This window comes from Trachypithecus francoisi, unplaced genomic scaffold, assembly GCF_009764315.1.
Source record: "Trachypithecus francoisi isolate TF-2019V2 unplaced genomic scaffold, Tfra_2.0 Lachesis_group15, whole genome shotgun sequence".
Lineage (NCBI taxonomy): Eukaryota > Metazoa > Chordata > Mammalia > Primates > Cercopithecidae > Trachypithecus > Trachypithecus francoisi.
Window position 1 is genome coordinate 21,462,332 of NW_022681460.1, and position 121,517 is coordinate 21,583,848.

General features: G+C 37.6%; 1 long non-coding RNA gene and 1 pseudogene across 1 annotated transcript; both read right to left on the minus strand.

The window, feature by feature from the left end:
- Positions 1 to 47,421: 47,421 nt before the first annotated feature.
- LOC117097990 lies at positions 47,422 to 48,320 on the minus strand (annotated as a pseudogene).
- A 16,623-nt stretch (positions 48,321 to 64,943) lies between these two features.
- On the minus strand, positions 64,944 to 85,436 carry LOC117097006. The gene is made up of 3 exons (XR_004442761.1): positions 85,207 to 85,436; positions 83,545 to 83,690; positions 64,944 to 65,168 (listed from the first exon to the last, which is right to left on the minus strand). It is a non-coding gene; the product is annotated as an uncharacterized LOC117097006 (long non-coding RNA).
- Between the last annotated feature and the right edge of the window lie 36,081 nt (positions 85,437 to 121,517).

Sequence of the window (121,517 nt, forward strand, 5' to 3'; positions counted from 1 at the left end):
ACAGTGACATGTCACCCTGGTTCTAGCCAGCTCCCCTGTTTCCTCTGTTCCAGTCCCTCTTGAAGTGGCCTCTACTTCCTTGCAGTTCCAGAAGATTCCTGGAGTCTCTCCAATACCCTTTTTTCCTTTCTGCAGTTCTCTCTTTGCTATCTTTGTGTATATTTTTGAAGTGTAGTTTTTCCAAGGTGTACTCCTGACTCATGGTGCTAGAAAAGTAGTTTACTTATCCTAGAGGAAACTGACATTTAAAGGAATCTTCTATTAGAGATGTGTGGCCACATGTTATTGTCACTTTAGGCAAGTCACTTAACCTTTCTAAACATTAGTGTCCTCAGTTGTAAAATGGGGATACTAATATTCACATGCCTCGCTGGGTGGTTGTGACATTTACAAACAAACCCTATTAACACATTGCATGGATGTTAGCTATTATTACTATAGTAGATTAAAAAATTCTCAGTTTTTTAAAAATTGAGATTTTTCTACTTGAACTCTGCTTTTATTGGAAACCATCCCTGTATTTTTGAAAACGCAGAAGTCCCACAACTTGTTTTATTTTAACCAGTCATTCTCTTATCACCTGGCAATGTTCAGTGATCACTGAAAAATCCCATCCAAGAAGATCTGTGAAACTAATATCTTGAATCTAAAATTTAAAAAACAACTATTTTTACCAAAAGATGTTCACATAGCTCAATGATTATAACATTTCAGTCAGGCTAAAGCAAGGTCAGAAAGAAACCTACAAGGTGAACAAAGCAAAAAAACTAAAAAGGTTGAGTCTTTAGGCCTATTGCCTATTGCAGCAAATTTTGAAAGCAAGCCAATTATTAGACAAGAATATAATCGAAAGTAAAAAATACAAGATGAATGATATATGTGTTCTACTGACAGTATCATTAACAAAACACACATAGCCATTAAGGTAACATGTTAGTAAGAAAGATTCCCTTTACTGATGGTGTTGAGCTTACGTTATTCATCTTTGCTGCTGGTTGCCAGTAAAGATTTACATGAACTTCCAGATGCAGAATGTGCCAGGCCATGGCATGCATGCATGCATGTGAGCAAACACCCCCCCCCCGCCACACACACACACTTGGGCCCCAAGATTTACAAATCCAGTGGTGTGGGCCTTTAGATTCACTCACACAGCCATTTCCCCCCAAGGCCATCCATGATTCCAAGATGGCTGAGTTGGGTGCGGAATTAATACCCACTCCTAAATTGGCCAGAACCGACATTACCCTTTACTTATATCTCTCCTTGGTTGGAGCTTCCCTAGTATCACGATAAATATGTATAGAATGCAAATGTTTTTGCCTTTAATGCACTGCCTGATCAATGGTAGATAAAGCAGAAATAGAGTACATTTGTTTTGGTCATTTTGAACCTCCAAGAGAAGGCATGATGCCTTCTAAATCCTTTTATCGTAGAAGGCTCTTCTACTAATATTGATATTTATATATTCAAATGGTTATGTAGGAACAGTCAAGTAGAATCTAAGGCCCAATCAATATGTTGTATGAGGGGTTATACAACTCCAAATATTTACAGAGTCTGAGCCCTAGGTTTCTACTGTCAAAATATTATTACACCCCATTGACATACCAAGGACAGAGAAGTGGGAACAGTTTACCCTAGGTACAGGCAATAAGTATGCATATTATCTATGGTTGTGTTCTTTATTATTCCCCAACACCAGCGATTCTGTACAATATTAGTGTTAAAATGCCCTCTCCTGAAAAAATATTTTGTTAATTTAAGTTAAAAGCCAGCAATTTGGCTGGGCACCGTGGTCCATGCCTGTAATCCCAGAACTTTGGGAGGCCGAGGCGAGTGGATCATGAGGTCAGGAGATCGAGACCATCCTGGCTAACATGGTGAAACCCCGTCTCTACTAAAATACAAAAAATTAGCCGGGCGTGGTGGCGGGCGCCTGTAGTGCCAGCTACTTGGGAGGCTGAGCAGGAGAATGGTGTGAACCAGGTAGGCAGAGCTTGCAGTGAGCCGAGATCGCACCACTGCACTCCAGCCTGGGCGACAGAGCAAGACTTGTCTCAAAAAAAAAAAAAAGTCAGCGATTTTTTCTGTAAAGGGATAGATAGTAGCCATGGGCAGCAGGCAAGCTTTTATGGGCTGTAGTTTGTGGAACTCTGGTTTAAATTCTAAATAGTTGTTGTGGTTAGTGATGAGTTTTAATAATGTATATAAACTTACAATTAGCATATTTTATTACTTATCTTTTAATAAATACTATATTCTACATGCACATTAATTCAGAGAATTCCCAACTATTCAGTGGCCCTAAAATGTGCAGACTTTGCTACATGGTGTAATTTCTAGAGTAAATTATTTACAGTAAGAACTGGTTTGTGTTTGCTTCTGGCTAATTCTTGTCTCAAACCCCTGTGGTACTATGTATTTTTAGATTTATGCAGTAGCCTATACCTGTAATTCCAGTACTTTGGGATGATGAGGCAGGAGGATCACTTGAGACCAGCCTGGGCAAAAAAGGGAGAACACCATCTCTTCAAAAAATAAAAAAATTAGCTGGGCGTGGTGGGCACTCCTGTGGTCCCAGCTACTCAGGAGGCTGAGGTGGGAGGATTGCCTGAGCCCCGGAGGCTGAGCCTGCAATAAGCTGTGATTATGCCACTGCACTCCAGCCTGGGCAACAGAAAAAAACCCTGTCTCAAAAAAATTTTAAAAATAAATAAAATGAACATTAATAACAGTGATGTAACAAGGAAGAAACAGAAAGTGGATTGTTTCACTTTATTATACCATTGTGGGTTAGCAAACTATGGTCCATGGGCTATAACTGGCATGCTAAGAGTGATGTTTACATTTTTTGATATTTGAAAACAAATCAAAAAATATTTCATAACGTGAAATTGTATGAAATTCAAATGTTAGTGTCTAAAATACAGTTTTATTAGAACATAGTCATACTCATTTGTTCATGCATTGCTGCAACAGTAAAATTGAGTATTTACAAGAGATCATACAGCCTACAAAGCCAGAATATTTATTACAGGCTGAGTATCCCTAACTTGAAAATCCAAAATCTGAAGTACTCCAAAATTCAAAACTAAGTGCTGACATGATGCTCAAAGGAAATGCTCATTGGACCATTTTGAATTTCAGATCTTTAGATTAGGAATGCTGAACCAGTATAGATTGCAGATATTCCAAAAATCCAAAAAAATTCAAAATCCAAAACACTTCTGTTTCAAAACGTTTCAGATAAGGGACCCTTGTCTGGTCCTTTATGAAAAACATTTACCAACCCTAGTTCTATGTGACAACTTGGAGTTTCCACATGTGTTTAAAGGTTAAAACCAGATGTGAATAGTGAGGTATAATATTTTTGTTTCATAAGTATAAATTTTAGCTCATACATGAAGATTTTTTCTAATTTTGTTATATATCTAAACTTGAAAGTTAGCCTTCTCTTTTGTTTGAAAACAACGAAAGGAAACTAATGATTAATACTGCTATACGTCGTATTACTGTACTAGGGCTGCCATAGCAAGACTGAGTGGCCTAAATAGCAGAAACTTATTTTCTCGCCATTCTGGAGGCTAGAATCTGCTAGGGACTGAATGCGTTTCCCAAAAATTCATATGTTGAAATGTAATCGCTACTGTATTTGGAGGTGCCCCTTCGGGAGGTGTTTAGGGTAATCTTAGGTCAGGAGAGTAGGGCCCTCATGATGGGATTAGTGCATTTATAAGGTGAGAGGAGACACGAGGTTTCTCTCCCTGTGCAAACACCAAGGATGGTCATGTGAGGGCATAACTGGGAAGAGGGGCCCTCACCAAGAACCTGACTGTGCTAATCCCAGCACTTTGGGAGGCTGAGGTAGGTGGATCACGAGGTCAAGAGATCAAGACCATCGTGGCCAACATGGTGAAACCCTGTCTCTACGAAAAATACAAAAATTAGCTGGGTGTGGTGCCGCGTGCCTATAGTCCCAGCTACTCAGAATGCTGAGGCAGGAGAATTGCTGGAACCCAGGAGGCGGAGGTTGCAGTGAGCTGAGATGGCGCCATTGCACTCCAGCCTGGCAAGAGAGTGAGGAGAAAAAGAAAAAAAAAAAAAAGAAATATTTGTTGTGTAAGCCACCCAGTCTTTGGTATTCTGTTATAGCACCCAAACTAAGACTAAGTCCAAGATCACGATGTCAGCAGCCTTGGCATCTTTGGAAGCCTCTCTTGGCTTGCAGATGCCTTCTTGCTGTGTCTTCACATGTTTTTTTTCTCTGTGTTCACATCCCTGACATCTCTTTGTTTGTCCAAGGACACCAGTGAGATTAAATTGGAGCCCACACTAATGGCCTCATTTTACTTAATCGCATCTTTAAAGGCCCTGTGTCCAAATACAGTCACATTCTGGGCTACTGGGGGTTAAAGCTTCAACATATACATTTCGGGGGGGCACATAATTCTGTTCATAACATACGTGATGAAAAACTAAATATTCTTAGTTTTTTAAGCCTGAAGGGAAATTAGATTCTACTTGTTCATTTTAGAGCCAACGGAACAAAAGATCCAGACTTTTTCAGGCAAGTGAGTGTGAAAACCTGGGAACCCAAACCTGAGCTCGATGCTTTTTCTTCTAAAGGTTACGGTATATTTGTTTTCTGGAGGTTTTTTTGTTGCTGTTTTACAGGCTGCTGTTGAAATAGTAACTTTGCACAATGTCATTATATTATCTTCTGGTGGAAAATTTTTCTCATTTTAGTTTTTACTCTATACATTTTTGTAGGTACAACTTCTGTTACCATAATATGCCAAACATAAATTTGGAAATGATTGCACTAAATTAATTAATTAATTAAAAGTTTAGAAGTTCAGTTCTTTGATAGAAATGCTGATAGGAACTTGACAGGAAGCCAATACTTCTAATGATTATAAAGAGCTTTATCCTCCTCCTCTTTTTACCCCCAAGCTGCCTTTTAAGGAAACAAAATATATTTGGGAAATGTTTCTGATTCAAGGAAAAATCAAGCATCATGTGTTTTCTATAAAACAGTTTAAGCACTATTTCAAGAGGATGAAAATATTTGTGAAAGGAAAATGTAATTTTAATTACTAAAATCAAAAGAATCACACAATTATTTTTCCCAAATGAGGTATATTTTAAAACCGAGGAAGTTTTTTTCTGTACATTTCCCAATTTTCAAAAGTCATCTAGTGATTGTTCACAAATGAAAAACACACATTGTTATCTGGGGTCTGAGGCCAGCAAGTTTATCTATAAAAATCTCAGATGATTTCAAAATGCTTGATGTTTATCACATACATAGGACCATTACATAGGCAGGGGAGGGTGAGAGGAGGTATTATCTTATAAAATCTACCAGAAAACTATCTTGAAAGCATAGCTAAGATTTTTCAGATAAGAAACAAGCACATAGTGACTTTTTAAAGGATTAAGGTGACCCAGACATTGCAGGAGCCTTTTGGTCTGTACACTTGCCCAGGAGCTACCCTAGAGTTTTGAATCCATTAACAGAGATGGGCAAGGTGTACTTTACAAACTAAAGATAACTGGCGTATTTCCCTGTAGAGTACTTGGACAATCTGGCAACATTTTAGACTGCTGGCCTACATTTTAACTACTGGGATTCTGGCCTCAATTTGGTTCTGTCCTTTTCTGTAATCTCTGTATGGATGGCATAAATTAGGAGGCTTGATAATAATTATGGAATGCTTTAATGCACACTAATTAAATTTGCAATAATAGCTAAAACTTTTATTTTTTTCTCATGGAAATAATATTGCTGTGTTTTGTCTTCCTTTGTTTTTACCAGACTAATTTAAGACTATCTTATTTTCTTGAAGAATTTGGTTAGTCATCTGAAGAAATATCAAGGAGTTTCTTAGCGAAAGAAATTTTAGAGAGAATCTAACCAAAGCACCAGTTCTTAAAGCAGAAGAATCTGAGATGTAAAAAATTAAGGCAATATTCTAATGCCACATAAATAGTCACAGAGCAAGAACCCAAATCCATGTCTCATAATTCTTCATTTTATTCTTCCTGATGTGTCATGCAAAATATAAAAATTTGGGTAATACTTCATTGATCCTTAAAGAAAATATAATATCAAGTTTTTTTCAGTGGAAGAGGAAAGGTTTTTTATCTTACCTCTCAAATAGAAGTTTCTGTTTTCTTCCTTCTGCCAACTTTGATCCTTACGAGATATAGTCTTCATTTTAGTCTAAGTATAAAGAGAAAATAATTAGGACTTGTTACTATTAGGTCTTGGGAGGTCAGTGGTCACTCAGATGGAATTTTGGCAAAGGAGGAAGCTTTAAAGTGGTCGTTATATTCCAGAAATTGGTCCTCCAGTTTTCGAGATCGTTACACTTTTTTTGTCATTATACTTTAAGATGATGAATCAATTCTTATGAAATGACATACAATAAACTTACTAGAAGTGGGTTTATAAAGTATGTTCAGTGACTAATTTATAAAGAAAAAATACAACTATCAACAGGACAGAATATTTATGTTTACTGAACAGCAAATAGAAAGAGTGCCAAGTTATAATTGAGAGGTTGCTCAGCATGATTTAATCAGCATCAGGCAAGTTTGACAATTTAAATTGTTTGTGTTGGCAGTCTGTTAGTAACCTGATTTTTAACTCAATAAGCTGATTCACAAATTTTTAGTTAATTTGACATAGTGAGAAGCTAAGGTACAGAGAAACTTTTAAAGAATATATTTTGTATCTGTGTATGAGTTTATGATATTAACAAATACCTTTTTATCTGTAAAAAACTATGCATTTAACTAAGTACATTTTCTTACATTTAAGTTACTTATTACAGTTGCTTATGATTATTTACATATGTAAGCACCTGATATGATTTGGCTCTGTGTCCCCACCCTAATCTCATTTTGAATTGTATTCCTACAATTTCCATGTGTTGTGGGAGGGAACTGGTGGGAGATAATTTGAATCATGGGGGCGGTTTCCCCCATCCTATTCTCATGGTAATGAATAAGCCTCACATGATCTGATGATTTTATCAGGGGTTTCCACTTTTGCATCTTCCTCATTTGCTCTTGATCTGCCTTTCACCTCTCATGATTCTGAGGCCTCCCCAGCCATGTGGAACTAGAAGTCCAATTAAACCTCTTTTTCTTCCCAGTCTCGGGTATGTCTTCAGCAGCATGAAAACAGACTAATACAGCACCTATTCTAAAAAACATTTGTACATTTTTCATGGTAATGTTTCAGATCCCTACTTTTATAGTAAAAGAGTCCTTTGGATATGTTTTACTCGCTGTTGTAATGTTGCTTTAAAATCACCTACAAATAAAAGTCTGTAACTCTGATTTAAATGCTAAGTGATCAGACTCTCTCAGACGTAATCTTTACCCTTCAGTAGCCTGCTAAGATAGACATGTATATTTACCTGAAATGTCCACTCCTCTTAATTCTCTATCAAAATTTCAGTTCCTCATTTTTTTCTAAACTCAACTGAAAACTTTTCACCTCCTTCAAAATAATCCCATGAAAAATTGTCTTATTCTGATTATGCTGTTTATTATTTCAAAACTTACATACTCACTTTGAGCTCTATTAATATGCATTTGTTGATTTTTAATGTGCTTTTTGTGCCTCTTATTTAATGATTGTGGTAGCCCGCCTCTGAGATAGATCACAAGCATGCTTCCCGTCTGATATTCATGGCCTTAGTATTATCTTTCCATAGTAGATAGGGCTAAACTGGATAACGAATTGGACACTGTGAAAATGACAGAGACTTGGCTGGGCACGGTGGCTCACGCCTGTAATCCCAGCACTTCGGGAGGCGGAGGCGGGTGGATCATGAGGTCAGGAGATCCAGACCATCCTGGCTAACACAGTGAAACCCTGTCTCTACTAAAAATACAATAACAACAAAAAATTAGCTGGGCGTGGTGGCGGGCGCCTGTAGTCCCAGCTACTCTGGCGGCTGAGGCAGGAGAATGGCGTGAACCCGGGAGGCGGAGCTTGCAGTGAGCCGAGATTGCACCACTGCACTCTAGCCTGGGCAACAGAGGCAAACTCCATCCCCTCCCCCCTCCAAAAAAAAGAAAAAAGAAAGAAAGAAAGAAAGAAGGAAGGAAGGAAGGAAGGAAGGAAGGAAGGAAGGAAGGAAGGAAGGAAGGAAAAAAAAATGACGGAGACTTCTGAGGCTAAATCATGAAAGACACTGTAACTTCTTCCTTGCCTCTTGAATCACATGTTCAGGAGGAGACCACCTCCCATGTTGGGAGGACATTGGAGAAGCCCTAGGGAGAGGTTCATGTAATGAGAAACTAAGGCTTCTTGTCAACATTTACATGAGAAAGCCATCTTGGAAGAGGATCTTCTAGCCCCAGTCAAGCTTTCAGATAACTGTAGCCCAGGCTGACACCTTGATTGCAATTCATGCAAGGAAGGTCTTGAGCTAGAAATACCCAATTTAGCTGCTCTAATTTTCCTGAAAAACTGTAAGATAATAATGTATACTGTTTTAAGTTATGTTAGATACAGTGAGTTCTAGATTTCTCTTCAAATAATCAGTATGTCAGTATGTTCAGTTATTTGTCCTCCGTTTTAAAATTTAACTTCCTCATAGTTTCAGTAAACAACCTTTTCCACCAGTTTTAATCAGTTCGCATAATTCCGCTGGTCACCTGCTTCATCCTGACTCATCCTGGTCACCTGCTCCATCCTGACTCATCCTGGTCACCTGCTTTGACCTGAGTCATCCCTGGTCACCTACTCTGACCTAAGTCACCTTTAGTTACCTGTTTGGTAACCATTTTTTCCCACCAAACTGCTCACCCTGCCACTCTGGCTCATACCCCTGCTTTCTTTAAAATAGCCAGTCGGAATTAGCTTAGACTGCGTGGTCCACCCCTAGCCAATAGGGGAATGACACAGCAGTAGGAGCTACCTACATCATGAATAAGAACCCCTTCCCCTCCCTTGTTCAGGTGTGCCGTCACTATTGCTCCATTCACAGACTGCATGCACCCTTCTATAGAAGTAAAATTGCCTTGCTGGGAAAATTATTTGTCTTAGTGCTAGCTCTTCTTTTCAGCACCAAGGTGCAAGCGTTTGTTTCTAACAGTTACGAAGTTTTGCAATATTGTGTTATGCACAATAAATAATGTAAGGATCAGATGTTATTCTAATATTTAAGCTACCTGCTGTCATAAAATTTCTTTTTTTTGCACAATCCTTCAGGCATAGAAGTAGCAGAAGACAAATATGAAGTTAAAGACAAATGTAAATAAATAGCGATCTTGCTACTGTGATTTGGTATCAGTGTTTCTATGAACTCACTGAGGCGCAGGGACCACAGCTTACTCGTTTTTATATTTAGCAATCCAAACTAGATGAGCATGTACCATGATTAACCTTTTTTCCTAGGTCAAATTCTCAATGATGATGTAACTCCAATAGCTGGTTCAAATGTCCACATTTTTTTTCCCCCACATCCCCATATTAGATAGTATTCTGTTGCTGTTTTAGGAAACTATTTATAGTTATTTTCACACATACACATACTCTGAATCTGTCTGTTTCTCTCACTCTCGCTGGTTTTCTCCCTCTCTCTCCACATATTTTCCCTCTTCCCTTTCTTCATTTTTTAAATGGCTAGCTGAGGATTAGGTGAAGGAAAAATTCTTTGAACATTTTTATTATTGATCAGTAATAGTTTTAAGAACTTAATACATGCTTGCCTTTTCCCCTTTACTAAATAGGAATAGTCCCCAAGCAGGAATAATCTCTTCTTTTGAAAGCAAATGTAAAAGTATTGCTTCAGTTTTTGATCTTTGGCTTCTTAGTATAACTAATCATTTAAAAATATATCTGAATGTTGTGCATAGGTACCGAGAAAAAGTAATTCACGCAGAGCCAGCTGTGTAGGATACTGGAGTTTTATTATTACTCAAATCAGTCTCCCTGAGCATTCGGTGAGTTTGTCAAGATAATTTGGTGGATGGGAGTGAGCCTGGGATATTTTGGTGGATGGGAGTGAGTCTGGGATGGTATAATTTGGTGGATGGGAGTGAGTCTGGGAGTGCTGATTGCTCAGGTCAGAGATGAAATCATAGGGAGTCAAAACTGTTTTCTTGTGCTCAGTGAGTTTCTGGGTGGGAGCCCCAAGATCAGATGAACCAATATATTGATTCGGATGGTGTCAGCTGATCCGTCCAGTACAAGGTCTGCCTCCTATCTCAAGCACTGATCTTAGGAGCAGTTTAAAGAGGATCAGAATCTTGTAGCCTCCAGCTGCATGACTCCTATACCATAATTTCTAGTCTTGTGGCTAATGTATTAGTCCTACAAAAGCAGTCTAGTCCCCAGGCAAGAAAGAAATTTGTTTTGGGAAAGAGCTGTTATTGTTTTGTTTTAAACTATAAACTGAGTTCCTAACAAAGTTAGTTCATCCTACGCCCAGGAATGAACAAGGACAGTTTGGAGGTTAGAAGCAAGATAAGAGTGGGTTAGTTCAGATCTTTTTCACTATCTCAGTTACAATTTTGCAATCGTGGTTTCAAGCTGACTGCAGATGCTAACCATATCTACAAAATACCTTCACAGCAACACCTATAGTCATGTTTAAATAACTGGGTACTCTAGCCTAGCCAAGATGACACATAAAACCAGCCATCAAAGTATGAATTTAAAATTAGCCATAGAGATTTCTTTCTATTAATTGTAGGAATTATAAATTCCCAAAATGGGATTAGCATAATAAATGCTTCTATAAATTCCCAAAATGAGATTAGCATAAATGCTTCTTCAAAGAAGTCAACCACACATTAATATTTTTGTTGTTAAATAACTAAAAAAAAAAAAAATTTAAATTAGTGAACTCGTTTAAGTCTTAGCACCATATTTGAAAATAAGTTTTGTGTCTCAGAAAATTTCCAATTTTTGACACTAAACTCCTTCCCTTTCTGGAAATAAAATGAGGAAGGGTCTCTTGCGCATAATCTGAGTGAGAAGAAAATTAAAAGTTGCATAGTCCTTATAGCACCTATGATTTTTTTCTTTTTATCTGCTGTGAATTCTTCACTGGTAGAAAGCTTTGGTTTAATTTTAATCACAAACAACTGTTTTAGGCAGATGCTCAGGGTTCAAAGACATTGTGTACACAATTATAAAAATGTTCATTTTTAGAAAAGAGGGAAATAATACAGGTATAAGATGCCTAGGGTTTCAAATTACATCCTTTTGTTTTATTTAAGAATCTATCTACCTAAAACAATTCTTCCCAGCAGCTAAGAAAACAACTCTGTTATTTCTGAGGGCCTGGAAAAGCCAGTGTCAGGTACACCAGAGAGGCTGACTTTGTCTTCTTTCCAGATATGCAAATTGTTTATCTCAGAACAGGGCTATTTACACAACCTCCAAACAAATGCTGCTTATCTTTATCATTAGCTGTCTTAACAAGAATCACCCATAGGGGCTGACTCAATTACATCTTTCAAAGTAAATTCTTGGCTACTCGCCCTGCCAATAGGCTGCCAAAAGATACTAGAAGGAATTTCTGCCTTCTGCTAGCATTTCTGAACCACTTAACATCCAGCTGAGAATTCCAAGCACTTGCCCTCCTGGGATGCGAATGTTTGTCCTCCTGAGATGTGAATGTTTGTCCTGCCCAGCGGATGTGTTGTCACTTCTGTCATTTATTATGGCCTGATGGATTGGTTATTTCTGAAAAGATGACTCAACACTTATGTAACACAAGTGAAAAGGCAATATTTTTGCAATAGATTCTGTGCTTACATTTAAATAAGTTCAGATATGCATTATACAGTTTTGGTAAGCCAATAAACATTGAAACTTCTTTAATAATTTATTTTAGAAAAAAATTAGTTCAACGTTCTGGATGGGAAATAAAGCTACTTATATTCTTCCAAAATGTTATATTAATGACCATTGATAAATGACCCATGGCAAGGTCCTAGGCTGGGTGCTGCCACTGATGAGGTCTTAAAGAAGATATTTACTTCTCTAGACCTCAATTTCTTTCTCTGAAAAAATGGAGGCGAGGCTAAATCAGCAGCTCCTAGACTTGTGGTATTAATGGATTAGTAAAATTAAAAGCAGTTGACATAGAACTGATAACTTTTGTAAATTTTGCCAAATGAGAGCATTTAAAAATGTAAACTTCTACCACTATTATCCTCATCATTTTATTAAAGAAGGATTTTGAATACCCAAAAGTATAACAGTGTAATCTCAGAATACCAGTCTTTTAAATGAAATAAATCTAGATTTAAAAAATGACTACATTGTCCTCATTTATCTTATTTCTCTACAGACTCGTAAAAAATAAATAAAAGCTGAGTACTTATCCTCCAGCAGTGTTTTGAAATCACAGGTGAAAATGATCTCCAAGATTTACTTTCTTTCTTACTCATAACCTAAAATGCTAACTTGGTTATTATAATCTTAGAATCTCACTGGTTACTTCTTTGTCTATTTTTTGTTTTCTTTTCTTTTCAATAGATTTTCCACCACAGACACTCTTACTTACCTAAATTTCTATGTGAAGGGCATATTTATATTTCTACAGGTAAATCTATAGGTTTATAATAAGTCACTTCTTTATGTAATCGTATAAGTGCTAGATGATAATAGTTATCCACTGAGTGAGACCTTTATCATGTCATTAGTGAGCGTACAAAATTTAAGAAACAGCCTTCAAGAAGGACAGATGAGATTCTCTTCTGTAAATGTTGTGTCAGACATTGGAGAATGCCATCATTTGTTTCCCATATAGAGCTGTATTTCAAAAATCTATCTGATTTCTGGAGAAATAACATGCTCTTTCTAAAACCATGTTACAGGCAAATAAAATGTAGTTTTAACACTTTTTTGAAATTAAGTTTTAGAGAAAAAATGTTTCACACTTCTTTGTCATCTTAAAAGAACAATGTGCAAACTTCAACTTTTTTTTTTTTTTTTGATAACTAAGATCATGACTATAAACGCCAAATACTATGACTCTGGGCTTCACTGAGGTGAGCAGTGTGGTTTGTTCCTCTGCTGAATGCCCTTACACAACTATACTATGCTGCTATAATGAACATTCTATGTACTAGAAACTGTACTATTTTGCAAGCATTATCTAATGAGACCTTTACAATAAACATATTAGGATATGGACATCTTTGAGGTTCATGATTCTGCCTATCACAGTTACCCAATTTTGTGTTTTTAATAAGGAGACCAGGTGAAATAATTTGCATAAACAAGAAGGTAGAAGAGTCAGACCTAAACACAGACTTTCCATTCTTAGAGCCCATCTTACTGACTACTGATTTTTCCCACAATTTTTATGGCTCTGTCTCTTCCTTCAGTATTTCTGTCTTATTCATTTCCTACTATTTTAACAATACCATGTCTATGCACATACAAGTGATTTATAGCTTGTGCTTTGTGCTAGCCCCACACCAGAAAAGACTATTAGAATTAAGGTTCAAAGAAGGAAAAGGCTTTGAATCCTGGTAGGTTTCTCTGCAAATATGGTTTATGATTTGAATACTTGATTTCATGACATTTTGTGTGTCTTACAGACCTTCTTGCTTATTTTCAGATTCTATTCCATTTGAGAACACCCTTGATGTGAAGCACTAAGTGATGTGGTACTGCATATGATATAAATTTAGTGTCTATGCTGTTTTATTGTCTATTGTTTTATGTATCTTCTGTTTATCTAACCACAGTCTACAGCTATATTGCACTATATTATTTCTCCCATAAAGTGAAAGACGATCAACTCCTTAGTAAGGTCCTTCAATATCTTTCCTTTTTCCTGCATGATATCAACTTTTAACTTGTGGTATTCCCACACAAAAAGCAATGATAATCATGATAACTCAAAGCCATACTATATTTTAAAATTCAACCTTTGTTAATAATGACATACATCATGGTTTTTTGAAAACAGATTCTGAGATGAAAATTTACCTGTGGATGGTTTACTGCTGAGTGGTCTTTCTAACAGCACTTTGAAGTGTGAGAGAAGTAGTTTAAGCACAGAGAGTAGCTAAATTAAATGCAGTTGTCATGAGGCTTCAGCCAATCCCACAGAGGGCTCTGAAAGTGAGATTGCCTTTCAGAGAGGTTCCAATTTGCGGCAGGAGGACTGGGCCTTTGCACGCCTGCCTTAGGTAATTATTGGATGCACGTTTTCCTTGGAAGAAAGCACAGTCTTGAGGAGGACTCAGCTGAAAGCCATCAACGGGCTACAGTACCAACAGCTGTGGAAACGACTGCCTTAACCCTTAAAGGGGACGTGGATCCCAGGGCATAGGCTCTGATAGACAAGAGCAATACTTTCAAAGGAAAGAGGGAAGCAAGAGGGATACCCAATATGTAATGCACTTTCTACAGAAGTTCCCAGACAATTCGAAATGAGGTAAGGGAATTTGTGCCTTTATTGTTCAGTATCTAACAATCACTGGAAGTGAGCAATATCACTTCAGGTGAGTCAGCTCCCTTGGGTAGTTCACAATGCCTAGAAAGAGACTCAGCTGTGAGTCATCAGTAGGCAGTGCTCTTACCAGCTAAGGTCAGATCTCATCATTTTCGTCTGGAATAAGAACCCATGCTTACTGACCCAATGATATCTTTCAAGGTAAATTCTTGGCTATCTGCACCTTTCAGTAGACTACCCAAAAAATTAGAAAGAGTTTCTAACTTCTGCAACCACATTCTCCATTACAAATAAATATTGATTTATAGTCTAGAAATACTTAAACCTATTATCTTCTTCAGACTCAGTCATTTATTTATCTTGCATTCAGCAAATATTCTTAAAATAACTAATGAGTACTCATTAAGCATTGGGCTGCGTGATGGGGAAATAGCAGTATATGTTACACCAAGACACAAAGACAAGACGAGATCCTTCCTTTGTGGAAATTATATTTTTATGAGGAAAGCAGGCAGTGAACCACTATTAATTCACTTAGTTAATATTTTTATTAAGCCTCTACTATTTTAATAGATCCTTCTCTAAATTCTAGATACATCACAATGAATAAGACAGTGTGTCTGTACTCTCAAAGATCCAAAGTTTTAGTGGGAGACATGGAAAATATAAGTGACCAAGTAAAAGAATACAACACTTCCAAATAATGGTAAGTGCTGTGGAGAAAACAACATCAGCTGTAATATAAAAATGCTATATAATGCTAATGTAATGTAAAAATGCTATGGAGAAAATAACACACAGTAATGTGATGGGAAATCAAAGGGATGGAGGATGGTCAAGAAAGGAATGGCTGAGCAGGTGACATTTGAGATGAGACTTGAATGATGAGACCAAGCCTGCCATGTAAAGGCCAGAGGAAAATGTGCTTAAGCATAAGTGACAAGTGAATGTCCTGAGGGAAACAGCTGACAGATGTACGGTTGGGCAGAGTGAGGAGAGGGTGTAGATGGGGAGGTTAGTAGGCAGCCCTTGTAGGCCATGGGAAAAGTTTGACTCTTTTCCTAAGCATTGGGAAACTACTGGAGGATTTGAAGTAGCTACATACTAAACCTGACAAGTTTTGGGAAAAGATTGTGGATACAATGAAAAAATCAGATATGTGAGGATGCATGTGGACGCAGGTGCTCCTGTCAGAGGGAAACTGCAGTAGCCTAGTTAGCGATGTTGGTGATGGGATGGCCTAATAACATTAGAGATGGAAATCAATGAACGTTTATGGAATAATTTTGGAGACAGAGGTGACTAGTTGATAGGCTGAGCACAGGGGGGAAAGGCAGGAATCAAGGATGATTCTATTTTCACTTGAGCCTACAACAGACAAATAAAAAATGAGATCATAATAGAAGTGGTAAGTACTCTGAGGATGATGTGGTAGGGGGTAATGGGAGAGATATTACTCCACCTGGAGATAGTTTGGTCACAAAAGGATTTTTGTGAAGGTTGCATTTGAGCAGAGAGCTGTGGCATGAGAAGGAGCTGGTCATTGAAAAATCTGAGGCTGGAGTGAACAGTTGAAAGGGAAAAGTCCTGACACCAGGACAAGGAATTGAAATCAACAGTAGCCCATTATGACTGGAGCACAGTGAGAGAGGGGAAATATGCTGGGATACGGTTGCAAAGCAAAGCAAGAACCATAAAATAACTACTTAGGACTTTGTTCCTAAACCTGTAATTAAATCTGTAAATTCATTGATAAGACAAAAAGCTCTGAGTGGAAACTGGAAGATGATCAGCATGGCTGGGGACACAGTGAAGTTCTCAGAACTCCCAGTATTTGGCAGAGCTGGTTTGTTTTAACACTTCTTATTTCCTAGGGCCACTTAGAGATCTTTTAGTTGTGCTTAAAGATTCCATATGACCAAATAAATAAAAAATTCATTTGTGACTTTTAGTTGTAAATTTAGAATTAATTTGTGGCAGGTTTACTAACAATAATAATATAGAACACATGTAATGTTCAAAGTGATTTCTATTTTCAACATTTTTTGTAAGGCAATGCAAACGTTATTATCCTCATTTTATCAATGAGCTAAGATGAGTCATGATGTAGTTTAGTGGACTTGGCCAAAATGAATTCCTAATTAATGGAGGAATTAGGATTAGAATCCTTTGTTTCTTAGTCCAGATTCCCTGCCGGCACACCCTTTTTTCTCTGTAAATGGTGAATCATCACAGAGAATAATGTTTAGCAGAACACAATTTTGGAATCTTACTTAGTGTGAACAAGACTACAGAGAGAAGTTGCCGAAAACAACTTTCTGCACAGCAGGGAGTGCTTGAAGACAAAATGGGGAGGAAGAAGCAAACAGGAAAACTCACCAGAAACGTAAAGGAGAATATTGTTTAAGCCTTTTTTTTTTCTACTTGTATTTCTAGTCTTTCCCTTTCCTGGAAAATGCCCATTTTTCTAATGTTGAGAAAAATAATGAAAATACTGGTCTCTCACACACCTACTTTACAACTAGGAAGTTGGTTCTTACACTATTTCTTTCTTTTTATAGTACTTCTTTACAATTTAACCATATAGAGTGACTTTAGATATGTGTGTGTGTGTGTGTGTGTGTGTGTGTGTGTGTGTGTGTGTACCACTTAGATTTTAAGCATCTGGAGGGCAAAAACAGTATCATTTAGGCTTTTGGTTCATGTTACAGTACATTGTGTGAATACTTGACAATCGTTTTACCTGGCTAGGAGACTGAGCTTTTTTCTTTTAAGTAAGCAGTTATAAAAGGACAGTTATTACTTATCATTGGTTCATTACCTAATAAGTGCCTGTCCAAAGAATATAGTCATCCTATCTGAAGGTGGGTCTCAATGTGTTCAAATGGGTGCATGTTCAAGCGGGCTGGAGAACTTACATTGATCATAGACTATGTCTGACTTGACAAAAAGGAGTGTAGACCACAGGCATGTGCTCAAAATAAAACTTCTTGTGAAATTATTCTTTAAAAAGCATTAGCTGGAAATTTGGTTGAATAATTCAGCAATAAGGGCATTAGATCTTTTTGTATTAACTGGCCCTTCAGTAGTAAAGGTGTAAGACCCTTACTTTAAATTAATCCAGTGTCTTGAAAATGCATTATTGGGTTCATATAGAAAAACAACTTGACTCTTCTCAGTAGTCTGTTTAAGTATATATAGATTCTTCTGTAGTATGAACTTTTGGGACATGTGTAGATGATTGTGAGATTCTCTTACGTTTTTAGTTTTTCAATCTGAAACAGAAAACTACAATCCTTCTTCACCTTGTCAATCAGTTAACCACTATGATTAGATGAGAGAACCTAAAATCAATAATGGAAAAAAAGAGATTACTCAGAAGATTTATTATCATAGGTAGAAAAGTTAGATGTGTCTTTACAATAATATTTTTACTTTAACAGTTTAAAATATTAACAGTAATAGCATTATCATTAAGTAGTATGGGGCTGTTTATTTTAACTATAGTTTAAAATATTAATGGTAATAATATTATTAAGTAGTACGGGGCTACTTATTTTTCACTATCTCTTTGATGTGGTGGAAACAAACTCTTAAGATGAAAGCTAATTTCTTTGTTCTCCTTCCCAAACTTTCCCATTTGAGCCCAGCTACTTACCTGAAACTCACCTACGGTTCCTATTGAGAGTCCTGAGAAGATATGTTTGAAAATGTCTTCTTTAAGCAGTCCAAAGTTTCACATGCTGTATAGCTCTGTACTCTCTCTCTCTCTCTCTCTGTTTTTTTTTTAGACGGAGTCTGGCTCTGTCGCCCAGGCTGGAGTGCAGTGGCCGGATCTCAGCTCACTGCAAGCTCCGCCTCCCGGGTTTACGCCATTCTCCTGCCTCAGCCTCCCGAGTAGCTGGGACTACAGGCGCCCGCCACCTCGCCCGGCTAGTTTTTTGTATTTTTTTTTAGTAGAGACGGGGTTTCACCGTGTTAGCCAGGATAGTCTCGATCTCCTGACCTCGTGATCCACCCGTCTCGGCCTCCCAAAGTGCTGAGATTACAGGCTTGAGCCACCGCGCCCGGCCTCTCTCTCTGTTTAATAAGTGTTAAAAATCAAAATTAGTGTTTTGGTTATTTCAAGACCATGAAAAATATTCATCTACTAAGCTGAACATTTTTCAGATACAAGTTTTTATCAAAGAGAAATAGCATTTTTTTAAAGCTGAAAAATTGAATATAGATATCCTGGGTAACAAGAAAGAAGCAAGCACTTCTTTGCTTACAGCTCTCTGTTACGTCATGTGAGCATTATACATGCACTTGTACTACTTTACCCTTCCCTGCTTTGAAGATTAAAATAGTTTGCATAAATCATTTTTGGCAAATAACTATCTCAAAATATACTTTATATAAAGTGTGAACTTCAACACACTGATGACACTCCAGGAAACGCTTTGGAACCTCTCTAAGAAGATTTTCAGAAGGTGAGAGGGATTTGTTTCAGGCATGACATAAAATGTAAAAATTGAATTTCTTGCACAAACTTAAAACCAAAATATCATATAACCTCTCTGTGTTTTGGACCCATCATGTCTGTCTATTTGGATAGAAACTATTGGATGCACATTTTTGGGTGAACTGTCAGCAGTGAAGCATGAACACAGATGTGTTTCTGCTATTTTTATTATTAGGGAAATAAAAGCAGCTGTGCTGGATTGGTGTGCGAAGGAAACTCTCAGTGAGGCCTTCACACTCAAGAAACGGGAAAACCTGGCAGCGTAGACTACTGGGGACAAATTCTGGGCATTGTTGAGGATTTCATTCCTTTCTGGAGGTGTTGGTTCAGTTTTTGTGATATCAAAGCTCTATGTGAGAATATATGCTAAAGCTAGATAAAGTCATTATGACCTTAATTTGCATATGGCAATATGAAAGACTATTTCAGAACTGCACTTTTTCAGAATTTGAGACTCTGTCACTTTAAAAAGTGAATATTGCTTATTATATTTGTGTTGGGGGATGGTCAGTGAGAAGTACAAGCTGATGAAAGTGCTTTGATACAGTTCTGCTAAAGCTGTCTAGACAAAGAGGACCAAATATATGTTTTCTAGACACAATACACACAATGGGGGAAAAATCTAGCATATTTGGTGAAAGAAAAACAAATCAAAGTATAAAAACAGTCTTCTTTTATGCACTTGCCAACCTGACAATAACCAGATGCTAAGTTTTTTTTTGCATCAAATTGGTCTTTTTTATGCAGAGGGTCTATTTTGGGTCCAGTTTGGAAAATCTGTCACAAAAGTTTACTTGTCTCAAGCTTTTGCTTCCTTCTGTAGGTGTCTGATGTTTGTGTTTGTGTGTGGAAAGAGGAATGGGGAGGAGGATTTTCTGTGTGCATCTGCCCGTGTGTGCGTAAGGCTACTTATATATGTGTGTATTCATCCATTCTCATGCTGCTAATAACAACAATTCCTGATGCTGGGTAATTTATAAAGGAAACAGATTTAATTGACTCACACTTCTGCATGGCTGGGGAGATCTCAGGAACCTTACAATCACGGTGGAAAGGGAAGCAAACACATCCTTCTTCACATGGCCGCAGCAAGAAGTGCTGAGCAAAAGGGGAAAAGCCCCTTATAAAACCATCAGATCTCATGAGAACAGCATGAGGGTAACTGTTCCCGTGATTCGGTTACCTCCCACCACGTCCCTCCCGAGACATGTGGGGATTATGGAAACTGCAATTCAAGATGAGATTTGGGTGGGGACACAGCCAAACCATATCAATGTGGCTATGTGCTTTTCCTGCCTTTACACAGAACAGAAGTTATCTCTTGGCAAAAAGAGCAGAGACAAAATGGGAGAATAATGAAACTAGATTTCTCTATATTGATCTGAAGTTTGAACTGTTGTTATACTAATGATCAGGATAAAACATTAAAGCAAAGAGACTGATAAAAGGGAACAGTGACATATTTCACTGTATGCAAAATTATGTAAGTACTGAATTTGTTTATAGTATCTTGAGAAATTTTCCCAAGGGGAGAAATTTAAATGGACTACAGATAATCAGAAAAAGTACTGAATTTAAGAGTGCAGCTTTTGCTTTAAAATATAGATACTATGGTTTCTTTAGGTAACTATGATAATAGCTCACCACTGTAGCCTTAATTAGTCAGAATCTCCAAGTGAGATATAGCTACATGTGTTTCTAATGAGAAATGAAATTCTGTGGTGTCTTCATATTCATTTTCACAAATTGCTTGTGTGTAATAATCTACTAAAAGGTTTTGATTTGCTCCTCTTCTTTTCATATATATATATATATTATATATATATATATACTTTTTTTTTTTTTTTGAGACAGGGTCTCACACTTTTTTCAAGGCTGGAGTGCAGTGGTGTAAACTTGGTTCACTGCAGTCTCTGACTCCTGGGCTCAAGGGACCCTCCTGCCTCAGTCTCTTGAGTAGCTACAGTAGTTCACCACTGCACCTAGATAATTTTATATATATATATATATATATATATATATATTTTTTTTTTTTGTAAAGGTAGGGTCTCCATATGTTTCCCAGGCTGTCTCAAACTTCTGGCCTCAAGCAATCGATTCTCCCACCTCAACCCCCAAAGTGCTGGGATTATAGGTGTGAGTCACCACACTGGGCCGTAAATTTTAAAAGGCTGTTTATGAAGCAATTTTAAGAGAAGAGTAAGGAAGAAGAGCAAATTTAGGATTTCAAAAAGCCTTGGCATGATCTCTAAAACTTCCACCCACACAAGCAATTGTAGAGAGCTACTCAGAGTCTTTCTTTCCCAGGTGAGTGTTTCCGATGCTACAAATTTAGCTCAAATATTAATTTTTATTTTCATAACATTCCCATTCTCTCCTCTTTCAGTCTCTCTCTCTCTTTCCCCTATTATATCTGCCTTTAAATTTGTATTACTACTAGCTATACTTGACCAAGCTTAGAACAACCCAGTGTGAGAAAATGGTTTAAACATAACAGTTATGGAATGGTTATTAGGAATGCTGGTTCAAACATGCTGCTTATCTGATCAACTCTCAATGAAGGGCTTTTTAAAATTTTAACACAAATTTTGTAGCATTCTATTGATTCATATTTTGATTCTGAAAAATAACTATTTCCAGGTTGTCACTACTGAGTATTTTGGACTCATATATTGAATGGAAACTCAGGGAACACCATTCTGTAATAGCAGGAGGTAAAGGCAGATGCCGAGGGAGGGAGGGAGGGAAAGTAGCAGCCTCGGGTTCTCCATTCTCCAGGAAGAACCCCCAGAGATATAAATGCCCACCAAACCAACAGCAAGGCCTTCTGGGAGTAAATTCTAAGTTTTTGTCTCTCTCACTCTCATATTCCTACCTTCTCATGGGGCATTCACTCCCCTTTTATTTGAAATCTATAATGTTGGGATCAACCTAAACTTTGTATAGGTGTTCAAACCTATTGTAAAATTCACTGTTTAACCTATTGCCATCTGGGCTCTTTCTCTTCCCCTCGGGGTAATTCTCCTACACCACTCCATTCTCATCCTACTTCTCTGACTTCCCTTCTTGGTTTCCTGAGGAGCTTCTTTTTTTGTGTCTTATAAACTTTTGATGATCCTGGTTTTTTGGTTTTTTGTTTTGTTTTGTTTTGTCTTTTGCACATACTTTATCTGAAAGATGTCATTTTATTTCAAGGTATTATCTAAAGCCTATTAAAGACTTCCACAATGGATTTCTCCAGTATAGACTTCTCCTGGGGAAAAAACATATTTATCTCCTTTGAATATCTATGCCTGAAATTCAGTCTCTTTCATCTGAATCTCCTCAATCAGTCTCCCTTCCCTGCTCCTTCTCCTGTGACCTTCTCTACAACCTTTTCTCTTACATCATTCACTGCTGAACTACTACCAAATCGTGCAGATGTTATTTTTAAAATATTTCTTGATCCTGATATCACCCGAAGAAAATCAAAATGTCTCCTTCTAGAATATGGTTTCCTGAGGGTAATGAGTGTTTTAAATTAAAAACCCTTAGAGAGGGACAGGCATTGGAAGAGACTTTTTCCCCCATCTACATAAAAATAGGACCCATCAAGGAGAACATTTCTTCTTGTTCCCCTCCCCACATTATCTTATTATCCATTAGAGGAAAGAAGACCAAAAAAAAAGTAACTACATCTGACCAGACCCTTTTTCAAGATAATGACTGTCGTCAAGGAACATTTAAATGACGAAGAGAACTATTTTCACAAGTTAATTTCTGTTCTCCCTCTAATCTTTTTCCCTAGTAATTTTTTATTGTTCCTTAATAGAATTTCTCTTCTTCCCCCTTCCCATGACCTGTTTCACCAGGCAGGATCCAAGCTCCATTCTTTCTGTAACCCCAAGATGGTGGATATGCTCATGTACCACACTTGGAAAGTTGAGTCTTCATTCTAAAGGCTCCCCTGTGTATATGTTAAATAAATTGTATGCCTTTTCTCCTATTAATCTGCCATTTGCAAGCTGATTTTTTTTCCAGAGTACCTTCCGAGGGCCAATGGGAAAACTGGACCCAACATACTTCTCTCATCGCTTCTTGCCTGGATTATTACAGTAACCTTCTAGCTCGTCTCCCTGTCTCGAAATGTTTGTTCTTTAAGCCCATGCCCCACACCACTATCAGAATGGGCCATCAAATATCTATTTTGCTACCATCTGATTCAAACCATAAAATTGCCCTACTTGTACCGGACACCTCTACATTTCAGTCCCCCTTCCCATCCCAGTTTGTTGCCAATGCTGCTTTTCACACTTTATTTATCTTACCTTCATACCCTTGTTCCTGCTGTTTCCTCTGATTGAATCATCTTTCCCTCATATCTTCATCTAACTTTTGCTCACTCATCAATGTATCAACTCCTTCACAATGCCTTCCTGACTACCTTCAGGACCATCACCCTCCTGGAGGGGTAAGATTTCCTCCCGTGGTTTGGGGCCTCATGATCAAAACAACTGCTTCTGTGCCTTAAACTGAATCGATGATAAGAGTAGCACTGAATCGGTGGTAATAAGCAGGCAATAAGGCTGTAGCCCCCAAGCCTCTGTATTTTTCTAAAAAACTGTAAAATAGCCAAGTGGCAAAGGTTAAATTAAGGGAAGTACATCTTCATTCAAGGCAAATATTTTAAACAGCCTCTAGGTGGCCTCCATTATGTGGAAAAAGTCGAGGATGGTGAGTGCGAGGGTGGGGACAGAGGTGGGCGGTGAGGCGTGTAGAAGAGAGAAAACAGTATGTAAAAAGAAGGCATGATTTCAGGTTTTAAAATTATGTCCAAAACTTTGGCTATGGTTACTCCCAAATAGAATTGAGTAAGAACAAAAACATGGGAACCTATTAAACTTTTGAAGACATTATAGTCAAAGAATCCACATATTATGCTTACAAAGACTTCTAACTATTCAAATCCTGAATCAGATAATTCTGTAAGCCAGATTGCGAAGCTGGGCAGTCATCAAACATACATACTACTTTCAGCGTGTCCAGAGAGAATGAAAGATAGACTTGAAAGGTACTTCCTAGAGGCCAAAGTCATGAGGTCATGGAAAACAGGATGCTGGAGAGCTCCTCACAGGAAACAGGGTGCTGGAGAGCTTCTCACTGAGGTAAGAATCAGTGACAGTTAGACAGGCTTTATAAGAAACTTACTCTGAGGGAAGGAATCTTTGCAGTTCATACCCAACAGCCCTTGATAATCCCTATGGACAGATGACTGACATTTCTTGTTTTTTCCTATTTAAAACTGAGATATTATGACAGTTCTCCTAATCTTAATTCACCATTGTAAACTTAGTGTGTATGTATTGGTAGAGGGGGTGAGGGGGTGGGCAACATACTTGTCCTTCATTTCATAGGTTGCCAGGTGCTGAATGGGACTTAGAGAGGCTTTAATATATTCCTTATATGACACTTAGGTAAGCAAAAGAATGAATTGTGAGAAAGATAATTTTCTTCTTATCCATGGTAATGAAATCTTACCTTTTATAAGGCCATCCAAAATAAAGAGTACATTTGTAGCATTTTTTTGCAGCTGGTTGGTTGTGTTGGTATGACTTGGTTCTGGCTTCTAGAATAAAAATAATATGTGCTTCTAGGTTTTTCTCTTAAAAGGATATCCTTCCTTTGCTCCCTTTTCCTTTCCCGGTTGTGGGAAGGTAAGAGCTGGGCATCAATTGCAAGATGGAAGCCACATATTGTGAAGGTTGGAGCACTGATATACATAGAGGATTTATTCTTGAGGCTTGTGGAACTATCATGCAAGCCAAATGACTTGTTTGGGGATTTGGGGACCTTCTTTATCCCATTATCAAACCAGTATCATAACTAATGTAAATTAAATAAAGATAAAAAGTATCCAAATAGGCCAACATAATTAATTCAACTTCATTATTAAACCATGTGTTCATTTGAAGAGTTTCGTGATTTTTACTTTTTCAAAAGCAATTCCAAACTTTCTCCAAAATCTGCAATAGCAAAGTCATACATGTGTACATAGTTATTTTTCCTTTCACCCACACTCAATTTACTTGAAGGGTATAGTGAGATATAGACTGGAAGTAGGGCACCATTGGTGGACAGATGAAAATGAGATAATCAGATTCCACCCTCTTTGGATATGTATTTTTGGCTCCTTTGAATTCAAATGGCAGATACTTATATTGCATGTTTTTGTTAAATATTAACTTATAATGGCTCAAATCACCAAGAGTTGAATGGCAAATGAACACAAAAATGATGAAAAGCGAACTTAATTTGAGACATTTAGGGAAGGGATAGGAGTAAGCACATTTATGAGAGAGCTGAAACATTGAAGGCGAGGGATTTCCTTGACTCTGGAAACAGAGAAAATTCTAAAGGCCAATCCGTTTGAGCCTGGTCCCTACATTGCCAGGGAACTAGATATTTCTCTTCTCCCTATCTGTGTCCTCTGCTTCCTTGGCCTGAGAGATTATCCTGAATTATCTGTGTGGACTGTAAATGCCATCAAATTTTCCTCATAAGACAGAGGCATGGCCAGACATGGTGGCTCATACCTGTAATCCTGGCACTTTGAGAGGCTGAGGCAGGTAGATCACTTGAGGTTAGGAGTTCAAGACCAGCCTGGTCAACATGGTGAAACCTCATCTCTGCTAAAAAATACAAAAATTAGCTGGGCATTGTGGTGCTTGCTTATAATTCCAGATACTCTGGAGGCTGAGGCAGGAGAATCGTTTGAACCCAGGAGGCAGAGGTTGCAGTGAGCTGAGATCATGCCACTGCACTCCAGCCTGGGTGACAGAGTGAGACTGTATCAAAAAAAAAAAAAAAGAGAGAGAGAGAAAGAGAGGCAGAGGGAGATTTGACACATAGGGAAGAGTATGTAAAGACAGAAGCAGATATTGCAGGGATGCAGGCACAAGCCATGGAATGCCAATGAATGCTAGCAGCCACCAGAAGCTAGAAGATGCAAGGAACAGGTTCTTCCTTAGAACCTCTATACAGAAGGTCGCCTTGCCCACACTTGATTTTGGTCGTCTGGCTTCCAGGACTGTGACAGAGTACTTTTCTGTTGTTTTTAGCCACCAAGGCTGTAGTGAATTTTTTTTTTTTTTTTTTTTTTTTTTTAAGAGCAGCTAAAGGGTATTCATACAGTGGGCAAGTTATAACTGGATACCATACTTTGAATTGTCTTCTTTTTAAGTAAGTGTACACACCAAGGTTACTCACTAATTCATTCCATTTTCTCTGTAAGTAGACTTCTTTCCTGTAATGGACTGTGGGTGCACAGGTGTGTAAATGTAGTCATGCTGACTTTGCCCTTTCAGTGTTTAAGCAGACAGAGTGATTCTATGGCAATCTTTTCTACATGCCTCATTCTTTCTTGCTCTTTGTGACTTTAGTTTTTCTAGCCTGTTTTTGTCAAAAAAAAAAAAAAAAGAAAGTTATGAGTAAGTTCATTACTTCAAGTAGTTTCATCTATTACCCCTGCTCTTTGCTGATACATGCAAATGCAGTTACTGCTTTGCCTGGCCTGGCAGTAGGATAGACATCTGATGGATGAAATGCTTTATAAAGTATTTTACTTTTCTAAGCATTGCATAGGCTTTTCTTAGGGTCATATCCATGATGAATAGACTATATGTTTTCAAAAAGTAAACAGCTAAGATTTAGAAGTCAGCAAATTGGTCTTAGACAAGATCAGTCAGTCTTTGCTGTATTAAGCCTATGTTCTACTGGGGAAGACGTACAAGAGAGGTATGGATAATATTTGACAGGTGTTAAACTACTGTGTTTGTATCCCTCCCCCCCATAAACCATGTTTCATCACAGTGATTTTATTGGGGTTGTGCATGGAAAGGAGGTGTTGACAAATGCTTCTTCAGGAAGAAGGAATACATAGACATAGTAAAAGTCTATGTCACAAAGCAGGCAGCCAGAACACTCCCTTCTTTCATTGGCTTATGGGCAGAAAACGAGGAAGAAATCATAAGATATCACGGGGAGGAAAACAGTCAGACATGGGGTTTTGATTAAGGATGTGCCCTTTAAGGAAAATCAAGGCAACAAGGGTTTTGGCCCAGCCGCCCATTAGGTCTCTGGGAGGAGCCCATGAACAGAGTGGCCCCACAAAATGAAATGGCCCACATCAGGTAAGTAGGTGGATTGGCATACACACACTGAGTCAGAATTCTGTTTTTCCTCCTGAAACCCCCTTAGGTACTGTGTAATGTGAATGCTGAGTTGACAGCCCAGTCCCTGGCCAAGCCAAGCATACTCAACCACAAGCTCATCAGATATAGATGTCAGCAGCAGACACTAGCAGAAAGCCCAAGGGTGGGACTGTGCCAACCACAGCTCACTGGATCCCAGCCAAGTACACAAACAAGGCAGCACAGGATGGTGGTTAAAGACATGGGTTATGGAACAGTCTGCCTGGGTCCAATTCTTGTCTCTGTAGTAACTTTGCATAAATCATATTGCCTCTCTCTGCCTCAGTTTCTCTGACGGTAAATCAGATTAATAACGGTACAGATGCTCTTAGACTTATGAGGGGATTGTGGCCCAGTAAACCCATTGTAAAGTGAAAATATCATAAGCTAAAAGTGCATTTAATAGGCCGCACACGGTGGCTCATGCCTGTAATCCCAGCGCTTTGGGAGGCCGAGGGTGGCGATCACCTAGGGTCAGGAGTTCAAGACTAGCTTGGCCAACATGGTGAAACCCCATCTCTACTGAAAATACAAAAATTAGCTGGGCATGGTGGTATACGCCTGTAATCTCAGCTACTCAGGAGGCTGAGGCAGGAGAATCACTTGAACCCTGAAGGCAGAGGTTGCAGTGAGCCAAGATGGCACCACTGCACTCCAGCCTGAGCAACAGAGACTCCATCTCAAAAAAAAAAAAAAAAAAGAGGCGTATTTAATATATCTAACCCACTGAACATTATAGCTTAGCCCAGACTACCTTAATTAAATGTGCTCAGAACACTGACATTAGCCTATGGTTGGGCAAACTCATCTAACACAAAGCCTATTTTATAATGTGTTGAATATCACATGTAATTTATTGAATAGTGAAAGTGAAAAACAGAATGGTTTTATGGTTACTCAAAGTAGGATTTCTACTGAGTGTGTATTGCATTCACACCATCGTAAAGTCAAGAAGTTTTAAGATAAATTATCGTAGGACAGGAACTGTCTGTGTTTACCTCACAGAGTTGTGATGATTAAATTAAGCAATGCATATAATCAACTTAGAACAATTCTGGGATTACAATAATCATTTATTAAACATGCTTGAGTTACCCAAGAACCAGCATGAGGCCAGGAAATTCCCTTTCCGTATTGCTATGATGACACATAAATACTTCCCCCTTTTCCAACTTGAGGAAAGCAAGGAGTTCAGAAGACATGTAAAAAATGAAATAATTATATCAGACAAATCTAGAGATGATTTAAATCCTTGGATTGTATTAAGTTTTAAAGTGAAATATACTACATAGAATTTCTTTTTCACTTTTCCTTGCTACTAGCTGGTGTGGTTGGGGACAGGCTCATGAGTAAGACCACATTAGTTAATAGACCAAGAAAAAAATACTTCATTTTCTTTGCCTTTAATAAATTGTAGTGTAGGTAAAAGCCTGGTCCTGGGCCTAAGTAAATGAATGACCATTTTCTGATAGTAATGATTTGTGACAAAACTTCAAGTGAATAAAATCATGTATAATAACGGGTCAAAGCAGGAACTTTAGAGCCAGGGAAGAACTCACTGAGAAGGTAACATGGGAGTTTAGATTTGAATTTGAGAAGGAGCCACACTGACTTATATTTGGAGGAAGAGCTTTTCAGATAGATGGAGTAACAACGCAAAGGTCTGTTGGCCACAATGAATTGCTGTGTTTTAGGAACAGAGGGAGAGCCAGTGTGCCCAGAATGATGGAGGTGGAGGCACATGGCATTGAAGTATTTACAGGCTGTGGTAGAGAGTCTAGGTTTTATTCTAAAAGTAATGAGAAACCATAGAACATTTTAAATCAAAGAGTAAGATGACAGATGTACATTTTTACAAGTCACTTATATGCATGGAATATGGATTCTAAAGGGACATTAGTGGAAGAGATGTAAACTGTCCACTGTAGGTAATCCAGACAAGTGAACATGATTTGAACTAGGGTGATGGCAGTGGATGTGGGAGAAAGTGGATGGATACAGAATATATTTGAGTAGTAGAGACAACAGTGTGTGCTGATGCATTAGTTGTGAAGTTGAGAAATTAAATACCCCTTACTGAGGTGAGAAAGAATGGTTTTTGGGGTTTGTGGCCACAAGGCAGAACAGGCATCAAATAGTCTATTTTGAATGTATTTAATTTAAGGTGCTTAGTACCTAGCCAAGTATAAATGCCAAATAAGTAACCAGTATGAGTAAGTCTAGAGCTCTCAGTAAAATTCATGGCTTTAACATCTAAATTTAGATGTCAGCATCCATATAGAAAGATTTGGCATCATGGGACCGTAAGCAATCGTCTATTTGGAAAATGTAGATAAAGAAGAGGAGAGTGCTCAGATCTATCTAGGATGAAGCAAAACCAAAACACAACACATAAAGAACAAAAATGTTTCTTTATCTGCCTTTTTTGTATCTGCCAATACAGTGGGAAAGTGCACAGAGGGTAGAAGCTAAACTTGCAACACTGACTCTGACATGGTTGTGGGATTGGAGGAAGTTGAAGGAAAATGTTATCTTTTTGCTGTATGCATTCTGTATTGTTTGAAGACACATGGCTTCAAACATGGAAAGTATCATAACTAATACATGTATATTATAGACAATTTAGAAGATAATACCAACCCCCAAAATAAAAGAAACTTTATTCATAACCCCACACTCAGAAGCAACTACTGCTAACATTTTAACGTATAGTCCTCTGGATTTTTCTTGTACAAACATATTTAGATATAGAACCTTAAGTATTTTATTGTTAGTATTTCACACAAAAAAAAAGTTTCCCAGAGTTTGTGTCGTCAGTTTTCATTCTATCCCAAGTTGATTTTTCTCAATGCCTAAGTTTTGATACCATTTATACCTCTGATCCAGAGTTTAATTCTGCTTATCCTACTTTTGTATCCTTTGACTACCTGTAGTTCCACTTGTGTTCCCTCTCAGAAGCCCAGATTTAATGTATCACACTTGAAATGTAGATTTCCCTAATCTGCGCATTCTGAATTTTCCAAACCAGAATTTTCAGGCAGGTTCTTATCCTTGACCTATTCCATTCTCTTACTTTCCATATCTGAAGAGTTAACATGTTCTATATCTTTTATACTCTGTACATCCTTTAAATCCAAATTTAGATATCCTTATTGCCACTGCTTACATTCAAGCTTTTAATTTTTTTATTGTTGTGACAGCTATTTAATTGTTTTGTTGCTGTGTTATAATCTGATTTTTCTAAAAAAGTAAACCTGAGTATGTCACTCCCTCATTTAAAGCTACCTACTGCCTTCAGGATAAAAGCTGAACTCCATAGTTTCACATAAGCCATTTCCTGATGGGGGTCCTCTGCCTTGGCTGCATTGTATCTTATCACCTTCCTTCTTGCATCTTTATCTCTAGTCACAGGGAGGCACCTGCAGTTTCCAGAATATACTCCAGCCTCCAGTTTACCTACAGTTTCTGACGGACTCCCTGGAACCAAATAGTCATTCAATACATGCTTATTGAATACCAAAATATAAGTTTAAGGAGGCCTCTGAAACTTACAATGTGGACATGAGAAGTAGCCGACTGTGTAGAGATGAAAAGTCCAAGTGAAAACATGAGCCACAAATATCAAAAGGATTCAGAATCAGGAAGGAATATTTGAAACTATAGGGATGTAGTATCCAGGGTTTCATATTCTAATCCAGTGCTGTCCAATAGAAATATGCTGTGAGTCACACAGCTCATTTTAAACTTCCTAGTAGCCACATTTTAAAAAGTGAAAATAAACAGGTAAAAATAACTTTATTAATGTAATTAATATAGCCAATATATTGCAAATAGTTTTCAACATGCAATTAACATTTAAAAATTAATATTAAAATGACTGAGATATGTTACTTTTTGAATAGTACTCAAAATAGGTGTATATACGGCATTTGTTACTTTTTAAAGTTTTATTTATTTATTTATTTATTTGGAGACAGAGTCTCGCTCTGTCACCCAGGCTGGAGTGCAGTGGCGTGATCTCGATTCACTGCAACCTCTCCCTCCTGGATTCAAGTGATTCTCTTGCCTCAGCCTCTTGAGGCAACTGGGATTAGAGGCATGTGCCACCACGCCCGGCGAACTTTTGCATTTTCGGTACAGACAAGGTTTCACCATATTGGTCAGGCTGATCTCAAACTCCTGACCTTGTGATCCGCCTGCCTCAGCCTCTCAAAATGCTGGGATTACAGGTGTAAGCCACTGTGCCCAACCTAAAGTTTTATTTATTTATTTATTTTTTTGAGACGGAGTCTCGCTCTGTCGCCCAGGCTGGAGTGCAGTGGCCGGATCTCAGCTCACTGCAAGCTCTGCCTCCCGGGTTTACGCCATTCTCCTGCCTCAGCCTCCCGAGTAGCTGGGACTACAGGCGCCCACCACCTCGCCCGGCTAGATTTTTGTATTTTTTTAGTAGAGACGGGGTTTCACTGTGTTAGCCAGGATGGTCTCGATCTCCTGACCTCGTGATCCACCCGTCTCGGCCTCCCAAAGTGCTGGGATTACAGGCTTGAGCCACCGCGCCCGGCAAGTTTTATTTTTTTAATCAACTTGATTAATAAGGTAATTTTTCGTTAAGTTGAAACAGTAAGATTTTGTTGTTGTTCTTCTTTTGATTTTTTTTTTTTTTTTGAGGCAGGGTCTCACTGTGTCACCCAGGCTGAAGTGCAGTGGTGTGATCAAGGCTCACTGAAGCCTTGACCTCCCTAGGCTCAGTAATCCTCCCACCTCAGCCTCACAAGTGGCTGGGACTACAGGCGTGTGCCACCATACCTAGCTGATTTTTATATTTTTGTAGAGATAGGGTTTCAGCATGTTGCGAAGGCTGGCCTTGAACTGGGCTCAAACAATCCTCCCACCTCAGCCTCCCAAAGTGCTGGGATTACAGGCATGATCCAGCATGCCCATCCTGATATATAGTTCTATAAATTTAACATATGTATAGAATCATGTAATCATCCATAAATGAAGGATACAGAACAGCTGTATCACTCCAAAAAATTCTTTTTAAAAAATTGGCATGTAATAATTGTACATATTTCTGAGATACATAGTGATATTTTAATACATTCACTATATAGTAATTAGGTCAGGATAAATAGTATATCCATCTCAAGCCTTTCTTATTTCTTTGTGTTGGGAGCATTCAATATCCTCCTTCTAGCTATTTGAAATTACATAATATATTATTGTTAACTATAGTCGTCCTACAACTTACAGCACATAGTAATATACTCAATATATACAATATAATTAAGCCACATTCTCAATATAGAGTAGTCACGTATATTGCATATATGTACAATAGATAGTATACACATCTAGTATACACATCATAATGTAGATTAGGGCTCCATAATTGCATGTGGCTAGTGACTACTGCATTCCTATAACATCTCCTAATCTTCTTCTACAGAGAAGAAGCTGGGGTGGGTGCAGGGGGATCTGTTGAATACCATGTTGCTGTCACTGGGGTAAGAGCAAGCATCCAGAAGTTCAAGTTTGAGGACTTTAGGAACACTAGTTCACTGTCTGTGGATAAGATTTGAGATGAGTCAGAAAAGTTGAAAGTAGTGACAAGAGTAAAAGTGTTAGGAAGAAATTTCGTGATGAAGGGTGACAATAATAACCATGATGCAGAAACGGGAAGTCCCCAATTAAAAGTTCTATGACTGTGGTACAAGAAAATAGACCTACTTCAGGTAGGCTATCAAAAAGTTTATGTGGCTGGTCATGTCATGGTGGTTCATGCATGTAAACCAAGCACGTTGAGAGGATGAAGCAGGAGGATTGCTTCAAGCCAGCAGTTCAAGACCAATGGGGGCAGCATAGCGAGATCCCCGTCTCTGCAATACATTTTTTAAAAGATTTTCCAGGCGTACGGTGCATGCCTGTAGTCTCAGCTACTTGGGAGGCTGATATAGGAGTATTACTTTGACCCTGGAGGTTCAAGGCTGTGGTGAGCCATAATTGTGTCACTGCAGTCCAACCTGGGTGACAGGGCAAGATCCTGTCTCAAAAGAAAAGAAAATATTTTTAAAAGTTTATGTATTTAGGCTTTGCAAAAGCTGAGTGTATTTGCTATTTTTTTTTTTCTGGTTTACTTTTCATGGCCTCATAAAAACAACTGACCAAATATTTCAGAGGTTCTTATAGTTTATTATGTATTTCGCAGCACTTTTCATGTGTTGTTACTAAAAATCCAAACCAATGGTTTTCATTTTTGTCACCTTGAATATCAGTAAATCAAAATCTCTAAAATAGTACAGGGTGGCCATGATCTCTAAACCAACTTGATGACAGTACCCCACCCTGCCCTTCAATAAATATGCTGTGAGTCCAGATAGAGAAACCTAGCACCTTTATTAGATAAGGACACGAATTATAGTGAGGTAGGGCGCGTTCAATCACATCCTCTGGTACTTCTGAAGAAGCAGGAGTAATGATGTGTCAGAACCGATAAAAGGTGCTCAGAAACATGTTGCCTGCTTTTTATCCATAGGGAATACACATCTGTGACTAAAGACATGTTAGACTTGCTGTGAAAAACTCAACATACAATCGTTATAAGGAAATTTTTCACTATTAGGTTATCTATTTGCTAATAAGTAATACACCAGAGTTTAATTTATGTATTTTTTTTTCTGATGTAATGTTTCAATTCTTGGAAAGGCAGTTTATGAAATTTTTAAAAAACAAGTGCAAAATATTACACTAAAAGCAGAAAATCCTTTTACATATTAAATTAATTGGCTATTTGAACAATGTCCTAGTTTTCACCATATCTGCAAGCATCTTGTGATATAATATACAACAAATATCAGCAAATGTTATTCTGCTATAGAGTCTTTTCTTATGTTATTACTCCTGATTATATTACCCAAAAGGAGGAAACATTTATGGTATTATTTAGCTTTTTTGTTTTTTAACATTCAATAAGCATTTAATAAGTTTCTTCTATGTCCATTTCAATAAAGAAGCTAGATTTTCTTTACTGATTTGGATTTGATTCTTTTTCTACCAAACTTAGACATCTTTTAAAAGTTGGCACTAAAATAAGAACAGGAAGAACAATACTTAATTTTTATTACAAATAGCAAAGATTGATGCATGTAGACTACAGAAGCTTGGCTACAAAGCTAGACTTTTGGAGCTAGTAATATGAAGTCTCTCTAATGATGTATAGGTCTTCGTGACCCATATTTGGTTCAAACTTAGCCCTTTACAGGTGGGGGAAGGTGGGGCAAAGAGTGGGGAACAAATTGGGTTCTATTAGCAGGCTGGGGAGTGAAGGGGGTTCTATTAGCTGGATGTAGGAGTGAAGTAAGTCTACCAGCTATTACACAAATAATGAGTTTTGAATATTACAGGGAAAACTGTGGTTATTTGTTGCAGGAAAATAAAGTACCTGCCATTTCTGCATTTGTTTCAGGTTAAACAAATGTTTAAATATATTTTTAAGAAAGACATGTATTCATGGAAACTAGTAATTTTAATTCTACTTGAAAAATCGTGACATAATTTTCACTTTTTTCTTCTCAAACAAACCCATGCTTCCCAGTTGATCTTAAATTGGGACCCCTTCCTCACAAGTTTTAAACAGGTCTAATTCATGACAGTTCATATCCATATCTGAAATTTATGGCAGTGAATCTCTATGCCAGTGGTCACTATCACATGGCCCAATTCAGTTCCCAGAAGGACAATAGTGAGTCAAACTTCTCTAACCCCCATCAGGCTTCAAGGAGAGAGAATGTTTTCATCATGGAGATCCTTGAGAACCCTGGTTTAAAGTCAGCTCCCATCACTTTGAACCTACAATTTTGCTACAGTGCATCTGCTAATTATCTTATACAATCATACACATTTATTTGATATAGAGAACCGTTTTCCTCCGCTTCTTCTAAGCTAATTTTCTAAAAATATTTTCTATAGAACCAGAAATAATTTGACCAGAGGGAATTGTCAAAGCCAGTCCATACAATAGAGGAATGAGGTTTAGATAATTTATATTGGCCCAGGATTTACTTTTACTTATAGAAAACTTTTTAAAATTGCTTTTAAAGGCTTGCTGTATTGGGCCTATTTGTTTGTTTCTCTGTTTTGCTTTTGCTTTTTAATTTTTTATTTATTTATGTATTTTTTGAGATGGAGTCTCCCTCTGTCACCCAAGCTAGAGTTAAGTGGCATGATCTCAGCTCACTGCAACCTCCAGGGTTCAAGTGATGCCAGTGCCTCAGTCTCCCTTGTAGCTGGGATTACAGATGTGTGCCACCATGCTCAGCTAATGTATGTGTTTGTAGTAGAGATGGAATTTTGCCATGTTCTCCAGGCAAGTCTCAGACTCCTGAGGCTCAAGTGATCCACCCACCTTAGATTCCAAAAGTGCTGGGATTACATGTGTGAGCCACTGTGCCCAGTCTGCTTTTGCTTTTTTAAAGACAAGAATATCAAGTTATTTTCTGAGGGATTAAGTAATACACTAGGTGTATTTAGGACAACTAGTTACTTCACTTGGTTAGTCACTCTGTAGCCACTAAAAGTTCAAATCCAATATGTAATAAGACTTTAATAAGAAGAAATAATTAATGAAAAATTAAAATTAATTTTAAGCATTTAGACCAACTGTAGTTGAAGCATGTCTTAATAAAGCTTCTTTTAAAAAGGGATGGAGACCAGGCATAATGGCTCGTGCCTGTAATCCCAACACTGTGGTAATCCCAGCACTGTGGGAGGCCGAGGCAGGAGGATCACTTGAACCCAAGAGTCTGAGACTAGCCTGGGCAATAGATTGAGACTCTGTCTCTACAAAACAATAACAAGATTAGCTGTGCATGGTGGCATGCACCTGCAGTTCCAGTTACATGGAAGGCTGCGGCACAAGCATCATTTGAACCTGGGAGGTCAAGACTGCAGTGAGCTGTGTTTGAGCTACTGAACTCCAGCCTGGGCAATATAATGAGATCCTGCCTCAAAAAATTAAAATAAAATAAAAAGTAAATAAAAAGGGAAAAGGAGCTATTATCAAGGCCCAAAGTAAAAATTATAGTGAGATTGACGTTCAAAGTTAATAACACCTGTAATTTTAACATGTTCTGATGTAGGCTTTATTGTCAAGTAGTTAAAAAAAAAAAAAAAGACTCAGTCTCCATTTATAGGACAGTCAGTGGCCTGTGGCAATCTGTAAGGATGAGAGAGAGAAAAAAGCAGGATTAACATCTCACTCTCCTGTAGGACTGAGCCATGGGACCTGCAAATCCCAAGACAGAGGGGGACTCATACAAGGTCACTTGGGATTAGGCATGCAAACTAATGGCCTTACTAATTGTTCCAAGGGGTCCTGTGATTGGGCGTGAAGCCAGCACACTTCTGCCAACAAAGCCTTTCAATTAGGTACAGTCGCAATGCCAAGTTCCTCAGCAAGAGCATGTGAAAGGGCTGCTTTTGACTTTTGATCAAATCCATTGAAAATCTTTGCCATGGGACCCTGAAAATCACCCTTGTAAAATATGCCTGGAATGTCTTATACCTGGGAGCTAATATTAGATATTATTCTTACTATAGAGCTTATGACCAATGAATTGGTTCATAATGCTCTCAAGTAAATGGATTTCAAAACAAAATACTGCTGTAGACCAGGCTGGAGACAGGATATCAACCCGCATCTGCCAACAATGTTAGACTATCTCCTTTTGAAGGCAGGGTCCTTGTATTATACCTCTGTGCAGGTGCAGAGCCCAACATATGGTAGACATTTCATGAATTGTTTTTCTGATTGTATTGATAAGATAAACAGTGGATTTCTTGAGATTGTAAAATATGCCTCAAACAAAAAGGTGGTTTACGGTTTGGAAGACTCTTTTCTACTCTATTTTCTTGGCTACCCATGGTGAGACTTGAAATATTTGTGCTTTTAGGATAGCAGAAGAGCTTTTTTTCCTACCCTGGGAAATCCAGCCCAGTGGCAGTGTGCCGGCTTGGTGGTGGTTGTCTAATTCCTCCTGCTTTGGAATGCTCGTTTGTGCGAAATGTGAAGTCTCCTGTTTTGGATCTGATCATAGAACTATGGAGAAGGGCTTTCACTTCAGTACACTTTATTTTCTTTTCAAGTGTAAGAAAAATAAGCTTGGATCTACACGTAGTCCTGGATACTTTGTTTTCAGCTCTTCTTTGTCTTTTCTATTGAATTTTTGGTGACAATAGTGATTCACAATCAAAAGAAGGATTCAGATTTATTCTCTTCAAAAGGGATACTCCCATAATTTCAACTCTGGTGAGGTAGATACAAAAAGGGAAGTTATAGAACCCCAAAGCAAAAGAGTTAGGACAGACTGCAGCAATTTCTGTGGCCTGTGCACACAATCATCTGCCTGTTCTGCCAACCCCTATGTGGAATCAAACAAGTCGTCAGAGAAAGGAATTCAATTTGTTGTTTTTCTGGTGAGGAATGCAGGAATTTAGGAGACATTGAACACTTACATCTTAACCATGAAAGTTTGGAGAATGTAACCTGGAAAAATATACTTTTAAAAATTTCAACAATATTTGCAAATTCAAATGCCTACAGAGACCAAAAAGGTAAGAAATTAATTTGTGAAGTGGGGCAGGTATTAGGTGAAAGAAGTGTTAGGGCTGTGGCAGCATGGTAAATTTATGCCTGTTCCAAAGTTATTCAAATTATTGAACATACACACACACCTTGGGCCAACATTTTGGTGGCTATATGTAGTTTTTTGGTCATTATTTTAACCCATAGATCGTATCTGGCATTTTGTTTAGGTTTTCCATGTTAGGAAAGTTTTTCCACGAGGGACTTAAGCCTAGATTCGCTTACTGTCATGTGACACTTAAAGAGAGGTATGATTTCAAAAGAACTAAAGATTGAGCCACGTGGAAGCAGGACCTTCTTAGCCCTTCCTAATTCACCAAAAGCTCAATCTGCTGCTACAGTGACCCAGTGAGGACTGTCTGGACCCTCATTCAGTACTCCTCTCCTTGAGCTCCCCCTAGAGGTCAGAGTCCTCCATTAACAGGCCCCCTGCTGTTACCCAAGATCTTCTGAAAGGTGAGATAAATACGCTGGAATAGGAGTGGTACTGGTGTTGATGCTAAGAAAAGAACAATCAAAAGAGAACTAAGAACAATATTTATATATATTTATTCCTCATGTCCTGTTCAATAAATATTGAGGGCATACTACATGCATAAAATTATGATAGGTGTCCTGAAAAACACAGAAATCAACAATACAATACCTCGCTCTTTGGGGAAACTAAAAACCTGCATAAAGCAACCATTCTTTCTGCCATCTTAACCATTCTTTCTGACGTCTTACAATTATCTTTCACTAATTTTTCTACTATGTATTTCTTAAGTAATGATGTTCTTAAGAATTCTTTCTGAACTTTCTTTCCTCATTTTACAGACCTTTATTTAGGTACTCCTGTTCTTTCTTCTGGTTTCAGTTACCACCTATTTTCTGAAGATTTTCACCTTTATATCTCTATATCTCTAGACTGCACCTTTCCTGAATGACAGACTTAAGTTCACAATTTTCTGCTGGAATTCTCCCTTAGAATGTTTCAAAGTCAATTCAAATCCAACATATCTCAATGCAAATTCAAGGCCATAAGTATTTGGTGCCATATATGCAGTACTAGCAATAAGTGCTATGAATCTAGATCACTTTGAGCTGAGATGCCTGGGAAAGTCTTATGGCAGAGGTAGACATGGGCAAGACTTCAAACAAAGGATTGTTATTGGGCAACACTGAACAAAATCAAGAGCACACCTACCATTGTTTCTTTCTTTTTTTTTTTTTGGAGACAAAGTCTCACTCTATCATCCAGGCTGGAGTGTAGTGGTGCAGTCATAGCTCACTGCAGCCTTAACCTCCTGGGCTCAAAAGATTATCCTGCCTTAGCCTCCTCAGTATCTGGGACTACAGGCCAGTGCAGCCACACCTCGATAATTTTTAAATTTTTTTGTAGAGACAAGGTCTCACTTATTGCCTAGGCTGGTCTCGATCTCCTGGTCTCAAGCAATCCTCCTGCCTTGGTCTCCCTAAGTGCTGAGATTATAGGCATGAGCCACAGTGCACAGCCTTATCCCAATGCTTTGGAGGTTCAAGCTCGGTTTTGACCTCTATTACAATCCATTTTTTTTTTTTTTAAGTGGAAACTTCCCTCATGGCAATCTTTTTCATTCTGTCTGTTTTATTTTTCCTCTTCTGGAGATTGAAGACCAGATAAGCAGAAGTCCCAGCCATATTCAGCTCACCTCAAAAGTATACATATTTTCCAAACATTTGTAGATTTCTTCATGCCTAGAAAACAAAAAGGACAATCCTGAATCCCAGTTGAGAGGCAGCTTTTGAATGCCAGGCATTTTCTTTATTCACTCTCCCTCCACTTAAGAGTAGCTCTGGCTCGGCCTTTGTTTCAGCCAGTAGCTGAATGCAGCCTCTCAGGCTCACAGCACTGCCCTGTAATCCCCTGAAAGGACTGCTGTTCTTTCTGTTCCCTCCCTTGCAGTGTGCACTTCCAGCTTAAGCAACTCTCAGCCCAACTGAACTCTTTTATAATCCCACCAGGCAAGCTTTTGATGCTTATTTCAAAATAAAATAGATGTTTTCTTCTTTATATCTTATGCAATGTTGCTTAGAAGGAACACAGAGAGGATTTTCTGTTCCCTGAGTAATCACAGTAGTTGCTTTTCTTCCTAGAATTGTAGATAATTAAGAACATGAATTTTTTTTTTTTTTTTTTTTAATGTTCAACTGGGTACACCATGAAAATCTTAGCTGTGTTGTACTTTTTCACGAGAAAAAGTGACAGCCTCAGGGGTGAAATAAGTTATACTATGACAGCTTACAAAAAAGGCAATATACTTGTGAAAATTCACTAGAAAACAAGAGGCTCTATTGAAGAGTTTTAATGTCTTGTGGTTTTTCCTTCCACAATGACAGTTACTAAAATTTTTGAAATTTTATTAATTTTTTTGTAGCCTCTGAATAGAAAACTGTCCATTTGCAAAGCAGGTAAATAGCTTTAAACATTTATCAACCAGGGTCATGAAAGAGATCTTTTATAATTGCATCTACTGAAGTTAATTAGGCATATTATATATCATGGCTTGTTTACCATAATACTGGCTTTGTTCTTAATTGAAGTGTTATTTGGTGAGTCTGTTTAATGGGGGTTATGTGTTTTCTTTTGTAATTCTAAAAGTCACAAAAAATTTAGCCCAGATGAATAAATGAAGTTAAGAAGCATTTGAAGAAAGAAAGGAAGTTTCCCAATTTTTGTTAGTTTATTAAGCTAGTGCTCACATTGGAAAGTAGTGAAAAATCTGTTTTGTTTTTAAAGGCAAAGCCAGACAACATTGCACTTGGCTTAGGTTTTGATGGGATAGCTACTCGGGAGGCTGAGACAGGAGAATGGCGTAAACCCGGGAGGCGGAGCTTGCAGTGAGCCGAGATCGCGCCACTGCACTCCAGCCTGGGCGACAGAGCAAAGACTCCGTCTCAATAAAAAAAATAAAAAATAAATAAAATAAATAAAATAAAAATGCATCCTACAGATACTAAGAACATGCACCGACTAGGAACCGGCATGACTTATTTCAAAGTTAAGGACACAAATATGGTTATAATATAGTCATCTCCACCCTACCTCCACCAATTAACCATTTACTCCCCTGTACCTCTTTTTAGAAAACAAAACAACAAAACAAAATGATATCTTTCTTTAAGACCCAACTTCGCTTTCCCTGCTAGGCAAAAAAAAAAAGAAGAAGAAGAAAAAAATTCCAAGAACCCTAGGAAGGGTGACACTTGTCCTGATTCCAACACTAAGCAGAAAGGAAACTATCTGCCCAATTAGACTCCTTCTGCCACTGCTGTTCCCTGGCACACAATGTTGATGTTAGGGCCTGAGCCTATAGATTGTTGGACAGTGGGTGTGTACCATTGCTGATGTATCCTTGCTGTTATATATATATGCCAGGCCATACGGGTGTCCTGTATTATGTGCCAAGGTGATAGCTCTTTTTCGTTCATATCACCATGCTCAGCTACTGTTGCTGAAAGCACATAAAATGGGAGGAAAGAATATTTCAGAGGTATAAAATAGCATGTGTTATACTTTGAGACAGAAGAGGTATGGTTATGTCTAGACAGAAATACACTGGAAAACATCACTTTCTAACAGTGAATAACTTTGGACTATAGGATCATAGATGACTTTGTTTCAACTTTCTTAGTCTTCTGCAAGAAAACCACATTAGCTTATTATTTAAAAATGTTTAAGTACCCAAAGGAGTAAAAAATCAGTGACAGAGGAAAAAACAAAACCTAGAAGTGATATTATTTTTGTTTTTATTATTATTATTCTTTTTGAGATAGGTTCTCACTGTCACCCAGGCTGGAGTACAGTGGCCTAATCATAGCACTGCAGCCTTGAACTCCTGCCCTCAAACGATTCTCCCACCTCAGCCTCCTGAGTAGCTGGGACTACAGGAACACACCACCATGAATAGCTAATTTTTAATTTTAATTTTTTTTTTTTTGTAGAGATGGAGTCTCCCTTTGTTGTTCAGGATGGTCTTGAACTCCTGGGCTCAAGTGGTTCTCCCACCTCAGCTTTCCAAAGTGTTGGGATTATAGGCGTGAACCACTGTGCCTGGCTAGTAATATTTTAAAAAGTGTTATGGAGCAGTACTCAAGCTATATAAGAAGAAGAAAATGAAAAAATGAATTCATCAGATTTAAGGAAAACATTGATGTAGGAATCCAGGTCTCCAATAAAGCCTGGATCTGGGTACTGGCAGATTCTATGGAGAAGGTTATAGAGAAATAAGAAGGAATATAGGGCTGAATTCAGCATGGGAGGTTTGCTCACCTGTTTTTTTCTGTCTCAAACGTGCCATCCACAGAGATGCCTGAGAATTTTCCTTAGTCCTTCACTCCCATCTATTTCAAGATTTTGCTTTATGTCTTTGTTTTCGTGCATCTTGAATGTGATATACCAAAGTATAAGTATTTTTATGTTCATCCTGGTTGGTGTCCTCTGAACTTCTTAGATCTGTTGTTTTGTGACTTTGAGGGGAGACAACCGTCTTGCCTTGCTCAGGTGCAACAAAGCAGATAAAAACATGCAGATTATCAACTAAAGTAACTAGAATCAGTCATTAACCATGTCCCTTGTCCCTCTTCCTATCTCCTTTTGGTTTTAATAGATTTTATTACTATTAAGGCATAGTAAAACCAACAGACCAGGAGATAACTGCCATTGAAAAGGTGGTTTATTATACTCTCAGATCCCAAGAAAAGGAATATAGGTCATGCCACAGAGGCTACACGGGAAAGTGCCAGGGTTGGTCCCGAAGCAGAGGGAGAGGGGAAAACCGGTGCCCATGAGCCTTCACTATGGTTTCTATGGGAAAAATGGGCAAGGCAGGGCAATTAGACTTAGAATGGGAGAGCCTGAAAATTCCAGTAAGCTCTGGGGCATGTGGATTGTCCCTAGTTGTCTGGCATCTAGCCCTAAGGTGATTACAGCAGGTGTATAGTGGCTTGATGTGTGAGATAAGGGAGGTGGTTGAGGGTATAGACTCTAAATTAGTTCATTTGTATTTGAACAGTGTGCCACTGGGGAGGAAAAACCCCATTGAGAAGAGGAGGGACAAAAGGGGCAGGAGGCTAAGGCAAGATGACTCAGGCATATTATCAGGTTGTCACAGAATTTGATGTGTCTGGCATATGCATGTAGGATAGTTAAAGCATCAAGCTTACAGAAGCTGGCAACATGATTAATATACCCTTATCCCTCTCATCCTCTTTCTGTCTCCCTCTGGCTTTCATACCTCTGTGAAGAGGCTTATAACAAAGGTCCAGTGTACTTTGCTGGTGCATAGTGGGTGGAGAGTGGTGGGAGAGTTGAAAATGGGATGGGGCAACAGGATGAATCTCCACTCTTTTTTTTTTTTTTTTTTTTTGAGACGAAGTCTCACTCTGTGGCTCAGGCTGGAGTGCAGTGGCCGGATCTCAGCTCACTGCAAGCTCCGCCTCCCGGGTTCCCGCCATTCTCCTGCCTCAGCCTCCCGAGTAGCTGGGACTACAGGCGCCCGCCACCTCGCCTGGCTGGTGTTTTTGTATTTTTTAGTAGAGACGGGGTTTCACCGTGTTAGCCAGGGTGGTCTCGAGCTCCTGACCTCGCGATCTGCCCGTCTTGGCCTCCCAAAGTGCTGGGGTTACAGGCTTGAGCCACCGCGCCCTGCCGAATCTCCACTCTTGGGTACCTCACAGCATCCCCAGTTACCTAAAGAACTTCACTTTATTGAAGCCTTTGGAATAATTTTGTGTGTAAAATCATAGCTAAGAAAGATGTAACATTAAACTAGTGATAGCTCTGTTGTAAAAAATTACCTTAATGATGAATAATTTTAAAATCATTAAAATGCCTTTATGCATAATTTTTACTCCAAATTTGAATATTTATTAAGCTATGTATGTGTATATGTGTGTGTGTGTATGTGTGTGTATGGTTTAGAAAATACATATTTAGAAAATATAAAGTATATATTTTACAATCTTGGTTTGTATATTAAAAATATAAACCCTATATTGTATGTTTTATATTACAAATATATTTATACATATATAAATGTATAAATATTATAAGAATTAAAATGACAATGCATTTATTATACATGGTGTTGACCATTGTTACCAACCTCCAACTTTCTTTTTTTTTTTTTTTTTTTTTTTTGAGACGGAGTCTCGCTCTGTCGCCCAGGCTGGAGTGCAGTGGCCGGATCTCAGCTCACTGCAAGCTCCGCCTCCGGGTTTACGCCATTCTCTCGCCTCAGCCTCCCGAGTAGCTGGGACTACAGGCGCCCGCCATCTCGCCCGGCTAATTTTTTGTATTTTTTTAGTAGAGACGGGGTTTCACAGTGTTAGCCAGGATGGTCTCGATCTCCTGACCTCGTGATCCGCCCGTCTCGGCCTCCCAAAGTGCTGGGATTACAGGCTTGAGCCACCGCGCCCGGCCCAACCTCCAACTTTCTAAATCACGAGTCTTCTTTAAAACCTGTTTAAAGTACCATATCCTTGGGGAACTTGGGAGTAAGCTTTGCTCCCTAACAGGTTCATCCTGCTCATGGTATTGCAGGATTACACTTGCTAATCTACCCCAGGATATGGCCAGTCCTGGCCACTGGACTGCCACAGTGTTCTACAAATAAAGGCTTTTTTCTGAATATTTCTGCTAACAGTACTCCTAAACCTGAGTTTTTATCTTGAGTGTCATGATCTCTCTCTTCTCCAACTCCCCATGTCCTCACATTCTGTATGCTCAATTCCTAGAATTCTATCTTGACCTGTGTTTTGAGTTTTTGCAATGGTATCCTGCCTTGCTGCTTGGCTCTGCTGAAGGGTTTCTGCCAGTACAGAATCCCAGTCTTTGTACATCATAGATTTCCTAGATGGTGATGACAAGCCCTGTCTCTACTGCCAAGTATCTCCTACTGTTATGTGTCTTGCCACCCCAAACCTGCAATTTACTAACAGATGAGTCTATTTCTAAATCTTGGACATTATCTTAAATTAAACCTTACCTTGAGTAACTAGCCATGTCTGGATGATGAGTTATAAAATAATATACTAAGCATTCCAGCTAGTTTTGCTCTCTTCTCACACACTTTATATCAAACACATTGACTTGTTTTGCAGCCAACTGGATTTAGGGAATCAATTCTCCTGTTACATTTAGAGGAGCTATACTTCCTCCTGTCTACAATTCATCCTTCCACTTGAGCTTTGAATTCTCCCTGCTCCCTGCTTCTGGGACCTCTCACATGTGATTATTTGATAAATGTCTACCTCCCACAGGAGGCTGTAATTTTTAGGAGATCAGTGATCTTATTCTATTTTTGATTCCTATTGCACCCCTAATGCCTGGCAGACTGCCTGGCACATAGTAAGTGCTCAATAAATATCTGTTGAATAAACAAATGAAAATGCTAAGGCCCTTGAAGTATGGGACTGTATAATGTAAACTCCATCTTAGAATCTACTGTTATGTTACTCAGACTCTCAAAATGTATGTAAATGATGAATGAAGACACTCTTGAAAAAATATATAATTTAATGCTGTGTTAGAATTCATAGACTTCAGAAGATTAATCTTCAATTTCAGATAAAATTATTCTGCATAGAAGTTTGGACCTCAATGAAAGAGAACATATCCCTAGATAAAAGTTCAGAGCAGCTCTCAATGATATGGTGTATTCCTAGGCTCATTTTGATGGTCAATATCCACATTCCTATTTTGAAATCTGTTTAGAAAATTTTCTCCTTTTCATATTGGCAACAAAACAGAATCGGTTTGATCAAAAGACTCAATGCAGTTTCTAACCATTGCATAGGCCAACAAAGGCTCACTCTGATTCATTGTTAGTCCACATCTCCATCATTTATTATGGAATGTAACTGGTATTTCCTGCTTTCAAAAAGAAACTCAAACCCCAATTGAAATATCAAGAACTCAAAAGGATGGAGCTGTGTTTTCTCCATTCGTAAAACAAGGAATCCTCCCTCCACAAAAATCCCAAATAAGACCTGAGGGCCTAACAACAGCAGTCCCAATTCTGTTTGCTCTGTAGCTGTCCAGTAGAAACTTAATGCCAGTTTCTTAAATATAAGCCACATGTATAATTTAAAATTTTCTAATATCCACACTTAAAAAACAGTAAGAGAAACGTTGAAAATGATTTTAGTAATGTATTATTAAAACGTAATGCTGTTTATTTAATTTCAAAAATATTTCAGCATTCTAAACATACAAAAAAGAAAAAAACAGAATGTTGGCAATCATGTTTAAGTACAGGAGGTTCTTCTTGAACCAATTTCATTGATGCAGTGGGTCTTCGCTTTGTTAACAATGAAAAGTTCTACAGTTTAAAAACAAATGGTTTAAAAACTACCACACTTAACTGAAAAAAAAAACAAAAACAAAAACAGAAAATAAACACTTCTGAAGTCAGCTGACCATCTTTTGTTCACAGCTAGGAATGGTAGCAGAATGGTATGTCATTAGATACAGAAACAAGACAACCTGAAGCTAAATGAATGCACAGTGCAGTCAACAGGCCCAGCCTCATAGTGCACAGCCTCAGCTAAGGGCACTCCCAAAGGCATCTTCCACCACAGCCTGAATGTCAAACAAAGAACATCAAGAGTTTGTCTTGGTTGTTTTGTTCTTTTTACAAACTATAGATATATGCAGTTGATAACTCAGGATTTCCAGCCAATAACCATGTAGTTAACACTACCTTCCAAATTAAAAAAAAAAAAAAATGCCAGAAGCACCTTTAAATGCCTGATCACACTAACAGCAAAGCACACAGAGTAAGGGGAGCATGAAGTTGCCTTTTCATTTTAAAAATATTTGGAAATATGTACAACTTTGATACAGTTTCAGGGTGCTCTAGACCCACTTGGCCACTTCATGTGAACAGTTTCTAGTTTGAGAGACAACAATATGATTGTAATCGAACTTTGTAATTAAAACTAATAAGGGCAACAGATACTTGTCAAATAGGAGATGTGTCAATTACAGCTCTCCCCTACTTGAAGGCAGGGGTCCCCAACCCCTGGGCCATAGATAGATAACAGTCAATGGCCTGTTAAGAACCAGGCACACAGCAGGAGGTGCGTGGCAAGTGAGCAAAGCTTCATCTGTATTTACAACCACTCCCCATGTCTCACATTACTATCTGAGCTCCGCTTCCTGTCAGATCAGCGGCAGCATTAGATTCTCATAGGAGAGTAAACCGTGTTGTGAACCGTGCATATGAGGGATCTAGGTTGTCTGCTCTTTATGAGAATCTAACTAATGCCTGATGATCTGTCACTGCCTCCCATCACCCCCAGAAAGACTGTCTAGTTGCAGGAAAACAAGCTCTCGGCTCCCACTGATTCTACGTTATGGTGAGTCGTATCATTATTTCATTATGTATTACAATGTAATAATAATAGAAATGAAGTGCACAATAAATGTGATGTGTGTGAATCATCCCAAAGACCATCCCCCCACCCATCCGTGGAAAAATTGTCTTCCACAAAACTGGTCCCTGGTTCCAAAAAGGTTGGAGACTGCTGCTCTAAGGTATTCACCGGGAGAAAAACAGTGTTTTAAATTTTTTACTCCTCCTCTTCCTCTTCCTTTTCTTCCTCCTAATTTTCTTTGTTGTCCTCTTCCACCTTTTTCCAGACAACTTTAGTGGAACCCTTTGGGCCATCAAACTTTCCTTTAGACTTGCCGTAAGCAACATCCTTCTCACACTTCTTCAGCTGTGACACTTTAGTGATGTAAGGCTGCTTTTTTTTTTTTTTTTTTTTTTGAGGCGGAGTCTCGCTCTGTCGCCCGGACTGGAGTGCAGTGGCCGGATCTCAGCTCACTGCAAGCTCCGTCTCTCAGGTTTACGCCATTCTCCTGCCTCAGCCTCCCGAGTAGCTGGGACTACAGGCGCCTGCCACCTCGCCCGGCTAGTTTTTGTATTTTTAGTAGAGACGGGGTTTCACCTTGTTAGCCAGGATGGTCTCGATCTCCTGACCTCGTGATCCGCCCGTCTCGGCCTCCCAAAGTGCTAGGATTACAGGCTTGAGCCACCGCGCCCGGCCGTAAGGCTGCTTTTTACTGTCATTTAAGTTATTCCACATCTCACCCGGCTTTTTGACACGTCTGCAATAGAGATGTCAGGGTTTGTGGATTTGATCTTGTGGCAGAATTCTGAACAGAACAGGAAGAATCCAGATGGTGGCCTTTTGGGGGCATTAGGGTTCTTCTTGCCTCCCTTAACTGGTTCATAATTCTTCATTTCCCAATCATAGTGTACTTTATCTGCCTTTGCCATTTCGTCAAATTTAGACTTCTCTTTCCCAGACATTGTCTTCCACCTCTCAGAGCAATTCTTGGAAAATTCTGTAAAATGAATAGGGAACTCTAGATTTTTCTTTTCATATTCTTCTCTGCCCATCTGCACAAAGAAGGCATAGGTAGACATCTTGCCCTTAGCTTTCTTCGGGTCAACTTTGTCCATCCTGACTGTATTGTTCCAATATATTTTATTTAGCTTAAAATATCAAAAAGTCATTTCAACATGTAATCAATATGAAAATTATTGAGATATTTTACATTTTTTTCCTATGCTAAGTCTTTGCAATCTGATGTGTACTTTACACTTCAATTCAAACTAGCCAAAATTTGAGATCTTAATCGCAAGGTGTGGCTAATGGTTACACATTGGGCAGCATAGTTCTAGAATATGCTTCTGTGCTATTGTTTCCCATACAGTTGAAAGAGATGTCCATATTTATTTCTACCGCAGCCATTGGTACTATAATGAGGAAAGGCCAGCTGTTGAAATCTCTGAAAAGTTTTAATAGATTCAGTAAGCAAGATCTATCCACGTGCTTCAGTTCTCTCCAAACCTCTGCTCACTGCAGCTGCAGTGGCTAGATTAAGCTCAGCTTTGATACAATGTGACTGGGCTCATGCTGCTGCTCTGATTGCTGCCATCATTATACAACTTTGACTAGGCTCACTGTGGCCAGACACAGGAAGAACTCTTTTCCCTTTCATGTCAAGTACAGCCAAGTGTGCTCAAGCCAAAACTGACTTGACATCTCAGTCCCACAGCTTTTGTCAGATTCACTCACATGTATTCCTTCTGTTTTTCTTGGCTCTGGGTAACTCTAACGATCAGGAAGCGTCCTTTTAGACCAAGTACCTATAAATGCTAATACCTGGAATAATATATATATGAATTTTTAAATTTATTTATTTATTTATTTATTTTTATTTTTATTTATTTTTTTTGAGACGGAGTCTTGCTCTGCCGCCCAGGTTCGAGTGCAGTGGCGTGATCTCCACTCACTGTAAGCTCCGCCTCCTGGGTTCACGCCATTCTCCTGCCTCAGCCTCCCGAGTAGCTGGGACTGCAGGCGCCCGCCACCACGCCCGGCTAATTTTTGTATTTTTAGTAGAGACGGGGTTTCACCGTGTTAATCAGGATGGTCTCAATCTCCTGACCTCGTGATCCACCCGTCTCGGCCTCCCAAAGTGCTGGGATTACAGGCGTGAGCCACCGCGCCCGGCCTTTTAAATTTATTTTTATGAGACAGGGTGTCACCGTTGCCCAGGCTAGAATGCAGTGGTGTGATTATAGTTCACTGCAGCCTCAAATTCCTGTACTCCAGCAATCCTCCCTCCCACCTCAGTCTCCTGAGTACCAGGGACCACAGGTGCACACCACCATGTCTGGCTAATTTTTTAATTTTTTGTAGAGATGGGGTCTATGTTGCCCAGACTGTTTTTGAACTCCTGGACTCAAGCGGTCCTTCTGCCTTGGCCTCTCAAAGTGTTGGGAATACAGATGTAAGCCACCCCACCACGCCCAGCTGAATACTTTTTTTTTTTTTTGAGATGAAGTCTTGCTCTTGTCACCCAGGCTGGAGTGCAATGGCACGATCTTGGCTCACTGCAACATCTGTCTCCTGGGTTTAAGTGATTCTCCTGTCTCAGCCTCCCGAGTAGCTGGATTTACAAGTGCATGCCACTATGCCTGGCTAATTTTTGTATTTTTAGTCGAGATGGGGTTTTACCATGTTGGCCAGGCTGGTCTCGAACTCCTGACCTCAGGCAATCCATCTGCCTTGGCCTCCCAAAGTGCTGGGATTACAGGCGTGCTCCACTGCATCCGGCCCCGAATAATATTTTTTAAATAAGGTTTTAACAGACAGGACGAATAAATTTGTGGAGAATTAATAAACCAAGCTTTAGTGTCATGAGAGTAGCATAAGTTTTCTTAAATTTTCATATGTAGTAAACCACAAAGATTATACTGTGGATTCTGATAATTTCCAGCTCATCTTTAATAGGGAGTGACTGATAGTAGATCTAACCTAAGATGATGATGTTGATTTTTCAAATTGTGTTGCTTGGACCTAATGCATCTGCCGAGTCTGCTGCTGGGAGCCCTGGGGCAGAGGAAAGAGGCAGGTGTGGATAAAGGGTGGCAGGCAGCAGGGCATTGGCTTCTCATTCTCCTCTTTTCAAACCCCCATCATTGTCTTCCATTGTTTTTCTTTCAATGCCTCTGGGCAAGATCTGGTATGAATAAATGGTTTCTGTGCCCAATTTTTAAAAGCTCACCTACCTAAGGGAATTGTCTCTGTTTTGATTCGGTCTGCATATTTTTTGTGCTCCCCATATTACATTTGTATTCTGCCATTTGTGCTGAGATGTTCACTTTTTCCTTAGAGGCTTTACTACTAAGTGCTGTCTTTGTTTGTGCAACTGTTCAAAGAAAAATCTTTCAGTACCACATATTTTAAGCTCATTTTTATTGTGTGTGTGTGTGTGTTTTTTTTCCTTTGGCTTTCTGTTTGTTTAAGTAATATTCTTACCGTGGGGGAAGAAACTAAATAGAAAAAAGGACATAAAAGTCATCCATAATTGCATCACACAGAGATAAAAATGTTAACATTTTGATAAATTCCTCCTGAATTTTAGTTCATGTACATTTTAAACTAAATTTGAACCATCTTTTATGTGGTTATTATTATTGTGATCTTGTGTCTATTTCATTAAAGCATAATTATTATTAACTTTAAAATTCCTTTTTAAAAAAAATTAAATTATACTTTAAATTCTGGGGTACATGTGCAGAACATGAAGGTTTGTTACATAGGTATACATGTGCCATTGTGGTTTGCTGCACCCATCAGCCCGTCATCTACATTAGGTATTTCTCCTAATGGTATCCCTCCCCTACCCCACCCCCAACCCCTGACGGGCCCCAGTATGTGATGTTCCCCTTCTTGTGTCCATGTGTTCTCATTGTTCTACTCCCACTTATGAGTGAGAACCTGCAGTGTTTGGTTTTCTGTTCTTGTGTTAGTTTGCTGAGAATGATGGTTTCCAGCTTCATCCATGTCCCTGCATGAACTCATCCTTTATATAGCTGCATAGTATTCCATGGTGCATATGGGTCACATTTTGTTTATCCAGTCTAACATTGATGGGCATTTGGGTTGGTTCCAAGTCTTTGGTATTGTGAATAGTGCCACAATAAGCATACACGTGTGTGTGTCTTTATAGTAAAATGATTTATCATCCTTTGGGTATATACCCAGTAATGGGATCACTGGGTCAAATGGTATTTCTAGTTTTAGATCCTTGAGGAATTGCCACACTGTCTTCCACAATGGTTGAACTAATTTACACTCCACCAACAGTGTAAAAGCATTCCTATTTCTCCACATTCTCTCCAGCATCCGTTGTTGCCTGACTTTTTAATGGTCACCATTCTAATTGGTGTGAGATGATATCTCACTGTGGTTTTGATTTGCATTTCTCTAATGACCAGTGATGTTGAGCCTTTTTTCATATATTTGTTTGCTGCATAAATGTCTTATTTTGAGAAGTATCTGTTCACATTCTTTGCCCACCTTTTGATGGGTTTGTTTGCCAAGACCAGCTCAGTAGCAGAGACCCTAACCCAGCAGCGCTAGGGGAATTAAAGACACACACACAGAAATACAGAGGTGTGAAGTGGGAAATCAGGGGTCTCGCGGCTTTCAGAGCTGAGAGACCCAAACAGATTTTACCCACATATTTATTAACAGCAAGTCAGTCATTAGCATTGTTTCTGTAGATATTAAATTAACTAAAAGTATCCCTTATGGGAAACGAAGGGATGGGCTGAATTAAAGGAATAGGTTGGGCTAGTTAACTGCAGCAGGAGCATGTCCTTAAGGCACAGATCACTCATGCTATTGTTTGTGGCTTAAGAAGGCCTTTAAGTGGTTTTCCTCCCTGGGTAGGCCAGGTGTTCCTTGCCCTCATTCTCATAAACCCACAACCTTCCAGCATGGGCATTATGGCCATCATGAACATATCACAGTGCTGCAGAGATTTTGTTTATGGCCAGTTTGGGGGCCAGTTTATGGCCAGATTTTTGGGGGCTTGTTCCCAACAGTTGTTTGTTTTTTTCTTGTAAATTTGTTTAAGTTCTTTGTAGATTTTGGATATTAGCCCTTTGTCAGATGGATAGATTGCAAAAATTTTCTCCCATTCTGTGGGTTGCCTGTTCACTCTGATGATAGTTTCTTTTGCTGTGCAGAATGTCTTTAGTTTAATTAGATCCCATTTGTCAATTTTGGATTCTGTTGCCATTGGTTTTGGTGTTTCAGTAATGAGGTCTTTGCCCATGCCTACATCCTGAATAGTATTGCCTAAGTTTTCTTCTAGGACTTTTATGGTTTTTGGTCTACATTTAAGTCTTTAATCTATCTTGAGTTAATATTTGTATAAGATGTAAGGAAAGGATCCAGTTTCAGCTTTCTGCATATGGCTAGACAGTTTTCCCAATACTGTTTATTAAGTAGGGAATCATTTCCCCATTGCTTGTTTTTGTCAGGTTTTCCAAAGATCAGATGGTTGTAGATGTGTGGTGTTATTTCTGAGGCTTCTGTTCTGTTCCATTGATCTATATATCTGCTTGGTACCAGTACCATGCTGTTTTGGTTACTGTAGCATTGTAGTATAGTTTGAAGTCAGATAGCATGATGCCTGCACCTTTGTTTTTTGCTTAGGATTGTCTTGACTATTCAGGCTCTTTTTTGGTTCCATATAAAATTTAAAGTAGTTTTTTCCAATTCTGTGAAGGATGCCAATGTTAGCTTGATGGGCATAGCATTGAATCTATAAATTACTTTGGACAGTATGGTCATTTTCACGATACTGATTCTTCCTATCCATGAACATGGAATGGTTTTCCATTTGTTTGTGTCCTCTCTTTTTTCCTTGAGCAGTGGTTTGTAGTTCTCCTTGAGTAGGTCCTTCATATCCCTTGTAAGTTGTATTCCTAGGTATTTTATTCTCTTTGTGCCAGTTGTAAATGGGAGTTCACTCATAATTTGGCTCTCTGTTTGTCTATTATTGGTGTATAGGAATGCTTGTGATTTTTTGCACATTGATTTTGTATCCTGAGACTTTGCTGAAGCTGCCTATCTGTTTGAGGAGATTTTGGGCTGAGACATTGGGGTTTTCTAAATATACAATCATGTCATCTGCACACAGAGACAATTTGACTTCCTCTTTTCCTAATTGAATACTCTTTATTTCTTTCTCTTTATAGTATATAGTATATAGTTTATAGTATTCTCTGATGGTAGTTTGTATTTCTGTGGGATTGGTGACGATATCCCCTTTATCATTTTTTATTGCATCTATTTGATTATTCTCTGTGTTTTCTTTATTGGTCTGGCTAGTGGTCTCTCTATTTTGTTGATTTTTCAAAAAACTAGCTCCTGGATTCATTGATTTTTTGAAGGGTCTTTCATGTCTGTATCTCCTTCAGTTCTGCTCTGATCTTACTTATTTCTTGTCTTCTGCTAGCTTTTGAATTTGTTTGCTCTTTCTTCTCTAGTTCTTTTTATTGTGATATTAGGGTATCGATTTTAGATCTTTCCTGCTTTCTCTTGTGGGCATTGAGTGCTATAAATTTCCTTCTACACACTGCTTTAAATGTGTCCCAGAGATTCTGGTACATTTTGTCTTTGTTCTCATTGGTTTCAAAGAACATCTTTATTTCTGCCTTCATTTCATTATTTAGGTTACCTAGTAGTCATTCAGGAGCAGCCTGTTTAGTTTCCATGTAGTTGTGAGGTTTTGAGTGAGTTTTTAAATCCTGAGATCTAGTTTGATTGCACTGTGGTCTGAGAGACTGTTTGTTATGATTTCCATACTTTTGCATTTTCTGAGGAGTGTTTTATTTTCAATTATGTTGTCAATTTTAGAATAAGTATGACATGGTGCTGACAAGAATGTATATTCTGTTGATTTGGGGTGGAGAGTTCTGTAGATGTCTTTCAGGTTGGTTTGGTCCAGAGCTGAGTTCAAGTCCTGGATATCCTTGTTAATTTTCTGTCTCACTGATCTGTCTAATACTGACAGTAGGGTGTTAAAGTCTCCTACTATTATTGTGTGGGAGTCTAAATCTCTTTGTAGGTCTCTAAGAACTTGCTTTAGAAATCTGGGTGCTCCAGTATTGGGTGCATATATATTTAGGATAGCTCTTATTGTTGCATGGATCCCTTTACCATTATGTAATGACCTTCTTTGTCTCTTTTTAGCTTGTTGGTTTAAAGTCTGTTTTATCATAGACTAGGACTACAATCCCTGCTTTTTTTGCTTTCCATTTGCTTGGTAAATATTTCTCCATCCCTTTATTTTGAGCCTGTGTGTGTCTTTGCATGTCAGATGGGTCTCCTGAATACAGCACACCAGTGGGTCTTGACTCTTTATCCAATTTGCCAGTCTGTGTCTTTTAATTGGGGCATTTAGCCCATTTACATTTAAGGTTCATATTGTTATGTGTGAATTTGATTCTGTCATTAAGATGCTAGCTGGTTATTCTGCCCATTAGTTGTTGCAGTTTCTTCATAGCGTTGATGGTCTTTGCAATTTGGTATGTTTTTGCAGTGACTGGTACTGATTGTTCCTTTTCATGTTTAGTGCTTTCTTCAGGACCTCATGTAGGGCAGGCCTGTTGGTGACAAAATTTCTCAGCATTTCCTTTTCTCTAAAGGATTTTCTTTCTCCTTCACTTATGAAGCTTAGTTTGGCTGGATATGAAATTCTGGTTTGAAAATTCTTATTTTTTATTTTCTTTCTTGAGATGGAGTCTCACTCTGTCGCCCAGGCTGGAGTGCAGTGGCATGATCTTGGCTAACCGCAACCTCCGCCTCCCGGGTTCAAGTGATTCTCCTGCCTCAGCTTCCTGAGTAGCTGGGATTACAGGTGTGTGCCACCATACCTGGCTAATTTTTGTATTTTTAGTAAAGACAGGGTTTCACCATGTTAATTAGGCTGGTCTCCAACTCCTGACCTCATGAACCACCCACCTCAGCCTCCCAAAGTGCTGGGATTATAGGCGTGAGCCACCGCACCAAGTCTGAAAATTTTTTTCTTTAAAAAAGTTGAGGCCAGGCACGGTGGCTCACGCCTGTAATCCCAGCACTTTGGGAGGCTGAGGCAGGTGGATCACAAGGTCAGGAGATCGAGACCATCCTGGCTAACATGGTGAAACCTTGTCTCTACTAAAAATGCAAAAAAAAAAAAAAAAAATTAGCCAGGCATTGTGGCGGGCGCCTGTAGTCCCTGCTACTCCGGAGGCTGAGGCAGGAGAATGGTGTGAACCCGGGAGGTGGAGATTGCAGTGAGCCGAGATTGCGCCACTGCATTCCAGCTTGAGCTACAGAGTGAAACTCTGTCTCAAAAAAAAAAAAAAAGAATGTTTAATATTAGCCCCCTTTCTCTTCTGGCTTGTAGGGTTTGTGCTGAGAGATCTGGTGTAAGTCTGATGGGCTTCCCTTTGTGGGTAACTTGACCTTTCTCTCTGGCTGCCCTTGACATTTTTTTCTTCATTTCAACCTTGGTGAATCTGACGATTATGTGTCTTGGGGTTGCTCTTCTTGAGGAGTATCTTTGTGGTGTTCTCTGTATTTTCTGAATTTGAATGTTGGCTTGCCTTGTTAGGTTGGGGAAGTTCTCCTGGATGATATCCTGAAGAGTATTTTCCATCTTGGCTCCATTCTCCCCATCACTTTCAGGTACACCAATCAAACATGGATTTTGTCTTTTCACATAGTTCTATATTTCTCAGAGTCTTTGTTTCTTTTCACTCTTTTTTCTATAACCTTGTCTTCTCACTGTATTTCTTTGAGTTGATCTTCAGTCTCTGATATCCTTTCTTCTGCTTAATCGATTTAGCTGTTGATACTTGTGTATGCTTCACGAAGTTCTCGTGCTGTGTTTTTCATCTCCATCAGGTCATTTATGTTCTTCTCTAAACTGGTTATTCTAGTTAGCAATTCATCTAATCTTTTTTCAAGGTTCTTTATATTTCATTTTCTGGGATCTCTCTCTCTCTTTCTATACACACACTCTCTCTGTATACACTGTCTCTGTATATACACACACACAGACGCTTTCCTGTGTGCTATAACACAGTTCCTTTGAGTACTATAACAAAGTAGCATAGACTGGGTGGCTTATAAGCAACAGAAATTTATTTCTCACAGTCTAGAGGCTGAATGTCTAACATCAGGGTGCCAACATAGTTGGGTTCTAGTGAGGGCCCTCTTCACAGTTACTGACTGTATTATTTCATTCTCACACTGCTATAAAGAACTACCCAAGACTGGGTAATTTATGCAGATGTTTAATTAACTCACAGTTTTGTGGGCAGTATGTGAAGCATGGCTGGGGAGGCCTCAGAGCGCTTAAAATCATGGCAGAAGGCAAAGGGGAAGCAAGCATGAGTTACTATGGTGGGGCAGGATAGAGAGAGCAAAGGGAGACTTGCCATGCACTTTTAAACCATTAAATCTCGTAAGAACTCAGTATCATGAGAACAGCAAGGAGGAAATCTGCCCCATGATCCAATCACCTCCCACCAGGTCCCTCCTCCAACATTGGGAATTACAATTCAACATGAGATTTGGGTGGGGAGGCAAACCATATCACACTCTCTTTACTTATGCAAATTTCTGCAGCCAGCTCCCTAGAAAATGGATTTTTCCTTTATACCACATGGTCAAGCTGCAAATTTTCCAAACTTTTGTGCTCTGCTTCCCTTTTAAATATAAGTTCCAGTTTCAGACAATCTTTTTGTTCATGCATATGGGCGTATGCTGTTAGAAGCAGCCAGAGCACATATTTTTTAATTTTTAATTTGTTTATTTTCAAAAATCAAATACAGTCATGTTCCTTAATTCTATACAACAACAACAGAATGGCATAAGTCAGTTGTGCAACAGAGAGAGCCAGTGTAACCAAGGATGGGGAAAATTCCCATCCATAGTTTTAAATATAGTGCTACAGATCACATCTTGAATGCTTTGCTGCTTAGAAATTTCTTTCACTAAATAACCTAAATCATCTCTCTCAAATTCAAAGTTCCACAGATCTCTAGAGAAATGGCACAGTGTCACCAGTTTCTTTGCTAAAGCATAGTAAAAGTGACCTTTACTCCTGTTAGTTCCCAACAAGTTCCTCATCTCCATCTGAGACCACCTCAACCTGGACTTCATTGTCCATATCACTATCAGCATTTTGGTCAAAACGATTCAACAAATCTCTAGGAAGTTCCAAACCTTTCCTCCTCTTCCTGTCTTCTTCTGAGCATTCCAAACTGTTCCAACCTCTGTCTGTTATCCAGTTCTGAAGCTGTTTCCACATTTTCAGGTATCTTTATAGCAATATCCCAATTCTCTGATACCAATTTTCTGTATTAGTCCATTTTCACACTGTTATAAAGAACTACCTGAGACTGGGTAATTTATGAAGAGGTTTAATTGATCACAGTTTTGCAGGCTACATGGGAAGCATGGCTGGGAAGACCTCAGGAAACTTACAATCACGGCAGAAGGTGAAGGGGAAGTGTCTTCACGTGGCCAGGAGAGACAGAGAGAGAGAAGAGGGAAGTGCCATACACTTTTAAACCATCAGATCTCATGAGAACTCACTCACTATCATGGGAACAGCAAGGGGGAAATTTGCCCCATGATCCCATCACTTCCCACCAGGTCCCTCCCCCAGTATTAGGAATTACAATTCAACACAAGATTTGTGTGGGGACAAAGATCCAAACCATATCACAGACTGTCAACTTCTCATTGTATCTTTACATGGTAGAAAGACAGTGAGAGAGCTCTCTGAGATCCATTCTATGTCACTAACCCCACTCATGAGGGCTCCACCCTCATGACCTACTCACCTTCCAAGAGTCTCACTTCCTAATACTGTCACATTGGGAGTTAGGATTCCAACATTTGAATTTTGACATTTGGTATATAGCAATTCTTATGGTAATTTTTCATCACAAATATCAACAATTTCAATTTTATTTATGAGGACATTTAATGTTTCACGGATAAAACATAAATCTTGACCTATCATATTCATTGTAAATGAAAATGACCCAGATTCTCTTTAATTTTTAATTTTATTGTTTTTTTGAAGGGGTTGACACATAGGTCTGGTCATAAGCACTCTATTTATTCTGTCACTTCAGGCAACTTCATCCACACGTGGCTTCTATTACACTGAATTCACATAAACTTACATATCTAGTCCAGAGCCTGAGATAGAGAGGGACTATCTTAAAGATATATGTTGAAGACTTTTATCTAAAAGAGTAGAAAGTAAATTGATAAAAATAAAGCCCATAAGGTTTTATAAGAAATTGTATCAGCTTTGAACTATAAGACACAAAGGCAGTACAAAATTCAGAGAGGCCTTTGGAACTCCTGAATTACTATAGGCAAAAGGAAGTTAGCAAAGATGACTTAACTGTGAACATGAAACACTTTTTATGAAAATATCACTCAGAGAGATGAACCAAAAGTCATGGAGAAGTATTCCTAGGTAATAGGATTGAGCCTTGGTCAAGGGAATGGAGACATGTCACTACATATATTTCAGAATTGCTATGGACCATGACTGTTTTGCACCTCTTTTGAATGGAAATGTCTATTGTTGGTATCCTATACTTATCTTATGACTGTATGTTGGGTGTGCTGGGGATATGATGGTTAATTTTATGTGTGAATTTGACTGGGCTGTGGGCTTTCTAGATATTTGATCAAGTATTATTATGAGTATTTCTGTGAGGATGTTATTTGATAAATATAACATTTAAATTGATTGACTGAGTAAAGAAGGCTGCCCTCCTCCTGCATGTGGGTGGACTTTACCAAGTCAGTTGAAGGCTGAATAGATCAATGAGCTGACTATTCCCAGAATAAGAGGAAATTCCTTCTGCCTGAATGTCCTTGAGTTGGGACATCTTTTATGTTTGTTTGTTTGTTTGTATGCCTTTAGACTTGAATTAAAATATTGGCTCTTCCTAAGTCTGAAGCCTGCTGGCCTTTTATCTGCATATAGACCTGATTTAGAGGACTTACACTTTCAGTCAAGCCTGATGCTACAATGAGAAAAGACTTCTCTGGGGTCCTGGCAGAGGCTGACTGTATTTTGTTTTTATTATTTTTGTGATTTCAATAGTTTTTGGGGAACAGTGGTGTTTGGTTACATGGATAAGTTCTTTAGGTGTGATTTCTGCGATTTTGGTGCACCCATTACCCAAGCAGTGTACACTTCACCCAATGGGTAGTCTTTTATACCTCATGCCCTCCCACCCTTCTCCCCAAGTCCCCAGAGTCCATTATGTCATTCTTATGCCTTTGCATCCTCATAGCTTAGATCCCACTTATAAGTGAGAACATATGATGTTGGATGTTTGGATTTCCATTTCTGAGTTACTTCACTTAGAATAATGGTCTCTAATTCCATCCAGGTTGCTGTGAATGTCCTTGTTTCATTCCTTGTTATTGCTGAGTAGTATTCTAGAATATATATATATCACACTTTATCCACTCCGTTGATTGATGGCCATTTAGGCTGGTTCCATATTTTTGAAATTGTGAATTGTGCTGCTATAAACATGCATGTGCAAGTGTCTTTTTCATATAATGATTTCTTTTCCTTTGGGTAGATACCCAGTAGTGGTATTGCTAGAGTCATTAATATCTCTTAACCCTACTTGTGGGTTGGTTTCTTCTTGACCACCTTTCTAGGCCCTGCCAAAAAACCCTTAGCTTCATTTTGCCTTTCATAAGTTACATACCCTTTTATTTGGACTTAGTTCTTGTTCTCATGAACTTCAGAGCCCACTTGTGCCAGCTGTTTGGGATCCAAATTCTCTTTAGTCCATGATTGCAAGCAAGAACCAGCCCCAGTGACTTTCATATCAGACACATGGTTTTAGAACTTCAGACTCAGTTACTTCCTAGAAGGGAAGTTTGAGTAACACACAGGAAATCTACTAATCTTCTGTTCGGTCACATATATAGACTGGTCAAGTTATAACATGACTATTTAATACTTTAGGTTTTCATATTATTGTTGAAAAAATTTCAGTAATATATTGTGTAGAAAATCTTTCATGTTGAGATATTTGCATCTATAGACATAAAGTTCTTCATGGTAATAGTTCACATTTTGTTTTGTTTTGCAGAGACAAGGTCTTGTTAGGTTTGCCAGGCTGTTCTCAAACTCCTGGCCTCAAGAGGTCTTCCTTGCTTGGCCTCCCAAAGGGTTGGGATAACAGGCGTCAGCCACCATATCTGGCCTTTCATATTCTATTGTTTTCCCTCTTTCTATTTCTTAATTTTGAATTTTCTCCATCGTTTTTAAATTATATTTATAAAAGTTTATAGTTTTTCCTTAAAGGTTTGTATCTTGAGTTTATTAATTCTAATATCTTTAGATTTTCAAATGCTGGCTTTCTGCTTTAGTACCTACAGTTGTCCTTCTTCGAGTTTGTTTTGTTGAATTTTTCTCCTGAGTGTTTGAGTTGAATATATGGTTGGTGCCTTTACATTCTTTCAATGTCTTTTGAATATTAAAAATATTATATATATAATATAATCTGCTTTTTTTAATTGACAAAATTATACATATTTATAGTGTAAATGATGTTTTAAAATATGTATACATTGTGAAATGGTTACATAAAGCTTATTAACATGCATTACCTCACATATTTATTTGTGATCAGAACACTTAAAATCCACTTTCTTAGCAACTTTCAAGTATACAATACATTGTTATCAACTATAATCACCATGTTGTACATTAGACCTCTTAAACTTATTCCTCTTGTGGTGTAATTGAAATTATGTATCTTTTGACCATCATCTCCTCAATCTCTTTGCTTTCCCCACCACCAGCCCCTGATAGCCACCACCCTTCTCTCTCCTAGCATGAGTTGGACTTTTTTAGATTCCGCATGTAAGCAACATCATATAGTGTTAGTATTTCCGGGCCTGGCTTATTTCATTTAATATAATGTCTTCCAGGTTTATCCATGTTGTTGGGAATCTATGGAATGGGAGAAAGTATTTGCAAACCATACATCTGATAAAGAGTTAATATCTCAAATATATGGGAAATCACATTGTTCAATAGCAAGAGAACAAATAACCCAGTTGAAAATGGGCAAAGGATTTGAATAGACATTTCCCAAAAGAAGACAAATATGTCCAACAGGTATATGAAAAAAATGCTCATATCAGAGAGATATAAAATAAAACCACAATGAGATATTACTTCACACGTGTTAGAATAGCTGTTTTGAAAAAGGTAACACGTAGGTGAGAATGTGAAGAAAAGGGAACTCTAGTACACTATTGGTGATCATGTAAATGAGTAGAGTCATTGTGGAAGACAGGATGGAGGTTCCTCAAAAAATTAAAAATGTAACTATCATATGATCCAGCAACCCCACACTGGGTATGTATTCAAAAGAAATGAAATCAGTATGTCAAAGAATATCTGCACTGTCATGTTCATTGCTACATTATTCATAGTAGCTAAAATGTGGAATAAACCTAAGTGTCCATCCCTGGATGAATGGATAAAGAAAATGGATACATACAAAATACTATTCAGCCTTAAAAATAAAAAAAATGTTACATATTTAAAACAGAATTCTTGTTTAAATTCTGCTTTGGTCACATCCCATGTTTTTTGACATGTAAGATTTCATTGTTTGAATTTTAAAACTGACCTGCATTAGCATCTTGATTTTTATTTTAATCTTTCTTTTTTGCCAGAGAACATTTAAAACTTAAGTGTTTTTGTATTTTTGGTAGTTTGTCATTCAACTTTGTGTGTGTGGGTTAATTTTATTGTAGCCAGCTACTTCGGTCTATTCATTCTCAACTTTTGGGAATATATAGTTTTTCCTATGTCCTAGTATATGATTAACTATTGTACAAACCTTAGTATAGATATCATATCCTAATTCAACTACATTATTTTATTCTCACTCTCTTTAAATTTAAAATACAAATAAGTATTAAATTTTTGTATTTCCTACAAATAAGTATTAAATTTAATTTGCATAAAATACAATTAAATATTAAATTTTGCTTATTTGAGATCAAAGGCTGAGAAAAGAGTGTGAAAGTCTTCCATTACAGTTGTGTTTTTCCCTACTTACCTGTATTTCTAAGTTTTGGCTTTTTATAATTTGATCCAACATCCCCATGTTTGTCATGACTCTTATAATGTTATTGTGAATTGTATATTATTTAATATATGAAAACATTCTTGATTAATAAATGCTTTTCCCTTTTCAAAATCATCTTTTTAAAAATTCAACTTTTAAGTTTAGGGGCACATGTGCAGGTTTGTTATACAGGTAAACCTGTGTCATGGGGGTTGTTATATAGATTATCTCATCAGCCAGGTGTTAAGCCAAGTAGTCATTAGTTATTTTTCCTGATCCTCTCCCTCATCCCAACCTCAACCCTCTGGTGGATCCTAGTGTCTGCTGTTTCTCTCTCATCATTTAGCTCCCACTTATAAGTGAGAACATACAGTATTTGGTTTTCTGTTCCTGCTAAAGATATTGACCTCCAGCTCCATTTATGTCCCTCCAAAGGACATGATCTCATTCTTTTTTATGTCTGCATAGTATTTCATGGTGTATATGTACCAAATTTTTCTTTATCCAGTCTGCCACTGATGGACATTAGATTGATTCTATATCTTCGCTATTGTGAATAGTGCTGCAATGAACATATATGTGCATGTGTCTGATATAATAGAATGATTTATATTTCTTTGGGTATATACTCAATAATGGAATTGCTGGGTTCAGTGGTAGTTCTGTTTTTAAGTCTTTAAAGAATCACCACATTGCTTTCCACAATGGGTCAAAATCATCTTTTCCCTTTAGAATAGCTTTAGATTTTTTAAAAAGTTATTAAGATAATACCTTTCCCCACAATTTTTCCTGTTACTAATATCTTACATTACCATGATACATTTGTCACAGTAAGAAAATATTGGTATATTACTACTAAACCTCAGACTTTATTCAGATTTCACAAGTTATTATTATTATTTTTTAAACTGGTATCTTTTCTCTATTCCAGAACCCCATTTAGTAATACCACATTACATGTACTTGTTGTACTTGTTGTGTCTCCTTAATCTTTTCTGGTCTGTGACAGTTTCTTAATCTGTGTGTGTGTGTGTGTGTGTGTGTGTGTGTGTGATCTTGAAAATTTTAAGGAACAGTGATCAGTTACTTAGTAGAGAGGAAGATTTATCTGACGTTCTTCTCATGGTTAGACTGGAGACATGACTTATTACTGGTGATGTTATCCTTCATACCTGGGCAAGATAGTGTTGGATAGTTTTCTCCACTGTAAAGTTTCTTCTCCTTCTTGTCTCCCCTCTTTTTCTCTTTCTTCATGTTTGATTCTTTGGAAGCAAATCATTAAGAACAGTCCATATTTAAAGATTTAGGGAGGGAATGATTAAGTTTCACCTCCTGGAAGGGAGACGTCTTTCACATTTAATTGTATTTTGAGATTTCTTTCATTTGCACTTGACTTGTGAATTTTTATCTGCCTTTAAAAAAAATTGTTAATCTGTATCTTTTTTTCATATGTTACTTTTACAGTTGAATTCTATTTTACAAGCTAATGTGTATCTCTTTGTCTTTTATCAGAGGAATTCCTCAAGATTTTATCTTTATGGATTGATTTCTAAGGGATACTACTTGCTTCTAACATGTTAATCAGCAGTGTAGGCTCTGGCATAGCTTACCAACCCTAACAGTGGCAGGGAGTTGTTCTGTGTAATGGTGGAGTACTCAGCTGTCTTCTCCATGGTGGGTGAGTTCTCTGGATGGGATCAGCTTTCTTCACATATCATGGAAGTGAAAGGGGACAATTGAAACCTATTTTTGAAAGGATGAGTAATTTCTAAGCAAGCAATGTAACCTAAAAAGAAATCTCTTATTTTGTAATACCATAATCTTTCTGGTTCAGATTTTAATAGCTACCATTTGTACATTTGGCATTATCCTCGATGCTTTATGTGTCACGTTTTATTTCATCTTCCCAGCATTCCTAAGGGTAAGCCTTGTTCTTCCCATTTAACATGATAAACTCCTCCTAGGAAGTGGCGGAAGTTTGAAAACAAGCCCATCTTACTTCTACACCTTCTTTTCTACTGCACCAATACCCTAGTAGGCAGAAAAATCCCTGACAGCACATTCCTTCTGCTTCCTGTCCTTTCCTGGAAGCTTCCAAAATGTTACTATTTATCTGATTCAGGCTGAGAATCAAATAGGCAATTTTACTGTCCTGCTCCCATTAAGTAGTGCAAAAATCAATAAGTGGTGGTCTAATGCAGACACACAACAAAGAAAACAGTAAAAGTCACAACGTGAAATTGTAAGGAGAAAAGAAAGCCGACCTTAAATAAATTCAATTCAACAAACACTAAATTAGTCCCCCACTATATGAATTAGACACAGTATTTCTACATTAGGAACTCTCAGATTTTTATTGAAGGAAACCAAAATATTTCTCTCCAAAATAGTGAGGATTGTTAGATTACAAACACTGAAAACACAGGGGAACACTCTGTCTCGGGCTCTGCTTGCCTGATGGCAGGTCATCAATCCTTCTTTGAGACAGAGCTTGCTTATCAGCCCAGAGAAGTCACCAGGAGGCAACAGAAAAAATTGCAGACACATTTTACTGTCTTCCTACGTTTTCCTACCTTTTGAAAGACGGAAACTGCTCTCTCCTTTGTCTTTCTACTATATCAGATTGATGGTTCTTGGTTGAAATACTATTTAAGCAAGTCCCCTAAGCCACTGCCTTGAGAGAAGAATACTTTTGAACTGAGGCCTCTCCTGCATGATGGGTACAACATACATTAATAAACTTCCGCTTGTCTCTTTTGTTAATCCGATGTTTGTTTTCAGGAAACTATCTCAACAAAGAACCTAAAAAGGAAAGAAAAGAAATTATGTTTTCTGCCCTACATAATAAATAAGCAAGAGTTGCTTTTTATAAGAATGGGAGTATCCAGAACATGAGACTGTATCATGGCAATGAGGATCACAGTCAGAGAGCTTGTCTCCATTGACATTTAAGCACCATGCTCTGAGCCCCGAGTCAGTGACTCAGTTGGAAAGAATGACCTCAAGTAACATGTTGCGTTTTAGCCAAGAAATTGCAAATTTTAAAAGACTTAACAAGTTTTCTAGACCTTTCAACTTGTCCCTAGTATACAAAGGAGAGAGTATAAAAAGTATAGAAGACTTTTTTATTTCAAAATTTTTATATTTACCTAAATTTGTGTCAAGTAGACACTTCACAGACTTTTCAGAAAGTTACTAAACATTAGCTCGGCATAGCAAAATATTTCTAATATTATTGTATTAATATTACCCACATAAATTGATTATAAATTTTTCTCTCCCACTGTGAGTAGTGTCATTTTTTAAAAACCTAATGTATTTCAAGGAAACAGAACATATTTGTGATAGATAGTTCAGTTGGTATTTGTAATGCCCAAGTTGACTTGGAAGAATTGAAACCTACCATACTATTATTCCAAATTTTGATCATAAGTGCCCAAAGTGTATGTTTGACTCTTAACTTACAAAGTGCATTTGCAACTAAAATGTTACAGATTTTTTTAAGCTCAAGACTATCTATACAATCTTCTATCTGATTTGAAATATTTTATTTCAGATTTCAGTGGGGTTATCTTCAAATCTGGTATTTGTTGAAATGGTGTTTGTTCAAAAGTTGGACATTGTGTTACACATTATCTAATCTGGTGACATTAGTAGTTGTATCAAGTTTCCTGTGTGCAGTCTCTGTCCCTCTGCAAAACTGGTAAAGGGAATCCTAGCCCACACTGATAGTTTAAGATTTTTAAAATCTTACTGTACTAAAGTTTAAAAATAAATAAGTTTTATTAAAGAAGGTAAGTAGAAAAGTACTGTATTTAGCTTCAGGGACATGGTATGAAGCCTTGCCTTGTGATTTAACTACATTTCAAATTGCAAGAAGTCAATAAAGATAAAACTTTATGAGACTATAGTTATTTCTTGTGCAACACTTGCTAGTAAAAATTCTTCTCTGCCTTCATTTATCTTTATTTTTAGTTTAAAAGCTAAAGCCAAGTCAGGAAGAGGAAGACAAGATGAGAAACCCCAAATCAAGGTAAACATTGCTTTAGCAAAGGATAGAATTGTGAAATAAACCAGAAGGAACATTATCATGCCTGTCATCTAGGTATCTCCCCACATCTCCTCCCTTGCAAAAAACTTGCTTTACTTCTCTTGATATTCTTTCTATAAAACAGATACTGTTTTTTTTTTTTTTTTTGAGATGGAGTTTTGCTCTTGTTGCCCAGGCTGGAGTGCAATGACGCGATCTCGGCTCACCGCAACCTCTGCCTCCCAGGTTCAAGCCATTCTCTTGCCTCCGCCTCCCTAGTAGCTGGGATTACAGACACCCGCCACGACGCCCGGCTAATTTTTTGTACTTTTAGTAGAGACGGGGTTTTTCCATGTTGGTCAGGCTGGTCTCGTACTCCCAACCTCAGGTGACCCGCCCGCCTGAGCTTCCCAAAATGCTGGGATTATAGGCATGAGCCACCACACCCGGCTTAAAATAGATACTGTTAGAGAAAACATTTCTGCATTCTCATCTTGTAGAAAAATATGTTTCATACGAAATGTGTTTCTTTTTCTCATTTCCAGCTGATAGAAATATGAAAGATATTTAAGCCTTGCCTAGATGTTGAACAGATTTCTTAATTAATACTATAAAGGCTAAAACAAAAAATAAAACTTTAAAAAGGGCTTAAATTTGATAATCATCTGCACATTTTGGGCTACACCTGAGTTTCAAACTTATGTGAAAGTACTGTAAACGTTTCAGAAGATTCTCTATTTCTTCTTATTTTCAGGTATATATACCTAAGTAGAAGGTATTGCAAGGGCTGTTTTTAAAAGATGGCATTTTGGCATCTTTGCTTCCATCAGCAATTGGTCAAAGAGCTTCTTTAAAAATTTTATTAACCTTGCATTTCATGAAAGTGGCTAAAAAGAAGTCAAAACAGCATTTAAAATATTTTTTATTCTAGTCAATTCTGGAAAAAAAAAATTGATGGCCTGAAAGGCAAAGATAATTACCACATGATACTAAATATAAAGCACTAAATTTCTTCAATTAAACTGAAACTTTTGATTACTTTAATGAGGGAATCAGTCAATGGATTAGTTAACACAAATAATTGACCTATTATCTATTACAGGGACAAAAAACTTGGAATTGAATAAAGAGTAGTTGTCATTGGAATACTTATAGTAGTAATAATCTTAAAGTTTTAATGTGCAGATTATTAGGATTATAAAATATTCCATTATTTTCTATTAACTGAAGATGATAAAATATGGAAAAATCACTTTTAATTTAGTAAAATTGCTACTCAAAGATAACTTTTATTTTAAAAAAAGGGTGCTTGGTACGATAGCTTTCTTTTCTCTTCAAGTTAGCAGTATATAATAGACACAGAGTTGAAATAACTCACATTAAATTAATGTTGCAATGAGTTAAAACTTTAGGGCCCGTTGGAAGGCATGATTGGTTTTGAAATGAGAGGACATGAGATTTGGGAGGGGCAAGGAGCAGAAAGATATAGTTTGACTGTGTCCTCACCTGAATCTCACCTTGAATTGTAATAATCCCCACGTGTCATGGGAGGAATGCAGTGTGAAATAACTCACACTTACTTTACTGCTGCCTCCTTCATATGCATTGCCTCTCAAATAAACCTGGTCTAGCCCATTCATGGAAAAAAAAACCCAATAAATCAACATATTGTAACTTGGTAAATATATGAAGCTGAATTCAATTCATCCATCTGATGAACCTGACAGTTAAATTCTAAGAAAATGTCTATCATGTTCCCATGAATTTACAATGAATGACACTGCCCAATTGCTGCATATAACCTAACTCTTGACACGTCTCCACATGCAGACACCTGGCAGTTTTGGTGTGATCAAATAAGCAACAAATTAGTTGTGTGTCAAAAAACAAAGGAAAAGAAGAAAAAAGACTTTTCTATATCAACGTAAGTCCCATAGTAGCTTAAAAAATTATAAAATACAAGAATTACAAAAGGCATAGTGGTGAACATAAACCAAAATACTGTAAAAGTTTGAAGAGTGGCTGAAGTTAGATTACTTTGGTTGGTTTCTGCCATGTGTTCCCTTCTCCGTGCTCCTGCCTGCCACCCTATCCCCTAGTGGCCACATACAGTCTGACCCAGGAGATCATAGTAGGCTAGGAAGTAGACCAGGAAGCTCAGCCCACCACTGAGTGACACTTAAAATGAAGTCATGTTACCAAGAAGACATGACGTTTTGTGTGCCTGGATTAAGCCCTATTAACTAGTGTGGGATTTTTAACATTCCCTTCTGTTCTAATTTTCCTGGATACCTGACATATTTAAAATAACAAGTCTGACTCAATCCATCTTTGTTTGCTTAGCACTGCATCTCAGTTGCTGTGCCCCTCCACTGCCTGGTGCTCTGTTGTGATTGGTCAGATTGCCCAGAAATCAGGATGGAGCATCTCACTATCACCTGAGAAATATTAAGTCAAAGGACCTTTCACTGTTGCCCCTTATTTATTCATTCATCCAGCTGTTCATTCATTCATCCATGTATTAATTAATACATTTATATATTTATTCAGTATCTCCAATAGAAATTTTTTAAGTAGAATCATCAATAATTAGTAACTGATTGGATATACGTGGAAATAAATGGAGAAGTCTTTACCAATTCTAGTTTTGATAAAATCCAGACTTTGCCAAACAAGTATCTGCTACCAGGGAGTCAGATTACAACCCTGAATTTTGCACCCCTCTCCTTCCTGACTCCATGATACACCCTAGTAAAGGAATACCTCTGTCTATAGCCTACTATTCTCTCTCCTCTCCATGCACTTCTTTTACAGCCTGTCTTTTATGCTTCTTGGGGAGGTTGCTTCCATTCTCAATTTGACTTAAAACTTCAGAGAGATAATTTCATATTAGAAGTTAAACTTATGTAAATTGCACAACCTTATTTTTACTATTTAGTCTAAATGACAATTAAACTCCATATTCCAAAAGCTCTCCTTAAAAGGAATAGTGACTGGATAAGCTAAATATCTTTAGGTATTTATAAAGCATAGTAAAATATTTAATCAGCAAATGGAATTTGGTGTACATTTCTTATTTTCAGAAAAACTTTCTTTCTGTAGCCATTCTGTGATTTTATCATGTTACCCTTATAACGGAAAGGAAAAGCTTAATATGGAGAATTGTATTAGTCCATTCTCATGCTGCAAATAAAGACATACCCAAGACTAGATAATATATAAAGGAAAGAGGTGTAATGGACTCACGGTCCAGTGTGGCTGGGGAGGCCTTACAATCATGGTGGAAGACAAAGGAAGAACAAAGGGATGTCTTATGTGGCAGCAGGCAAGCAGGTATGTGCAGGGGAACTCCCCTTTATAAAAGCATCAGATCTCATGAAATTTATTCACTATCATGAGAACAGCATGGGAAAAACCCACCCCCATGATCCAATTACCACACCCTTGGTTCCTCCCATGACACATGGGGATTATTACAATTCAAGGTGAGATTCAGGTGAGGACACAGTCAAACCATATCTTTCTGCCCCTCACCCCTCCCCAGTTTCATGTCCTCACATTTCAAAACCAATCATGCCTTCCAACAGGCCCTAAAGTTTTAACTCATTGCAACATTAACCCAAATGTGCAAGACCAAAGTCTCATCTGAGACAAGGTAAGTCCCTTCTGCCTATGAGCCTGTGAAATCAAAAGCAAGTTAGTTACTTCCTAGATACAACGGGGGTATAGGCGTTGGGTAAATACACCCATTCCAAATGGGAGAAATTGGCAAAAGCAGAGGGGGTACAGGCCCCACACAAGTCCAAAATCTAGCAGGACAGTCAAATCTGAAAGCTCCAAAATGATCTCCTTAGACTCCATGTCTCACATCCAGGTCACACTGTTGCAAGTGGTGGGTTTCCATGGTCTTGGGCAGCTCCAACCCTGTGGCTTTGCAGGGTACAGCCCTCCTCCTGACTGCTTTCATGGGCTGGCATTTAGTGTCTGTGGCTTTTCCAGGTGCACGGTGCAAGCTGTCAGTAGGTCTACCATTCTGGGATCTAGAGAATGGTGGCCCTTTTCTCACAGCTCCACTAGGCAGCGCTCCAATGGGTACTCCGTGTAGGGGCTAGCATCCTACGTTTCCCTTCCGAACCGCCCTAGTAGAGGTTGCCATGAGGGCTCTGCCCCTGCAGCACACCTCTGCCTGGACATCAAGGCGTTTCTATACATCCTCTGAAATCTAAGTAGAGGTTCCCAAACTTCAATTCTTGCCTTTGTGCACCCACAGCCTCAACACCACTTGGAAGCTGCCAAGACTTGGAGCTTACACCCTTTGAAGCCACAGACTGAGCTATATCTTGGCCCCTTTTAGCTGTGGCTGAAGCAGCCAGGACACAGGCACCAAGTTCCTAGGCTGCACACAGCAGGGGCCTCTGGGTCTGACCCATGAAACTACTTTTTCCACTTAGGTCTCTGGGCCTGAGATGGGAGGGGCTTCCTTGAAGGTCTCTGACATGCCCTGGAGACAGTTTCCCCATTGTCTTGGTGATTAACATTGGGCTTCTCATTACTTATGCACATTTCTTCAGCAGGCTTGGATTTCTCCCCAGAAAATGAGTTTTTCTTTTCTGTTGCATGGTCAGGCTGCACATTTTTCAGACTTTTATGCTCTGCTTCCTTTTGAACACTTTGCCACTTCTTCCACCAGATACTCTAAACGATCTTTCTCAAGCTCAAAGTTCCACAAATCTCTAGGGCATGGGCAAAATGCCACCAGTCTCTTTGCTAAAGCATAACAAGAGTCACCTTTGCTGCAGTTATCAACAAGTTCCTCATCTCCATCTCAGACTACCTCAGCCTAGACTTCATTGTCCACATCACGAGCAACATTTTGGTCAAAACCATTCAACCAGTCTCTAGGATGTCCCAAAGTTTCCCACATTTCCTTGTCTTCTTCTGAGCCCTCCAAACTGTTCCAACCTCTGCTTGTTACCCAGTTCCAAAGTCGCTTCCACATTTTCGGGTATTTTGATAGCAGCACTCTACTCCATTGGTACCAATTTACTGTATTAGTCCATTCTCATGCTGCTAATAAAGACATACCTAGGCTGGGTAAATTATAAAGGAAAGAGATTTAGTGGACTCACAGTTCCACATGGCTGAGGAGGCCTCACAATCATGGCAGAAGACAAGGAGGAGCAAAGTGACATCTTACATGGCAGCAAGCAAGAAGACATGTGCAGGGGAACTACCCTTTATAAAACCATCAGATATCATAAGACTTACTCACTATCACGAGAACAGCATGGCAAAAACTCACCCCCATGATTCAGTTTCCTCCCACTGAGTCCCTCCCATGACATGTGCGGATGATTACGATTCAAAGTGAGATTTGGTTGGGGACACAGAGCCAAACCTTATCAATAATGAAAAAAAATGTAATGAAGAAATTACACTTTTCAAAAATGTGAGCTACTTTTTAAGTTATCATCAGTACACATCTTTTATTTCTATAAAGTATTTAAAGCAGATACTTTGTATGTAAAACTGCTTTCCATGGAAGATATGTGATTGATTGCCAGGCAAGTGATAAAGACTAGCTTTGACATGGTCTTTCTCTTTTTTCATACATGAGAGAACCGCATGTTTGAACTCACTAGTTCAAAGTCCACCTTGTCAGCTAACAATTGGTGATTAGAGGAGACTGAATCCCAATGTAGCTCCCAGAGGTATGCTGGCAAAAAGAAAACACTGGTGATTCTGCACTTCCTTCACATAAAAATCTATTCTGAAGAGGTTATTGTAAGTCTTTTTTCATCCCCTGTATCTTTGAAGAAGTTAGGAATGGTAACTATTACCTTTTTGATCATGAATTTACAAATAAATACTAAGTGGAAAGTGTTCATTTTCCTGGCTTAGTTATGTACAGACAAGGCATATCTTTTTACACTGGTCTGCACAAAGCCTAGGTCTTTCTTCTAAGATGTTGGAATATCAAGTGAAAAACCATTTTAATAGTTCCTGTTCTAATTTTCTCTAAATCTTCTTTCTTTCTGAAAACATTGAAAGCTAATAAGAAGACATAAAGAGTTTACCTTAGTTTCAGAAAAAGTAAATTCACATGCAATTTATTAGGCATCTACAATCCATTTTAATGATACCTACATTGGCCAGTGCCACCTCCTAACAATGAAATTATCCAAAATTTCTGTGTCCTCTATGTCAAAAAGATAAACTCAAACACCTGTTTAGGGCAAACATACAGTTTCCCTACAAACATATAACTATGGAAACAAACAAAGTCATTGGAAGGAAAAATGATTAATAGTGCTCAGTATACTGGAACATGACAGCCTGGTTATCCTGGCTCCACTGTCGGATGTCTAGGATGGCTAATTTCATTCAGAACCTGATGCCCTCTTTTGAGAGAAGAATATCTCAGATAGACCCTTGCAGCCAGTGTCTTTCACTCTAAGTCTCAGGATAACCACCAACCCAATTTCACTGATCTCTGGCCTCCAGCACTTTCTTTCTGCGGTCAGTTTCCTTGACATTCCACAAGTGAAACCAGAATTCAGATTTGTTTCATTTAGATCAAAGGTCAGCAAACTTTTTCTGTAAAAGTCCAGATAATGGGGCCGGGTGCAGTGGCTCACGCCTGTAATCCCAACACTTTGGAAGGCCGAGGCAGGCGGATCATGAGGTCAGGAGATGGAGACCATCCTGGTTAACATGGTGAAACTCTGTCTCTACTAAAAATACAAAAAATTAGCTGGGAGTGGTGCCAGGCGCCTGTAGTCCCAGCTACTCGGGAGGCTGAGGCAGGAGAATGGTGTGAACCCGGGAGGCGGCACTTGCAGTGAGCAGAGATTGAGCCACTGTACTCCAGTGTGGGTGACACAGCGAGACTCCATCTCAAAAAAAAAAAAAAAAAAGTCCAGATAACGAATTTTTTAAGCTTTGTGGGCAAAGAGGCAAAATCATGGAAATTACATAGATGTTACATAATCAGAGAGAAAACAAATTTCCGCATACTTTTTAATTGATGAAATTCAAATATAATAACAATTATAATTGAGTACTACAGCATTCAAATTATTTTGAGTACTACAAAACAATATGTATGTTTTTTTTTTTACTTTTTTACTTTGTACCCAAATGAGCTGAAATAATTTTAATACAAGTCTAATAATGAGAAGAATGGAGTTCTCTCTTTTGGGAGTTGCATGTTTGCTTAACTGAAATTCATAGTGTTTTTTCTTATCAAAATCAGTTACAAATATCATCTGTTAATGCTATCTGTAGTGAAATTTTATGTATTTCATATTCCAAAACATCTTTTAGCACAGATGGCACTGCCAAATACTGTTATCAATCCACCAGCATATGATTATAATCATAATTAAAACTTGAAATACATTAACACACTCCTATTAGATTCTTTTGATACTTGGCTTTTAGCACGTCACTACATTTTGGATGAATAAGTTCTAATTGAAGGTTAGGTGAAAGCTTCTCAATGTCTTAGTGAAATATATTTTGAAATATGAAATTTCCTTTTCATTTGCATCAAGGTCTAAAGAGTTCTGCTGAAACTGTAGTTTGAGTTCAAAGAACATATCCACTAAATATTCATATAAGGATGAAAATCTTGACTGTTGCTTTAACTTTTGCCAACACGTGGTTCAAAATTGTCATTGAAAAATATTTGTTGCAAAAATGACTTCATTGCAGTATCATTCACATATAAACTCTAAATTCTCTTGTAATTTTAGATTGAATTAAGTAATCAAGTCTGCAGTAATAGCAAATTTCCAAAGCTGTTTAGTTAAATAATACTGATTTGGGGCAATTATTCATGTTCAGGACAATGTCAAAAGCTTAGTAAAATTGTCCAAATAAGCCATTTTCTGCTCTACACTTTTTTTTCCCATCATTAATTATAACACATCTTAGCAGATACCACTTCAGATTTTACTGAATTGTTGCTTTCTCATTTTTTTTTTGGAAAATACTCTCTCCTGTAATTATTCCACATGAACTGTTCATATACACTAACTCTTCAGTCATCTCAAACTTGGCATTAATTCTTCAAGTGAAAAATAACTCAGCAGTATTGGTAACACCTGTTAACTTACCGAGAGCCAAAAATAACCACTAAACACAATTTCCTTTGTTTATTAATTGACTATTGACATTGCTCCCAATGTCCTCAACTCTTTGAACTGTTATTCTCATTAAAAGGCTAATAATCTTCTGTAGAGTTTTCTCTAGGCAGATATTACTATAGCTGCAATCAAATGTGATTTAATTAATTCACCATTTGTAAATACATTTCCTTGCTTAACAAATGAGCAATGTGGACATGTACTTTGGTCACAGTCTGATTTTCATTTTTTATTTTTGTGAAGAAATTCTGCTGTGACAAAATAGTCCATGTTAAATTTTTTCATTATTACCTTTTCTGTGAGTTGGAAGAATACTGTAGTGCATGCATAGTTTTTGGTGATGCTGATGTATGTTGCATTTTATCACAGCTGTAGTGTCACTGCATAATAAATATAACCTTTCGCAATTGAATTCAATAATAAAATAACCTACATCCCATTGTGCCTCAGAGGTGAAACTTTCAGAGCCCCATTTTCTCTTCTTCTTTTGACATAATAAATACCCATTGATAATTTATAAAAATTACATTGTGGTGGAGCAATATGCATGACACATTGAAATACTGCTGAGTTACATTTGAAATACTGTTGAGTTACAATTGCATCACTGTGATCTGTAGCACATTGAGCAGGAGTGTGAAGTCATGAGAGTGTCATATATGGTTTCTGTTGTCGTTACTTAACTTTGCCAGTATAGCACAAAAGCAATGGTATATAGTATATGAACAAATGAGTGTGGCTGTGTTCCAATATTATTTTATCTATAGATAATGAAATTTGAATTTCATATCATTTTCAAGTGTCACCAGATATTATCTTTTAACTCAAAAAGATTAACTCAAATTTCAACCACTTAAAAATGTTGGGAAAAAAAACCCATCTGGGTGCATTGGCTCATGCCTGTAATCCCAGCACTTTGGGAGGCTGAGGTGGGCAGATCACAAGATCAGGAGTTTGAGACTGGCCTGGCCAATATGGTGAAAGCCTGTCTCCACTTAGCCAGGTATGGTTGTGGGTGTCTGTATTCCCAGTTGCTCGGGAGGCTGAGGCAGGAGAATCACTTGAACCCGGGAAGTGGAGGTTGCAGTGAGCCAAGATTATACCATTGCACTCCAGCCTTGGCAACAGAGAAGACTCGGTCTCAAAAAAAAAAAAAAAAAGTTAAAAACCATTCTTAGTTCATGGATGTACAGAAAGAGGCAAAGGGCCAGGGCCAGGTTTAATCCATGGGTCAGAGTTTGCAATCCTATTTAGATCAAAAGTTTCACATTGCTGCCATTTCTATTTTCATTCATTAAAAAGGAGGAGGAGGAGAAAAAAGAGGAGAAGGGAAAAGAGGAGGAGGAAAAGAAGGATAATTTTTAAATGTCTGAGCTACTTAATCTTACTCCTGTCCATGTTGTGGAGAGAAGGAGAGAGAGAGGAGGAGAGAAAGGAGTAGGGGGAAGATTAGGTATTTATGCACATCTCACTAAAGCCAGCACCTTGTGGTCATAGTTCACTTTCTATCTCTAGAATCACACTTGAGCCCTTTGTGACTCTAGTTTTATACTGAGAATATGAAATAACTCACTTCTATAGTCCCAAAGCCATATTTAGAATAAATGTTTTAGGACTATTAGTCGTACAAATACTGACTTGTTCTCCATACCTCAATATAAACCATAAAATGAAGCAGCGAAATGTTCATACATTTTCAAATGTCTGGGTTGCTCATTCTTACCCATGTCCACATTGTGGGTATACATTTTTGAACATGTGTTATATATAAACTGGAGCTCTCTCCATCTCTACGTCTGCTCTCAAACACATCCTTAGGAAGGAGAAATCATAAGCAATTTGATTGAAAATACTACTTTGCAGGAAGGGAAACTAGGGCTAAGCAATTTGTACTTAGTATGATGTCTTGTATAATGACACCACACTCAGTGGGGCATAAAAGAAAAAAAAGCTTCTTAGAAGAATAATGGTGGAGTCTATTGTCCTAAAAAGGACAGGACAAAATAAAGCTAAATAACCATAGCCTTTCATTTCACATGTGCATATATATGTGTGTGTGTGTGTGTGTGTGTATATATATCTGTTGTGAGATATATATATATCTGTTGTGAGATAAATATGTATATCTGTTGTGAGATATACATATATATCTGTTGTGAGAGAGATATATATATCTGTTGTGAGATATATATATATATCTGTTGTGAGAGATATATATATATCTGTTGTGAGATATACATATATATCTGTTGTGAGATATATATATCTGCTGTGAGACATATATATATCTGTTGTGAGACATATATATCTGTTGTGAGAGATATATATTATCTGTTGTGAGATAGATATCTGTTGTGATATATATATGTTGTGAGATATATATATCTGTTGTGGTATACATATGTGTGTCTGTAGTGGGATATATATATATATATCTGTTGTGAGACACACACACACACATATATATATACACACACACACACATTTGCTTTTAATGTGAGATTTTGTTTTATAATCCTAGTGACCACTTTGATGAAGATTATCAGATGATCTAGTGTGAAAAAAAGCAAGTTTTCCTTTGAAGGATTTACTGAACCTGAACTGAAACTCATACCTACTTATAATCATGTAATTAGAATGCATCCCATCTTCCTGAACAAATGAGATTCTTATAAACATTTGAACAAAGTCAGAGGTGTCATTTGAGTTGGTAGGCATGGAATAGACCAAAAAGGGAAACTTCTACCTCCTGAGGAAAGTGATTAGATTTCCGAAAAGGGGGTAAAGGATTGAAATAAGAAACATGAAAAAGGACTTCTTTAGGAAAATGTGATTTTTCAAATTAAAGAGGGAAGTTGTGAAGGAGGAAATTTTGCGAGGACGTCTAAGTGTGGAAATATAAAGAAGTAACTACATTAACTACACTGAAAACAGTTCCAATTTCCTTCTTTCTTGTTGTATTACCACCTAGAAATTTGCCCATCTCCTTACGACCTTTGCATATCAACATGTTTAATGTGGTGGAGGCTGATAATTGAAGGTGGTGGAGGTTAGGGGGATACACTGAGAAATGGACAGAAGAGACAGTACGGTATCCTTTCAGTGGAGTATGGGGTGATTTTAGACCTTTTGGGGGATAATCCAATTTAAGAGTATACTAAGATATTTTGCTACTCAATGGGGGTAGGAAACTGATCACTTATAGGAAACTACAGGGAATTCAGATGAATCTTTTCCATAACTATGCAAATGAAATTGATCCTTTAGAAATGCAATCAATTTAAAGGTTTATATTATATTTCATAGTCTCAAAGTGTGATTCACAGTCCACATGTGACCCAGAGATCCATTCCAGAGTCCTAAAAGGTCAAAACGATTTACATAATAATACTATGATATATCTGTCTTTTTCACTTTTATTCTTTCACAAGTTTACAGTGGAGTTGTCCAGCTACAGACATATGATATCACCACATATGATTGCCAAGGCAAATATGAGATTCCAGATGTTTTCTATTAAGCCAGACATTAAGGAGACTTGCAAAAATGTAAAACAGTGCCACCCTTCTCACTACATTTGTGTCAGTTTTAGAAAATATGACTAATTTTCATAAATATATTACTTAAATTATAATGTAAAGTACTATCTGCCACCTCAAGATTATATTGTCATTATATTTCTTCTAGTATTTCAGTGTTTCAATTTTCTATTATTAATTTTTAGTACATTTGCAATTTACTCTGCCATTTGCATGAGGTAGGGATCTAACTTTTTTCTTCAAGCCATTAGCCAGCTCATTTACTAAATAATCTTTTCTTTCTCAGTCATTTAAAATGGCATCTCTGTCATATATTAGAGTCTTTTATATACTTGTATGTTTCTGGATCTTCTAGTGTATTACATTAATTTGCTTCTATCCTAATACCAGTAATAAACTTTAAAAATTATTAAGATTGGCCAAATGCGGTGGCTCAAACCTGTAATCCTAGCACTTTGGGAGGCCAAGGTGGGCAGATCATGAGATCAGGAGATTGAGAGCATCCTGGCTAACATGGTGAAACCCTGTCTCTACAAAAAATACAAAAAAAAAAAAAAAACAAAAAAAACTTAGCCGGGCGTGGTGGTGGGCCCCTGTAGCCCTAGCTACTTGGGAGGCTGAGGCGGGAGAATGGTGAACCCGGGAGGTTGAGCTTGCAGTGAGCCGAGATGGCACCACTGCACTCCAACCTGGGTGACTGAGCAAGACTCTGTCTCAGAAAAAATAAAAATAAAAATAAGATTGTATAATATATTTTAATGTATAGTACAGCAAGGAAACCCTCACTATTCTTTTTCCCATTTCTTTCCCAAAAAAAATTCCTCTTAAAGAAAGCAAATATGTTCAGAAATTTGCAAGTAAATATATGAATTATGTGTAAGCTGTTAGCAAAGCATTGAATAGTCTTTAGATGGAGTTGAAACTCAGTCTACTAAAACCCCAAAACCCTTAATGAGCAACTACTATGTGCCACATAGGTGCTTTTTAAAGCTTTAAAAAGTGCTTTTTATTAACATATATGTTGGTTTTGGTATAACTAATTTTTCTTAGCATCTCAACTCATGTTTTAGTCTTGCATGGAATATAAGATATCCAAAAAGTATTAATGTATCATTTCAAAATTTATCTATATTTAATTTTTCCCAAATCACAAGCCACTATTTTTATAATTAACTTTTAGTTTGAAAAGAACAAGAAGTCTAATATATTTTTCATTTTCAGCAAGATTGCTTTCTGGTGTGCTAATTATAACAATTATTGTTGTTCAAAAACAAAGCACCACAATTTTCTCTGTTCCATTTTGGGAGATTAGATTGTCAGGGTTATGTAGAAACTTGGAAGTTTCCTCATCTATTCCTTGTAACAGCAGTGAAGAATGGCTTGATAAGAGACAACACAAATTGGCAATGTCATAAAAGATTTCATTCTCTAAAATCATATGTTAATTTTGTGTGTAAAAGATGATACATATTAACAAATAACTACCTCAGGTATAAACAAATACAGAAAAGCAGCAACAGTAATAGCTGTACCATTTTAGGAACATTTGAATGACTATTCTATAGTTCCCTGTCATTCAAATTATTCATCCATTTATTTGTACTAAATATTTTGTTAATGTCTCTTTTAAAGGATTTCAATGGTTTTTCTCTTCTTTTTAGTTTAATTTATGTAGTAAGCTACATATATAATGTCTACATGTTTCTTTATACAAATGTTTCTTTTCTCAGTTCTTCAGGCTTTCTATATAAAATGTCTGAGCATAGCTAAGTTATTCCACATTTTACTGCCTTTGAAACTCCAAGAAGGGTTTCCTGTATTCTGTTGGCCCTTTTTCACTTTCTTTCTGTTCTTTTTCCCCTCAGATTCTCCTGGGCAGTAATATCAAATAACCATGAGGACATCTGATATTTCCAGAGAGAGGATTTTCTTGTTGGGGGGGGAAAAAAAACAACAAAAGACCTTTTTGGAAACAGGAAATCATTTTAAGTTGACCACATTTAGCGTTCCAAAGCTAGAAGCTTTGGAAAGTTTTATTTTATTGCTTTTTGATGTCAGCCTAATGTAGGGTTCCATACTTAGTCTGGATGTCTTTCTTAGAATTACTTTAGAAAGCAATGCATAAAAACGTTCTGCAGAATGCAGCCTTATGTACGCACCAATAGTTCTATCCACCTGTCTATCTAGTTCCTCCTAAATAAGCTTTGTATGTAAAACAAGAGTTATATATTGCAAACGAATTCAACGAGTGATAATAAGCAATGATTTATAGTATAAGATGAAGGAAACTATACTGATACTCTGTGATAATTATTTTAATATATATTTGGATTTATGGGCTTGCTTCCAGATATGTAAATTACTTCTATGAATTATAAAATGTTTAGAAGACAAGAAACATAACACAATTATAATATGCTAATTTAGTTTATATGGAGACAATTGACATTACTTTGACCCAAGTTATCCATGTTTAAGTCATAGAATCCATAGAAAATGGATTGAAATACAATTAAAGAGAGATAGATAACATTCCCTCTATATTTTGTTTGCTTCTCTCTACTCAAAATGTGAAATCTCAGACAACAGAGAAGAAAATTAGTAAATCACCTTTTTTTCCAATTTTTAAATTTTTGGTTGCAATGGGCAGAACTTTTGGAGAAAGTTGAAACACAGGCTAAGTGCTCATCATTTTTGGAAGTTCTTTTTTAATGCATTCTAGGATCACTTAAGTTCCTTTTACATGACCATATTGGGAAACTAAAGGAAAGCCAAAGATACATCAGCATTTATTTCCTATATGTGTCATGTATACATGAGGCAGATAAAGAATTACCATCTCCTCTGGTGAACTGAATTTGTACCTGCCTAAGAGAGAATGAATGACTCTACAATAAAACACTCCAAGACTTGAGCATCCTGGCATCAATAACAGTCAAGAGAGCTCACCCAAAGGGAAAGTGGAGTCCAGCACACTGTAATCTACTTCCAGCCATGAAAGGCACTGAAGAGAACATCAGGCCCTGTGTTATTACATAGGTCAAATTCCCAGTGCCAGTATGGGGAGCTCTGAACACAGGGGTTGTTCGGAGGAGCTCCAGGGGAAGTGCCTCTCCTTACCCCACTGTATGTTCTTGTCACAGAAATCCCATCTGTAGTATTCACTATTGTATCCACAGTGTGTACACCATTGTGATGTCCAATGAATTGAGAATATAATAAATGTTATAAACTGACCCATAGTGATAATCACACTGAGCATTCCAGTCTCAAAGAGACCCAGGGTCAAACCGAAGATTTTAAAGGGCTCTACTGGGAGATGACCACCACAGGAGCTATGCCTGGCAAGAATCCACTAGTAACCACAAGTCACTGAGTACAGAGGGAAGTATGAGAGACAGCAGAAGGAGACCTGCCTTGACTTGCATCTTTTGCTAACCGAAATTGCCTTTGAAAGCATAAACCCCAAAGCATAGTTTTCTGCTCTCTGCTGTGTTGGAAAGTTTTTAAGTGACAGATTGGGAATTGAAGGGACAAAGGGAAAACTATAGAAAAAGCAGATGACTCATGTGTACCACTCAATTTAGAGCAATGTAGCATGCACCTTTTGTGGATTCACTACGAGTTTGGCAAAGTTGTTAATCCACATCTCTTTGTGCCTCAGTTTTACACACCTGTAACTTCAATTGTCAGCTCTCTGAGGTTTGCTGGGAAGGACTGACTTAACCTACATAAACCTGGGTTATACCAGAACCAATGATTCCATTATTGAAGAAATTTTTAAGATCAATAAATTGCTCTGGGTTAATTACACGAGGACATGCCTAAACATGGTTCAGAGTATCCATTTCATATTTTTTTCCTGAAGCATTCCCTGGCTAGAAACTATACTCATGTTCGTTTTTCTCCAGTTCATTCCCTCACACTAGGTACCTCCATTCAAAAAAGATCCATCTATGTAAAGGTCATTTTCATTATATTACAGTGAAATTCATTCTAGGAATAGCCAGTATTCACAGGTGTTGCAGGTGGATTTCCTGCCAAAGAGTCATATTCTCCTAAAAGGAGGTTACCAGTTTCAAGGAAAGCAAGCTCTGCTAGCTAGATTGACAAGTCCTGAAATGGGTATTGTCAGGTGAAATAGTCTTCTTCATCCTAAACCACTGTTTACCAAAGGATGTGGACTGCCTATTGAAAATTACAGCCTCAGAGTTTCCTTAGACTATGCTAGAGGCAGCTTTTCCAAGTTCAGTGTTCTCAGTGTGCCAGCTTAACCTCTTAAATTCACACTCTGTGCTAAGTGAGAGTCCCGTGTAAATACTCTTGGCTACTCTTCTTTTTTTCCTGAAGAATCCACATCTTTACACTTAAAAATGAGTTTTCTGGGATTGCGAACTGCTCGATCATTGGAAATGTGTTCACAGAACTAATCAAATAAAAAAATGGTTGCTGTAATAAATTTCATGTAAAACCTCGAGACTGTGTCTGATTTCTTGCAAATGAACTGAGGTGGATAACAATGTCAACCTCTGTATGCTGAGATTTCTTGCTACTGCCAGGAAGATGATGTCTTTCCTTAGCCAAAATTCTATTTTACTTATTAATGAAAATTCTGGAAGATATAGAAAATTAGAATGAAAAAGGAAACATTCATAATCTTATATTCACAGTCAACTATATTGATATATTTATATTTATCTGTCTAGCAAAATCCATTTTCTATGTATGTGTTCTGTGTTCTCTGCAGTTCTCTTGTCAAGCTAATACTTATGGAGCATTTGTTAGCCATAATCCCTAGATTTTCCACTTATTACTTTGTTTTGTCCTCACCCAAATCCTATTAATTAGTTTTATATTTTATGGATAAGGAAACCAAAGTTCAGATAAGTCCAGTGAAAGCCCCTTACCACAAAGTTAGTAATGGAAGGATTGAGATTCACATCCATGTCTGTCTGGGTTCAATAACCATCTGTTAGCTCTTACTTTGTGTTGCCAATAGCGTAAGGAATGTGTCAAACACAAAAATGTTTGAGAATGGATCATCCCCAACAATAACAACCACTTTTTTAAGAGAAAAAATACTGAGTTGCATTCCTTGAAAAATGTTAATGTGTGCGTTTATGGTTATATTCAACAAGGCTAAAGACCACTGAGACCTAAATATCTTTCTAAAGCAAATGTCGCCTTTCATAGTCAGAGATATTTGGCAACCCTAACAGAGTCACATGTGTTCATTTCTTCCATGTGCAGAAGCAAACAGATGTGTATACACTGCAAAGCACAAAGGAGCTTGTCCTGGAGACTGTTTTGTCCCAAACGTGATATTCAAGTCCTCTGGGGAAGTATTAAGTCATTGGCATTGTATGCAATTCTAGCAAGACTTCAAGGGGTTTTAGTAGTTTTGGTAAAAAACATATGGATAATTATTAGGAGACAGCATAAAGCATAAATATACTTACTTTGACTTAAAAAGAATTGGAATAATTGGATTCAGATTTTCCCGATGACAAGGGTGATTATATACAGTTTAGCTTGAGCTCAGGAGTTAGGTGACACATGTTGAAAATCACACCTGTATCAACACCTGTTCTTTGCCTTTCTTCCTCTGAAAAGTCAGGATAATAACACTTTTGAGCACCATTATGACAGAGAGAGTGCATAATCCATGTAAAGTACTCAGAACTGGGCCTGACTCAGAGTTTGCATTTAAGAAATGCTAGCAATTCAACACTAGAACAGATTAGTTAATGGAATCCTTACCTTAAGCATATTTTTTCTTTCTTTGTAATGGATTTTGTATAGTATAGTATTTCTTTTCATCTTTCAGTGTATGACTTAAAATTCTAGAAAAAAGCTCTAGACATACATAATTTTAAAACATTGTTTGTAGACTTTCATCTCATTTTTCTTTATACCAGACTTAAGTCTTTGATTTGATTCAACATTAAGAGCTCTCACGCTCTTTTCTCTTTTGCATGTGTTGCCCAAGTCATTTAAAATACTGATCATACACCTTTATTCTGTTGATTAGCTTTGTATCTCTCTGATCTTATAGTATCAAGTCATTTTTTTTCTCTGTGTTTTTAATACTTTATCGAGAAAACTCCAAATCACGGTGTTTAAAACTGCAAAACTAAGGTGATTAGACACAGAAAAAACGAGTAAGCCAAATGAGCATTAGAGAATCAGAAAAGAAGCCTGTACGCCTTCATATTGCCCCTTAGTTGGTATGTGACCTTGGGCAGATCACTCATGATTTCCTGGTTCTGCTTTCTTGTCTGTAAAATGGAGATTATAATATCTGTCAGGCTTTTCTCAAAGGATATTGTGAAACAAGATATCAAATGTAAAAACCCTCTGTGTACTCTATAAATTGAGGGCATGAAAGCTTGTTTATTTAAGCTGTGGGATGTGCGAAAGCTCTATATGCAAAAGTGCACATGACATTGTATGGGCTCCTGATGCAGGCACTGTGGTATGATCTGGGGTTTTGCAACATGGTAGCAGCTTTCCAGGAAAGGGAGTTTGCAACTCTTAAGTAGAATCTGATGAGAGCCAAATAAGTGATCTTGAGAGTGTGTACTCTAGGTGTCCAGGGGAAGAAAGGAGAACCGGGGACCAACTGAGCTCTTAGGAAACACCTACAAAAGAGGTGGGTTTCTGACCCTTGCAGTAAATATTGGATAGGATGGAAATAAACGGAGGACAGAGGAGGTGTTCCAGATGGGAGGAACAGCCAGATCAAATATATACAGTGGTGGAAGAGCACAACGGCTGAGCAATGGACTGATTTGAATGAGTCAGAACCTTCCTGTAGGGAAGTGATGAGAGATGAAACTGGCAAGGCTGAGAGAGGCTCAATGGGAGGCCAAGATAATGATGCACTTTGTTAGCACATCACATTTGAAACGAAGGCCACTGAAGGGTTTCTGAATAGGAGAGTGACGTGGTAAAAATTGTGAACTCTAGCTTCAGACAAACCCATTTTTAATCCAAATTGGCCTTTTAGCCAATATTTTCTTAGGCAACACTTACTGGACACACATGGTACAGTGGAAAAAGTGTGAGACTCGGAGTCAACGGAGGATCTTTGGAATGTAAGGCCTCTTTTCTGGACCTACCTTTGGGCCAGCGTGGCAGGCAAAGCCCTTGCCTCATATCCTGCTCTTTCCCAACTCTTCTGGAAACATTTCTGCCACATTCTTGCTTCACTGAATTTCTACCAGTGTTCTCCAGGTTAAGAGTACAAAAAAAGTTAAAAGATGTTTTCACTGAAAAGTCTTCAAAGAGATTTGAAACTGTCCTGTCTGGTATTAATTCTTTTTCTATTCCTTTATTGCTCAGTCTTGTTTTGTTGGTCATGCTGCCTTTCAGCATTGAGTGTGCTATTACATCACAATTAGAAGCATATGATTACATTTTAAATGACCATTTCCTGTCCAGATTCATCACTAAAATAGCCTTTAACGTTAGTAAATTCCAACCCACGTCTAATGTTATTTTAACATCAGATACGTTCTTACTATTTAGAATTATCTTTTTAACATCAGATACGTTCTTACTATTTAGAATTATCTTAAGCCACGCTTTTACATGGAGAGCTTGAAAATCTTTTTTTTTATGTGCAGAAGCTCATGTTAATGATGTCTTTGGTCCTTTCTGGGCCAGAAATATTTGGTTTTAAAGGCATTGGTGGATTTCACATAGATTATTTAGGTTATGACATGCTAGCGATAAGATTTTTCTTTTCTTTTAAGTAGGGAAAATAGATTCATTTTGCCCATCTGCTCTCTGTTTCTCAAAACTGAAAAGAGGACTAAACTTAAGTTTTTACGTATTCCTTGATTTTTATCTTGGCCTCTAGAGAGTGGCAGAAACTTGTCACTCCATATACACGTGTAGATTTGGAACCAGCATTTTTTAAATCGTGCTCCACATAACCTAATTAGTACACAAAGGACAAGTCTACTATAAGTGCTGAGCCAATAAACAGGACTGAGTAGAGTCTCCTAGCAAAATGATCAACATGGTATCCCCTTAAAGTATAAAATTGAATTGTTAGGAGCCTAAATCACTATAGTAGAGAATCAACCATCTCAGTTTCTATTTCTTTCTTTCTCATAGACGTTAAATATAACTTTAGTTGAATTGTCTCCATTTCAAGAATGTATTATTTTTCACATTCTGAAATGATATAGATATTTTATGTCCCAAATAATCATGGACTGACTATGGATCAATGTGAGATAGTTGGAAAACAAATAAACAATGGTGGAAATGCCTATGGTAATTTGAGTCTGGAAACCATGATAATATTGCCATCTGAGTTTTAAGTTGTTATAAATGAGAGTGGATTTAGAACAGTGTTACTATGAATTTATTCCCCATGCCATAATCAGTAACATTTTGTAGATAAAAATGGATGTTTCAAAATGATCTTTTAGGGTAGTTACCTTGTAGTTTATTGTTCTTACAATAAAAATGCTCAGACCTTAAATTTTCTGAAACTGGACAACAAGATGGTCAACATGTGTTCCTCAATTTTCAACTAAATTGGTTGTGCTCTGTTATGATATCTCTTTGGAGAATCATTCAGATAAACCCACTCTCTGTTTCTCTGTTTCAAATAAAAGTTTGAGGTAATTAAAAGAGATTTTTATAAAAACAACTCTAAGCCCTGTTAAGAAAATCAGGAATCATTACTGACATGAGATATTTTTAAAAACCTCATGAACTCCTTACAAGACTAAAGATATCTCTTGCCACTTTTTGAAAGCCATACTTTAAATTGCATTTTCAAAGCCAGCACTCCCCCCGGATGATGAAATAAATTGAAAACGGAATGTTTTCAATCGAAGAAAGAATTCTCATGTTGGAAGGGAGAGGAAATGGAAAGATACCATTCTTAGAATTATACTTAATTCCAAGTACAGTTATCAATTCTCACCTTTTAAACTCAAGAAGTCATTAATATTTGCACATGCCTATGACATAGTCTAATGACAAAAAAGACATGGTCACTGGTTATATTCATATTTGGGGGGAAAAGTGACTGTGTATATTTGTACATACATAAAAGTATGAGAATGGATATGTAATAGCAGAGTGCATGTTAAGAACACAAAAATAAGGGTACATTTTACTACTGTCACAAGAGTGTACACATAAATTAAAAACTAGAGTCTATGAATTAAACCAGATAGTTCAAGAAAAGATAGTATTGTATCATTTGGAAGAAGGAGAGGGCCGGGTGTGTTGGTTTACACCTGTAATCCCAGCACTTTGGTAGGCTGAGGCTGTCGCTGTCGGATCTCCTGAGGTCAGCAGTTCGAGACCAGCCTGATCAATATGGCAAAACCCTGCCTCTACTAAAAATACAAAAATTAGCCAGGCATGGTGGTGCACACCTGTAGTCCTAGCTATTTGGGAGGGAGGCTGAGGCATGAGAATTCCTTGAACCTGGGTGGTGAAGGTTGCAGTGGGCCAAGATGTCACCACTGCACTCCAGCCTGGGTGATAGGAAAGCGGTTTCGCAGAGAGGAAGGAAACAAATACCATTGTGTCATTTACCTCTGTGTGACTGCTCGAGCCACTCTCCCTCCTCTATCTGTCCTTGGCCTCAGAAATGGACCTGCATTGGTCACATCCACAGACCTCCCATGTCCTCTGGCTCTGTACTGTTTCATTTGAGGTTCTATTGACTTCTCCCTTTCCTCAACACTTTTGGATTAAGAGTGGTAACAGTTTACTGCTGCTGGCCACGTGGTGATTCACTTCCTCTCCACTCAAACATTCATAATCTGTTACTTTTAAAATAAATACTCATCTATTTATTTCTATTCTGCTGGGACTTTGGCTGATACATTCATTGGTACTAGAAGTGGCCCCAGACAACAGATCTCTTGAAAGGAGATCCTAGGATTCGTACATCATATCTTTGAGGAGTATAGAGATAATTTTTTTTTTTTCTGGGGGTGGGAGGAGTCAGATAGGGTATATGGCATATGAGAGCATCATAAATATTCAAGTTATCTCTGGTGGTTGCACATGGGATAATGTGCTAGCAGAGATCAAGTGGTTGTGGGACTTAGCTGTTCTAACAATTAAGATTATTGAGTCGCTTAATTTCTTGTTACAGTTCTACAAAATATACATAGGGAAAAAGACAGTTATAACTATAAATGTGTAATTAAGAGTGTATACAGAAAGCCAGAGGGTTTCCTGAATAACTCGGGGTAGGCCCTTCTCTCCTATAGTCACAGGACAGATGCAGCTGACAACCAAGCTCAGGGTATGATTGTAAATGTTGCAAAGATTTAGCACTAATTATAAACTTGACCTGCCAGGTCTCTTATGCTAAGTAAAAGGTAATTGTCAGGAAGCAATGAAACTCTGCCTCAATGGGTGAGGACATTTTGGTAGATATAGATGAAGCTAAGAACTATGACTCTCAAATTCCCATAAACTTTCCTTGTCTCACAAGCAAATATTGACTATTGTTTCAGACCCACTTCACCAGTAGGCCTATGATAAAAGTTGGAGCCCAGTATAGATTGCACTGAGAGTACAAAGACTATTCACAAAAGGAGGAATGATTATTCTAGTCATCCCAGTAGACAAAAACCTCTCATCCAGCAGAAGTACTTCCAGATGCTAAGAGAGCTTGGAATTGGATGGTGGAAGCAGGCAGTTATGATCATCGATTTATGCTAGTGGCCACCTACAGAGGGAGAATTTAGAGGTTATATTTTATGATACTTCATTATTTTTGTATTCCCTTTCCCTTGTATAACAGGCAAGGCCTGTAATCTTAGCACTTTGGCCAAGGTGGGACAATAGCTTAAGGCCAAGTGTCCAAGATCAATCTGAGCAACATAGCAAGATCACATATCTACAGAAAATAATAATAAAAACTTAGCTGGACATAGTGGCATGCATCTGTAGTCCTAGCTTCTCAGGAGACTGAGGCAGTGTGATCTTTTGAGCCCCGGGGATCAGGGTTGCAGTGAGCCATGATCGTGCCACTGTACTCCCGCCTGGGTGATAAGCAGGAGTTGAGCAAGACCTTGACTCTAAAAAAAAAAAAAAAAAAGGAAGAATTAGAAGAGTTAACTTTTTAGGCTTCAGGAGGTAATATGATTGAATTGATATTATCCTATAGTGATATGATAGTTGATGAGACTTTGTTTCTTCTGTAGTTGCAGGCGTAGGCTTTCTATCCAGGGAGAAACATTATTGAGCAGAAAGCGCTGACTGTCTTGTAATACAACAAAAAGCCTCCTTTCTGACTTCAGTCAAGGAGGAGCCTAGTAGGAGGCAGGAAGTAGGGAAGAGAGTGACATCAGGGACTTATTCCTAGGACTGGCTGTGCCCTCAATGGGAAATTCCTGCTCCTCTCCAGGTGGCCTCTGTTCTCACCTTTTTCCTAGCGAGTTCCTCCTCTCACCCCTCTGGCCATGGGATGGGAGAGGAGAGTGAGAGCTCTATTGATGCTAGTGCTGGGTCTCTGCATGATCTGAGTTGTTTCTTAAACTGTATTCACATCTCAGTCATTAGTCCCTTTGTAAACAAACCGTTCTTAAATTATTCTGATGTGAATGGGCCATCTGTTTCCTGTGAGGAAGGTTTCTGAATGACACTTAGATGTCTGATAACAAATATGCCAACACCAACTTTAGAATAAGGAGAACCAATCTTGGCAAGCTTCACTGTTTAAAAAAGAAAAAAAAAAAAGAAGTCACTAAGAATTTTCCTGTATTGTGTATCTTTTATGAAAAAGATATCACTGGGTCATCTCAGAGAACACATCCAACTATTTCTGAAATGATGCTGAGCTACTGCTGACATTATCCATGAAGCATGCTAAATGTCCCAGTCATGGAAAAACTGGGATCTAGGGCAACACTTTGGAGAAAGACACGATGTCTTAAACTGCTTTGCTTCCTGTATATCTAACAATAAATCCCCATTTAGCAAAGCAATATCTTTGTGAAAAAGGTTGAAATAAAATTTTTCTCAAGTAATATAAAATTTCCACAATAATCCTTTAAATGCCCCATCTTTTCATTTATATCCTCAGTCAAAATAAGCATGACTGTATTGTGTAAGTCATGTGCTTTGAGAATTTTCAAGTTGCCATGGTGGATTTTCACTGATCCATTCAATCTTTCTCTCTTATTTCTCTCTGGTGATTAATGACAGGTTATCAGAGAAGGCAACTCATCCGTAATTACGTTTTCTATCTGGTCACCAATCTACTAATGGGTTAGGTTAATAAACTCTACCAAACTGTGGAAATACATTCCTAGTAATTAAAATCCATTAGGTTTGCTGGCTTCTACATACGAACCTAAAACAAACAAAATGAAACCAAACAAAAATAACAACATTGTCTCATGCCAGCATTAGGTATTATTATTCTTTTTTTGTAGGTGGTGATTTTACCTGACACGTTTATTAATTCTGTCAATATTTGAATACCAACTGTTAGTTTAGGTACTGGTGATTAAAAAAAAAAAAGGCAAAGCCAAATAATACATGAATTGTTTTGAAGAGTTTCTAGTCTGGTAGAGAAGAAGCAGTTATGAAACAATGGGATTAATACTATGGGAAAGATAAGCCATGGACACACATAGGAGGGACAGTTATGTCAGGTGGGAGATGGTACAGAAAATCTTTTTCGGGGCATCACGTAGAACAAAGGTTTTGAAGGATAAATAGAATTAGATAGACCAAGAAAGGGAACAAAGACATTCCTAGAAGAGGGACAAACACATACAAAGGTCGATAAGTGAAGATCTCAAACAGCACAATGTGTTCACATCATCATGGTACCTCACATCTGGAGAAAAAGGTGAGTATGGGAAGATGGCTAGTCACAAAGCAAGAGAAGCAGGAAGGAATCAGATCACAAAGCTTGGATCAGGCTAAGAAGTTTACAGAAGGTCGTAAGGATTATGTCATTTGTAATACTATTCATTGTAAGGATCAGATTATCTTATGGTAAATGGCTTAAAAATAAGGGAACATACTGGTTGTATAACTAAATCAAGGAACTCACTGTGACTTCCTGAGGATGGTTTTTCCCTGTCTCCTGGGTCCAATGTCAGGCTTTGAAAGTGAGTATTCTAATCCTTGGACTCTCATGTGCACACCACAAGTTCTGGAGGAGGAGAAGGAAGCTTCTATCCCAGCATTTGAAATGAGAGTTCTGAGATTCAGCCTAATTGAAACTTTTTAGGTCACATGCCCACTCATAAACCAACCAGGGCCTTCCCCTGGGAGTGGAAAAATTTTTCATGAGGCACATATGCCAAATTCTCAAAACTTAAGCATTTCACAAGTAATGGAAATACTCCCATTCCCACTTTTTAAACACTACATTTTATTAAGAAGCTCAACTAATGCTCTTAAAGAGATGCTTTATTTCTTTCTACTGTAAGCAGCTGGGAAAAGGATTTAGTGGACATTTGACCGTGGACACATTATAAAGCAAATGGAAAAGGACACATCATAAGCCAAATGGAATTTCATTATGTTAGTATTTTTTTATAGAACCAAAATTTAACAGCAGGCTTTCCATGTGTTCAACACCTTTGTACCGACCATACAAAGGTAGAAAGTGTACTTTCAAAGATCTGAATTCTAATTCCTACCTCCCTACTTACTTCCTTTGGGCCTGTGAGCAAAAGACTCAAACTTTCCAAAGTCTTGGTTTTTCTCACTTGTAAAATACAGAGAATTATCTGTGACCTGAACACATTACAAGATTATCAGAATCAAATAACTTCATTAGAAAGTGTTATGTAATAGTAAAAATAAAATAAGTCTAAATAGTATTATATTTTCAAATTATTATGCTGTGTAGCTAACTCAACAGGTAAAAATCATTTATTTTCCACTATCTTGCTTTTAAATGAAGATTCTAGGAATATGATTCAACAAAATAAATTTCTGACTTTATGTTTATAGCCAACTCAGATAAGAGTAAGCCTTAAAGGCCTCTATAAAGGATGGCTTCTTGTCCTACCAGAAGATACAATTTATTTTTTAAATACATATTTGTTGCAGAAAATTAGAAAATACTAATAAACATAAAGAAAAACAAATTCCCTTAGTTTCACTAGATATACATTATCAGCATTAAATCCTAAACATATTTTTTCAGAATGCTTTTTACTCATATACATAAATATGCTATATATATACATAAGTTTACACTATGAGGCTTATAATATTTTCTTACAGCTTAGTACATCAAAACATCTTTCAATATTCATCAGATTTAATTTCAAATATAAACTGCATGAGGACATATTTTGTTCATTGCACATCTAGCATGATGTCTGTAATAGGTGCTTAGTAAGTATTTGTTGACAGGAGAAATGAGTGAATATACAATCATTTAAATATTCTCCCAACACAAATCAGGCTACATAATATATTACAATGAGAAACAATAAAATATTTTATATTCCTTAAATATATTATTTTGATTTAAAATATCCAGAATGGTTGTGTACATTTACATGTTCATCAGCAGTTCATACAATCTTGACAAATTTGCTCTTATTTTAAAACGTATTTGCCATTTTGTAAGGTGAAAACTGACATCTCATGTTAATCCACATTTTTTGAATCTGACGAGAATTGTACATTTTTGTGGTACTTATCCATATTTTGTTATTTTGTAAATTGCTTATTCAAATAATTTTGGATGTGACTTCGAATCTCTAAAGCACATTATCATCTACAAATTCAGGTATTCATATAATAACAATAACGATAAAATGATTAAAGAGATGTGCTAAGAAATATTCAACCAAATTCTATAATGAGAAACATAAACAGCATTTTATAACGTTATGTGCAACAAACTTAATTATGCATTGAAGGCATCAGAATTTCAACGCCTGTTCCTTTTCTAAATAATAGGTGAGAATTTTTATCCAGTATCAGAACAGCAAAAACAGTATCAGTCTCACATGTATCCTCTCAATATGGGTGGTTCACTATTCTATATTGATTAGTCCATGCAGAGATGTTCACATTTTATTTCAGGCATTTCTTATGAGATTCTTAGTTCTTGCCTAGGTATTTCTTCCACATGCAGTCTTTGAGGATGTCATCTTTGACATTTCTTTTCTTAGAAGTTTTTGTAGTACTCATGCATTCCTCTAATGTGTTTTGCACAATGTTGCCTCTGCCTGTTCCACACTTTGTCTTTGACTGCTGCATTGTCTCTGGGGTAATCTGCTTGTTTTCATCTCAATGTTCTCATTGTCTCTGGGATAATCTGCTTGTTCTCATCTTAAATGTGATAGACTTATTTAAGCGCCGTTCGTGAGAAGTTGTTTATTCTTAGGCGTTTGAGTTCATCCCAATGCCTTGACAATTTATGAAAATGCATATTTAACTCAAAAAGATAATCCCCCTGTTGAGTATTATTTAATGTACAAAATTGTCTAGGCTGTACCTCTAGCAACCAATTAATTTTGTGAATCTTTATATTCATGTTTATTAAAGTTCCTTTTTTATTTGCATTAGTATAGACTTTCCCTTCCCTTCCAAGCTGGCTTCTTTCTGGCTTTGACTGTTCCTTAATGTTGTTCTGCATCTGGACAGGACTGATTAGTCTCTTCTCAGGTACTATCTCATTTCTAACAGTGTTTGGGTCAACTTTCACATATGACTCACAGTGATATTACGTTAATTATATCTCTTCAATAGATGACTCACATTGATATTACATGAATTGTATCTCTTCATTAGATAAAAAATTTCTTAGTGGCAGCATTAATGTTTTCTTCTCAATCATTCTGTATACTTTCTAGTGCTTGGAGGGCTACACGTCCATGAATATTCAATATATAGCTGATAAGACATGCTCTTAAAATCAGTTAGAAAATGTACTCTTAATCATAGTCCTTTTGCTTGTATAAATGATTACATCAAATGTCCTATCTAAAGATGAACTATCAATATGAAATAATATTGGATTCACTAATGATGTTCGTGATTTTCATTCACTGTCTCTGTTGATTACTTGAATTACAGAGTTAAGAATTTGCTTATAAAATTTGTTGATAATTCTAAATTTACAGGGGTAACAAAAACTTGATTAAATGTGAACTTAATTTTTTAAATTATTAATTTAAATATGCTGTGACAATTTAGAAACATTAATCAACAAAAATCTAATGGAATTTATATATTCAAGTATGTAAAAAAATTTAAGGGCACAAGTCATAAGATTTTATCCAAAAGTGCCCAATATAATAATAGAGTACAGAATCAACAAAGGGCTACATTATACAATATGTTTTCCTGTTATTATTGGTTGTTTGAAAGTAGAGATATTTGCTTTACATTGTTATCATTTAGAGTTTTTAACAAAACAGGCATTTCATTAAAATAGAGTACTGTTTCATAGTAGCATCAGTTTTACCTTTCTTTCTTCGATATGTAAACCTCATGCGGCCGGGCGCGGTGGCTCAAGCCTGTAATCCCAGCACTTTGGGAGGCCGAGATGGGCGGATCACGAGGTCAGGAGATCGAGACCATCCTGGCTTAGTGAAACCCCGTCTCTACTAAAAAATACAAAAAAAACTAGCCGGGCGAGGTGGCGGGCGCCTATGGTCCCAGCTACTCGGGAGGCTGAGGCAGGAGAATGGCGTAAACCCGGGAAGCGGAGCTTGCAGTGAGCTGAGATCCGGCCACTGCACTACAGCCTGGGCGACAGAGCGAGACTCTGTCTCAAAAAAAAAAAAAAAAAAAAAAAAAAAACCTCATGCTCTGAAGAGTCCTACATCCTAGGGCATGAGTTTGTCACCCTTAATTTGGATAGCTCCCTTATGTTGGGGGGTTCAGACCCAATACCAGGTCGTGGGAATGACGAAGTCCGGCAGAGTCAAAGAATGAGAAAAGACAGTTTGAGAGAGAAAGTGGGTCCAGGGGGCCATGGCTAAGTATGGAGGCTGTGAAGGCCCCGAGCTCTGGAAACCTAGACTATTTATTGGTGATCAAACAAAGAAACAAGTGGTGAGAATGTAGGGGTGAAAGGGAGGGAAGCATTAAGCACATGATTTACAGCTGTGATAGTTTAGCATATGCTCTGCTCCTTGAAATAATAGAGAGCAGGTTCTTTTAACTCAAGATACAATCAATCCTGGGAGAGTAAGGAGCAAGGAGCCAGCAAGTCTAGACACAGTCCAGAGGCCACGAGCCCTGGATTCTATCCAAGCCATGAGGGGTTTTATGCCCTAGGCTTAGATTATGGTGAGTCGCGGTAGCTTTCCACTCTTTAGCACAGAGCTTGGTGTTCCAAAGGCCACAAGGGGTTTAGACTCTGGACCCTGGATATGTTCCAAGACTCTTTTACATTATGTCAGACATGCAAGCCCTGCCTCAGCTTCTCCCAACACTCAGCTTTTCTCCCCACACCTGATGAAGTTGATGGATTTTTTTCTGAGGTCATTTTCAGGTGTCTCTTCTACCATAGCTGTGAAAAAGGAATCATTACGATTTAGAGTAGTGAGAAAATGTGGAAAATTTCTCCCCTCCATCCTTTGAACCCCATGGAAATTTATATCTTCATTTGCTTTCATAAAATTTGTCTTATTTCTCTATTATTTCTTTAAAGGTAGGTAGGGACTGTGGTATATCATCACACCTCTTGCATCAGTAGGAAAATTTCCTCCATAGGAAAAGTAGAACCACAAGTTTGGTGAGTTGAATTGTCTGTCAGGAAAACCACATTAAAATCCCCCTCTTGCTGTTAACTGTCCATGTGATATTTGATGAATCACTTACTGGCCTCAGATTTTTTCATCTGTAAAATGAAAGGACTGAACTAGCTGATCTTGAGGCTGATCTCTACTCCTAAAATATTACCAAGTATGTAATAGTAATAACCAATCCTTAGTCATCTCCATTAATATAACACACAAGGAACGTGTGGAACATGTTTATATCCCCAAACATTTGGATTTCCTTTGCTGAGAATCACCCACAATCTACAAGAAAGTTTGGATTCCACAGGTTAGGCTCTTTTTATTAGCAAACATGCTAAGTTGTATTTATGTAATGTATACTGATAACTGCCCCTAATTGGTGCCAACTCTGAGCAAGGAATCCTCTGCTGGATAAGTGACTCTGGAGATGTACCTTCTGTAAGAATTGTTTAGATCCTGCTATTTGCATGACTTTGCTATGTTCCTCCAGAGGCTGAGAAACTTGTTTGTTGATACAGGTAAAATAATTCAATCTGAAAGTTTTATTTTGTACTCCTGCTTTCTATCTGACTTTCAAACCTGTCCTAGAGCAAGTTAACCAGCACTTTTTTTTTTCAGCTTACTTAATTAGGAAAAAATAATAAGGATATATAGAAGCTGCTGTGTATATATAGTATATATAGTAAAGATCAAATTAGTTCATTGTAGATAAAAGTTTTACTGAAATAATGTTTCCTCAGTTTCTAAAATGATATATGTGTGTGCATATAATATATATACTTTGCTGAGCTGCACTTTGACACAGAGGGTGTGACTGCAAAGTCATAATAAGCAGAGTAGCCAACAAAAACCATTTAACTAGGCCCACCTATACAGTATGACCAAGTTGAGGATAAGCCTCACTAAAATATTTCACCTGGCATGTGTTCAAGTTTTGAGGTTGAATGAGCCTGCTTTTGTTTCTCTCTAAGCCTGGAAGAAAGGGAACTTGTTAGGGAGGAGGAGAGGAAAGAAGGGAGGAATGAGTTAAGTCCTTAGCATCTTTAGTGCTTTTTCTTTGCTTCTTTTCAAACAAGCACACCACATTGAATAGCATGTGGAAAATTGGCATTTCCAGTGAATAGAAATTAACTGGCAAACAACAAAAGGGAAAACAGAGGAATGCTGCTGGATGCTGTTTGGCTTGTCTCATCTTGTCAGGGAAGGAACACGTGTGAATCAAATGGTTTAAGATGAATTTACTTGTATGTTTGGCTCCTGTTCAGATATTTTAGATTTCTTAGTAATTTTGTTTACTTGGGAGGGTTTTTAAAAGTATAATTCTTCTGTAAGTTAGAAATAAAAAACGAAAGACTTAAAAGTAGTATGAGTGAACAACTGTTCAAATATGCCACTTCAGAAAATATGCTCACTTTGTTTTCTTTTGGAGAAACACGCACACATACACACACACACTTATTTAAATAGCCAGAAAACCAACACAACTATCTACAGTGTTCTTACTTTTAGAAAAGATTGCTAGTCTGGTATTTTGAAAAGAAATTTGTTTTTTTAAGAATAGAAAATCTTCTTCAATATCAAAATTCTTTCATATTCATATACAGTAATTTTACCCCCCCCATAGTATGATGTATACACTTCACAGTTGGAAACTGAAACCTCATTTTATTCTAGTGTATTGTAAAAGTTTACTGTGAACAAGTGTGTTGTGACATCATCTACTGAGTGAATGTGTATGGGTTTAGTAAAAAGCAGGAAGCCAACCTCATGGCTCACCTGTTCTTTGCCAACCTCATGGCTCACCTGTTCTTTGCTCTTTCTTTGGAGAAGAAAACCATATGATACAAAATGCAAATCATATTTTTTATACCAATCAATGTTTTCTTGAATATGGAACAGATACTCTTTGTCATGACAACTCAATCATGACTTGTGATTGAAGCAATTAATCAAAGGAGGGTATTTGGTAAAAGAGCATATGTCCAGTGACAGAAATCACCTTTCATGAAGATTACCACTATAAAAAGTTATATAAGCTTATATTTTAGTGACAAAGTTGTTAAAAAATTCATCACATATGTAACATAACATAACCATGACCAACAATATCAAGATCTTAGAGTTTTCACAGGTCTCAGACATTGTCATTAAATTATGGTGACTGATTTGAAAAAAGTTGTAGCTTTCATGATAATTGAGCATTAACCTCAGGGAAAAATATATCATGAGGAAAAAACAATGCCTACAGATGATACTACTCAGTAAAGCTGGACTTCATTATTTTATATCAGGTTATAGTCATCTGAAAAGTAGGGACTTTCAGAATCACAGACTAGTTGAGTTGGAAGGAAACTTACCTCACAATACAACCGTCGGCATACCTTGTTTTATTGTATTTCAAAGTTAATTGCATTTTTTTTTTTTTTTTACAAATTAATATTGTGACAACCCTGTGTGAACCAAGTTTATCAGCACCATTTTTCCAACAGCATGTACTCACTTCGTGTCTCTGTTATATTTTGGTAACTTTCACAATATTTCCAACTTTTTCATTACTTTTATATCTGTGATGTATCTTTGTTATTACTATTGGAATTGTTTTGGGGCATCAGGAACTGTGTCCATAGACGATAACAAGCATAATCGATAAATGGTGTATGTGTTCTGACCGCTCCACCAGCCAGCTGTTCCCCATCTCTCTCTGTCTCTCCTCAGGCCTCCCTATTCCATGAGACACAAAAATATTGAAATTAGGCCAATTAATAAGCCTACAATGGCCTCTAAGTATTCAAGAGAAAGGAAGAGTTGCACATATCCTGCTTTAAATCAAAACCTATAAATGATTAAGCTTAGTGAGTAGGGTATGTTTGAAAGTTAAGGTAGGCTAAAAGCTAGGCCTCTTGTGTCAGTTAATTGAGTTATCAATGCAAGGAAAAATTTATTGAAGGAAATTTAAAATGCTACTTCAGTGAATATATCAGTGATAAAGTAAAACAGCCTTACTGCTGATACGGACAAAATTTGAGTGGTCTGAATAGAAGACCAAAGCAGCCACAACATTTTCCTAAACCAAAGCCTAATCCAGACCAAGGTCCTAACTCTTTTCAATTCTATAAAGGCTGATGAAGGTGAGAAAGCTTCAGGAAAATCTCTGAAGCTAGAAGAGGTTGATTCTCGAGGTTTAAGGAAAGAAATCTCAGAAAAAAAGATTTCTTTAAAAATACTACTGCTCATTGACAGTGTACCTGATCACCCAACAGCTCTGATGCAGATGTACATGATTAATGTTGCTTTCAAGCCTGCTAACACACATTAATTCTGCAACCCATGGATCAAGGAGTAATTTCGACTTTCAAGTCTTATTATTTAAGAAATGCATTTTTAAAGGCCAAAGCTGCATAGATAGTAATTCATCTGATGGATCTGGGCAAAGTAAATTTAAAACCTTCTGGAAAGGATTCACCATTCTAGATACCATTAAGAAAATTCATGATTCATTGGAGGAGGTTATAATATCAACATTAACAAGTTGGGAAGAAGTTGATTCCAACCTTCATGGATGACTTTGAAGAACTCCAGGCTTCAGTGGAGGAAGTAGCTGCAAATGTAGTGGAAATAGTAAGAGAAGTGGAATTAGAAGTGAAGCCTGAATATGTAATTGAATTGCTGCAATCTCATAAAAACATTTTAATGAATAAGTAGTTGTTTCTTATGGATAGTTAAAGAAAATTATTTCCTGATATGGAAACTACCCTGATAAATATGCTGTGAACATTGTTGAAATGATGACCAAGGATTTGGAATATTGTTTAAAATTAGTTGATGATGCAATGGTAGGGTTTGAAAGGATTGACTCCAATTTTGAAAGAAGTTCTGCTACTGGTAAAATTCTGTCAAACAGCATCCTACAGAAAAAACTTTCAAGAAAGGAGGAGTCAACCAATGTGGCAAATTCATCATGTCTTGTTTTAAGAAATTGCCACTGCTACACCAGCCTTCAGTAACCACTACTCTGATCAATCTGCAGTCATCAACATCAAGGCAAGATCCTCCGCCAGCAAAAAGATTACAATTTACTGTTAGGAATTTTTAGCAATAAAGTGTTTTTTAATTAAGGTAGGTATATTACTTTTAGACATAATGCTATTGCATACTTAATAGACTACAGTATAGTATCAACATAAGTTTTATATGCCCTGGGAAAACAAAACATTTGTGTAACTTGACTTATTGCTGTATTTGCTTTTATGCAGTCTTCTGGAATGAACCCACAATATCTCCAAGGTATGCCTGGAAATTACTTCATGGATGAGGAAGCTTAGGCTTAAAGGTATCAAGTGACTGCACAGCAAGTTGTGGGCAAAATTTGGTCAAGATTCAGTTTTCTTAACCCTCCAAACCCTGTGCACATTCTATTATAGCACATTTCAGGCAGACTCTGGGGATACGCTTGTCTTCATTCCATATTAGTGTCTCTGGCATCTATAATTCAAAGAGGGAGGTACCTGTATTTGGGTTGAGAAAACCAGAATGAATTTCAAACCACATTTTCTTAGGAAATAGAGGCAGTGCTTCTGATGTGTCCAGGAACACCTGACTGCTCACTTTCGATAAATGTACAGTGAAAAGAATATTCTGCTCTTTTTTGAGTGGAGTGAGAAACTCAGTTTCTAAGAAAGAAATTAGTGTTTTACCATTCTTTTTTTTTTTTTTTTTTTTTTTTTTTTTTTTGAGACGGAGTCTCGCTCTGTCGCCCAGGCTGGAGTGCAGTGGCCAGATCTCAGCTCACTGCAAGCTCCGCCTCCCGGGTTCACGCCATTCTCCTGCCTCAGCCTCCTGAGTAGCTGGGACTACAGGTGCCCGCCACCTCGCCCGGCTAGTTTTTGTATTTTTTAGTAGAGACGGGGTTTCACCATGTTCGCCAGGATGGTCTCGAACTCCTGACCTCGTGATCCGCCCGTCTCGGCCTCCCAAAGTGCTGGGATTACAGGCTTGAGCCACCGCGCCCGGCAGTGTTTTACCATTCTGATGAGTTTCTGCTAGAAGCTGACATTATTTTTCCAAAGACAGATATTCTTAAAAAAGCAAAAGAAGGAAGAGAATGTCTGTTGTAATTTTTTTTTTTTTTTTTTTTGGAAAAAATTTTTAGAAGTGTTCATTAAATAAAATACTCCAAATATAATTGCTCTATCTGAACTGGAGTCACCCCGTGACTGTTTTGATTTTATTTGTTAGAAATGAAATGACAAAATTGAAAGGAAAGCATGTTTAATGGATTTTGAAAAGTTAATAATTGTTGACTATAGTAGGAGGTGATTAAGAAAGGGTTCAGAAACTATTTTGCATGGGCCTCTAAATAATTCATCATTTGAATCTGTCCAATGTGTTCAGCTTTCACAGACCAGCTTAGTATCACTGCCAAATTAAAGTTGGCAACTTAAAAGCTTATTGAATCTTTGGACCAAGTGTTTTCTTGTTGTTTAGAATTTTTCAAAGACAGAATAATTATTTAAGGTAGGAAAGCACTTGCCCTTGAAAATATGTTTTAACACTGTTTCTCTAAGAATAGGGTTCTATTTTAATACCTCGTATTTCTCTTGTATCCTAGTGACTCCTCAATATTCATTTTCATGGTGACTTCCCTCATTTTACTTTGGCTCATAGTAGATGACCTTTAACTCTATAGGAGAGGGTAATTTGACCCTCCAGGAAGCTAATACTGAAAATATTATTTCCAATCATTTTATTCTTTGACATTTACCTTCAAAGCCACTTAATAAAAGCCAGCTGAAACAAAGGTTCTTACTTTCCCTTTCTCTATTACTAGCTTATTTTTTCTTAAAAGATGGTGTTTGTTCATAATGTTTAAATAGATAACTCAATTTTATATTTAAAAATGTGATTTACCTTCCAAAAATGCAATATGCTTGAATTGCAAATTATGTACTGGATGTATGTTGCCTATAAAACATTGTGTTTAAGCGTCCTCAAGAGGGCTATCTATCTCATTTTACTGCAAGTAGCACAAAGAAGCCAGGTGGGATATTCAACACTCAACTTGAAAATCTCTAGCTGGATCATCCCATTCATTAGGTACATTTTCCACTTTCCATGTTAGTGCAGGCAACAGTGTTGCTAAGTTTCTGCCACTATGTAACAAAGATTCCTTTCTTCCAGGATCCAATAACATTCCTTCACCGCTTTTAAAGACCTCCCAGCAGCCTCCTCAAAGATCTTGATGAGACTTTGAGAGTTTTCCTAAAAATGTCCTCAAGGCTTCCAGTGCTTTAATTAACACTTTCCATAGGCCTCCCAAGCTTCTTTCTACTACATCATCCCCAGAGCCACTAATACATTCTGAAACTTTGGCTGCAATAGCACCCCACTTCTAAGTACAAAAATTTATTTGTATGGGCTATCTATTATTGTGTAACAAATCACCGTATAACTTAGTGGAACAAAACAACAATATTAGCATCCTTCATACCCTCTGTGGATTAGGAGTTTGAGGATAGCTTCTTGGCTGTCTCCAGCTACAGGTCCTTAAAAAAATTGCAGTTAGATTTCAGCTAAGAAAGCAGTCATCTGAAGGTTAGTGGGGCTGGAGTATTCACTTTCAAGGTGACATGGTCACCTGGCTGGTGGCTAGTGCTGGTTGCTGGAAGCAGTCCTCAGTTCATTACCACATAGATCTTTCTCCAGGGATGCTTTAGCATCTCATGGCTTTATAGTGTTAGGAGATGGCTCTCCATACATCTCTCATATCTTGTGAGCAGGGGATCTTAAAATTTCCCTTGTTCTGAATTCTCTTTTCGAAGATGTTTGCATAGCAAACTGCCTTGATAGTCATGAAGACAGTCCCCCTCTAGAGCAAAGGGAACAGATTTTTCATTTGTCTTCTGCTTAATAAAGATACTATCTCCTTACGCTAAAGGTCAGACAAGTTTACAGCCCATTGTAAAAAATTGAGTTTCCTAAATTTGGGTGTGTATCTTCTTTAACACAACCCAGTGCGTGTATAATCATCCCTTGTTCCACTTTGCACTGGTCTGTGGAAACTGGGGCTGAAGGAACTGAACATGCTTAAACTTTTGGTTACTTTCATTGTTTTGAGTCATCAGCTGTCCTTTGACTTTGACTCAAGGATCTTGTTTCTTCTATTACCATCCACAAAACTGTGGCGAGGTAACTTGTGTGTTTGCAAGTAAGATAAAATCTCAAATATTCATGGTTCTTGATAGGCAGCTGGCTTCCTCTAGAGTGAGTGATCTAACAGATCAATGCAGAAGCTGAGATGACTTTTTGAATTAGCCTAGAATGTCACATATCATAATTTCTACAACGTTCTGTTGGCCAGCCCTGATTCAGTATAGAAAGGGACTATACACAGTTGGGAATATCAGCAGGTAGACTCATTGAGGACTACCTTGAAACACAGCTGCCACAGCTCTCCTAAAAGTTGTAAAAACCTTAGCTCGGGGATAATACACTGATTATCTTTATGTTCCCTGTAGAGTTCAAACTAGTGTCTTCATACAATATCCACTCAACAAATATTTGTTTGGTATCATTATGTGGAAGAGTACTGAAATTACTAACAATATGTGAATTAGGATCAAGTGAATTAAATATAGCATAGTCATATTTCATTTAATGAATATTTAACCATATACATTCAACTTTATGAATTAAGCGGGAAAAAAGAAAACAGTTTTCACAAAGCAAAGCCCTTTAGTCATAAGCAAATTACTTCCTCTGATGCCCAACCAATAAAAACCAATAATCTATCCCTACTCCAAGGAAAAATAATTCGCTGAACTTCTTGAGAAATAGAATTATATTATATTCAAACCATGTTTATTCTAATTCTTAAAAGTTTAATGAACGTTCATAGTTAACTTTGACTTAAGCAATCCGTCCCCTATAAATGTATTTAGAATCTAATCACTGAAAATATCCTGACTGCACTGTGTAATATTTTTATGAAATATTAAGATAGGGAAAAGAAGAGATTTTTAGTGTGGTGATATAGTTCATCTAACTATATCTAACTCAAACTGCCATCTTCAAGTCCTGCCCCATTTGGTTTATGATATCAGCTCAGCTAGTGGCACAGGCTTCTTTGAAGCTCAGTGATTGAGATTTATCAAAAACAAACCCAAACCCAAAAAACATGCCATGATCTTGGTGGAAATAATTTTCAAATTCTTATGCAGTTATTATAGTTTCTGGCTTGTAAGCATAATGAGTTTAAAGCATTAATTAGAAACACATTCCATCCTTTGCCTCCCATGGTTAAACTGTTTAAAGACTTTGAAGCCTCCTGGGCAAAACAGTCAGGCCATGGTGTGATCATATCCCTCTTGTTTTCTTTGCTTTGTGCTTCTTCATCTTTAAAAATGCAATTCGTTTATTCTAGGACTGTTTGGCACTTTCCACTTAGCCAACAGTAGACAAAAGAAGTCAGTAGTAGTTTGGGTTTGTAGATTCTTGAAGTGACTTATTTCTGATGGTTGTATACAGTCATTTATTGCATAAATATTTGTTAAGCAAGTGCCAGCTAAGAATCCTGAAACTATGCTAGGTGCTTTGAAACAAGTGATAAACCAGATGCAGCTCCTGGTTTGCATCTAAAGGAGTGCTCAGGAAAGAAGATGAAATGAGACAGGGACATTCCCATCTACAACCCAAAGAAGCAAGGGGTAACGTGCCATGGTAAAATAATATAATAATGCAGATGGTGAAGAGATTATTTCTTGATAAGAGGAATTAAGAAAAGAGACATGGAGGAGATGGGATTCAAGTTCTACTGGAAAGGAATTAGACATGGAGAGGCTGGGATAAGCGAGACTATAGAAGAAAAAAAGAACAAGGAGGCAGAGGAATGTGAGTCATCAAAGTAAAGAATATAAGAGGAAAAAAACAGAATAAATTTGAGCTGAGAAGTTGAAATTCAAATTCTACAAGTGATAGGGAACCATTGAAGATATTTTAGGGTGTTGTGATGTCATCTGAAGTTTTCCTTAGGACTTGAAGACAAGAGAATGAAGGTGGTAAGACCAATTAATGGGTCAAACCATCTAGAGTTTTGTTACATCTTTCTAATGATTTTGGACTTTATTCCAGAACCAAGAATAAGGCAGTTTAAAGGAGTTTTAAATATAAGAACCAGTTATTTAGATTTGTATTTTAAATAGCTAACTCAGGCTGAGGTTCAGAGTTTGGATAGGAAGGGATAAGAAGAGAGAGAGAGAAAGGTAAGATGGCTCCTTGACTAGTCTGCCTTTATAGCTCTTAGTTTTTGCAGTCTGCCCTTTTGCTTGATGATCCATTTTAGGCAATGACAGCCTCTTCTGGTTTGACTCAGTATCCTCTTTCAAGTATCTTTTTGATTTTCACCTTCTGGTCTCTCACCTTGTGATCATAGAAAGAAATGTACTTGGTTTACATAGAATCAACACTTTGGACCCACTTACTGCATGGTTTCTCCAGTAGTGAAATAAGGGATGGTGAGGTGAGAGGAAATTAGCCATTTGTCATTGTGGTTATTGTAGAGTTTTCTGAGTTTAAATGAGAAGTGTGAGTGTGAATGTGTGTGTGTGTATGTGTGGGTGCCTATCTCAGTATCACTGAAGCCACATACCAAAGACTGTAAGGTTGGCCCTTAACTGCAGGCATAGGACAAAGGAAATCAAAATTCATGTCCTAGACTCAGTAGTCTTAGGAAAGATAAACTCTGAAACTTTTAAGTCTATGAAAATAGAGGAGAGCGAGCATTGTGTCCAAAATGAAAAGTCTAATAATTTTGGTTCTGCCAAAATGGGATAGATGTTATTAGAGAAAGCCTATGAAGCAATTGAAGCTAGAAGAAGTGAACATTTTTTGAAGAACCTTTAACAAAGCTTCTGGGCACAAATCATTGGATATTGGTTTGCATTTCCTTGATGATTGGTGATGTTGAGTATTTTTTCATATACCTCTAAGCCATTTATATATCATGTTTTGAGAAATGTCCATTTGGGTCTTTTGCCAATTTTCAATCTAATTGTTTTCTTGATGTTCAGATGTTTGAGTTCCTTGCATATTCTGTATATTAATTCTTTGTCAGATGCATAGCTTGTAAATATTTTCTCCCACACTGTAGGTTGTCTTCTTACTCTGCTGATTGTTTCTGTTGCTGTGCAAACTCTTTTTAGCTTGATGTAGTCCCACTTGTCTATTTTGCTTTTGTTGTCTGTTGCTTTCAGGCCTTATTTAAAAAATTATTTCACAGCTCAATGTTGTAAAGTGTTTCCCCTTTGTTATCTTGTAATAGTTTAATAAGTTTGGATTTTACATTTAAGTCTTTAATCCATTTCAAGTTAATTTTTGTATATGGTGAGAGGAAGGGTCTAGTCTTATTTTTCTGCATGTATATATCCAATTTTCCTAGTACTATTTATTGAAACAACTGTCATTTGTCCAATTTGTGTTTTTGTACCTTTGTAAAAAATCAGTTGGCTGTAGATGCATGAATTTATTTCTAGGTTTTCTGTTCTGTTCCATTGGCCTATGTGTCTATTTTTATGCCACTACCATGCTGTTTTGGTTATTATAGCTTTGTAAAATATTTTGAAATAAGATAGTGTGATGCCTCCAGATTTGTTCCTTTTGCTCAAGATTCCTTTGGCTATTGGAGGCCTTTTGGATTTCCATACGGATTTTAGAAGTTTTTTCTTTCTGTGAAGAATGTCATAGGTATTTTGATAGGGATACATTCAATCTATAGATCACTTTGGGTAACATAGACATTTTAACAATGTTAATTTTTTCAATTCATAAACACAGTGTATCTTTCCATTTATGTGTGTGTCTTCTTCAATTTCTTTCATCAGTGTTTTGTAGTTTTCAGGGTGCAGATCTTTTATCTCCTGGTTAAGTTTATTCCTAGATATCTTTTTTGTAGCTATTATGGAATTTTAATTTCTTTTTCAGATAGTTTACTATTAGTATATATAAGTATTTGTAATTTTCTATGTTTGTTATATATCCTGGAATTTTATTGAATCTGTTTATTAGTTTTAATAGTTATTTGGTATAGTCTTTAAGGTTTTCTGTATATAAGGTCATGTCTTCTGCAAACCACCTTAACTTTCTCCTTTTCTATTTGGATGCCTTTTATTTTTTCTCTTGCTTAATTGCTCTGGCTAGGACTTCTAGTACTATGTTGAACAGAAGTGGTGCAAGGGAGCACCCTTGTTTTCTCTCTGATTTTAGAGGAAGAACTTTTTAGTCTTTGCCTACTCATATGTTACCTGTGAATTTGTCATAGGTAGCCTTTATAGTGTTGAGGTACATACCTTCTATATTTAATTTGTTGAGAGTTTTTATCATGAAGAGTTTTCGAATTTTACTAAATGCTTTTTATCCATCTATGGAAATAAAAATATGGTTTTAAGCTTTCTTTCTGTTAGTGAGTTATGCCACATTTATTGATTTGCATTATGTTGAACCATCCTTACATGCCTTGGATCAATCACACTTAATCATCGTGACTAATCTTTCTTTTTATTGTTATACTTTAAGTTCTAGGGTACGTGTGCACAACATGCAGGTTTGTTACATATGTATACATGTGCCATGTTGGTGTGCTGCACCCATTAACTCATCATTTACATTAGGTATGTCTCCTGATGCTATCCCTCCCCTCTCCCCCGTCCCCATAACAGGCCCTGGTGTGTGATGTTCCCCATATTGTGTCCAAGTGTTCTCATTGTTCAATTCCTATGAATGAGAACATGAGGAGTTTTGTTTTCTGTCCTTGCAATAGTTTGCTCAGAATGATGATTTCCAGCTTCATCCATGTCCCTACAAAGGACATGAACTCATCCTTTTTTATGGCTGCATAGTATTCCATGGTGTATATGTGCCACATTTTCTTAATCCAGTCTATCATTGATGGACATTTGGGTTGGTTCCAAGTCTTTGCTATTGTGAATAGTGCCGCAATAAACATACATGTGCATGTGTCTTTATAGCAGCATGATTTATAATCCTTTGGGTATATACCCAGTAATGGGATGGCTGAGTCAAATGATATTTCTAGTGCTAGATCCTTGAGGAATCGCCACACTGTCTTCCACAGTGATTGTACTAATTTACAGTCCCATCAACAGTGTAAAGGTGTTCATATTTCTCCATATCCTCTCTAGCACCTGTTGTTTCCTGACTTTTTAATGATCACCATTCTAACTGGTGTGAGATGGTATCTCATTGTGGTTTCGATTTGCATTTCTCTGATGGCCAGTGATGATGAGTATTTTTTCATGTGCCTGTTGGCTGCATAAATGTCTTCTTTTGAGAAGTGTGAATAATCTTATTAATGTGCTGTTGAATTTGGTTTCCTAGTATTTTGTTATGAATTTTTGCATCTATGTTCATCAGGGGTACTGGTATGCAATTTTATTTTTTGTATGTATCCTGATCTGGTTTTTGTGTTCGAGTAATGCTGTCTTTATAAAGTGAGTTTGGAAGTGTTCCTGCCTCTTTAATTTTCTGGAACAGATTGAGAAAAACTGGCAATAGTTCTTAAAATTCATCTGTAAAGCCATCAGGTCCTAGTCTTTTCTCTGATGGAAGATTATTATTACTAATTCAGCTTCCTCACTCATAATTTGTTCAGATTTTCTATTTCTTTATAATTTAATTCTTTCTAGCTTATCAAATCTGTTGATATATAGTTGTCTATAATAGTCCTATTTTTTATATTTCTGTTGTGTCAGTTGTATGTCTCCTTTTTCATTTCTGATTTTGAGTCTTTTTTCATTTTAAAAATTTTTTTATAGATAATGGTGTGTTAGATTTGTTTTTCTTTCCAAGAAAGCAGCTTTTCACTCATTGATCTTTTGAATTATTTTTGCACCCTCTATTTTATTTATTTCTTTTCTGGGACTTATTATTTTATTTTATTCCCTGTATCAATCTTGGGTTTATTTTCTTCTTGTTTTTCACTTTCCTTGTCAGCTTGTTTATTAGAAATCTTTCTTCTTTTGTGATGTAGGAGGATGTTGCTATTCACCTCCCTCTCACAACTGTTTTTTGTTGTGTCCCATAGGTTTTGATATGATATTTTTATTCTCATTTGACTCAAGAAATTTACCATTTAATTTCTTCATTGACCCAATGGTTATTTGGGAGCATGTTGTTTAATTTCCATGTATTTGTAAATTTTTGGTTTGTTTTTGATTTCTAATTTTATACCAATATTGTTAGAATATATACTTTATATGCTGTCCCTCTTCTTAGATTTGTTAAGACTTGTTTTGAATCCTAACATGATCTATTCTGGAGAATGTCTCAAGTGCAGTTGAGAAGAATGTGATTCTGTAACTGTTAAATAGAGTGTTCTGTAAATGATTGCTAGATCTATTTGGTCTATCAGAATTTCTTTATATGTAAATTGAAGTTTTTCTCTTGATAACTTAAAAATTCTGTTTTGACAGTTTAAGTGTAATGTGCCACACACACACAAAGACAGCTTACTTCTTCAGTCAGTCCACTTGGAATATAGTTGTTTATTTATTGTTTTAGTGCCTTTTTTTGGAGGGATAAGCACCAGGTAAATCCAGTTGGCCATCTTCCTGATGTCACTCCTTCCTATGTACTTTCTTAACACCAGAGAGCAGAGTTTGTGATCAAAATCTTAGCACTTTAAATTCCCTATGGGTAAGTACTTTTTATACCTTTGGGTTGATAATGAAAATAGTTGAGCCAGTTGTAAATATTTCCTTTTGGTGAGTGACAGTATGTTTTTTGCAAGAATAATGACTATAATTTAAAGAAAATTATCTGCTGGCCTCTTTCTATGTTGTTTCATTGACTAAAGCACTGTGACTAGATCAACAGTTTCAGATTTAATTAAAATATTAAAATTACATTTATATGGGTGGCAAACAATGACATGGAAAGAGATTTTATCTTTTGCCCAAAGTTGCATGGCAAATTGGAGGTGGTGTCATCATTAATACAATTTATTATCAGGGCAATAAGTGGGTTTGAATTTGCAAGGATAAGAAACTAACCTCAAAACACATCAAAGAAGAATTATTGATGAAATCAATGAGAAGATGGCTCACCACCAAAGAATTACGTTTGGCACTACTTTTATGACTTGCTTCTTATACTTGATCTCAAAGCACTACATGATGAAATTAAGAAAACATTTAAAATGTTCAGCTTATGAAATGTATTTATTTCCTAAGATGGCATGCCCATTCATGACACTTGGGTTCAATGCACATGTTTAATGGTAAGAAATCTAGCTTAGAAAAATAATAAAACAAGGAGCCATCAAAGCCCAAATCTGCAGTCATTTTTAAGACACTGTTAAATGTTGCTTGCATCATTAAAAACATTTTCATGTATCTATCACTGAATAGTCATATACCCAATGTTAGGTAAAAATAACTGCATTTGCCAATAGTTTGCAGTTGAAATAAAAACAAAACTCTTCAGCCAGAGAAACCTTTTCAAGTATTTCAGTATTTGCCTATATCAATTTCCTGACATGTATTAACTAACTTACGCTCTCAAAAAGTATTTTTTCAATGACAGATTGTGCAGGTCCTTTTTCTCAAGCAATTTATAGTTTAGAAAGCCAAATCAGCAACACATATATTAAGACATTTTATTAGGTATTTCTGTTAAAAATATTGCCCCACTTTGTAAATATGTGAGAAAATTATGTATGGTGGGTTTATTTCAAGATGTATTTTAAAATTTTTTTTACTGAAGTAAAATATACACATAAACTTTGCCATCTTTACTATTTTTAAGTGTACAGTTCAGTGGAAATACACACATTTATATTCTTTTTCCCTCTTACATCCCTCCACCCACAAATCTTCATGAGATCCACTTTTTTTAGCTCCCGTATATGGGTGAGAACATGCAATGTTTGTCTGTCTGTCCTTGGATTATTTATGTAAGAAAATGGCCTCCTGTTTCATCCTTTTTGCTGCAAATGATGGGATTTCCTTCTTTTTTATGGCTAAATAATATTCCATTGTGTATATATGCCACACTTTCTTTATCCATCTATTCATTGGTAGATACTTAGGTTGATTTACATTTTGGCTGTTGTGAATGATGCTACAGTAGACATGAGAGTGCAGATATTTTTTGACATATTGACTTCCTTTCTTTTGGATATACATCCTGTAGTGAAATTGCTGGATGAAATGCATGTTCTATTTTTAACTTTTTGAGGAACCTCCATACTGTTCTTCATAGTGGCTGTACTAACTTACATTCCCACCAACAGCATATTGAGGTCCACCTTTCTCTGTATCTTCACTAGCATCAGTTACTGTTTGTCATTTTGATACAAGCCATTTTAACTGGGGTGAGATTATACCACATTGTGATTTCGATTTGCATTTCTCTGATTATTAGTGATGCTGAACTTTTTATATATATATATTTGTTAACCATTTGTATGTCTTCCTTTGAGAAATGTCTGTTCAGATCTTCTGCTCATTTTTAAATTGTATTATTTCTTTTACTATTGAGTTGTTTGAGCTCCTCTTGTATTCTAATTACTAATCCCTTGTCAGATGGATAGTTTGCAAATATTTTCTCCCATTTTGTGATTGTCTATTCACTTTATTGTTTCCTTTGCTATGAAAGAGCTTTTTATTTGGACATAATCCTATTTTTCTATTTTTGCCTTAGTTGACTATGATTTTGAAATTTTACACAAGAAATCTTTGCCCAGACCAATGTACTGGAGTGTTTCCCAATGTTTTCTTCTCGTAATTTTATAGTTTCAGGTCTTAGATTCAAGTCTTTAATACATTTTGATTTGATGTTTGTGTATGGTGAAAGATGGAAGTCTAGTTGTATGCTTCTGCATATAGTTACCCAGTTTTCCTAGCATCCTTTATTGAAAAAACTGTCCTTTTCTCATTGGAAACTTTTGGAGCCTTTGTCAATGACGATTTGGTTGTATATGTACGAATCTGCATTCTGTATTTCATTCCATTGGTCCATGTGTCTGTTTCTATGCCAGTACCACACTGTTTTGGTGACTATAGCTTTGTAATAAATTTTGAAGTAAGGTGGTGTGATGCCTCCAGCTTTGTTCTTTTTGCTGAAGATTGCTTTAGCTATTTAGGGTTTTTGTGGTTCCATAGAAATTTTAGGATTATTTTCTGTTTCTGTGAAGAATATCATTGGTATTTCGATAATGGTTGTATTGAATCTGTAAATTGCTTTGGGTAGTATTGCCATTTTAACAATATTAACTCTTCCAATCCGTGAGCATGGAATATCTTTCCATTTTTCGTGTGTGTCATCTTCTATTTCTTTCATCAGAGTTTTGTAGTTTTCCTTTATAGATGTTTTACTTCTTTTGTTAGATTGATTCCTAGGTATTTTAATTTTTTGTAGTTATTATAAATGGAATTGCCTTCTTGATTTCTTTTTCAGATTTTTCACTGTTGATGTATATAAATTTACTAATTTTTGCATGTTGATTTTGTATCCTGCAACTTTACTGAATTTATCAGTTTTAACAATTTTTTTGGTGGAGTATTTAGGTTTTTCTAAACATAAGATCATGTCATCTGTGAATGCAGCTAATTTGCTTCTTCCTTTCCAATTTGGCTGCCCTTTCTTTCTTTTCTTGTTTTTTTTTTTTTTTTTTTTTTTTTTTTTTTTGTGAGACAGGGTCTTGCTGTCATCCGGGCTGGACTGCAGTGGTGGGATCTCAGCTCACAGCAACCTTCTGGGTTCAAGTGATTCTCCCACCTCTGCCTCCCTACCAGCCGAGACTATAGGCACCCGCCACCACACCTGGCTAATTTTTGTATTTTTTTGTTAGAGACAGGGTTTCACCATGTTGGCCAGGATGGTCCTGACCTCAAGTGTTGCGGCCTCCCAAAGTGCTGGGATTAAAAGTGTGAGCCACTGCACCCAGCCTGTATGCCTTTTATTTCTTTCTCTTGCTTAATTGCTCCAGCCTTTTGAAATTTTTAAGTGTATATGTAGGCACATCTATTTTTAAATCATTTTATTATTTCATTCCTTTCAAAGAATTCAGTTTTTTAGAGATGGCATCTCACTCTGTTTCCCAGGCTGGAGTGCACTGTTGTGATCTTAGTTCACTGCTGCCTCAAACTCCTGGGCTTAAAGAATTCTCCTGCCTCAGTCTCCTGAGTAATACATAGGAAAATCGCTTGAACCTGGGAGGGGGAGGTTGCAGTGAGCTGAGATTGTGCCACTGCATTCCAGCCTGGGTGACAGAGAAGGCTCCGTCTAAAAAAAAAAGCTGGGAGAGTTACACCAAAGGATTATATTCTCGATTTAATCCCTGTCTATTACCAGCCGCCTGAAAATTTCCTGATAGGTTTTGGGGCCTTATCCTGCCTCCTTCATATCTGCCTGTCTACCTATTCTAACAATAATATCTGCCTCATAGGGCTGATAAGAGGATTAAATTAGTTAATATACCTAAAGGACCATCAATTGTGGCTGTCACATAGTAGTAAATTAATAAATATCATAATCATTAATGGTAGTATTATTTCACCAAAGCAGCAAAGTTACTTTATTGAAGAAAATAAGTTTTAAAGTTAGTTGTATAAAAATATTTTAATATTGCACAAGTGAAACCATGAACTCATTGATTCCTTTTTTTTTTTTTTTTTTTGGAGACGGAGTCTCACTCTGTCGCCCAGGCTGGAGTGTGCAGTGGCCTGATCTCAGCTCACTGCAAGCTCCAACTCCCGGGTTTACGCCATTCTCCTGCCTCAGCCTCCCGAGCAGCTGGGACTACAGGCGCCCGCCACCTCGCCCGGCTAGTTTTTTGTAGTTGTTAGTAGAGACGGGGTTTCACTGTGTTAGTCAGGATGATCTCGATCTCCTCACCTCGTGATCCGACCGTCTCGGCCTCCCAAAGTGCTGGGATTACAGGCTTGAGCCACGGCGCCTGGCCGCGATTCCTTTTATTTCACATTCAACCAGTTACGATAATGGGAAAACATAATCTGAATGTAACATTTTCTTTTTATTTATTATATGACACACTAGCATTTAGCTCATAATTTTTTTTGACATTTTTTACCCGTAAGAGTTAGTTTCAGCTCTACTTTCTTGCTTATAGTTTCTTGAATCCAAGTATGGTATTCCTCACTTTTCTTATGAACAGGGAGACTTTTCTGAACAGGGAGACAGCACAATTTCATAGAAAATACATGCATGTTTGAATTGAACTTGATTTTTAATTTTTGCATAAAATTTTAATTTGTGTGTAACCTATGTGTATCTTAGTGGACAAATGATTTAATTGCTCTGAACTTGAATATCCTTAGATCTAAATTGTAAACTATAAAGCGTACCTTGTGGGATTATTGTGTTACCTATTATATATTTAAAATAATTTGCAAGTTGATGGCCCATAATAGATAATCAGTGATGGCATAAAGTTAAACAGAAACAGCAGAAAAGAAGCAACATTTCCAACATGTAATAAAAATCAGAACAAAAATAAGACTTTTCACCTTTAGTTTTGGAAAAAATTAAATATTTAAAAATTATGCAGTATGGCAGAAGGCTGGAAAAAACTGGAACCCTTACAAATTGTTGATGAAAAGATAAAGAGGTCCATTCTGTAGAGAACAATTATGTAGTGTCTATGAATGTTTAAAAGACAGTCTTTGACCTAACAATTCCACATTTATTTAACTTACATAAGAGAAGAAAATAAGTGCAACATGCCAGAAATCCGGTAAAGAAGTTCAAGTGTCAGAAGAGCATGAATCAAAACCAAGTGCAACAAGAGGGACCTTGACATTGAACTAAAGGCCACCAGGTACTCACTGGGTCAATGACTCTTCTCATTTTTATGTAAGTATGAGTCATCAGGTGAACTACTTAAGATGCACATTCTCGGACGAATTTCTATTTTTAGAAAAGCTGTCCTCAGAACATACTTGAAATACCAAGGTTCAAGTACTTCCCGGTAAAGGAGTACTTAAACAAAAGATTAAAGAAATGAACACTTCAGTCCCCATGTCCACCCCTCCATGCCTGTGGCCAATAGCACTCAAACTCAGAACACCTTTTCTGATGACCCCATACTGTGTCCAGAATCTAGCCCAACATAATGTCCCATTTTCCAAGTGTAAATCGCTCAGGTATACTTGCAATATGTTAAAATGTTAAGCCCCTTTCATATTATTTCATGTGGTGGTAGGGGTAGTGGTGGTGGGATTTCAAACTTAGACATGCAACAGAACCAGCCAGAAAGCTTGTTTAAATGAAGATTGATCAGTCCAGTCTGGATGCTGGGTGGAGTTTTAGATTCAGTAAATCTAAGATGAAGCTCAGAATCTGTCTTTTCATAAGTTCCCAAGTTATACAGATGCTGCTGGTCAGGGACCACAAATGGAAAACCACTATCTTAATGCAATTGCTTCTGTGCAAGAAAACCAAACCCAAAGCCCAAACAAAAAAGTTCATGCCAATACTAAGTGACAAAAACCAAAAAGCTCTAATAAATTCAAAGGAAATATTTTTCTTCTTTGAATAAATCAAACTGGAAAAGCAGGCCCTCTCCATCCTCCCAGAAGAAAAGGGAAACAGGATTGGAAAGGCAACTTTAAAGCAAAGGGCACTCCCTGGAAAATGTCCCACATCCAAGCCAAGAACAGTAGAAGTGTGCAAAAAGAAAAGTCTTAATCACCCTCTGAAGCAAGAGCAACATTGATTCATAAGATGTGTAAGCATGGCTCTTTTTTTTTTTTTTGAGACGGAGTCTCGCTCTGTCGCCCAGGCTGGAGTGCAGTGGCCGGATCTCAGCTCACTGCAAGCTCCGCCTCCTGGGTTTACGCCATTCTCCTGCCTCAGCCTCCCGAGTAGCTGGGACTACAGGCGCCCGCCACCTCGCCCGGCTAGTTTTTTTGTATTTTTTAGTAGAGACGGGGTTTCACCACGTTAGCCAGGATGGTCTCGATCTCCTGACCTCGTGATCCGCCCGTCTCGGCCTCCCAAAGTGCTGGGATTACAGGCTTGAGCCACCGCGCCCGGCCAAGCATGGCTCTTAAATGTAACACTAGATAAGGATTCATCTTGTGAATCATAGGAAGAGGGAAAATATCTGACACATGCCCATTTAAAAACATTTCACAACCATTCTCATCTTGATAAGTCTGTTGAGATGAAGTACTCCAGGTTTAGTTGTAACTTTTTACGTAAAACAGGAAGAAGAGAAGTAATCCCTGACATTCTTACTTTCCTCAAGCATTAAGACTAAAGAAATAAAGAGAAGTAAATTTAGAAATATTATGTAATTCTTTGGATGGAAATAGTGCCTTTAGGAATAAAATTAGGTTTACTTGACAAAGTTTATCCAGGGAATAGTTTGGGGTTGTTAGTGAGCTTGTAAATTGCCACTGTTACTAAGTGACTTTTAGAATACTTATTTTGAACATCAGTAAGCTTGTGGATGGTTTTTCTTTCTCTCCCTGATATTAATTGAACTAAAAATAAACCAGATGTTTATCCAGAATGATTTACCACATCAATTATAAATGATTTATTTACAAAATTTCCTCTCAGATTTTTAAATCTTGGATTTTTTAAGATGAATTAACACCTTACTTTGAGAAAAAAGAAATTATTTACCTCTGAAATTCGTGCGCAAGTTAGCCAACAATGATAATGTTTATCCTAAGAGGTGTAAAAGATTTCCGGGGGCGTAAGTTTCCTCTTTAAAAAGGGAAAGTAATTACTAGATTTAGAATAAATTTCCCCAAAGCAGAACCTGGAATTTCCCCCACTCCTTTAAGTTCTTTAAGCCTAATAGTTTATTTTTGTTGTTTTTAATTATTGTTACTATATAAAATTCAAGACAGTTTTACATATAAACAGCTAAAAATGAAATTTCTCCAAAGTGCATTAGGGGGGTTGATGTTCCTTCTAGGATTTGTGTGTTGTCTATCATTTAATGTCTCTCTCTCTCTCTCTCTCTCTCTCTCTGTGTGTGTGTGTGTGTGTGCTTATCTGTGTAGTATATATATTTATATGCTTTTATTTGCAAATAATTTGTACCTTGCTTTTTTCATGTGGCACTGTGGAGATTTTTCTATGTTTATTCTTTTCTTTTTTTTTTTTTTGAGATGGAGTCTCGCTCTGTCGCCCAGACTGGGGTGCAGTGGCGCAATCTTGGCTCACTGCAAGCTCCTCCTCCCGGGTTCAGGCCATTCTCCTGCCTCAGCCTCCTGAGTAGCTGGGACTACAGGTGCCCGCCACTGTGCCCAGCTAATTTTTTTTTTTTTTTGTATTTTTAGTAGAGATGGGGTTTCACCATGTTAGCCAGGATGGTCTCAATCTCCTGATCTCGTGATCCACCCACCTCGGCCTCCCAAAGTGCTGGGATTACAGGCGTCAGCCACCATACCTGGCCTGTTTATTCTATATCAAGATGTGTAGACCTGTATCATTCACTTAATAGTGGTATGGGATTTCATAATAGAGACACTAGTTCAGTTTAATATTTGCCCCAGTGATAACTTTAAGCTATTACCAGCATTTTTGCTGCATCAATCAATGCTTCAATCAATGTTCTTATAAACACAACTTCGTGTACATATACAACAGCTTCCTAGATGGCATTGCTGGATCAAAGACTACCTACCTTCAAATTTTTGATTGATTATGCCAAATTATCCTCCATAGGGTTTGTATCAATTTGTCATTCTACCAACTGTGAGAGTTCTATTTTATACATCATCTCTCATACTGGATGTTATTAAATATTATTTCCCAAATTAATAGGTAAAAATGGCATCTGGTATTCTTTAGGTTTATGATTGTTTATTAGTTAAGTTGAAAGGAAAGTGAAGACTTCATTCTAGTAATAGCAAGAGGAAGAAGGGAATGAGGGCAACAGCAGCATTCACAGAATATTAGGTAAAGTAAAAGCTTAGCTGGTGAAATAGAAAGACCTCGAAATACAGTGGCCTAAATAGTAGGTAAGTTTCTCTCTCTCTCTCTCTCTCTCTCATGAAATGTCTGGCCAGTGTGGGCTGGTGGGGCAGCTCTGTTGCAGGTGATTATTCAGAAACTCAGATTTATAGCATTTGCTACTCCTAGGATATGATCCTCTTCTGTATGATAGAAGCTGGGTTCCTGCGTATCTATGCAACCTTTGGGAAGGGGATACTAGGGAGGTTGAGATGTGGTTTCTAGCTAGACGTTTATGCATTCAAAACCCCAAACACTAGATGTTAGCAACTTTTTACAGTGGAAGTGAGAGGTGACAACCTGGTGGCAGCCCTCGCTTGCTCTCTGCGCCTCCTCCGCCTCAGCGCCCACTCTGGCTGCACTTGATGAGCCCTTCAGCCTGCCCCTGCACTGTGGGAGCCCCTCTCTGGGCTGGCCAAGGCCAGAGTTGGCTCCCTCTGCTTGCCGGGAAGTGTGGAGGAAGAGGCGTGGGCGGAAACCAATGCTGTGCAAGGCTCTGACAGACCAGCACCAGTTCTGTGTGCGGGCTCAGTGGGCCCACACTCAGAGCAGCTGGCTGGCGCTGCTGGCCCTAGGCAGTGAGGGGCTTAGCACCCAGGCCAGCAGCTGCAGAGGGTGCACCAGGTCCCCCAGCAGTGCCACCCACTTGTGCCCTGCTCAAATTCTCACTGGGCCATAGCCACCTCCCTGCGGGGCAGGGCTTGGGACCTGCAGCCCACCATGCCAGAGCCCTGCCCTGCCATGGGCTCCCACATAGCGCAAGCCTCCCTGACAGGCACCACCTCCTGCTCCCCCATGCCCAGTCCCATCCACCACCAAAGGGCTGAGGAGTGCGGGTACACAGTGGGAGACTGATAGGCCGCTCCGCCCACGGTCCCAGCTTAGCATGTACTAGGTGAAGCCAGCTGGGCTCCTGAGTAGGATGGGGACTTGGAGAACTTTTATGTCTAGCTGGAGGACTATATATGCACCAATCAGAACTCTGTGTCTAGCTCCGGGTTTGTGGATGCACCAATTAGCACTCTGTATCTAACTAATCTGGTGGGGACTTGGAGAACTTTTATGTCTAGCTGGAGGATTGTAAATGCACCAGTCAGCACTCTGTGTCTAGCTCAAGGTTTGTAAATGCACCAATCAGCACCCTGTCAAAACGGACCAATCAGCTCTCTGTAAAATGGGCCAATCAACTCTCTGTAAAATGGACCAATCAGCAGGATGTGGGTCTAGCTCTGAGGGTCAGATAAGGGAGTAAAAGCAGATTGCCCCAGCCTGCATCCCCTTCCACACTGTGGAAGCTTTGTTCCTTTGCCCTTCACAGTGAGTCATGTAGCTGCTCACTCTTTGGGGCTGTGCCACCTTTATGAGCTGTAACACTCACCACGAAGGTCTGCAGCTTCACTCCTGAAGCCAGCGAGACCATGAACCCACCAGAAGGAAGAAACTCCGGACATGTCCAAACATCAGAAGGAACAAACTCCAGGCACACCATCTTTAAGAACTGTAACACTGCAAGGGTCGGTGGTTTCATCCTTGAAGTCAGTGAGACCAAGAACCCACCAATTCCGGACACAGAAGTGATGCTCCTGACAGCTGCTTCTCAAATGGACGAATGTTGCTTTGCTCCAAAATTCTATATGTATGTCCTGTATGTGCTGGAGGCTTCGTATAGTGTCCCTAGGGATGAGAAAAGAAAAATGTTTGCCAGATGAATAGTTGCTATATCCTATTAAGCAAGAGCTATGTTAATTTTCACCAGTCTAGATATCACTTTTAGAATAACAGCTAAAATCAGATAAAATTGTTGATAATTCACAGTCATTCTCCAAAGACCATCTAACCATCTTCCCTGGGGTTGATTTGCAGGGTCCTCAAAAACTTCGTAGGTCTAGAAACTGAGTGAGAGGCTATAAGAGGTCATGAAACCCCCCCCCCCCCCCGTCTCTTTGGCAACTCAAGCCAGATTTCTGTTTAGAAAACATACACTTTTTGCAATTATATAGATCAAGTAATACCTCATCAACCACCCATCCACTTTATTACAGGGAACATTGTCATTAGCCACCGCCACAGATTCCTGCAGGTCAAAACACTGATTGCCACCCCATCTCTGTGACTGATTATGGTAATTGCAACCACCTTTTCTCTGAAGGTTAAGCACTACCACATGGCCTTTCCTACCCCAGGATTCCATTATTCTCATTTAAATGAGAGATTTCTTCTCTCATAAACAAGAAATGAAAGATCCTAATACAATGGCAGCATCCCCCACCTTTATTTTCAGTTTGTCAAAGAGCCACTTCAAAACTTTCTGAAGATGCTATTCTCTTTGTGAATTTTCTTATTTGCTTTGATGGAAAGAGTATTAATTTTTTAATGCCTTCACAGAAAAAGGTACAGTGTTCTCTGGATATCTTGATGGACAGACAAGGAAGGTGTATACATTGCATATAATAAATCAGCCTCAAGACCTTAATTCTTTAAAGTCTTGTTTTTTGTTTTTTGGTTTTTTTTCTTCAAATTAGATCAAGAAAGTTCTGGCAGATTAATATCATGAAATGTTGTTTTTCATTAAATCCAGGCTTCAGTAGCCAACAAAGACAACTACTAGAGGTGCTTACAGTTGCCTTGGCTGGCACACTAATTCAAAATACTGGGTAAGTGCATCTGTTATCTATTGATGAATTGGCTCAATTCACCATTATATTTTGTCTTCTTCAGTATAGCACTCTTAGAAACCATCCTTACACAGTTTATAAGATTCATGATGATTCAGTTTTAAAAGATCTTTTGTCTTATGATATATATTGTCTCTTTATGAAACAGGGTTATCAATTCTATACCTGAGGGCTGCTGAGATATAACTCTAGTTATGAGTACAGAAGCAATGAGAGGTAGTGTGTGTGGGGGGGTGGCTTTTGAGAAGAACTGGCATCCCTTTGTGAGTCAGAAGTGCAGATTGGGTCATTGAAAGGTCTTTCTACACAGGAAGTTTATTTTTCTAATACCAGGAAAGAAAGGTGCCTTCTTTTTGCAAAATAATCTTGAGGTGATTTGGAAAATCAAAGTTTACACATTCAAATGGGTCTATCCTATCCAAATATCCTTATCCCCAGTCTCACAGTGCAACTTATCAACCAATGCCCTAAACTTATCATAAGTGCTTTGGTAATGATGTACATTTATAAAATGCAGCAATTCTGCTACTTACACAATTATACATTGGGGCCCAGTCTTCAGGCATGTCTGTCCTGCAGTTATGAGATATAAAGGATTCTTTTAAGATTCGTTATAGGAGCTGTCTAGTTCTCCACTAGTGCTTTGTGTTTGAAATTTAAGTTGCTGTGCACTTTGTTTTTTGTGTGTCTGTTTGTTTGTTTGAGCTCCCTGCATAGTCATAAGTAGGTAGCCAGCCCATATTTTTTATAATTACCATTATTGACATAGAAATAAAATGCAACAGGAATTGGATACCTGATCCTCCATCCTATGCCAGTGCTGGCAATAATCCGAGTAATTGTGATACCACAGCAAGCCTTTACCTATCTCCTATTTTCCTTCAGGAAGATAATGCCTTCATCCAACACTTAACAAACCAGCTTCTGAATACCTTATTAAGGAGCTACTTTACGTGGCTATTCCTGGTAGTAAATACTGTATTATTCAGAATCCCTACAGGAAACGATTCTTCCCAGGTG